The 144,179-nt window shown below is 37.1% G+C and overlaps 2 protein-coding genes across 4 annotated transcripts; one reads left to right on the forward strand and one right to left on the reverse strand.

The window, feature by feature from the left end:
- Window positions 1–18,881: 18,881 nt before the first annotated feature.
- On the reverse strand, window positions 18,882–44,248 carry CRYZ (crystallin zeta). Of its 3 annotated transcripts, XM_054566856.1 has the most exons (10): window positions 44,115–44,248; window positions 43,714–43,826; window positions 38,515–38,638; window positions 36,992–37,144; window positions 31,879–32,042; window positions 27,578–27,629; window positions 23,538–23,687; window positions 20,612–20,713; window positions 20,418–20,513; window positions 18,882–19,985 (listed from the first exon to the last, which is right to left on the reverse strand). In XM_054566856.1, exons 3-10 carry the CDS (start codon window positions 38,623–38,625, stop codon window positions 19,824–19,826), a joined length of 990 nt encoding a protein of 329 aa, XP_054422831.1. In that variant the 5' UTR covers window positions 38,626–38,638; window positions 43,714–43,826; window positions 44,115–44,248; the 3' UTR covers window positions 18,882–19,823. The 3 variants fall into 3 exon arrangements, with proteins under 3 accessions (XP_054422831.1, XP_054422830.1, XP_054422833.1); XM_054566855.1 differs by lacking the exons at window positions 43,714–43,826; window positions 44,115–44,248 and adding an exon at window positions 43,462–43,602; XM_054566858.1 differs by lacking the exons at window positions 43,714–43,826; window positions 44,115–44,248 and adding an exon at window positions 41,916–42,095.
- Window positions 43,603–59,705, forward strand: TYW3 (tRNA-yW synthesizing protein 3 homolog). Its single transcript, XM_054566859.1, has 6 exons — window positions 43,603–43,892; window positions 46,953–47,033; window positions 48,391–48,489; window positions 48,707–48,778; window positions 51,036–51,169; window positions 59,285–59,705. Exons 1-6 carry the CDS (start codon window positions 43,719–43,721, stop codon window positions 59,499–59,501), a joined length of 777 nt encoding a protein of 258 aa, XP_054422834.1. The 5' UTR covers window positions 43,603–43,718; the 3' UTR covers window positions 59,502–59,705.
- Window positions 59,706–144,179: the final 84,474 nt, after the last annotated feature.

Raw genomic sequence — 144,179 nt, forward strand, 5'->3', positions numbered from 1 at the left:
TAGAAGGTACAATTTATTTTTTATTCCTGGAAGACCCAAGAATCACAATGTGAAAGAGTGAGAGTATTTGAGAAAAGTAAGGATACAGAATCTAACACTGCTCTGTATGTGAGTGAGCTCTGCCAACTCCACTGCGAGAGCAGAGTCTGGTCTGGAATATTTTTCTGCCTTCTTATGGTCTTAAATCTGAAGTCACAAACCCAAAGGAGGAAGAAATATACAAGACAGCGGGAGTGACAGGCTTGTAGCAGAGGAGATCACACGGCCTGCCGAAAAACCTGAGCTCCTGGGCTCAGCTATTGGCTGCCTCCTAGAAATGCCTTCTAGGTTTGCCACATCTCATTTTTTCAAAGAAGCTTTAAAAAAAAAGATTTTTTTTTTCTGTGACAGCTTCTAGTTTTTAGAACATTATGCAGGCCAAACAAAAATGATCGGTGGTTAGAATTCTGCCCACTGGCTTCTAGCTTGTGACTGTAGATTAGAACTTTGCTGTCTGTGAAAAGGAAGGCTTGTCTTCCAGAGAAGGGTGAGTGGAGAGCTCAGGCAGGCATGTAGGTCTCTAGGTGAGCCCACAGATAGCCACTGGGCAACTAAGATAAAGCAAAGTATGAACAACTACACTGACGGGAAGATCTAAAGAGGCCCCATTACGGCGATTCCCCCCCAGGAGACGGCGCTGCAGGATTTGAAAGGCTAGAGGCCACCCTGTGTGGTCCTGCTGAGGCTCCTGGGTGTTCGCTCCTCCCTTCATTGAATGACAAACTTGGGAGGCTGCTGGACCCACTGGCAATTCCATCCCCTGTAGGTAGAGAGTAGATTCTTTTCCCAAAGGGCAAATTAAAGTTCTCAATGCCAAGTCTGAAGAGAAAGACGTTCTTTGGAAGCAGCAGAGATCTTAGAAAACTCAGCCAAAGAGTCAGGTGGGATCACCACCAGGAGACCCCAGTAACTGCTTTAGTTCCTTGAATGTTTTTGTTTTTTTTTTGTTGTTTTTTTTTTTTTTTTTGCTCAGGCTGGGTGAAAAGTAATACTTCCTATATAATTATGTGTTTTCCCCAACTAAGGTGTAACCCTTCATTTCACAGTACATCTGACATCAGCCCTGTTTTTAGATAGGAGGTCGACAGCTTGTTTATATTGATTTTAGTTTTGGTACAAGTTTGATTAAACAACAGAACATTAGAAGCACAAAAAATATATATTTTTTGAAAGAATACATGTAGAAAGAACAGAGTTTGAAATGTGGTTAGATTGTAAAGGTGATGGATATAATATGCAGATATTACAATAATCGATTTTATAATTACGTGTTCCCTAAAATTATAGGCAAGTCACAGACACAAGTATTTTCGATTTTCTAGATTGAGAATAAATGTGATGAGCAACAACAGAGTTTATACATTGTTTCTTACTTACTTAGCTAATGCTCCACAGTGCAGCTATTCAGAGAAATCCATCATCTCGGAGAGGCAGCCACATGATGAAACGGCTGGCCAAGCCAGGCCAGATGGTGTCCAGCCTGAACCGCCCCTGCACACAGATGGGCGTCGAACAAGGTCATCAGTGGGCCCTGAGCCATCCGCTGTGCCTGTGCAGGGATGGTCAGTGATGCAACAAGAACCGGGAACACCTGGGTGAGAACGCGCTGCTGCTCCCCACCAGGGCTCCTGGGTCTTATCAGAGGACTGGCCTCCACTAATGTCTTTGGGGCAGGCCAGGCCCGACTGAGTGACTGGATGCTAATGACTGTGAACTAGAGAGTCACACATCTGAGTATATATATATCCAGTTGTCAATCATTTCTCAAATTTGGCACAACTGCATAGGCTGACAATTAGCCTGACTTGGCCTAAGGTGGTGTTCTTAGTTGCCCCCGGCAAATCAGGCAAGCAACCAAAAATTACCATCTATGGTGTGGAGTTAAAAACTATATCCAATTCCCACTGCCTGTGTAGTCTGTTATCTAATGACAGGTCCTCTGCTTTGCTTTTTGTGGGTTTTTTTTGAGCAACCACCAGTACTGGAGCTCATTATCAAAACAAGGAGTAACAACCTGTACTAATAACGCCAGCTTATTGAGGGAACTTGACAGACAGAATTTGTGGTGATAAAGCATCTGATTACAGATAAAGACCAAAGTGCAAGACTGCCCTGCTGTCTCCTTTGTGGATGTAAAATTTAGTTCATTACCATTACCTTCTGGAATAACATTAACTCCACTGTGTACAAAACATCAAAGAGCAGTACTGGTAACCTTATCAAGAAACAGAGCTACTCATCAGCAATTGACATAATATTCGACCTGCCTTTTTAGTAACTGGCAATAACCTTAATTTAACAGTCATGGAAATAATGAAGTTTTGCAAATGTGCACAAGAAAATCTATAAATGTTAAAATCAATTGCATAGATTGCCAATATTCTAATACTGTTTGTGTGATACTAATCCAAATGTCTACAAGTCTTGTAGGATGAAAAGTTTAATTTCTATGTAAAAATTTAATAATCTATATAAAAACCAAGAACACATAAAAGGAGAGAATGTTAGGATCAGATTGAGGACATACACAGCTGTAAGATTTGCTTTCTACAACTTACACTAAATAAAATCTTGGAATTTACTTTCTTTCACCATTTTACTTTTTCCTACTTATTTCTTACCCAGCCTGTGTAAAGTTCATTAGAATAATAATAGCCTTGACTCTAATGCATCTAAAAGTATGTATATGAAAGAAAATGTGTTTTGCCTGTTTAAATCCAATTATATCCGCACTGGAAATTAAAAACTACTAGAAAACTTATAGTTCTGTGCACGTAGTGACATCAATAACCTTAGAAATATAGATGGCTTGTATTGCCAGGGATAGAGATTAGCTGTTTATTTAGTAAACATTAATGGAGAATGCACCAGAGCAAGGTTATTCCTATCATCTCAAAGGGGCATTTTCCCAAACTGATGTCACTCTGTAATAAAGAAAGCTTTGAATTTAAAAAAAAAAAAAAAAGAGCTTCAACTTTCCACCTAAGAAAGGGTCTAAGAAGTATATATGATCTTGATCTGATGTCAAATTCTTTTCTATCTTTTTCCTCCAAAGGAAAGCTTCCACCAGGACTTGGTTGGCAAACTTATCTGGAGCTCCTTAGAAGCACCAATCCTAGATCTTCACCACCACGCGGCAGCCGAAGCTGAAAACCACCAGTTTGAATGAAGCTTACCCTTGGTGAAGATTCTTCTATGTTGGAGGATGTTTAAGGATTCTTTGAGGGTGGAAAGTAAGATCTGTAATTTCCCATCTGAGAGAGATTTATTGGAACGTGGTGACAGGGCAAAGAAAGAGAAGGGATGCAGGGAGGAGGGAGCTGCGGTGGCAACTCATCATTTGGGAGAGTCTTGAGCATCAGAGGAAAGAGAAGGTGCTGTTACATAGAATTCCCAGCACTTACCTGCCATAGGGTAGATGCTCAACAAATGTTGCCTTCACTTTCCTCCTCTAATTCCATTTCATGTTATTACAGCATTTTAAAGAACACGAAGTGTGTTTACATGTATTATCTTGGCCTCAAAGCTCCATTTGGAGATAGGTTTCACGTTATGTTTGAAAAATACGGACCGTATGAAAGGTCAGACCTGTAAAGCCTAGGCCACACAGCTGGTAGATTTTAGAATGCGTAACCCAGATTTTCTGATTGTAAGAGTCAATCTCCTTTACTGCTCCAAACTTCAAGTATTCAGTAATGTGTACCTGGCCACATTCTATCTTATTTTAAAATTTTCTTCACTGCATATCTTCATACCTTCAAATAATTTATTATCTCTTTGTGTTTCCCTTTGTGTTTGCATCACCATTTACTCTCATTCTGAATCTGTAAACATGTTATTTGTGTAATGTTATAGGTCCATATTTAAACGAATGAATAATGACATTAGTTCAGTGGGTGAGGTCAACTATATTACAATATTTCTTCTAACACAAGATTATGCAGGATTTTGAGCTCTTCAAAGTTAAAGACATCCTACCAACAAAGCCCAAGACATCCTACAGACAGAGCCCATTTTTTTCTCGGCCTTACTTTTCCTTTTAGTGCTTTTGCTCAAACACCAAACATAATTTTCATTTTGCTTGTGAGATAGAAACAGTTGTGCGGCTATAGCTATTATTTTGCCATTACCATTCTGAAGTGTTGATTTTGTGCTTCATATTTTTCCTGTGTTCTGAACTTGACATCCTATCTTGAATTTTTATTTTGCTCTAATCATTTTTTAAATTTGAAATCTTCCTTTTTACTTGGCAATTTCAGTTGGAATACTACATTTGAAAAAAAATGTTCACAGTAAAACTGAAGGTTAAATCAGTTTTATTCTGTAAACAGTGCCTAAATTATCATCTCTTTCCATAACAACTCAATTAATATGTTAGAGCAAAACTGAAAAGCCCCCAAAAAAAACAAAAAACAAAAAACCAAACAAAAAAAACCCCACGCTGAAAACATAGAGTTAGGGTGACACCTTCTGGTGTGTAACAAAACGTATTTTGTCTACAGCAGCAAAGACTAATCAGACAATGGTCCTCCTGGATAGATTTTATTCCAATAAACCTCTTTTGTGAATACCTCGTATGTCTCAGGCTCTGTGACAGGCACCAGAACTACGGACAGGGGAAAGTATGATCCTTACATTCAAGAATCTGATTGTCCCCATTACAATAAGGTCACACAGTTATGTTTCCTTGAGATTTAGAGACACAGTCTCTTTTATTATAAAATACATAAACTGTTGAATGAAGGAATAAATGAAGGAATGAAGGAATGAGTATGAATGACATCGGTTCAGTGAGCGAGTTGAACTAGAGTATAGTATTTCTTCAAACACAAGACTACACAAAAACATTCTCCCTCCCTGGATGACTGCAATGGTCCCCTTAGTGGTTTTCCATCATCTATTCTCTGCACGGTGTCCAGAGTGGTCTTGTTCCACTCAGTGCACATCACGTATTTTCTTGATTGCCTCCTGTGGCTGCCAGCGGTGGATAGTGAGTAAATGGCCAGTGGGTGGATCTCAGCCTCCAGTGGGGCCTCCTTCTAGTCTGCCTCCCTGCATTACAAAAACTAGAAAGCCAAGTTCTGAGGTAAAATTAAGCTTTCACAATTACAGACGCCCAAGCCAGATTTAGACGACAGAAGTTAATGGGGCCATCTCCCTGCCATTTGGCCATCGCTCTGACAAGCAGCGTTGTGGAGACCTTGGGTTTTTCTACATGGGCTCTGATGTCTAGTCACTCACTCTTTGAATGGCGAGAAGTAGATGTGGTTTTGCTGGTGGTTTGCTAATCCCTGAATGGTAGCCAACTGGTCCTCCCAACTCCTCACTTTCTTGGTAGGAGCAGAGATGGCGACTCCCCTTGGCAGGCACTTTAAAAGTTTGTTCTAGGAGTCGTTCCTGGAGGTCTAGCCCAGGCCCCCTCCCTCTGTCCCTTCCAGGGGTGTTTGAGTACTTGTTCTCTGTATAAACCACTTTCTGCTTTATATGGCAGAATGTTTTTACTTCCATAAGCAAACCCCAATGGATACAATTTCCATCTATGGACACAGAGTTTTCTAAACTCTGATTTACAATCTAAATATTTCTGCTGATCTACATGCTCTCCGCTACCTCGCTGCGGTCATCTTCTGTTGCGCCCCCATTCCCGCCTTCCACCCCGGTCAGACTCCTTGACCCTCCTGAAACACACCACGCATGTGCTTTCCTCAGGGCTTTTGCGCTCCTTTTTCCCTTTGCCTGGAAAGCTCTGTGTCCAGCTGTTTATCTTCATGACTGGATCCCTCATTTCCTTTAGGTCTCTGGTTCAAATAGCACCTTTATGGAGGCTTCCTTGACCACACTACATAAAATAGCAAGTGCTCCCAACACTCTCTTGCTCCTTCCTCTGCTTTGTTTCTCTGTGTAGCTCTTATCATCGCTCAGCATAGTAGGTACTTGCGTATTTGTGTTGCCTCTCTCCACTACAATGAAAATACCATGAAACCAGAGACTGTCCCTGATGTATAACCTGCCTGTAGAGCAATGCCTGACTCAGAGTAGCTGCTTAACAAGTATTTGTTAAGTAAATGGTATATATTTGGAATTTTTTTGAGAGTCAGATGGGCAAGACAGAGGTTTTCACAATTTACCAACCTCTTACCCACTCTACTTACTAGGAGAGAAGCAGGCACCGTTCTCTACTTTACATGAGACAAAGGGCCACCGGTGCACCCCTGGATAAACACACAGAGCATTGGGAGTCAGATGAATCAATAGATAATTGTAGTTAGTTATACCTCAATAAAGCTGGAAAAGGAGATGATTGTAATCTACTCATTCATTCAACATATATTTGAACCCTTAATAGAAGAGAGCTAAATTTTTCACCGGCTTTCTATACGTCAAGCATTGTGCAAAGGCATAATAAGACTTACCTAATATACTTTTTATAACAACCCAGTAAGGTAACTGTTATCCCTGATTTACAAGCAAGAAACTGGAGGCCTAATAAGGTCCAAGGTTGTCACAATAGTGAAAAATAAAGCCTAGACCCAGGTTCTGCCTGATTCTATATTGTTATTTTGCTTAAAGGAAAATGGAGAAAAGCCATCTCACTTGTTAGTGAGGTCAAACAGCCCCTCAACTAGAAGTGACACTTAAGGTAAACCTTCAAAGGTAATATGTTGGAATTAGGCAAAGAATTGAGGACAGGGCGTGCTGGGCTAAATGAAGAGACAGTGATCCCGTACTTTCCATAAAGAAAGAAACAGGTCCTCTGGACCTTTGTTTTTATTAATAAAATAGGTTAAGTTTTGGCTTTCTGAATCAGTTACTACAATACAATAAAAACACACATACACATACACACCACACATACATATCCATGCCATGATAAACAATGGCAAAATCAATTTAATACATAACTCCATGATGCAATACAAATAATCAGCATGAAGGAATTACATATAAACACAAGATGGAGGAAGATCTAGATTCCATATTGTAACAAAAGAGATGATTGCCTATAAACAACGTTTTCCATTTGAGCATATAATTAAATAACTTATGTGGCAATTAAATTACATGCCAATTAAATAGAATTGCAAGCTTTAATAAAACAAGTTTAAAACAAGTGGAAGTCATTACTGAAGCACACAAATTGCTTTTTTTCTACTAAGTTGAATTGACACATTAAAAATTAATACTGACCTATGTTATGCACTTTCTGTATTTAGAATATAAGTTTAAGAGTCATGCTGTTAAAAGTTTTCAAGGTAAAAATTAAATGAGGTTAAGAAAGTTCTATGCTTTTTTTTATCCAAACAAAATAATAAAGGGAAATAAATATTTTAATGGATCAGTTTTACTTTTATGTTCTTTGGAGTTTTTTTTTTTCCTCTTCACCATCCAAAGTGAGATTCTCTTTGAAGCAAGATGACAGGTACCCAGAGCTAAGTTTCAAACGCACATAAAACCAACTCTTCCATACTTGATACAAATGCCACATTTCCAATTTACAGTTTATGTATAAACATGTATATATCTCAGTGTTCTTTTGTGTATGTGTATGTTTGTATGTAAAACTTGAGATAGAAAATTTACAGCTAGGAAAACCAATAATTAAAATCCTTTACTCCTCAAATGTCTGAGTGCATGCCCTCTACCAGCACTGTGCTAGAACTTTAAATTCTAGGGCAAAAATCAATCAATCAATCAAAAAGGAAAATATTTACTCCTGATTAACAACTGCTTACTATACTAAGCTTCAGCCATCCTATCTTCTGCCCCATTGTGTGGTTTATAGCAATTTGCTTTCACAAATGGTTTGAGTGATGTCTGGTGAATAACTGCTCCCACGTTCAACCTAGAGGGAAAAATGCCTTACTTATCTTCTAAGTACTGCGCACAAAGATATGTACAGATCGCCTTAAACCAAATATATCTGGAGAAAGGGGAATAAATGGGGCATAAATAGCATAGACAGGAGTAGAAACAGGGAAGTTCTGGGTTTGAAGGGCAAATGAGAGGAGAAAGCTGAGCTGCACCCACTACCGTCGATTGTCCAGAGTTTGGGTAGATGAAGGGAAGTGATCAAAATAAAGCTGGAGATTGGTGGTTGATTACGGGCTTGATACAAGATTAGGTTTCACTGAGTGATTTTGTGGAAGGATGGTGGTTCAAGGTAATTGAGGGCTTTTTAGTGACCACCAAGGCTTGGTGGAGTGAGGGCTGGTCAAAATCAATGGACTGAGAAGCAATGAGGCATCAAATGAATGGGAGTACTGAATGAAGTCAAAGAGCAGGTATAATTAGAATAAGGGAAAAGGATTTCAAACTCCTTCTGCTCTGGAAGCTGATGTCTCCCCTCTCTAGTCACTTTAGAAAGGTGTGTTAATTTCTATTTTCCCAGTCCTTACCCCCTAGGGGGCTGGAAGTGAGGCAAACGAGGTCCATGCAACAGTAATAACACAACTTCTATGCTTTCAGGGGTTCCAGGGTCTGGGTCAGGGCATCCAGCTCCCTGAGAAATCTCCCCCCAGAGTATCTAGATCAAATCTACTGCCCCTGGTCCTGTGGCTCCAAGAACCTGAGTGCTGCCCATTTCCCAGTGTGCACCCCAGTCCCAGGAGCTGCTGGGACACTCCCCCGGGGAACAGGAGCAGTGTGAGGGCCCGCCTGCTTGCAAAGTCCCTATTCCTTGGTAAAACCGTCGTGTTCTGAAATTTTCGTTTAAAAATGCCCGGTGAGTACATTTTCATGCAGCAATTAAAGTATGTTCTGCAACTCAGTGCATAATAAATATTTATCACTTTATTTGATAAACATTTCCTAAGTTCCCTCTATGTGTGAGGCACAGAAATGGGTTTAGGAAATGAAAGGCACAGTCCCTGCACTTGAGAAATTTACACGGCTCTGGTCAGGGAATCAGGCAAATATATAACAAACTGCCATTGTGTAAACTGTGCTTATTTGTTTCTCTTTGGAGAGGATGTGTATGTGCAGATCCATCTTCTTTCAACAAGAATTTAACACCCACCCTGGCTGGAGTGGCTCAGTGGATTGAGTGCCAGCCTGCGAATCAAAGGGTCACCGGTTTGATTCGGTCAGGGCAGCTCCCCAGTAGGGGGCACACGAGAGGCAAGCACACACCGGTGTTTCTCTCCCTTTCTCCGTTCCCCTCTCTTTAAAAATAAATAAACAAAATGTTAAAAAAAAAAAAAAATTACCCTTGGCAGGGTGGCAGGCGTTCAGATTTACTCCAGAAGCAGAGAAAAGGCTGCCTAACTGAGAAGCAGGGGCCAAGGAGGACCTTCTCCGAGGTTTTCATATTGCCTTACCACAGCATGAGGCCTGAAATTTTATGTCCTGCCTTAAAGGCTCTGCTCCTCTTAAAGGAAGAGCAGAGGGGGAGTAGGGGAGGGCAAGGAGCAGCAGCAGCGGTGGGGTGGGAGCCAACACTAAGGTAAAGGCCTTTCACAGTGTCCTTATGACCTGGTAACTTCAAGGGTACTTGTTGAAGTTTGCACACGTCTAGGCCCCATACTATCCTAGAATCAGAATGAGAGAAGGTATGCTTATGAATCTGCATTTTAAACAACCACCCCAGGTGAGTCTTATGCATAATAAACCATTTGAAAATTATTGGCCTCCAGTGTGCTGGGTGCTAACGCCGGGATGCTGTCCGGTTCAACTCATTTATTTTTCAAGCTCCCAGTTTTACCAAAGCAACAAAGGGTGGTACAATTTTAAGATAATATAAACCCAGGGACATGGTGCTTCTGGGATTAATCTCAAACATGGGCAGTTTTCTTTGATGCAAAACGAAGGAAATAACAAGAGAAGACAAGCTAATAATCATGACAGCTAGCCTTTACTGAGCACTTAACCATAAAAAAAAATAAATAAGTCTATAAAAATAAGGCTCAGCTGTGAATTTTCCTACTCCAGCCAGATAAGCCCCCACCCAGTGAGAAAAGCTCCCCACCCACTTTGCTCAGCTAAGGGCTGGACTGACTACAACCCATCCTGCCCTCAACTTCCCGAGCCTTACCTTCCTGCCATCCTGCGAAACTGTTGAGACAAACTAAGAACACTCCCAGCTCCCCACTCCATGGGCATCAGGGGCCTCCTGTCATTGCAAAGCTTACCACCTACAACCCCTTCTGATTTATTCCGCTCCCAAGTGCAGCCCTCATGTGGCCTGCCCCCTGGATTCAGGGCCTTCTTCCCCAGGCTCTATGTGACTAGTAGCTGTTGCCAGTCTCATTTGACCAGTGTTGGGTGTCGTGTCTTTGGCCATCTCACACTATTTAGGACGGAGATCCCTCCTTTACCAAAGGGGTGAACAGGAGTTGATCAGGACAGGCATGTTAGTTGCATTGTGAAAGATGAATGAGATCTAGGTAGGTGGAGAAATGAAGAAAGGCATGTCCAAACAGAGTTATAAAGGAGGATGATGTATATAAAGAAGGACAAGCTGCTTGGTTAGGTAGGGAGTGACGAGGGAAGCTAAAGAGGCAGGCCTTCGTGCAAAGCTAAGGAGTTTATGGTTTTCCCCTAAAACACATTAAGAGATTTTACGCATTCAGGGATTTTACAAAGATCACGCCGGTTACAAAGATCACGCCGGCAGTGCGTGACCAGTGGATTTAGAGTAGGACAAGGGTAAAGGACGAGCAGTCAGTGCGAATGGCGTGACGGAAAGCCAAGTCAGGTGCAGACCTAGGCACTGACAGTGAGTCCACGTAAGAGGAATGCATAGAGGAAAGAGAAAGTAAAGCACACCAACACTTAAGAGGTGATTGTGAGAGGAGATGTTTGCAAAGACAACTGAGAGAAACCAAGGGTGTCAGTAGAATGATGTTCTGAAATTCAGGAGGGGAGAGAAGGTGTTTGCATTTTTATGTAGCTGATGTAGCTATAGGATTCAGGGGACATCTGATAGAGCAAATTTCAGGTAGAGGCTAGAACAAGGTAATTCAGAAAAAAAGACAGAGAAGGGTCATCACTTCCAGTGAAACAGGAGATAAAGACAAAAGGATGCAAATAAATGTGTAAGTGTGAATAGGGTTAGTATTTTCTTCATTGGGAAAAAAATTCCAGGTAAATTGCCTACCATGGGGGGAACAAACTCAAAAACAGTGTTCCTCATTTGGTTTACCAGCAGGCTGACAATCATAGTCAAGGAATTGCAGCAACTCAACAGTTTTCGTTTATGTGGAAAAGTAGTTTGATAGACATAAAAAAGAATATAATCTGTGAAGCACTTAGAAGCTATGGTGATAGGTCTGTAAACAAGAATACGTGAAACCAACTAATAAACTCAAAACTTGCTCCAGAATAAAAGAAACTGCAAGACATCTAAAATCTCAAATTACATGAGTAAACTGAAACAGAATTATGTATAGTGTTAAGTCCTAAGCAAAATAATATTTCACCAAATAATACATGAGTACAATTCTGTTCAAATGCATTTGCCACACCTCTTAAAAGTACTGCACAAAGTTTTCCCGAGATAGTTCTCATGATCTTAAGAATGCATCTTTTAAAACAAAATAAAATACTTAAGGATAATTTATTATTTTAAAAACAAGAATAAATTGTTATGATCTATTTATTGCAAATTTAATACAAATACACTACAGTTTTTAGAGCATTCATAAGAATAAATAAAAAATCACCAGCACAGGTGATTTTTGCAGAATTAGAAAACTAATTCTGAATGTTATATAATCTTATAGATACATATATATAGATATATTCTGAAATTTCACATGATTCATTTTTATTTTTGATATTAAACTATTTAAAGTCTAATATATTACTTAAGAAAGCATTTCTCTTAAATAGAGTTTAGCTACTAATTTGTCAGAAATAACATTTTGTTAAAAATACTTTAAAATGGAAAAATAAAAGTGTTTGGAAGAAATACAACTCTATTAAGACAAAATATTTTGATAAACATCTACCGGGTATATCTTGAAATGTATAAAGGCAGACAACTATATATGAGTGAAATTATACATATTCTGTATCTGCTTTTTAAACTTGATATTCTTAATACTATGTTTTGAACATCTTCCCATATTGGTAACTATAGATCTACATAGTCATTATAATAGCTACATTGTATTACACTATATGAATATATTAGCTTTTTAATCACTCAACTGATGGAATTTTAGGTTGTTTCCAATATTTTACTATGATAAGAAATGTTGCTATAAATACAATTTTGAAACATGTCTCCTCAGACATTTCTAAGTCTTTAGGATAAATTCCTGTAGTGAAATTAATGGGTCAAAGAGGATTCACATTTTAAACTTAACGCCATCTGCTCTGTAGACAGGAACAACTTGTACTCCCACCCACGGCCCACGAGGGTCCATTTCTTGTATTACTAATGGAGTTGAACAACTCTTTCCATAAGTGCTGGCTACATGTGCCTATTCTTGCATGAATTATCTGCTCAGGTCCGTCTCTCTGGTGGGTGTTCATCATTTACTAATTAATTTGAAGAATTCTTTTTTAAGATTACTAATTTTTATCTGGTATTGGAGGCCTTTTTCTACTTTTCCTACTTTGCTCTTTCTTTTATAGTTTTGGCTTTCAAGTAGCAGTATAAGAGCCTTTTCACCTCTAAAACAGGTAGGCGGTTCTCTTACTGAAAAACTATTATCCCCCACTGCAAAGACATTTTTGTCACCCACAAAAGTGAGAGCATTTCTAGAGTCTATTTTGTTCCAATGATCTAGTTATTCTTGGACTAATAGGACTCTATTTTAGTAACTCTAAAGTGGTAAAAAATTTTCATAGCTCCTGGAACTTGTTCCAACTCATTTTTTTTTCCTGAATTTTTCTATTTGCCCTTCCCCCTCCAAAAAAAACTTCAGAAACACTTCTTTTCAGATTTCTGAAATCTCCTATGGAGATTTTGGTGTAAATTACTCTGAATTTCTCAAGTATGAGGAGAAGGAAAATCTTTACATGATCTGACCAAGAATTCTTTGAGTATTCTTTTATGTCTCCCAGGAAAGTTTTAAAGTTTAATTTTTTTAAGTTTATTAAAGGTATAAAAACTCCACTTTATTGTGTGATACCCATTCATTTAAAAAGTCAGACATAACTTAAACCATTTCCAGAAATAAGATCACCCATAGAACCTAGAGTGTGTAGATAAATGTACACAAATTCCATCTATGGGACTGGCTGGCACTGTCAGCAAGCTGTCTGGGGTGGAGGTGCTCTGAGAGGCAGGACCCTGCCTGCCTGGGGCAGCCTGCCCGTGTGCTCAGTGAGGGCACCACAAAGGCCCTAGTGCGTGGTTTGGGTTCCAGGGCCAGCTGTGCTACATGGCTGGGTAGACGCTGGCACCCCCTGCCTCCTGGATACCGGCAGAGCAAGGCAAGGTGACAAAGGACCAGTTTCCAGTTCACCATCAGATTCCTCATGCAACCCTGGTTGGCTGGAGGCCAAGGGCACATCAGGGTAGGAGCCCAGGCTGTGTGTCTTAGGGTTCAGGCAGGCCCCTTAGGTGCAGAGGCACCAGGGTGCCGCTTGAGGCCTCCTGGATAAAGTTTTCTTTTTCCTTTTTTCTTTTTGTTGTTGTTTAGTTTTTCTTTCATAATCACAAACTTAATCTGCAATCCGGGTAGATTTGGAAAGGGTAAGGAAAATATGGAACCCAATGAACTGCAGCGACAGCATGAAGATTATAGAACATTCCAGGCAGAAGGGAGTGAAGGGGTGCTCTCCTGAGCTACAGAAGGAATGGTCTGGTGGTTAGGATAAAACACAAGTGAAGTTCATTGGCGTTGTCCCCAGTCGGTAATGGTGGCCATCTTGCTGGTCTCGCCATTCCTGGACCCACAGCCCTTCATGGCTGTTACAACATCCATGCTGTCTTTCACATGCCCGCCACTCAGTCTTGGCAGTGCAGACGAAGAACTGGGAACCATTTATGTTGGGTTCAGCATTTGCCATGGACTAAGATACCAGGACCAGTGTGCTTAGGATGAAAATCTCATCATCAAATTTCTCCCCATAGATGGACTTGCCGCCTGTGCCACTGTGGCGTGCGGCACATAAATCTTGGAATAATTCCATGAGAGGAGGAACCTTTATAACCAAACCTTTTTCCCCAGTGCTCAGAGCATGTAAGTTTTCTGCTGTCTTTGGACCTTTGTCTGCGAATAGCTCAAAGGAGATGCAGCCCAAGGGCTCACCATTGGCAGGGATGGGGAAGAACAGGGTGGGCTTGGCCGTGGCTGGGCAGAGAGATCCAGGGTGGCGGCAGCATCTGCAAGGCCTAAAGTTTTCTTTTTAAAGGTCCTGTGTTTCTTGTGAGTTTGGTCCCTTATATTTAACTGCTTTTTAAATTAGTAATAGTAGTACTGCTATTGTGAATGAGATCTTTTTTTATATTTTCTAACTGATCAACTGGTGTATTAATTTCTGTATATTTATTATGCAATTAGCCACCTTTCTGAATTCATTAATAGTTTTTCCATGTGTTCTCTTACATTCTCTGGGTTTTAAATAATGTAACTATAAATAATGATTCTTCTGCATGTTCCCTTCCAATATCTAATTATGTGAAATTTAAAATTTTTAAGATATGCCTTATTACTAGTAGTTTTCATTAATCTTGCATAGACATAATAAATATTATCAATGAACACACTTAGCTCTTTTAATTGGCTCAGAAAAGTTTTGACCATTACCCTTTTCATTTCTGGGTTTTGGGGAAATATTATTCAGTATCTCAAAGTTTGTATTCTCAGTTTTCATTTGTTCTATTTTTTCATCCCTTTTCTCCACATTTTTGGAAAGTAATCAAATTACCCATGCCCAATGACGTTTTGCATAGTGTCAATTATGCTGATTCCTATCTTCTATGGGAATATGCATTTAGGGTTTCCTTTTATTTTTTGCATATTTCAGGATATACCCTTTTCATTCCTCCCCTTATCTCAACTCACTCATTCTTTACAGCTCACAAAACTGAAAAAATAATTTTGTAACCACTCCTTCATGCAAGACAGGGTGCAAAGTGTTTTACTGACGTTATCTTGTTTACTTCTTACACTCTGAGGTGGATTTTACTAACATGTTACATGGGAGGACATTGAATCTCCAGACTAGGTAGTTTGACCAGGACTCCACAGCTGGTCAGTGGTAGAGACAAGATTTAAAGTCAAGCCTTCCTCCTCTATATCCCCTGCTTGTAACAACTCTTCCACAGGACTGCATAAGCTCTTGGCCCTCATCCCTGCTCACAAGAGAGCTCAGTTCCTTTCAGATCTGTACTTGGAGTGAGAGTGAGGTGGCCTCATAAGTGTCTTGGGTTGATCCTAGTGCCTGCTGGACTAAGGCATGAGCCTCCTCTGCTCTGACGGTTAGATAACCTGGCTTTGCCAGAGTCGGGCAGATGCTTTGTACAAGTGCTGTAGCTCCCCAGCATTCACTGCAAGCCAGAGACCCTTCACTCTCCACCCGTTTGTAAGACTTTCTCTGTATGACTGTACATCCCGGGGTGCAAAGTGCCCCTGCCTCCTGAACCTGCAGCTGTACCAAAAATTGAAAACTGCAGTCCCGAAAATGCAAGTGAAAGCAAGAAGCCAAGGGGATGCTGCAGAATAGGCGTAAATCTCTAGCTAGCTCAAATATTTCTGGGCAAGGAGGGGTTTGATTTTCTAGGTAGTGTAGCATCTGTGTCCTTAGCTGGAAGCAGTGACTGAGTTGAGGCTTTTTCCCTGCCTACCTTGCAGCTAATTTGGGTCACTGCATCAAATGATTGACAATGGAGTTAGTGTAAATTCCCAGTGGGTTTTGGCACAGGGTTTCCTCTTATCTTTAGTTTCTAGTATGGTTGCAGTCTTGGTGGGTATTTTTACATGAAGCTGGGAAAAGGATAAACTAAGGACTGCTGATCTGTATATTTAACATAATTTTTTGAGCATCTGTATCACGCAATCGGTTTGTGATCAGCGTTAGACTCACTTGTCAAGTTCACGGAATGTCCCCACCAAAACTTGTGTCACTAGTCAGACACAGACCAAAGTGACTCTGAATTTCTTTTGATGATTTAATGTTTCCTAGACTCTTTCCTTGAATGTAGAAGTTCCCACAAAATGAGCTATTCCTAAAACTCAATGGATTCGTAAAACTGTCTTCAATTTTCAAATGACATTTTAGAAAATCACTGGACTAAGAAACAGCATTATTGGAAAGAGATTTAAGGATTGAGCTGAGGTGTTTTCCTGTCTGTGAGACTTGGTTGAGGACACTGAGAGAGCCAGGCCAAAGTGACCTGATAGGTTTTGCTGTTTTTGAGAATTATCTTGAACAGAAAAAATCCTCTTTACGCTATAAATTGTGGAAACCCCTTGACACACATAGACTTTCTTGCCTCAATAAAGCTGTGCTAAGGATATTAAAAAACTTACTTTATTTTATTTTCCCTCTTAGATGTATCCAAGCTATTTTGTACTCCTCTGACCACAGCTACTATGGATAGAGGGAGCTAACAAAGGCGTCAAAGATATATTAAATGTCTAATTGGAAATCCCAAGCTACTCTAAGGGTCCTGCACCTGTGTCCCCAGGTCACCCCTTGTAATGGTTAGTTTTATGTTTAGAAAAAGTCACCAGTTGCCTTGAAGTAGATTACCCTCAATAATTCAGGTAGGCCTTATTCAATCAGTCAAAAGTCTGAACAACAAAAACTGAGACTTTTCCGAAGAAAGAATTCCGCCTTAAACTGAACTATAGAAACCCTGCTGACCTGCCCTATAGATTTGGACTTGTCAGTCCCCATAAAAATTTTAAAATAAATCTCTTTATACACAGATATGTAATATACATATACATGTAATATGTGTGTTTGTATATGCAATACTCTAAAAAACATTTTGCTTGGCTCTTGTCCCTATACAACTGTAAGCTCAAGGATGTGGACTATGCCTTATACATCTCTGTATCCTCAAATTCTAGCATGGGGCCTTCTCAGACTCTTAAGTACTCAATATTTTGAACTAATGGATGAATAGTCAAACTAGGAGATGAGTGACAACTGAGGCAAAGATAGGGTCAGAATATAGGAACCTCAGGTAAAATGAGACTCAAAAGCAAGCAGCTCAACTCCTGCAGTCCTCAGAGTTACAGCAAGCCAGGAAGCCAAAGGCCTGGAAATTAAAATTCAGGTTTTTATATCAAAAGCCTATTACAGGCCCTGGCTGGGGTAGCTCAGCTCCTTAGAGCATCGCCCCAATACAACAAGGCTGCGGGTTTGATCTCCGATCGGGACACATACAAGAATCAACCAATGAATGCATAAATAAGTGGAACAACCAATCAATGGTCCTTATTTTCTCTCTCTCTCTCAAATCAATTATTAAAAAAAGCTACTAAAAAATGTTGGCTGAGTTTGAATACACTAGTCATGAGACTTTTAACATGTCATTTCACCTTCTTAAGCTCAGGGTAACTGATCAATTTATGTAACTTTATATGATTCTAAAGTCAAAGCAGACAAGAACAGAAATTCATCTGGTTGGGACATGATATAATTCTTGTGGATTCTATGGGTTATTCTAGACTTTGAATCAAGGACAGCACTGGTGACTGGTAACAGGTGGAGTAACCCTTAGACAACAGGCACCAACAGTGCAGTAAATGTATTTGGCTTGAAACTGAGATTAGACTAGAACTAGATCTAAAAGGAGATTTATACAGGGAACACGTCCAATGCTACATAACCATAAATGATAGTTAATACATAGAGCGTGGATATCAACTGAACTATATCAAGGGACTGTGAAGTGTTAAGTCAGCAGGATGCTTCAGCTCCTTCTATAGAGGAGGAATCATTATTCTGTAAAAGGCAGATTTAGACAAGAAATGGAGGCAGATGGAGAATGAATCACTTCTACAAGATCTGAAACTGCCAGGCACCCAATCCTTGTAGTCCAGAGGATCCATGGGGTTGTACATGAATTTCCAGGTGCCTATAAGATCCTTGAGTTCCAAGCTGCCCACAGGGCTACAGTCATTGCAGCTCTGGCCTGACCAGGGAGGGTCCCACAGAGGGGCCTGAAAGGGGCTGAGAGCCAAGCCCCCCAGCTGGGGCACCAAAAAAAGAATCTGACTTTTACAGAATAATTACTCCTTTACCTTTTTGTATGGAAAACAATCCTTCATTTTATGATATATAACATGCTAGTTTCTAGAATTATGATTTTTTAAAAAAGTTTTTTCAAACATGTTATTTCACAGGATGCTAACCTATAAAAGAAATAGTGAATGAACTTGAAAAATGCTAATAGCAAAAATGCTTCAGCCATGGTACATATAGCCAGAAGTCAATGAAATCCCTCAATTATAGAAGTCAGCAGTACTTTCTCTTCACTAATAAGGCAGGATTCCATGTTCAAACTAGAAACATGATTGTCATTCAAGAGAAAAAATTAGGTCAAGAGAATCAACCACATAATGCAACAACAGATAGGAGGCTGTGTTTATATGAAGAATAATTAACAAAATTAACAATCAAATGTCATTTCCTTGGACATAATATTGTCATCAAGATTTCTACACAACCATGCCCTAGCTGGTGTGGTTCAGTGGACTGAGTGCTGGCCTGCAAACCAAAGAGTCGCTTGGTTCGATTCCCAGTGGAGGGCACATGCCTGGGTTGCAGTCCAGGTCCCCAGTAGGGGGCACACAAGATGCAACCACACATTGATGTTTCTCTCCTTCTCTTTCTCCCTCCCTTCCACTCTCTAAAAATAATACATTTTTTTTTAAAAAAAGGCTCTTTGGGGCCTTATATATATATATTTTTAAAAAAGATAATCATTCATCTTTTATGCAATCATTTCTTTCTTTAGTTTCGATAAAAAAGACTTAGCATGTAACACTGTTAGGATGTGACCATTAGGAGCTATGTAAAAGTGAAGTACAATACAAAGAAAAACTAGGAAAACCTGGTTTTTCATTTCCTATAGAATCATTGCAGGTTACCATGTTAGAAAACAAAAGCAGATCATTCTAAATGTGTCAAATTTGTTTACTTATTTAAAAAATATATGATCCCTATTGCACAGATAATTCTAAATCTAATTTGAAATCAAGCCAGTCAAGAAGTGTCTATCTGGAGACCAGGCAGCTAGGATCATATTATACCAAAGAAAAGGCTGCTGTCCTCACAAGACATGTGGATCATTGGTAATCAACTATTAACACAGTGAATGTTCTAGCATTTTGGTAAAAATTGGAAAACTAACAAATGTGTCTGGACATTGTTTATCATGCCCTTCTAAGAGACTCATTGATCTAGATAAGATTAGTTTGAACAAAGGGTCTTGTCTGATCCAGAAAATCTTCAAAATGTAATACAGTTCTGGGCTCATCAGGAATGAAAGAAACTTTATAAGGAGAAGTAGGCTTGGAAATCAAAACTGTCTTATTTTTATTTATCATTAGAATTATCATTAGAATGTTTTAGTCAAAGGCATGAAATTCACGATCAAATATCAGGAATTTCGCCAATGCACCCCAATGCCAATGACCACAACATTCTACTTTCTACTATGACTGTCTGATTGCAGGTAAAAGGCGTGAAGAATATTGCCAGCTCTAACACAAGCTGTGCACCTAATACCCAGGATCTCTAAAGGAAAATCTTGTTTTTTAGTATAAGAAACTCACTGAATCAAATGAATGCCAATTAAAGCAAAGATAGTGTAAGTAACACTGGAGTAAGAAACCTCTAATTACACAGGAAATACATGAAAGAATTAATCATTATATGAGAAGAATCATTTTTCCAGTAGCCCCACTGCTGTGAATGATATTTTCATGAGCCTGGACCACTTTCTCCAATGGATACTGAGGACCTACGACGGGTCTCAACCAACCGACTTCCATTCCAGCTTGAAGAGCTGCTGCAAATTGCTGAAATTCCTCCTGTGTGGGGCAGGGGGGGAGGGAATAAGGGGGACATTCTGTAGAGAAACATATGAGCTGATTTTCAGAAGCATTAAATATTTTCAGAACTTAAGAAAGCATACAGAATTTCTCACAAAAGTGTGGCTTTTGTCAGTCGGTACAGAACAACAGAAAAGGTAGCTTTCAATATAGTAACCATAAGTCCACCTTGTCTGAGACAGTATCAGTCTACAAAATACTTCTTGTCCTGAAGTAATTACTAATAGTATCTCTTTTCTCTCTCAAAAATGTCCTGTCTTGGAAAATAAACCATATTGCCACCCTAGTTATCTTCTAGTGACTAATACTTAATGTACACATCTAGTCAGATGACTAAGTTTAACATTTACTTATATTTTCAGTCTGCCTGACTAGGCAAGTTACCCAAATCAGAATTACCTCTGTTCCTACCTTGGTTGATGAATAGAGAGCAAGTCCAATTATACTAGATTCCTTTGCCATGGTATCCCGTGGGTTTATTTCAATAGGACCTCTGCTGCCCACAATCTATTATGAAGAACAACACATATACTGTTAAGATTCCTGCAAAATGGTGGTAAGTTATGATAATACTTCAAAGTGGTAAAAAAAAAAAGAATACTTACTATTACTCGTCCTCCATATGACAGAAGATTCAAATCATTACTAAGATTTACATTAGCTAACATTTCAATAATAACATCAATTTTGTTTTCACCAACAGATTTCTATATAACATAAAAGAATGCAGAATAGGTTAAGAAAACAAGTAAAAAAACTATAAAATAGTTATCATTGTCCCACATAATATAGGAATATGTTTTGAATGACATAAAATGCACATTTTTAAGACTCATAATGCAAGTTTTAAAATTATCTAATTATATAGTGATGATGTAATTCCAAAGTATGAGCCACAATATCTAAGATGATAAAGATTTATGCTATAACAAAATAAAATTTGTTTAGAATTTTCAGGTGCTCAGACTTAAACTTGACTACAAAATACTTTTTTCTTAGTTGAAAATGTTCTACTTTAAAATGTATTTTCATAGAGAAACAAATAAATAAAAAATAAACCCCTACAGGGCTCCCATTTTTTTTAAAAAACCAAGAGAAAATACTTGCTGTTTAGTGTTGCAGGAATTTTTCGTGTGTGCATTCAGTTTTGTTCTAAGTGGTTGACAATCAGCTTGGCACACTACTTCTTTTATGTGGGCTCTCAGATGTTAGTTCCCAACACCCAAAACTAGCTCTTAAATAAGCTATACATATCTACCTTATATTCATTTTATTTTAACAAAAAAATAAATACCTGTGTCACTGTGCTACATAGTGCGAGTTCAAAGATGGAAATAGGGAGCTCAAAACAAAACTAGGGAGAAAGATGGGAAATACACGATCATAGCTGTAATGCAATGGCTAAGTATTACCTTAGCAGAAATAAACTGCAGGTTATAATGAAAGAAAAAGTTACAACTCTGATCAGCTATAATGCTCATAGAAAGTCCCACAGATGAATACGAGTTTCTTGAGCAAAAAAGGAAGAGGAACAAGAGGAAGCTACACATGAGGCAGAGGCAGTCCAGAAGGAAGAAAAAGAAGAACAAAAATGAGTCAGGATTAGACAGCAGCCCAGAGGGCATGGAATACGTGTTTGAGTAGGTGGGGGTTGGGGGAGAGAAAGAGGCAGGACAGAGGAGGTTGTAATTTGGTACAGACTGTGAAAATACATTGAATGCTGCGTTAAAGGATTAGGACTTTGGGGTCAAGGGTTCATTAATTCTTGTGCCAGGCACTGTTTAAGGCACTGGAAGTCCAGCAGGAAATAAGAGACACAAACATTCCTATCCTTGTGGAGCTGTCATTTTGGTTATTTCTAGAGATCTTTTTTTCCTTCTTTTCTTAAGGAAAACCAAATGATTCTGGAGATAGTGGGTCAGTAACGAATACTAGTGAAGGCTGGAGAAGATGAAGTCTAACCTAAGTCACAATGGTGAAGGGAACAGGGAAAAGGTGATATATTTGAAAGGTTCATCAGAGATGAAACTGATACAATGAATTGACCAATCTGATGGGTTGGAGGGAGAACAGTGATTAAAAACAGGAATAAAAAATGAAATGTGGGTTGTCTTAGATGACCAGATGAGTGGCAATGCCCAAAAGGGAGATAAGGCCAGACAGAATACTGGAAATCCACATTATACAGATACTCACTGAAGCCCTCAGCGTGTACGAGATTGATCAGGCTGGAGGTCTAGCACCAGAGAAGATGAGAAGCCAAGGGAAAAGTCAGGGAACACCTGAGTAATATGAAGAGAAGGGAGACTGAAAATAAAGTTAAGGAAATAATCAGAGAACCAGTTTGTGGGAGATGTGGGCATTGCCAATTGCTTCTGAAAATCAAACAGGATGAGGCCACAGACAAGAGCAGCAGACTGGTAGGGAGGAGCTTGTCAGTGACTTCAGATTAGTGCCCTAAGAAGCTGGGGTGGAAACAAAATTGCAGTGGGAGGGGGTGAGAGGCCAGGAAGTAAAAGTAGGAAGTACTCACAACTCTTCCAAGAAGTTTGGTGGTAAAGGAAACAGGGACAAGGTGCATTAAAAGGTTAAGAGAATGTTTTTCAGAGAATGAAAGAGACTAAGTGGAAGGAACCAGTTGAGGAGATAGAAGCTACAGGGCCTCATGGTCTTAAAATTAGGTTACTGCAAAACAAAAATACATTCTTAGAATAACCATTTTCCTCCTTTGTAAATACTCTTGGAAACTGGTATTAGGAGTGAATACTCCATTAATTTTAGATTTCCTAGACAGATAACAAAGGAGTGCCTTCACTCAGTATTTTGGCAAGATGATTCAGTGGTAATAAACTCCCTCTCATCCTTTCCTTAATTTGTAATGACCTAGTTTACATAGTAATCAGTACCTGGAAAACTGTAATGCTTTCTCAACATTAGCAAGTAGTTTGAGAATTAGGAAAGTAATCAGAGTTTAGTAAATTACTACTAGAGCACAAATGAAGAACTTCAGAATCTGCTTGAATTCTACTACAGCGATGGAATATATGCAACAATTAATTAAATGCTGCCTTACTGCTTTGGATGAAGTAGTGATTATTCCTCCAAAGCATCCAGTTAACAAATTGATGTTATTCCCTAAGCTAGACAGATCCAGTTTGTAATGTGAGGATACTTCACCTTCCATGGAAAAATTTATACCAATAGAAATATTAAAACTATCCCACAGGTGCAAATGTAAAGCTGTGGATTTACTTACACTGTGATTTGCACTAAAGAGTACAAGTTTTTATAGCTATAAGACTTGGGAGGCTAAATTTTATTTGGTAACATAAACAATACAGAAGTGAAGTTTTAAAAATTAGACAACTCTAGTTTTTAAATTAAAACATTAAAACACACAGGCATAAAAACATAAGCATTAAAAAAAGAAACAAACAACTTTGAGAGTGGTTGATAAAAAGAACTTACAAAAAAAAGTAAGTCCTCCAAGAAACAAAATTTTACTTTTATAAAAGTCTCAAACAATTTTACCTTAATTTTATCAATATAATTAGCTTCTCTGTGATTAAACACTTCATGGGCTCCATTTTGCAAAACAATGTTTCGTCCTTCCTCAGTTCCAGCTGTGCCCAAAACCTTTAAGCCATAAGCTCTTGCGATTTGGCACACTGCTAGTCCTACCTGAAAAATAAAATATAACCAATAGTTTTATTTGTTTTGGGGGGTGGTCCATATTTTTTTATTTTTCAATTACAGTTGACATTCATTATTTTGGGGTCAGCCAAAAAGTTTGTTTAGTTCTTTTCTGTAAAATAAAAGACATATTTTTCATTTTCAACAATAACTTTATTGATTTGGATATTTTGAGTATGTTGGCTATCCCCTGCTTGGTTTAACATTGATTTTTCTCTACTGATGTCTCAATTTGATCGCTATCAACTTCAACCATTCTACCTGACCATGGAGCATCATCCAGTGAGAAATCTCCAGCATGAAACTTGGCAAATCACTTTTGACATGTTTGATCAGTCATAGCACCTTCTCCATACACTGCACAAACCTTTTTTTTTTCCTTGCATTTCAGTTGCATTTTTACCTTTCTTGAAATAATAAAGCATAATATGCCAAAAATGTTGCTTATTTCCTTTCACCTTCAATATTAAAATGGCTACAGAAAATTCACCGATTTTGATGTTTTTTAAATGCATGCTGATATGAGATCTGTCACAATACAATTTAACAAAATTGTTTCAAATGAAGTTAAAGACAACAAAGCACTACTAGAGCCATCTTATGAAAAAAAAAAAACATTTTATGGCCGATCCAATATTTTATATTAGTTTCAGGCATGCAGCATAGTGGCAAGACATGTATAATAATTTACAAAGTGATCCCCCAATAAATTGAGTACCCACCTGGCACCATACATAGCTATTACAATATTACTGACTATACCAGGTCCGTCCAGAAAGTATTCAGCCATGTACTATGAAAAATGGAGACATTTTTCGAAGAAGCAGCAAGATACAAGAAACATTGTATGCAATACAATGATGCCTCAGTGCCCTTCAAAGTAGGTACCTTGGGAACTCACACAGTTCTCCCAATCACCATCAGCTGCCCTGTAGTATTTTCTTGAATCCCATTAACAGGCTGAAATCTCTTCTTTTCAAAGGTGCTTTTAGTTTTTTTGAAAAGCCAGAAGTCACAGGACACCAAATCTGGGCTGTAAGGGGCTGAGTCACCTGGGTGATTTGATGTTTCACCAAAAAACTCTGAATGAGACATGATGCATGAGCAGGTACATTGCTGTGATGAAGCTGCCAATCACCAGCTGTCAATCACCAGCTGCCCACAGCTGCAGCCCTCTTAACACAAAATTTGATATAGATTCTTTGCTCTACTCGCTCATTAATTTTAATGCGAGGGCCAAATAGTACACATGCTCACTCAACTGCGTCTACTGCCCCCACTGACTAGTACAGTGAAGTTGTCATTGTTCACACATGTGCACTCAGTCCACTCTCCTTGGTGGCCAGTTCCATTGAGGTTGCACAAACTGTTCTCATTTTATTAATAATAGTTGGACTTTTTCCAGACAGACCTCATATTCCCTATACTGTACTTTACATCCTGGTGACTATTCTGTAACTACCAATTTATACTTCTTAATCTCTTTACCGTTTTTCAGCCAGCTCCACAATCTCCCTCCCATATGGCCACTGTTAGTTTGTTCTCTTAATGGTACAGATAATTGTCACACACATTTAGAGCAGCATTTCTCAAACCTGGCACTATTGACATGTGAGGCCGGATAATCCTTTGCTGTGAAGCTATCCTTTACATTGAAGGATGTTCAGCAGAGTATCTCACTGCCACCCATGAGATGACAGAACACTCTACCCAGATGCAATTAGCAAAAATAGCCCTAGACACTGCCCACTGTCCCTGAACAAGGAAGAGAGATGCTGGAACATCACCCCTTATTGATAACAGCTGATTTAGAGGAAGGTAAAAATCACCATGGATTGGGCATGATAAAAAAGAAGTAAAATGAAAAAGGATGATAGAACCAAATAAAACTTGTAACAGTATCACAAATTCCGAGGCCTGAAATAGACCTTAAAGACTACATGGCATATGGGCATGATATGCCTGAACTCAGTTGGGTTATGAAAGGCATTTGACTTCACCAAAACAACATGGAACTTACTGATGAGTGAGAATACAAGACTCCATGGGGTTAGCACAGTCCATTTTTACTACTTCAATTTTCAATTAAAAATTTCAGCTAAAAAAGGGTTTTTAATGAAACTACATTTAACCTAAATGCCAATGTAAATTTATCTCCTTATACTCTTAACTACTTGAAAGGGACACTCAAAAGGTATTTTAAAGACCCTGTTTATTCTATTTTTGTCAACAATTGTACTAGCCTTACTCCCTCAATAGATATGTCTACCACTCCACTTATATTCTGTTTTGCTGACACTCTAACAGGGAACTCCCCACCAATGGATCTGGATAATAGCTGTGTTCATAAGTTCCACATCAGTTTAAATACACAACATAATCCCAAAGGAATTTGAATTACATGAGAACAGAACATACAAACAGAAGCAAGAAAAACCCAGCGCTGTCTCCCTCTGACAGGGCAGGGAGGGTCAGAAGTGCTCCACACACCCGGCTGCTGGTCTATCCCTGCCAGCCAAGGGTTTAGCAGGCTCAGCCAGCCCAGAGAACAGTGTGGATATTGCCTTTAAAAAAAAGCATGGTGAAGTGACTGGGCTTTTTACAAGACGGTAAAGGGAATAAGGAGATTTTTTCTCTCCCCTTCCTACTGAAATTTCAAGAGTACAAGGTTAGCTCTCTGAGAGCCAAAGCAATTTAAATAAATGTATGTTTAACAGAGCTTTTAGTTATTTAGTGTTACATTTAATTTAACCTCAAAATGGTCTCTTTGGTGAAGGTAAACAATGGAAGTTCCTGACAAGGTATATTTGTCCTATTTTCTCAGGCCCCATGAGGACAGTCTTGGTGTTTTTTAGTAAAGAGTCTGATCTGTGAAATCTTTCAGACTGGATCTATCTGAGGTACAAGGGAAGCTGGGTGTGAAGCCTTGTGATTCATCTATCCAAGGTACCAAGTGATGGACTGAATTCTCTGTAGTACCTAGCCACCTTTAAAAGTAAATTCATGTATTCAGAATGCCACTCATTATTCCGGAGACAATCTACTGTCCAGAATACGTAGTGCTCTGGAAGGGTTAACCATCTTCCTCAAGGTGAGGCACCTGGCCCTACTGTCTCCAAAATTTACAAAAAAAAACCTTGCAGGATAGAGGTCATGTGGATTTGTTGTTACATTTTGACCTCAGAGCTCTAACTTTTCCTCTAAGCCCCTGAAAGGCAGCTTGATAGCCAGTTTCTTGAAGGAATTTCTAACAGCCCTGCACTGGGTGACTTCACTAAAGGGCTTATTTTATAAGTTCTGAGTACTCACTTCCCCCTCACCTTCCATTTGCATTTTAAGCAATGGTGCTAAGGAAACAGCTGTATATTTTGCACGCCATGAATGTCATCAAAACACAGCAGGCAGGCAGTGGAGGGGAGATAGAAAGGACAAAAGATTCCATGTGGCTTTGCAGTGCTGTCTGGGGCAACATATAGAACTCTTTAATGAACCTTAGTTCTTTATGCAAGAAAATGTGGAATTAGTATTTACCTTAAAGAACCAAACTTCTAAATGAATATTCTTACAACATATGCCACTTGAAGGCAAAAACATAGTCAGTGTGTCTTGGTCCTCACTCAACAAGGGTGAAAAACCTAATATATATATTTTTTTGATGGGGAAACCTGTTCAATTTATTAATATAGAAATTCTAAACTAATGACAAGGAACTGCCTTCAGAAGACAGAACTTAAAGAAGCTTTACTACATAAAGGGAAAAAGTCACCCTTATAGTCACCTTTGACTATATTTATAAATTTGGCTTTTAAGATGGACTTAAATGTGAAAGCCACAAATGAAAGTTCATTTTAAAATAAAATTAAAAAAAAAATACTTACTCCTCCACTAGCCCCATGAACCAGAACAATTTCTCCAGCTTTTGCATGGGCACTGGAAAAGAAAGCAGAGGTTAACCATCTCACTATAAAGCTAATTAAGCTCACATATTTTTAATTATTCTCAAGGAAATTCTATCCTCAGTCCAGCTAACACTTGCTCAAAGAGGAAACTCATAGTGAGATATTCTCAAAGCTCCAGAGGATCAAACAATGATTCTTCAGAGCCACAGATAAGAGAAAACCTCATTTGTTCGTTCATTCAACAAATGTTCAGTGGAGTCTATTATGTGCCAGGCACTGTGCTGGATGCCGAGGTCACGTCACAGTGCTCCCCGCTGAGAGGCTGCAGTCCTTGCAGGCAGGTTAAGTGGAACTGCTGAAGCCAGAGGAACTGGAGTTGCTCACCAATTCTCAGAGAAAGCACCTCAAAACAGGTTCATTACAGTCAGTCTTGATTCTGTGGTGCAGAGCACTGCCCAAGTAAACACAGCAGGTAGGGTATTTAAGAAAACATTTTTACTTTTCCATGCTTTCAAACATCCGGTTGCACCAGACTTTAAGCTCTCATCAGAAGACAATGCTCAGCCAGCAATGATAGAGTGTAAGAAATACAATAAATCCTGTCACAAAGGTTCCTGTGTCATCCCTAAAATGTTTAGATTTTCTGGTGAAATGACATACGTGCTTTACTTCTCGTTCATACTGGTACTTTTCTAATATACTGAAAATAAGGAACGTGCAGCAAGACAGATAGGGGATCCTTTATTACTCCAGATGGACAAGTGCTAATACCACAAGCCAGCAGCTGTTGTATGATCCAGATCTAACTCCCAGAGAGGATCTCTTACTTCCTAGAACAATAGGGGGTGGCCACACAGATATGATGTTCAATCTGGGAGTGAGAACACGGTAATCTGGAGTCCTGCTCAAGGCTGTGTGCCAAGAGCAGACAAACAGCAGTTGTGAGCAGGAAATGAAGCTTCTCCAGCCCTCTTGCTTGGGATAAGGGGATTGAAGGTAGTGAATTAAACTGAGGGTTTCCAATGATAGACTGTGATAGCTATTACTAAACACTTTGACATTTTAAAAGGTAAAATACAAATGTAAGGGAACAGGATTACTAATGTTATACTGTGGGATATGAAATAAACACTTCCCAATGAATTTTTTAAAAATCTTATCAACAACCCCTCAAGCACTATAAGCACATTCTCCTAATTCCTTAGGCCTGTGGTGGGTGGAAAAAAAACAGGCTAACCTTCTCCTGGGTCCCCACTGCTACGATCCTTCTATCTTTGTGTGGAGTCATTGTGATGGTTAATTTTACGTTGTCACCTTACCTGGACCACGGTGCCAGATTTTGGTCAAACATTATTCTGATCTGAATGTTTCTGTGACGGTGTTTCTTGGATAAGAGTGACATTTAAATCTGTAGACGCTGAGTAAAGCAGATTGTCTTCCATAATATGGATGGGCCTCATCTAATCAGTAGAAGGCCTTAAGAACAAAAAACTGACTTCTCCCAGAGCAAGAAGGAACTCTGCCAGCAGATTGCCTTTGCACTCAACTGAAACTCTTCCCTGAGCCTCCAGATCCTGTCAGATTTTTTGTTTTTTTTTAGCTTCCTAGGGCTCATAGTAGGGGCCTGAGCCCTTGACCTGGCCTTCCAAGCTGTTGTCCACGATCCCCCAATGAGGTCAATGAAGTCTAGTACCTCCAACCCCAAAGCCAGCCCCAATCTAGAAAATTTCAACATTCACCAGAGGAAAACCATACATCACAATTCTGAATTCTCCTCCACATTAGCCACTCCCTCCCAGGGCTAAACCTAGTAACCACCTCCAACCATTCTACCTGAAAAATATCAGGCAATAGTAACCAATATTATGACAACGATCTCCTATCCTAACTCTGTAATTCCATATTCTATCAAAACTTTTCCTTCACAGAGATTGCTGTCTCTCGACTGACCAATTCCTGCCCACTGGCTGCCCTTGGCCTCGCTTCCTTCTCTTATCTGCCTGGACCCTGTGGAGTTTACCCCAACTTCTCTCTCTCTCCTGTGTTTTCATTTCCTTTGCACTATTCTATTTTGCCACCAATATTACAGCCCTGAATTAATTTTAAAACCTAACTGCTTTAATTATTTTGCACATGTGACAATGTGCATTTTGGTGCCACTTTGCCTCCTACTTAGTTATGAAAAGTGAGACAATCATATATAAGTTCCTTCAACACTGTACCTCCCTAGCCCCCTGCTTTCCATAATCATACCATCTTTATACCTTCTAGGTTTGATGGATAAGCTGTCCTTTCAATATTTGAAGCCAATCTCTCTACCTACACCCTCAGTCCTTTCCATCTTGTCTTATGTAGGATCTTGTTCCATATACCATGCCCCCTGTTTTGACCTTTCATCTTTCTCTCTGCTAGATCCTTTCTCAACTATAAATGTGTTCTAGCCTTGTCCATCCTTACAAAAATCCTTTTGTTCCCACACTCTTCTTAAGTACTCTTCTACTCCCTCCTGTCTGTTTCCGCTCACTTTTTAAAAGTGTTAAGAATCTCCATTCAAGGAATCAATATGCTCTTCATTCCTCAACCCACTCAACCATCTTCTGTCCCGCCACTCCCCTGAAAATAATCTGACTAAAGCCACCAATGATCTCCTAACTGCTAAGCCCAGCTGTTATCTTTTTCCCAAACACACCTCACTGCTGCATTTGACATCTAGCCTCCCTCCTTAGTTGCAAAATCAAATACTCCCCCTTACACTGTCAGCACTGAGTGAGTACTTACTCTGTGCCAGCCTCTATACTAAGAGGACTGCATTTCCTCGTTTAATTCTTGCCACACCCCTTTGAGGTAGGTGCTATTGGTTTTTCAAATCAGTAAGCTGAAGCTGAGGCAGAGAAGTAACAAGATCATATAGCTAGTAGTAGGTGAAGACACTACTCCAACCCAGGTCTTCCTGTCTTCAAAGCCCATGAGCTAAACAGATGGTTAATGAACACCATGACTTCTACACTCTCTTGGTCTTGGAATACACTCCTTTTGGTTTTCTTGGGAAGTCTGTCCCCTACCTCTGACCATACCAATATACGCTGATGCTCACTAAGGTTCTATTCTTATTCCACCGTTCTTCTCACTCCCTGAGGGATTTAAATCACTTTCACTTTGGCAACTCTCACCCATATTCTGATATCCCCAAATGTATATCTCCAGCCTTCAAGGGCATGATTCTTTCATCCAACAGTCTGCTGGAGTTCTCAATTAGGATGCCTGCCTTAGCTTCAAGTTCAAATCTGAACTCAGCTTCCCTTTGAAACGTTCTGCTCCTTTTCTTTGTCACAGTTAAACACTACCCAAGCTGGAAAGCTAGAAGTATTCTTAAGCTCTTCCTTTACCTAATTCTCCACATGCGGTCACCAAATATTCCTGATTTCACGCCCTAAAAAGTTGCCCTTTCCTCTCCACCTCTTCTCCCACGACCCGTGCTCTGGACCAGAAGTATTTTGCCCATATGACACTCCTACAAGATCCTCCCCCCTCCTCCATTCCTGTGGTCAAGTCCATCCTTCACAAGGCTGGTAAGTGATATCAAAGAACAAAAAATATGACAATATAAGTCTCCTGAATAAAACATTTCATGACCCCCGATCCCTTACAGAATAGTAGAGCTCTATAATCTAGCTTTCACAATCTGAAACCTACATATGTAGTGATGACAACTAACATTTATTGGGAGATTACTTATTCTTTGCCACTCTTTGCCTTAAAATCTTCTATCTGACAAAACCAAATTGCTATAGCTCTCCCCAGATACCATGTTTTCCCCTCACAAACCAGCTATTCCGATTGTCCAGAATTCCTCTCCCCTCCGAGCTCTTTCCCCAGGCTAATTCCCTCTGATCATTTTCAAATATAGCTTTAAAATAACCCAAGCTTTACTTACACCTTGCCAGGAAGACCTACCTTATTACCGCAGGCACGTCCCTTGTGATCCCAAAAATCCCTACACACATCCGTATCCCTTACTTTCCACACTGTATATAACTGTTATTCCTCCTATGTCCACCTCCCTTACTAGACTGTGAGCATTTTGAACACATGCTCACAGTGTTTTGCTCTTTTTTGTAACCACAGTGATTAGAACAGTCTCTCATATTAGCAGTTTCCACTTCATAAAAGCTTAATGATAACTAAATGGTACCCCAAAATGACAGACAGATGGTAAGAAGAAAAGCAATTAACACTGTCCTCCTTTGTTGCTGGCTATTTAGTTGACAGAGTGTTATTACCTGTGGACCAGAGCTCGATAAGCAGTAAAATATGGGACACCAATGGCAGCGCCTTGTTTAAAGTCCAGTTTTTCTGGCAGTGTGTAAACAGTGTCATCCGCTGCGATAGCGAACTCTGCGTAGCCCCCAGAGATCGTGCTGGTAGTGAAAACTCTGTCACCTTTCTGGGGGAAGCAACAAATTTATATGTGTGTCAGGGATTAAAAAAATGACATCAAAATGGGTATAATCTTTTTTTTAATGATCTTTTGAACTTTTTTCTCAAATACAGTATAATAAAATACAATATTACATTAGTTTTAGGTGTAAAACAGTGATTAGACATTTATATACATTATGAAATGATCACTCTGAGCTGCAATCTTTTTTAATATAACTTTTATTATAATAAATAAGTATTTATATAATTTTCTACATCTTAGGGTCTCCTAAAATAACTTTAAACTACTGAATATTTTAAAGTATTTTATTAATGGGAACCAGTGAGAAGAAAAATAATGAGAAATAGAAAAAATAAAAGGAAAGCAAACCTCTAGAATGGTATAATGATGATAATGATAATGAACCTTTATTGAGTGTGTCCTGTGCTAGGCATGGTATTAAGTGTCTTATGTATATTACATAATTCAATCTTCAAAACAGCTTAAGAGGTAAGTACTTTTATTATACCTACTTTAGAATTAATCTCACTCTATAAATAAGAAAATTGAGGGAAAAAGAAATTCAGTAATTTGCTCAGATCAAGTAGTTAGTAAGTGGCAGTTAATAAAACTATTTTTGCCCAAAATACTAGGGAGGAAAAAACAAATGTAAGGTTTCGCCCTGGCCAGGTGGCTCAATTGGTTGAAATGTCGTCCGGTACACCAAAAGGATGCAGGTTTGGTTCCTAGTGGGCAAGCTCAGGATGCAACCAATTGATGTTTTCCTCTCACACTGATGTATCTCTCTGTCTCTCTCTCCCTCACCTGCCCCCACCTCTCTCTAAAAAATTTAAAAAATATACCTTGGGTGAGGATTGGAAAAAAAAAAAAAAGTAAGGTTTCTTTCATGGAGCAATTCCCTGCTCTAAATCCTTCCTGTAGATTTCTTCACCCCTACATTTCCTTCATTTTTCATGATTATACCAAAAAGCAGAAGACTATGCCTGGATCCTGACAGCAGGATGAGCCAGGACTGGCTTCGTCACTTGTCCCAGCCCCAGAAACAGCAAACTCTCAGTAAGCGTCTGTGTGGCCCTTACTATTGAAGAGCAGATGCATAAATGAGAGTGAAACAAGGCACTGTATAAGCATCACAGGACTACCTAATGTGGCCTGCACACTTGGGAAATTAGACCGCCCACTACAAACACCTGCCCTAACTTCTCTTCCTTGAAAAAAAAAAGAGTCTTCCTCTCCCCAAAGCAGCCAGAGGTGACCTCTGAAAATGGTTCCCTATTCACTTGAACCAGAAAGCCCCACAAAATCATGCAAATCAGGAGGTTCAAATCTTCGTGTTCAAGAACATTCATGAAACTGACCAGGCCATCAAGGGTATGCATATATGAAAGGCCACCAAATATCTGAAAGACATCACTTTAAAGAAGCAATGAATCCTGTTCTGTTGATACGATGGTAGAGTTGGTAGGTGTGCCCAGGCCAAACAGTGGGGCTGGACACAGGGTGGGCAACCCAAAAAGAGTGCCGAGTTTTTGCTGCATGTGCTTAAAAACGCAGACAGCAATGCTGAGTTTAAGCGTTTAGAGGTAGGTTCTCTGGTCATTGAGCACATCCAGGTGAACAAAGCTCCTAAGATATGGGGCAGAATTTACAGAGCTCATGGGTGGACCAACCCACCCATGAGCTCTCCCTGCCGCATTGAGATGATCCTAACTGACAAAGAGCAGGTTGTTGCTAAACCAGAAGGGAAGCTGCACAGAAGAAAAAGATATCCCGGAAGAAACCAAAGGAACAAAAGCTTATGGCCCAGGAGTGAATTCCACATAAAATATATATTAATAAAAGTAAAAAAAAGAAAATATCCCTTGGAATAAGCAAAACATTAAGACAATAATGCTCAGTATACTTAGATTTGTCCTATAATTAAGAGATCTGAAAAAGTAATAGCACTATGTAGTGGGGTACAGGCAAACAAGACTCACAAAGCATCTAGGAGTCAAAGACGAGCATCACTGCTTAACAGTGTCCCCTGTAAATGATCAAGTATGACTATGTTAAGATTAAGCCTGCTTTTACAGCTGAAAAACAAGTTGCATTAATTTTATCATAATTCAAACATTTACTAAGAATCCACTACACAGAAAGCATTACTTTGAGTTCTGTGAAAGATATTAGTAGAAGACACTCACTTTAATATCAAGCATCCTTAACTCTAGGAAAAGAAAAATAACATAGAAATAATTACAAATCTAAGTAACTGTGATGAGCCATTAAGGATAGATACAAGAAAAATAAAGTAATTATTTCTAAGTTAAGAGAATCAAGAATACTTTCATTGAAAAGTTAATTATTTGAGGTAGATATTGAAGGATAGAAGATTTAAAGACTAGAATTGAGAAGAGTCATTTTGAGTGAAGAAAATTAAGTAAGTAAAGGAAAAGTGGCAGGAAAAAAGAAGCCAGCATTCATTCCCAAAGAATAAGGAGTCTAATGCATGGAATGTAATTGTTTTGAGATATAAAAAGAAAAGAAATTAAAGACAGAGTGTAAAATCCCTTGAACCCATGTTTGTAAATTTCAGTTTAATTCTGCCAAGCAGCAGAATAAATATGAACAAAGACACAGAGATGAAAGAGCAGGGGCTATGCAGGGAAGAACAAAAAGCTATGACTAAACGGCAGAGAGAGAAGGAATAGGAGATATGAATGGAAAGATAGGTGAGCAAGAGCATAGAATAGTCTTTTTTTACAATACAAACAATTTCAACAATATCCTGAAATCTACATAAAATGAGTGCAAGAATTAATTGTAAAATAATCAGAATTACATCTCTTACACATAGAAACTATCTCTTACAGAGCAAGGACAGATTCGAGAAGGAAGGACAGAGGATGATAAGGTAAGTGTCCAGGTACGGGCCTAGGAAAGATAACAAACTACAGAGAGCAGAAATGGAAAAAGAGAGAAAACATTTCTAATAAGGGAGAGCTGAGTGAGGGAGAGTGAAGAGATAAGCTTCAAACCTCAGAAGTCACCAAGTCACACGACAAAGGAACAGAGATGAAGAGAGAAAAGACAAGCTCAGTTTTAGACACACTGAGTAAGAAGTTTTGGAGATTGATCATGTGGGTCCCACGTTCTCCAACACTACTTTCTCCAACAATGGAAATGTTCTGCCTCTGCATTGTCCAGTAGCATAGTCACTAGACACACAGGGCTAATGAGCAGTGGCAATGACTAAGGAACTATTTCTTTTTTAAACTAATTTTGAATTTTAAACAGCCACCAGCCATTTAAATGAGGCTACCAAGCTTAGTAGCTAAACTTACCTAGGGGATGGTTTTGTAAATTATATAAATGTCTATGCTATATTGCTAAAACTAATATAAAATATTGAATGCCAACTGTAATTGAAAATTTTTTAAGTGTTCATTCCATACAAAAAAATAATAAAAAATAACATTTTTAAAAAGAAAAAAGGCCTACATATTAGGAAATACTCACTACCAAAGAGACCCACTATGCCCCTTATGTAAGAATAGGAAATAGTTCTTCTATGTGATTAATATTTGGTTGGGCTTAAAATACTGCCTCAATAAAATATATTGAAATTTTTATATAAAAAGGAAACATCTAAGCAAAAGATATCCATGTAATAAAGGAAAATATGGGTGTCCATGAGATCTTCATGAAGAAGGTATACAATACAAAACACAGAAGTCTAAGCAGGGACTGGGAGTGCTGGGCAATACCAAGATTTGAGGAGCATCCAGAGAAAAAGAGGCTTGAAAAAGGATGCCCAGAAAGGAAAGGGGGAGGAGAAGGACAGGAGAAAATGTCACAGAAGCTGCAGAAAAAAGTTCTTTTTAAGAAAAAGTAAGTGACTGAGAGTGTCAAATGTCACAAAGAAGTCAAGAGAGATAATGACATAAAAGGGCCCATTAACTCTAGCAATATAGATGCCATTAGTGACATTAGCAAGAATCATTTCCGTGGAGCAGGAGGGCAGAAGCCAGATCGCCACGGGCTGAGCAGTGGAAAGCTGTAGGAATTTGCCTGACTTCCTGTTCGGGGGCCATGTTAATCATCTCTGTCTCAGTCCAATTTTGGATAAATGAGTTGCCAAAGTTGAACAGGTCAAGGAATTATGAGGAAAGATGCTAGAACGTGAATATACTCTATGTTTTAAAAGTCTTTTGGCATATAAATAACAAATGCCCTGATCATAACATTTTCATTGACTCCATCACCTTTTTCTGTCTGAGTCAGAGCTTGGAAAATGTATAGTGACCTTGTATTTTTTTCATTTTTACTTATTATTCCAAAAAAAAAAAAAACACTTTACATTCCCTTTACTTTGTGAGGCTAAATTTAGAAAAAGTATTTAAAGTTATGTTAGTTTGTGCCCTGGCCAGTGTGGCTCAGTTGGCTGGAGTGTCATCCCACAAACCTATGGGTTCTTGCTTTGATTCCCAGGCAGGGCACGCACTTGGGTTGCGGGTTTGGTCCCCGGTTGGGGATATGCAAGAGGCAACCAATTGATGTTTCTCACTCACATTAATGTTTCCCTCCTTCGCTCTCTCCCTCCCTTCCCATTTCTAACATCAATAAGCATGTCCTTGGATGAGGATAAAAAAAAAAAATTATGTTGTTTTGTCTATTATCAACAGTTAGAAAACAATATAATTTTCTTGTTTTCTTTCCTTAAATATTTCTGTTAAAAGGTTCACCATGTAATTCTGTGGGGATGTGAAGATGCAGAAATGACCATGCACTTATTCCCCACAATGCAGATAAACAAGGACTCTGGATAAAAGGCAATTTCTTTGTTACTAGAGGAGTCCCCCAAGTGGCAGAAAGTGTGTAATGCTTAACACAGACACATTTTAAAACTATATTAAAATATTCTCAGAAAAAATATTAAGCTAAAATAGAAATAATTAAAAATGTAATACCTTGAAAGCAGTTACATTATCCCCGATGGCTTCTATTACCCCAGCCACATCCAAACCAGGAGTATACGGTAAGAATGGTTTTCTACTGTAAGTACCAGAGCGAATATATGTGTCCACGGGGTTTACACCACATGCATAGACTTTGATTAGAACCTGCAATGACAATGTATTAGTTTACACAGAGAATTCAGGCATTATGCTGGGACTGTAATGATTATGGGAGCTCTAAAACTGGAGGGGAAAACCTTGCCTTCAATGAGCTCACATTCCAATTTTGCAAACCCACATATAAATAAAAATATAAGACACATTGGCTTATGTGCGATATTAAAAACATTTTGAGAGACCAGTGATGGAAATATTTGAGATGTGTGGTGGAGACCTCTATGTGCCCATCAGATCTATTTCTTCCTCCAGGATACAGAAAATATTGTTTCCTGGCTCCTTTACAGTTATGAGTAGCGAAATGGTTAGTTTTAGCCAAGGGAATGTAAACAAAAGTGATGAGAGTGATTTCCAGGCCCGGCCCATAAAGACCTTCCGAGGCAATCCCCACGGCTTCTGCCCTTTGCTGTGACCTTGGAAGACAAGTGTTGAAAGCGGCAGAGGCACACGATGGAAGCCTGGGTCCCTGAACCACCGTTGGAGGAGAGCTACCCACCAACATTTTAGAACTTTGGAATTAAATGAATAAGGAACAATTTTCTATTGTTGATTTATTGAGATTTTGAGGTTACTTCTACTATTGAAGTTTATTTTACCTTACTTAATACAAAATTTGTATTAATTAAGAAGAGAAGGCATTTCAAAGAAAGTGGTATTTGCACTAGGCCTTAAAGGATGAGCAGACATTCTCTGGGAATTAGAGAAAACATATATTTCAAATTAAAGGACTATACTACGCAAAGACAGAAGGAACAAAAGGGCTTCATGGAGACACTGGGTAAGACTTGATGTTATTACAGCACAGTCTATTGAGAAGGAGTGATAAGAAATAAATCTATAACGATAGGTTATGGCCAAACTGAAAACTCTCATAAGACTTGTTAAGGAAATTAGACTCAGGAGCCATTGAAGGTACAGTCATAAAAATACATAATTTTTATTGAAAAATTATATTGTTAAAGTCACTGGAAATGATTTAGCTCTACATTTAAAGTCTCTTAAATCATATGTGGAAAATAGGTATACAAAAGAAAATTGTTTTCCTAATGTGCACAAAATAAGAGTCAGGAAAATTTGTAACAGAATAACTCCTCCATTCAAAAAAAATCCAACCATTGCACAGCACAGGTGATTCTATACTTCAAAAAATTCTTAAAACAAGCCATCATTTCTTTTCTTAGACCTACTTCATTAATTATTAAAATTATGTTCTTTGTCAGAGCTCATAAACAGTATAAATTCTGTCGGAATTCAATGTCTTTATAATCACTGTGAGTCTGCTTCTTTTGAATATTAATTTGATGTGCTAGAGACTCATACTGTGTAATTATTGCCTGTTTTTAAATAATTATTTCCACCTGATGGTCGTTTGGAATTGGTACTGCAACATCTGACCGGAATTTCAGCACTTCTGGTCCACCAAATTCAAAAACTCTAATAGCTCTCATCAACTTCCGTCCAGTCGCCATGGTGATCTAGAGACTAAGGAAAAAAAAATTAATGTATTGTCCTATTGTATCTAGGCTATCACTATGGGTTTTTTTTCCCCCTGGAGGGTCAGATCAAACAATTTTTCAAATGACAATTTAAATCATAGGCTTACCACTGATCTCATTTCATGTTTAAAAACCTTTCATCTTACAAATCCTTCAGCTACAAAGCAAAATATCTCATATTGCTTCCTGTAGCGATTCAATGCCTTCAACAGGGAATCAAACATGCAAACAAAAACATCTGGATAGGTATAACATAATGAATATCATAGATGTCCTTTTGTATAAGCTTGGGCTGCAACATTTTGGAAATTTTAGGAGCTAGTATAAGTTTTACTAACATTAAATAAATAGATCTTTTGTTAGATTATTAATTATTTCAAATCCATAAATACAAAGACTATAATAAATACATTCAACTGCTACCTTTAACAAATCTTAACATTTTAAAAACTTAAAATGTTATAGATATGACAACCCGCCAGTACCATCCCCAATCCCATCTCTGTCCCACCCTTCCAAGAGGCAACTGTTACGATAAACTCAGTGCTCATCATTCCCAGGCATGATGTTACCCCACTACTACATGTGAATGTACTACTGAACAATGTATGCTGTTTTTTGCATGTTTTCAAACTTTATTTTTTAAATATTTTAATTTATTTATTTTTAGAGAAAGGAGAAGCAAGGGAGAAAGAGAGGGAGAGAAACATTGATGTGAGAGAGAAACATCTACTATAGCTTCTTGCACAGCCCCAACCAGACACCTAGCATGCAACCCAGGCATGTGCCCTGACCAGGAATCAAACCAGTGACCTTTAGGTTTGCCGGATGATGCCCAATCCACTAAGCTGCACCAGCAAGGGCTCAAACTTTACTTAGATTTGATCACACGGTACTGGATTCTGCAGCTTGCTTTTTTCTTCCTAGCATTCCATTTTTTAGATTTATCAATGCCAAAACACTTGGCTTTATGAAGTTCATTCATTTTAACGAGGGAAAACATTGAAAACTAGAGCACTGTTTTGCAAGCCTTCTTTTCTAAATGACAATGGTAATTTCCAGTTAACCTTTCTGTCCTACCACTGTTAATGTTAAATGAAAACTCAGTTTTTTTTTTTCCAAAAAGAAATGCAGAAACTAAGACTTGAGATGAAAGAATTCAGACTTTTACTGTATCAAAGTTCAACACAGGGCTACTCAGAACAGAGTCCATACTAACTATAAAATGTCTTTCCATGTATGGGGGCGGGGATCAAAATATGTAGATGGTGTTATGAATAGAAAGTTCTTAATATAATCAGTCAAAAGTTGTGTTGTTTTAAAAATCTTTATTTAAAATGATTTAATACAGTACTTGGCACAGAGGAGAAAATAAAATTCTTATCGCTGAAAGGGTGTTTAGCAATGACACATCCTGAAGGGCAGCCCTCCAATAAAAGGGGGCAGAAGCAGGCAAAGGGCATAAACCCAAGGGCAGCGCCGTGGGGCAGCTACGCAGTCCCTGAGGGCGGGAAGGCTTGTACAGAGACTATGCTATTTCTATCTCCACTCACACTGGGTACTTCTTAGACAAGACACTGAAAATATAAACAAAATGAAATGGAGAAAAAGTTGCCTAGATCAGAGTTTTCCATTCTGGAAATAAAAACACAATCCTTTTTTTTTTCCTTTCTGTCTTCAGTATGGTGTTAGGAAAAGTGTGGGCTTTGAAACCTGACAGCTCTCAGTATGAATGGCAGCTCTATCATTCACTAGTTCCGTGGCCTTAGGCAAGGCAGTCAGCTTTTCTGAGCCTCTTCATCTGAACACTGGGCTCCCACTCAGGGGTAGAGACGTGGCAAGCATCAACTATGGAACCCGGCCGATGTTTACTCCTATGTATACTAGACACTGTTATTCCTTCCCCATCTAGTTTCTCCTTTCCAATTTCTTTTTCATTAAAATATTCTTGATTCTATAATCATCTTTGATTTATCATAACAATACCTACAGGACTCTGGTTGTAAAAACAGGTCCTTAGCCCCAAAGAGTTCATAGTCTAGAGAATGACTGAAACAAAACATTAATGCCAAATATTGGTTGTTACTCATTCAACATATATTTTTTTAACATTAACGATAAGGGAGGCACTGTGCTAACCTCAGAGAACACAAACGGCAAAGATGCCTCAGCCGCTCCCCAGCTTCTGCGCACTGCCATCCTCTCACATATGTACATATATACAGTGTAAGATTTGGAGTTCCTTCTCCATGTTGAGTTATCTATCCACTTCCTACCTATTCATTTCTTTCAAGCCCTCACACCTCTCCATTCACCAAGAGACATGACTACCATCCTCAAAAAACTGTGGCAATAATAAAACTGCCCTGAAATAGAACCTGCTAAAAACATCCAGCATGTACATTTTTCTCCTACATTTTGACATGTGCTAACACTGGGACGAAAGAACAAAGTATGGAAGATACTCGTGTTTAATACTGGATTTAGAAGATACTCTGCCTGGTCCCAAACTATCACATTATCCTGCGGTGCCGGTAAGGAGACTGGCATGACCTTGACGGCTCCCTCTTCTACTTTGTTTCTGGCAATCTTATTTCCCCCTGAGCTTTTGCCGTTACGATTGATCAGGCTCCAATCTGTACTCCTTGCCTTTGAACTACCTCAGCTACCCACAGGATCCTGCTTGGCTTCATAATACAGGTGCTATGTCAAAGGTATAATAAAGAGAATAAAATAACACACAAATAGCAATTATGATTAATTCTTAAGCCCCTGCAATACCTGATTCCTTCTAAAAAGCACATCTTTCACATCCATTGATATGCTTATTTTCACAACAGGTAAAGAACAGTTACTAAAACTGTATGCAGCAGTGGAAATAAAATCACCATCCACTTCATGGATGAGAAAACACGGTAAGAGGTTAAGAGCCTCATCAAGGTCACACAAAAGCAAAGGTAGAATCCAAGGGCTACACCCTGAATGTTGCTCTAAGATTTTATTCCCTTCTCATACAATCCTTTTCACCTCACCCTTGGAAACACTGTCAGAGAGAACCCCTAATTTTTTAGGAATGTACTTTATTGTGCTGACGGTGAGAGAGTTAGAAATATGAATTTCAACTAACCGGCAGGTAGGATTATGTATTTTATGATCAAGGCATCTGCTTACAATTTGAAGTATGTCAAACACCTGTAAGTTAGTGGATCCAATGGAAATATACATGGAATTATTCTATTAGGAAAGCTAATTAATTTCCTTACCTGTAAAATGGGGCCAACAGTCCCTAGCATAGGATCCTTGTACCAGTTAACAGCAGCAGCACATGGTGAATGTGTCACAGTGCACACAGCATGTAGTAAGCTCTATTATTCTGAGTAAATCATGTGCAGTCAGCAGTCCTGCCACATTGCGTGTGTTTTTTTCCTATATTAAACTGTACTTCAAATAGGTTATTCTATTTACCAAATATAATGATTTTATTTTCTGAAAGGTTGCCAACCATACTTCGCAAATCTAGGAAATTCAGAATTTAAAATTCTTCCTGAAATAGTGATCTTTTCCATGCTACACTTGAATCCATTAGGTTTAAATGAGAACTAAAGGAATAGAGAAAATCTCAGAAATTTATTTTAACATGGAAGGCACAGATCAATTTACAAAGCCAGGGCAAATTCACATAGGAGAGAAAAGCAGAAGTTAAATAAAAATTTTAGGCAAGAAATAAAAAAATAAAAACTTGGAAAGAGAATCAAGCATTATATAATGTGCTGCTGTTGATCAAGAATGACACGTGTAAACATATTATTGATTATTCCTAACCCAGAAGAAATTTAAAAAATTAAAAGTGACCAAGGATAAATCTCTCCCTGGCTTGTGACCTCATCAGGTTGCTTGCTGGTCTGGATCTCGGTGCCCACTTCTGAAAAGAGAGGGCGGAGGAGTTACTGACTAGATAATTCTAAACCCCTCCAGGTTCTCTGATGCAAAGATTGGATGGAACTGGACAACCTGCTCTCCAGAATTGGGGGGCAGAGCTCGGTGAGATTTGTTGCTGCACACCAAGCATTCACACAGCCATTTCCACTAGCTGTGCACAAACAGCGGGAACTTTAGCCTTTAAATGATTCAATCATTAACACAATTTCCCTGGTCACTGAGATAAGAGTCCGGGAGAAATCATGTAAACATCCAACGATCTATTAACTGGGTGTTTTGTATTTTTTTTTTTTTTAAGATTATTCTAGGTGGGGGCGATCGGAGGGAAAAGGCAAAAAAAAAAACCCCAAACAACCCACCAAAAACCTACATTTCTCTTCAAAAGTAACATGGCAGATCTGAAAGCAGAGCAAAGGAAGGCCGGGCAAAACGAGCTCCGGGACCCCTGCAGTTCCAGGACCCGCAGACAAACCAGCTCCCACCGCTGAGCGGTGGGCAGGGGCGCTCAGCAAAAGCGCGCCCGGCGCAGGAACCCCCAAAAGCCAGGCCTGGCCGCCCCGAAAATCAAGCGGGGGGTGGGCAAGGGAGTGCGGGGCCAGTGCCAACGGGAGCCCCGCGGTGTGTGGCCGAAACGCACATCGTACTAGCAACCAGGGCTGGGAGCTCAGGCCCGGCAGATAAAACTCCCCAAGTGTTTTAGGGAAGAGGAGCTTGAAGCCCCTAGAGGGGAAAACAGGGGTCAGGAGCTCCTCATTCGCTGGTACAGCGCGCAGCCCTGAGCGCCGCTAGAATAAAGCTCGTTTCAGTCTGGACGAGCGCCGCGGAAGAGCACGGCCTGAACAGCTAGGGGCCTGTTGTAAACCCACTTACCGTGTTCTAGAGTGGGGAATCAAAATCTACGAGGGCTCCCACAGATTTCACAGAAAAAGGAGGCGGGCTTGGACGTCTTCAGCCTTTGCTGGCTCCGCCTCGCCCGCCCACCTCTACCCGCCCCCGGAATCTCCGCGTTCGTAACGACCAAGAAGTGAGGAAGTTTGGACCTTCTCGGCACCACTCGGTCCAATATGGCTGCCCCCAGGGGAAGGCCAGGGATAAAGGGAAAAAGCAGACCCTAAATCCCACCTCGCATGGATCGTAGCGCAGAGTTCAGAAGATGGAAGGCGCAGTGTCTGAGCAAAGTGGATCTCAGCCGCAAGGGCAGTGTGGACGAGGATGTGGCTGAGATTGTGCAGCTCCTGAATGGGAGAGAACAGTTCTTTACCACCAGTTCCTGCTCTGGTCGTATCATCCTCCTAGATGAGGTGAGCCTCCTCTAAGCCCGTCCCGCTCTTGCCTTGTAGAAACACTAGGAGCTCTAAGTCGACCCAGTGCAACACCCCAGTGCAGCCTGTTTGTATTTGTACTTCTGGTAGGTGGTCTCGATTTCTTTATCCATGGAAACTTAGAGGGTGAATCGACTTTAATGTGTCTATTAATCACCTAGAGATCTTTTAAAGTACACATTCTCATTCTGGAGGTCTCACCTGATAGTCTGCCGAAGCTGCTGGCCTGGGAATGATCTTGAGTTGCAAGGGCTAAAGAATCTGCTTTTCCGAATACTACGGGAATTTAAAGACCTTCCAACCTGTGGAAGCTGGTGGCTTCAAGATCTCTACCAAATCCTAACTACCTGACTGAACTTCCCTAGGGTTAAGGTGTTTACTACCTCCTAGCGGCCCACTCCATTATTACTGCTCTTGTAATTTATACAATAAGCTGAAAAAGTACAATACTGTAGTATATAGTGGGAGATAGTGGTCAAACCCTCAGGCTTTGGAGTGATACAGCTTAGATTATAACCCAGTTATGAGAATTATTGGATATGTGACTTTAGGAAAGTTATCTAAGCTCATCCCCTCCCTGTTTCAAGAACTGAGGACAATAAAGAGTATCAGCTTTGCAGGGATTTTGTGTAGAGCAGAGATTTTCCAGAGGTATACTGCGGGAGGCTCACTGGTGTGCCACAGAGGTCTTTAAAACTGACCTCTTTTCCCTTAGATTGTCAAATTAAAAAATGACAACAGGCAACACAACAATAGCAGTCTGGTATGAATGAGTGAAAATTATATCTATTTTTTGTCACATCAGCATAAAATATTTTTTTTTGTATGCCGCAGAATTTTAGTAATTAGTTTGTGTGTTATGAGATGAAAAAGATTGAAAATTGCTGGTATAGAGGAAATGAGATAATTTGTTTAAAACTTTTAGTGTTGTGACTGGCCCATATTAAGAGCACAGAAAAAGTTAGCTGTGTTTTAAATTTAGCATTAGTACTGAATTCTGAGCATGAAAGACAGCACACTCCTGAGCTCCTTCTTTAGATCCCTTACTGATCTCCCAGGTTAGCAGGGCCCATTTATTTTTATGTTGCTTCTGTTGCCTTTTGAGCACTGGCACTCTTAGTGATCTTGCTGTCTCTTTTCCCCCATTTCTACTACCTTATCCTGTGTAGATTTCTGCGATGGTTTCCCTAAAAGGTCACTAAACTACCAGTGTCCCTACCCTAAACCACATTACACACTGTTAATAGCTTTACTTTTCTATTCTAAAGCACAAATCTATCGATGTCACTCATCCAGGTGGAAATCTTTTGTTACATATTTTTCAACATTAGAATATCCAGACTCCAACTCCAGTATGTATACCTTTCAATGCCATTTTCCGTTCCTTCTCTTCATCTCTATTTACTGAAAGTGAACTATTCCCTTCTTTATCTTATATTTGCCTGCTTTTGCCTTTGCTCATGTTTGTTATTCCTGAAATGTTTTCCCCACCTCTGCATATTTAAGGCATGACTCCCAAAACTGCCCTCACACACACACACACACACACACACACACACACACACACACACAGTAATAACTGCTTCTTCTGAACTGCCTTAGGACTTTTTCTGAACCCCTTTTTATTGTATGTATTATCATATAGGAGTGCTTATTTTATATGTTATAAGGGTATTATGCTTATTTTCACTTTGCCTTATTTCAGAAAGGATTTGAATCGGCTTACAAAAAGGCAATACAAGAAGAAAAATTAAGAATGGAAATATCTGGATAAAAGGAGTATAAATTAGAGGAAGCCAGTGATGACCTTAATTCCTAAAATATGCCACTAGAGTCTGTAAATCTAGAAGTGGGCCACGCATTTGGCTCTACAACTTAGAGCAGCTAGCATAAAATCAGATACAAAAGTCACTGAGGTTATTGAATGAAAACAAACAAGTTATTTAGGACAAGCTCAGCTCTTCCCATTACCAAGGCCAGACAGCAAAGTCTCCTGTGTACGCACTGTATGAATAGTTACTTTGTAGAGGTACAGTGCTTAAAAGTGCACATGGTTTCCTCCTTCTTCTTTCCAGTGTCCTTAAGGGTAGGATCTGTTTATACCCAAAATACATAATAGAACTTTGCAAGTAGACACTTTTTTCCAGTTAACAAAGAATCTGATGTAAAATATTTGTCTTCTTGAAATTTTGATCATTTGGTCCTAGCTTTGCCCTTTGGGACTACATGAAAAGTCACAAATTTATGCTTCTAGAAAGTAGGGACATGTAAGGGTGTGAACAGCTAAGGTGACAGTAAAAAATGGTAGGGATTGTGACAGCCGTGCTTTCTTAAAAGAATGCTGTGCTAAGTAAAACAGCTAGGGGACAGCTCAGAGCCTGCTAGTGTGCGACCCCGAGTAATCCCTTTCCACCTGACAAAATCATGACCATTTCAGACAATATTGAGCCCTTTTACCTTGGCAAACACATTTAAACATTTTTAAATTTATTTTTTATTATTATTTTTTCAATGACAGATTACTTTTAATACTATTTTGTATGTGTTTCAGGTGCACAGCATAGTGATTAGACAATCATACACTTTAAAAAGTGTTCCCCCCAATATTTCCGGTACCCATCTGGCACAATACATAATTATTGCCATATTACTGACTATATTCCCTGTGCTGTACTTTCCATCCCCATGACTACTTTGTAGCAACAAATTTGTACTTAATCCCTTCACTTCTTCTTTCCCAGTCCCTCAATTCCCCTGCCTCTCTAGCAACCACCAGTCTGTTGTCTTTTTATTTTGTTCTTTAGATTCCACATTTAAGTGAAATCATATGTATTTTTCTTTCTATTTCAAGCATTTTGGTTTCATTTTTGTTTTTGGTTAATGTTACTCTTTTGATTTGCCCATTGAATTGTTTTCAGTAATACTTAAAAATCACCACTTGGGATTATTAATTTAAGAAAGCCTACCATATGTTATGCATTGTACTTAATATTTTTATAAGTACATGATTAAATTTAATTATGCTATTTTTCATTTTAGAGTATAAATGGCTTTGAGGTTAAGAAACAAAACTGTTGCTGGCTACTAGTTACACACAAACCTTGCATAAAAGATGATTTGGTAAGTTTTTTTTTAATAAATTTAAAGAAATAAGCTTTTGCATTCACAGTCACTTTAAATACAGTTGAAAACAATTCAAGGTGATTTATGTTCATAATTATAATGGGTGAAGATTATTCATAAAGCCTAAAGAGAATTCATCATGATGGCTTTTTTGAGTTGTAGGAGCTAAAAGTAGAAATCTGTATGCAAGCATTACTATGAATGCTCAACAAAACACATCCTCTTGGACAGAGCGGAGAGTTCATGGACATTGGACACATATTGGATCCAAAGATTAAATTTCATTTCTGCAATTTTATAACTTTGCAACCTGGTACAAATTGTAGAAGGAGGAGGGAGAAAGGGAGTCAGGAGTAAATTAGCACTATCTATATATTACCAGCATACTGTTGTAAATAAATTATCCATTACTCACCTGGATTGCTTCTTGAAATTTTTTCTGTCTCTGCTGGATTATTTAATTTCCTAAATTGAAATGTTTAGATGAGTTCATACAAGTGTGTATTAGCCAGGCACTTACATTACTGGTTCAGGTGCTCAGAAGTTGTCTTCAGAGTCCTTATTCAACCTCCATCCCCTTGTTTGGGTACTAGTTCCCTCTGCATATTTGCCCTTAGTCAGTTCTACTTCAGATTATCTTTGTGGCAGGAAAGGTAGCTACCAGCAACCCCAGCAGAAAAGACTTCTTCTGAAGATCTGTATATCATTTCCAAAAAAGGACTCTGAATCATGCTGCTTGGGTTAGGTGTTTTCCCTGCAGAGAATAGTTATTCTTGCCAATAAAATGGAATGCCATTTTTGATCAGACCCAGGCACTTGGCGTCTTTGATATCAGTGATCGTGGGAATGATGAGTGACAGGGTCATGATGTAGAGTCCCATGAAAATGAAATGGTATGAAGGAGGGAGTATGCTGCCCAGGGATGTTAGACAGAAATAACAGTTGCCTTATATAAATTCTAGCTCATACTTAATAATACATGTGTCTCAAACCTCAATTTAACAGTGGAGTTTTTAAACAGACCTTCTAGTACAGTCTTTATATACCATATTCCTTAATGAAAAATCTGTTATGGAATTAAATACAGTAGTAACTTACTTTTTAACATGTGGTTGGAAAGAATAACACAGAAGTATATAGAAGAATGAGAAATCAGGTCTTTTAAAAGAATAAGGACATTAATAAGTTTTTGGAGAAAAAAGCCCAAGAAAGCAGAGTGCAAAGTTATTTTGGAAAGAGGATGCTGAAGGAGTCTAAAAGTTCCTGGGGAAAATGGAAGTTATATATCATAAAGGGTCACCAAAGAAGAGGATCATATATTTGTGTCGGATACTAACACTTTTCATTTATTTAGATGGTAGCTCTGAAAAATGCAAATGGTGATGCTGTTTTGAAATTTGAACCACTTGTTCTTCATGTGCAGTGCCGACAGTTAGAAGATGCACAGATTCTGGTAAAACTTTGTAATTATACTTGAAATTATAGGTATGTGGATAGATTTAATTAAGACTTAAAACAACTACCAAAAATTAATGTGGTGTTAGTTTAATCAGCTACCTTTTTAATTTAATTATAGGTCTGGCGTTATACATGTTTCTGCAGTTTGTAGAGTTTAACAGCTTATCTCACCAGTCAGATTATCAGAATTTAACAAATTTATTTTCTTGCAGCATTCAGTGGCAATAGAGTCTGGTTTCAGGAACTCTGGCATAACAGTGGGAAAGAGAGGGAAGACTATGTTGGTAAGATATCTTTTGGCAAAAAGAGTTGTTTGAGCATGAAGATATCCAAATTATTGAAATAACTTAGACTTCGACTTAGAGTCCTGCCTTTAGTCTCTCCTTACTCAGGTCTTCTGGCCTTTCCCTTGCTCAAAATCCTTCAGTGACTTATATTTTCCTTCAGAGTGGACAGAATCTAGAGGTATTAGATGTACATTTGAGGTCTTATTTTATAGTATTATATCCTCCACTTTTAACCTCATTCTCTGTGCCCTCCTCATCCTACATAACCCCACATTAATAAGCACCATGATGTTACGGAAAGAATCAGAGATAAGGGCTCTAAAGTCCTCTGTGCGAATACTTACTGGCCCCCGACTATGCTATATGAACTTGGGCAAGTTCCTTAATCCCTCAGGGTCTGAATTTTCTCAGCCATATGAGGGGGCCAGCAAACTACTGCCCTTGGGCCAAGTCCAGCCCACAGTGGGGCCAGATCCTGCTACATGCATTTGATTAATTACTGTCTAAGGTTGCTTTTGTGTTACAGTGACAAAATTAAATAGCTGTGACATACTCTTTGGTCCACAGAGTTGAAAATGTTTATTATCTCTCACAGAAAAAGTCTGGAGTGAATAATCTCTTAAGGCTCCTTCTCAGTTCCATATCTACTCCTGAGTTTTTTCCTGGCCACACCAACCCCTAGCGATTTTGCCCTTTTCTGATCTGCTGCAGTATTTAGTGATTCTATTTACTGTTTGGTGTGGCATATATTTACTCTTGAATTAATTTCAGATTGTCCTCCACTCTAGCTCCCTACATTTCCCTATTTTCTATCTATTTTTACCAAATAGCCTATTTGACAAATAGAAGTAGCTTATAAAATAAGACCCCTGTAAAGCACGACTAAATAGAAAAGCAAAGCCCATGATGCTGTCCCCATCTCGTTCCCCTCTGCATTTGGTGGCCCAGGAAGAACAGAGCCGTTCTTCTACCTTCTTCTGCTTTGTCTCCCACGTTCAGTTCGTTTCAAGCCCTATCATATCTGTGTCTGTTTTCTCATAGCTGAGTCCACCTCTCTAAGCCCTTGTCTCCCCTCACCGCAGTCTTTACAGTGGTTCCTGACTGGTCTTCCTGCTCTCCATCTTCTGTCCCTCCAAGCAGTGCTGTTAGAATCTCCCCATTTGAAAAGGCAGGGTCTCCAGATATTTTCCCTGATATTCAAGGCCTGACCCAAACTGTTTTCTATCTACCTTATTTATGCTCATCTCCTGCTAACATACTTACACTTCAGCCAGATAGAAAACTATTAGTTGTTCCCCAAATGTGTCACGTTTTTTCATGTCTTCATAACTGTAGATAAGTTGTTTCTCCTCCATTTTTACATCTGGTAATATTGCACTTATCCTTTAAAATCCCAGCTCAACTGCCACCTTTCCCGTAGAGCTGGGGCCTGTCTCAATTAGTTGTACCTCGTCTACGTTTCCTTAACATTTTGTGTGTGTGTGTGTGTGTGTGTGTGTGTGTGTGTGTGTGCATGCATGTGCACACACGGGTGTGTGTTGTGTTATAATTTTTTGTCCCTGGTTCTTTTTTATTTCCCATTCTAAGATAAGCTCTTAAAGGGACCATGTTACATTCATCCTGTATCTTCACACGTAGGACCTACATTTGCAGATTGCAAATGTTTATTGAATTAATTTTTATTCTTCCCAATAATTTTAGTTGTTCTTAATCTATATCCAAGGTTTGGATTTACTTGTAACACGTTGACTGTTTCATCACCGGTGTTACTGAGATTGGCCCTAAAGCATTGAGACAGCAGCCACTTTGTGAGATAGAACAGGCATGGTTTATTCTTACAGCCACACTGTGCCCTAGCAGCACTAGGAGGCTCTTTCAGATCCAGTTAATTTGGTTTTCCCTTGAAGCTTCTGTTGAGATTTTATTTATCTCTTTGCTTTAAATAGTGTATTAAATCTTTCTAAGCTTTATTGAGTTGCAGCTCTTAAAGTTATTGGATTCTTTGATATTATCTGCTTCTCTAAGACATAACGTGTAGAATGACTTTCTTTAGAAATGGCTTTATATGATGGGAAAATCTATTTAATCTCCTTTGATCCAACTGTGTTTAGCTAAATTATATGAAAGCATAAACCAAAGTGCCGCAATGGAACTGAACTGTGTTTAGACACCACCCTCACTAGGGGTCTTCTTTAGTTATCTTCAGTGTCTCTAGTACGTGAGTCATCATATCGACATTGTTCTTTCCTTGTAGGCTGTCCGGAGCACACATGGCTTAGAAGTACCATTAAGCCATAGGGGAAAACTGATGGTGACAGAGGATTATATTGACTTCCTATTAAAGATAGCAAATCAAAAAATGGAGGAAAACAAGAAGAGAATTGAAAGGTATGTTAATTGGATATTTCCATGCTATTTTTATATGCCTAGATCATCTTTGAATATATTAATACATACCATCTTTAATTTGTATTCCCAACTGCTTTTCTGTTTGTAGCCTTATCGTGAATAATAAAAAGATGATCAGAGTAATAAATGAAAGTAGGCCAGACTATAATGGGTACTGAGTGGAACATAAACTCCCTAGAGGACAATGGGACAAATCACTGTCATTAATAGGAATGAAGAAAAGAAATGTAATCACTCAGTTAAGACATGGGACCGTAACTGATCGCGTTGAAGGCAGCCACAGAAGAGGTACACACTGCCTCTTATGTGATGTGCTCTACTGGGGACTAGACTACCTAGAATTTCCTTTTGAGGGGGATAGACTGGTTAATTTTTAGCCTGGTAAATATTTTACACCTCTGGAGTGTTTAATACCCATCTCTTATTGTGGATTAAATCCAGAATTGCCACAATTATCCTAGTAGTAAAGATCACAGCTATTAATTCCCATTTTTATACTTCTGTTCTTAAATTTCACCTCATGGTAGACCAGACTCTTACAGTGCTTTCTTTTTTCAGTTCTTTTCTAAGAATAGTTTTTAATATAAAGAAGTGACTATTATGTTGCTCTTCTTATATAAAGATAATGCCACTAACCTACTACCAATAAGATTTACATTTCTGGGTTATTCAGGTGGTGATAGTCAACTTGATATTATTTATAATTTCTTTCCCTTCTCCCTACCCTCTTGGCCACCTCTTAACCAGTCTTGAGTTATTCTTCTCTCCCCATCCTTACTTCCACTTTCTTTATTCAAGACCGTGGCCAGTATTAGCTTGTCGTACTGCAGAATGCTTCTAGTGTGTCTCTCTGCTAAGCCATTCTTATTATCACTTTCAGGATCCTGTCTGTAAAATGCAAAGGAATCTTATTGCTTCACTTGCCTGCGTAAAATTCTTTAATACCTAGAATTTTTTTTTTTTAAAGCAGCTAAGGCCAGGAGTGCCAATGGCAGCAGTGTCACATGGTGGAAAGAGGTAGAACTGGGCTTCAGAGCTAGAACTGAGTTCAAATCCAGGTTCTACCACAACTTAATCTAAACAGGGGTAAATACTTACCTTAAGGGACAGTTTTAGTATGCACTCAACATCGTATGTATAGTGATTAGCGCTGGCCCTGTCATGGCATGGATTCCCAGGAGAGGATAGCCCTTCTCCTTCTTCCGTGATGCATTTGGAGAACAAACCAGTGCTCGCATCAGTAGCACTGTCCAGGCTTTCTCAAGCAGGGCTCCTCATTTAAACAGCAGGATTCATGAAATGATTCAAGTGACTGTCTCTCAGTTCTCCCAACAATGGTACCATTCTAGATACATAGGAGAGAAGTTAATTTATTATATACAATGGATGTCTTAGGGCATTAGGGATTGTTTTTCTAGCAGACCTGTGGTTGAAGAAAGCCAAGAGGCTACCTGACCACAAAGTGCTTTGAACAAACATTCTAAATAAAGTAATGATTTCAGGTGAGCAACTGAAGAGCACCGAGCCATTCCACCAGACTATGGAGTTTACACTATATGTATGTTCTTACTGGTACCATTCCAAAAGTTTACTGCACTTTTTATATAGTATTCCAGTGAGCTTGTTTGTTAAAACATAGGAGGTAGCAAGCAAATCCATTTTTCTGTTTCCTTACTTGAATTTCAACAAGATTATAAATATGCCTGTGATCAATAACCGTACACCTGGTGAAGTTAATTGAGCCATGTTCACCAACTATAAAATCAAATTATGCTTTAAATCCATTGACTCAAAGATATGTTTTGAGATTATAGTGTGTATGCTGCTATCAAGAGAGCTATGCTCATCATATAAAATCAGTGAAAAATTAAAGAAGGGTAAAAAGTGTCTTAAGATACTGATTAGAAGATTACATGTGAATTCTGAAAGGCTATACAAATTAGGGAGCTCCTTTGGGAACAGCTGTACTTTCAACCAAATGCAGAGAAAGAGTTACTCTTCTGATGTTGAAAAGAGAAAAAATAGTAAATACTGAAGGTGATGAATTCTGCAATCAGATGTTGGGTACTAAAATTGGTTTGTCATAGGACCAAAATTTCACAATTAAAATAGCTATAGTAAGGGATTTTTAAAAGTCAAGGTCCAAATGACTAACATTTCATCAACAAGATATTTCCTGCAAATGTGAAAAATCAAAGTCAAAGGGTAAAATACTTTAAATAGGAAAAAGGTCTTGTTTGTGACAACCAATTCCCAAGCCCACTTCTTAGCAGAAAGAGTAAGGTAATTTTATAGATAATAATTTCTAGGTAAAAAGTGGAAAGTTTGGCGATATGCTTAGCAATTACAAGAGGAAGGCTGTTTCCTTCTGTTCATTAATGCTCAGGACTGACTTGTATCAAATGAAACCACCACTTGGCTATGAGTACAGCGAAAGTAGTCATGTTCTTTTCACCAACTATGTAATAAGAAAATAAATGTTCAATAAAGTATAAAATAAAGTGGCTGAATATATTAGTATATAATTTTGTTGATAAAAATGAAGCAAATTGGAGAGAAAAAGTAAATGAAGCTATTTCCAGTGGTTGGGTCTTTCTTATTTTCTTGTTGTTGTCATAATAATTGCTTTTTTGTTATTAGATATACAAAACAAAATGTATTGTTTTGGCCATTTTTAAGTGCGCAGTTCATTGGCAGTGAGTATACTCAGTAGCCACCCATCACTGCTGTCCGTCTCCAGCACGTTTTCATCATCCCAAATTGAAACTCTGTACCCAGGAGAAGGTAATTCCCCAGTTGCCAAACTCCTAGTCCCTAGAAATTATTATTCTATTTTTACTCTCTTTGAACTTGGCAGTTCTAGGTACCTTGTAAAAGTGGAACCATACAGTATTTTTCTTTTGTATCTGGCTCATTTCACTGAGCATGTCTTCAGCCTTAATCCATGTTGTGGCATATATCAGAATTTCATTTCTTTTTAGTGCTGACTAGTATTGCATTGTATTTATATATCACATTTTGCTTATCCATACATCTGTCAATGGACATTTGGGTTTTTTTTCCTTTAGCTATTGTGAATAATTCTGCTATGTAGATGGGTGTACAAATATCTGTTTGAGTCCTGCTTTCAATTCTTTTGGTGAATATACCTAGAAATGGAATTGCAGGATCATTTGGTAATTCTATGTTTCATTTTTTTAAGAACTGCCATATTGTTTTCCACAGGAACTTTACCATTTTACATTCCCACCAGCAATGAACAAGGATTTCCTTTTCTCAGCATCCTTGCCAACACATGTTGCCTTCTTTCTTTTTCTTTTTTTTGGATAATGGCCATCCTGACAGATGTGAGGTGATATCTCATTTTGGTTTTGATTTGCACTTCTCTGATGATTAGTGACATTAAGCATTTTTTCATATACCAGTTGATAAGAATTTTCTTGTGCCAGACACAAAAAGTAATGATTAATATAACACTGCTACTTTCCTTCCTGTTTCCCTTCCTTCTTAGCTTTCTTACGGATTTCTCTTTCTATTCTACATGTTGGTTAAATATTGTTGTCCTTCAGGATTCTGTCCCTGGCCTATAGCTTCAGCTGCTTCCCCATATACTGGTAGGTCATCCAAATCTTTCTGAAGTCATAGACCCATATATCCATTAAACTATTGAACATATATAACTAAAATACCCGAGAAGCCTGTCCTTAATATCTTTCCTAGCCTAGTCTCAACCCCATAGCCATTTCCTTGGTTCAGATTCATATTGTCATTTACCAGTATCATTACAGTTCATGCATCAGTGCAAAACAGAAATAAAAATCATATTGCTTTGCAATTATTTATTTGCATGCATATCTTTTTTTTCCACTACAATGTGGTCACATTGAAAATGGAATTGACTTCTCCCTCTTGCCAACCACACACACACACACACACACACAACACTTTAAATACCTCTTATCCTTTGTCTTATCCTAAAACCTTACATAGTGTCTGGCTCATGGTAGAAACCCAGTAAATGTTTATAGAATTAATCACAAACAATAAAGGAACAAAGGGTAACATACATTGAGTTTCCCAAAGGCAAAGATAGTTTCTTATTAATCATTCTGTTTCTGACACAAGAGAATGGTTAATAAATATTTGCTAAATTTAGTTAACTGATTTTTTTCCATCAGTGTGCTACTTTTAAGGCTTTCAAGTCTTAAAATGGTTATTCCGGAACACACGTAAGATGGCTTAGACACGGAGCGGGCCGGAGTAGGCTGTGGGTACGTAGTCCAGGTAAAAAATAGTAGGACCCTGAGTAAAAAGATGAACGGGAGTGATATTACAGAATGTGAACCAAAATGGCAACAGATTAGAAATTGTAGAAGAAAAGGAATCATCAAGGATAACAGATGTCTTAGACTCCTCAGAGTTGCCCGTCTTATGTTTAAAAATGGGACAGAAACAGGTAAATAACTTTGACATTTCCCTGTGTACTGAAGATCAAAAAGGTAAATTATATAAAGTGAAAAATACATATTTATATTCTGATATTTCTTCCCTGGATATCCCCTCCCCTCATTTTTCCCCTCCTAATACCTCTCCCATCACCCAGCCAACTTTCCTTTCATTCTTGCAGTTTAGCCTAGGCACTGGGTTTTTCCCAAAGAGCCTTTTCCTGATTCACCTGCAGCAACGTGCCCCCAGCGTGCTCCCCCTTTATCTTCTCTTCCTCGTGGCATGTTGAGGTATCATTACAGCCTTGCAGCTCCCATTAGGCCCTGAGCCCGTGGAGGGCACAGACCTTGTCGCTGAGCTCTGTTCCCAGCACCTGCGACAGGCTGTCACATACATGTTTTTAAATGAAAACACAAGAGCTTAGTTCAAACCTAAGCGCAGAATATATGAAAATGGCCTTCTTTGTTATTTGTGAATAATGGAAGCCTAAAAAGGTATACAGTTGTGCCTACATTTTATTAACGTTTCCCTCCTATTTCAGAAGTCCAAGAAATATAAGCTTTCTATTGCGAGTGGTCCTCTAAGGGACCTGAAAAACAAAAATTCATTTTCACAGCACTGGCCTGGACTGGAAAGTTCTCTCATAAAAACAACTGAGTAATGGTTGCCCTATGGCATGATGATCTTGACTGTAGAGGTAGAAAAACTGAAGACAATTTGATTTTCTTTTGAGGGGAAAAAAGAAACAGTTACCTGAATATACCCTAAGCCCTTTGTGTTTCCTGAGAGCTGAGAAAATTACACTCTGAGAGTTGTACCTCAGAGTCCTGTGGGATGGGTCATAGAATGAGGGGAGAACATGCAGTTGGAAAACAAATTTCTGACTAGTGTGTAAGATGGTTTCTCAACAGACTTTTTAAAAGTTCCCTTAAAAAAGGAGAAGGTATTTGATGCTTTTATTCTTGGCTTCTGGTACAAAAGGATCTTTCTTCCGTTTACCAGTTCTTCTGTGGTGCCCCAAGGGTGTAGGTTTGAATTTTTAAGTTCTTTAGTGGAAGATTAAAGTAAGGCACCTGTTCCTCTTCAATTATCTTTTTGTGCGTATGATTGACAAGATATTTTACACAAGTTGTTAATTCTCTGTGTTCATAAAACAGCAAGTTAGTCTCATCGATGATTTCCTAGGAATAGAGTATAATCTGGAAACAAAAGACCTGGTTACCTGAGTCTGAAGGGCACGGGTGGGTGGTGAAAGATAGAAGATGAAGTTGCTTGTCATGGGCTGCCCCTTAGGGTCAGTAAAGGGCTATTCACAGCATCTTGTGGCATATTTGGACTTACGTTTTAGATAAAATGAGTCATTCTGTTGGGTCGTTTTTTAAAGCCATTCTAAATAGGCGGTTCAGAAGATGAGAAGAAAACCAAACTTTGACGTCACCCAGGTTCATGGTAAGGCTAGAGAGAAAGATCGAACAAAGTGTAGGAGGTTTCATAAATATAAGGGACTGAACAGAATTTTGGTAGATGACATGAGGGACAGATGCAGGAGTTTAGCCTTGACAAAGTCTTGGTGAGCCAGCTGAATTCTGATCTCATCACTCTCAATTCTGTGATAAGTGAGATATGAAAAAATAAGCAGTCTCTGCTTAAGAGGAATGCAGGGCAGATGATGTCTTTGTGGGAGAGCCAAGTTTCTGTTAACGAAGGGTGTACAGGGTCCTGGCTGGCATGGCTCAGTGCATTGAGCGCCGGACTGCGAAGCAGAGGATGTACAGGGTGCGTTATATGAAGAGGTTGTTACCATGGAATGGGGTTTAAAAAATTATATGTCAGTTAATATTTTTCAAAGCCTCTTGCTTGCATCTCTTACTATATAGTTTTGCCTTTTATTATACTTCCCTCTTTGAGATTGATTTATTCATTGAGGAAATATCTATGAGCATGTGTTATATGCCAAGCATGATGCTGGATGTCAAGGTGTAAATTGGTGAGTATGTAAGTTCTTGAACTATGGACAGGATCTGTAGTAATCATGTTGAGTATGTGTTAGAATTGTTTGGAGTATGCGGGAATAGGTAAATATCTTAGTTTTTTTTAAGGAAGTTTTAGAACTTTTGCAAGTAGAAGTAAACCTCTTCATTTAATGAAAGAAAATTGATCCAAATGGCAATCTATTCTATAGATGTCAAAAATTTCCTGTCATAGTCTCCAGTTAGAATAGGATACATTAGTATGATGAGATCCCTACAATGGCAAGGAGTCTCAACCTCCAGATCATTCTAATTTTGGACCTTCTTTGCTCAGTAGTTATTTATTGATGTATTTAGCATATTCATACCAAGTATGTCAGCATTATACTGCATGTTACGAATATAACAGAAAATGAGATAGATGGGGGTCCTTGGTGTCATGGAGTTTATAATTTATGGATAATACCCAATTTCATAAATGAAGAAATTGGAATCAGCCAACACAGCATTCCCCGTACAGTGCTGGTATGAAACACATGCAATACGCCATGCCATCTTATGCCTTCAAACATATGCTGAAGGCTACTGTGTCAGGTAGAGATTCTCGTTAGGTGTTAATGTGGGAGCAGAAAAGAAATGAAGCCCAATTTTTAGGGAGAAAATGTTAATTGTATCACAAAACTAACACTAAAACTCCAGTAGAAAAATGAGTAAAGGAAAAGAACAATTCACATTAAAAATAATTCACATAGCTAATGCAAAACATCCCATTTCACTTGCAAAAAAAGTAGAAATTGAAATAATAAGATACCACTGTCACCTATCCAAGTAAAGCATGTTTTTTGATGGTAATATTTAACATATGGATGAAGTGGTCTCTCAAGTATTGCTGTTAGAAGCATATATTTTAAACATCCATTTTGGACAACAGTATTTCTCAAGAACCTTAAAATGTTTATACCTTTTAACCATGTAATTACATTTCTAGGTATCTATCCTAAAGAAAGAGCTAGAACTTTAGATCATATTATTTTCAAAAATGTCAGTCATGTTGTTTATCTTAGGGAAAATTTGAAAATAAATTAAGACCAATGTAGATGACAATGTTATACTATTAAAAAGTGTTATTTTGTAGTTCATTTGGTAATAGTGAAAATATTTTCAAGAAATAATAAATTTGAAAAAAGTGTAAAACTAATAGCACAATTGTGTAAAAGATGTGTGCATGTATAAATACATTAATTCATAATAAATTAATAAATTGGAAGGAATAAAATATTGAGTGGCTATTTCTTGGTAGTTTTATTGAGGATCTGTATTTGTAACTTCATATATTTTCTAAAATCTCAAAAATGAGCTTCTGTTACATATACGACTTTTTATAAAGAAAACCTTTTCTCCTTTTCCTTGGTTTGACACCTATATGTGGAATAGAAATTGAGGTGGAATAGAAATTGTTGAGATGATTCCAACCCAATTTTCAGGACTGTTCTTAAAGAACTGAAAGCGCATTCTTCCCCCTAATTAAACAATAATAAAAGCAACAAGCATATTTGTTTCAGTTCATATTTTAAGGCTAATATGAAACATCAAATTTATATAATTTATAAGATCTAGGTGTATTTCAGTCATTCAGTTTCAAAACACTGCTGTAACAATAATACTTATTTCTTTACAGGTTTTACAACTGCCTACAACAGGCTTTGGAAAGACAAACTATTACTAAGTCACATCCCAAAGAGAAAATCAACAAGAAAAATAATTCATATTCTCATAAGAAAAAAAGAAACCTAGAAAAAGCACATGGCAAATGTATTACTGAAGAAAATGATAAAGAACGTGAAAATGATGATGATACAGTAATCAATGCTACTGTCTTCCCTGAAGATTACTAAGATTTGGTTCTGAAGTGTCTTTGGTAGAATAATGTTTCTAATAATTATTATAAGCTGCTCTTTATAAGAGTATTTTAGTTTGTTGAGTGTATCAGACATTCAGAAAAGCATGATTTAATTTTTCTCTATATTTTAGAGACACCCATCTTATAAACAGAGATACCTTTTTAAAATAACTGTGCATAATGTTTGTTCATTAAGCACCATCTTTCACAGAAATTCATTACAAAAAATAAAATTATGATTTTTAATGCATCTCTTTTTAAAAGTTTTGATTTCTACTTCTGCAAAACAGAACTATAATCTACTTTCAAGAGAACCTGAATATTAGGAATATTTGAATAAAAATCATAACAATATTTTACTTATTTTAAACTTTGAAACCTTCAGCCTTAAATGCGTGTCAGAGTTTGCCTGTAGCAGTAGAGTCCAATGACAAGTTTTTTCCTCTTTTGACCTTGTGAATAATCCAACTGATGCCCTTTTGTTCAGGACAAAATGTCTGAACCATCTTCCCCTTTATTCTCACAAAGCAGAGGTGGTTACAGGCACAGCCTTCATAAAACAGCATAGTTTCTCACTAAGCCTGTTTAGAAATGATAAGACACAGGGATCTTAAAGGAACAAATGTGCTGTGGAAAATTACATGGAATCAGAACGTGTGGGTTTGAGCTGACTGCTACACAGAAGTTAGAGGTTCTTAAGTTGCTTAACTTCCAAGGGCTTCTATTTCTCCTTTATGATAGTTGTAATATTTAGTGTAGGAGTTTTGACAGGATCAAGTTAAAATGTGAAAGCAGTACAGAATAGACCATTTTGCATATATGTTGCTATTTCTGCCTTTATTTTCATTTTTTAATTTTTTAAATATATTTTATTGATTATGCTATTACAGTTGTCTCAGTTTTCCCCCTTTTGCTCTCCTCCACGAAGAACCCCCTGTCCCTCAAGCAGTCCCCACATCTTCATTCATGTCCTTTGGTCATGTGTGTAAGTTCCTTGCTACTTCATTTCCTATGCTGTACTTACCAGTTTGTACTTCTTAATCCCCTCACCTCTCACCCATTCCCTCAAACCTGCCTCCCATCTGGCAACCATCAGAACACTCTCCATGTCCATGATTCTGTGTCTGTTCTTTTGCGTAGTTTGTTTTTTAGATTCAATTATTTATAGATTTGTATTTTTTGCCATTTTATTGTTCATAGTTTTGATCTTAAGTCCCTGTAACATTTCATATAATGATTTGGTGAGGATGAACTCCCTTAGCTTTTTAATGTTGGGAAAGCTGTTCATCTGCCCTTCAATTCTAAATGATAGCTTTGCTGGGTAGAACAATCTTGGCTGTAGGTTCCCGTTTTTTATGACTTTGAATATTTCTTCCCAATCCCTTCTAGCCCGCAAAGTTTCCTTTGAGAAATCAGCTGACATTTTCATGGGAATTCCCCTGTAGGTAACTAACTGCTTCTCTCGCTACTTTTAAGATTCTCTCTTTATCTTTAACCTTTGGCATTTTGATTATGATGTGTCTTGGTGTGGTGCTCTTTGGGTCCAACTTGTTTGGGACTCTGTGCTTCTTAGGCTTGTATGTCTATTTCCTTTGCCAAATTAGAGAAGTTTTCTTTCATTATTATTTTTAAAATAAGTTTTCAATTTCTTGCTCCTCCTCTTCTCCTTGTGGCACCCCTACGATTTGGATGTTGACACATTTGGAGATGTCCCAGAGTCTTACCCGCTTCTCATTTTTTTGAATTCTTGTTTCTTCATTCTTTTCTGGTTGACTGTTTATTTCTTCCTTATGTTCCAAATAGTTGACTTGATCCCCATCTTGCTTCCCTTCACTCTTGGTTCCCTGTGGATTTTTCTTATTTCACTGCATGTAGCATTCATTTCTTCCCTTCTGCTTTTGCTGTACTCAGTGATTTCTTTGAGCATCCTTATCACCAGTGTTTTGAACTCTGCATCTCATAGGTTGGCTGTTTCTGTTTTGTTGAGTTCTTTTTCTGAGGTTTTGTTATGTTCTTTCATTTGGGCTGTATGTCTTTGTCTCCTCAATTTGGCAGCCTCCCTATGTTTATTCCTGTATATTAGATAGAGCTGCTTTGACTTCTTGTCTTAGGACACCTGTTAAGTTGTATGGGATGGAGCCTAGTGTTCACTAGGGCAGGGCAACCTGTTTCACTGCCTTGTGGCTCTGTATGTGGGGGAAGGGTCGGCTATGGTACAATACCGCTGCCAGGCTGCTGGGGGCTGGCTTGGCATTTGTGTCACTTCATCCACTTCCGGTATGTAACTGGCATCCCTCTAGCTGTTGCCCTGGTGTTGGGTCCCAGAGTGGGTAGGTTTGTGTAAGTTTTAGGACCATGCAGTCCCTTTAAACAGACTCTCCTGTGAGACTGGCAGTCTCTCCCACTATCCCAACCCACACTGGTTTTTCTAGCCAGAAGTAAAGAGGCTTTATTTCCCCAGCACTGGAACCCTGGGCTGCACAGTCTGGCCTGGGGCTTTGATTACTCACTCCCCAGGTATCTTTCCCATTTTTTACCCACCGCATGTGAATGTGGGACAGCTCATTCCACCAGCTGTTGCTGCCACAGCCACGACCATACTGCGTCCTCTCCACCTTGGCTCCCCATCTCCACCCCTCCTATCTCTGTTGATGAATATGGCTTCTTTAAATCCTTGCTTGTTGGACTTCCATACAGTTTGATTTTCTGGCAGTTCTGTGTGTTTTTTGTTTTGAGGTTAGTTGTGATCCTTCTTATGGTTGTACAAGGAGGTGAAGCATGTCTCAGCGACATCTCCATCTGGATAGGAAGTCCCTAGCCTTAACTTTTTAAAGTGACTCCCATCTCACTTGTCCTGACCTGATCCCAATGCTCCAGCTAACTGTTGGTTGCTAACTGTTGAGTCTCTTCAGTAGAGCTGTTACTTCCTAAGTTTTCTTTTGTTAAGATTGTTCCTTTCCTGTATCTTTGGCTAGAGAGAGCAGGCTTTTATTGACTTCCTTTTTTTTTTTCTTTTTTGGTCTGAGCCCATTGGCATCTCTGGATTGCCAGCTTACCCAGTGCCCAGTCTGGAATGTGCAAGGTAAAAGGAAAACCCAGGGAACTCACCACTGTTTTGCTCTTTGGGTCCCGAGAGCCCTAGATGGTCCTTCTCCCTCTCTTCAGCTCTCAGGGTCACCTTATGTTATATAATGTTGAGTTTTTAGTTGGACTTAATGGGAAGGAACTGGAAAAAGTATATATACTCAATCTTCCCAGAATTGAAATTTGTATTTTTTAATGGTTGATAACATCACATGTTGCGGTTTGGTTGAGGACACTTTGGAACCCATCCACGTTGCCACTTTATTTAGTGTTGCTCCCACCTCCCAGCCTGCTTGCCCAATGGTAGAGCCTTGTAGTCCGTCGAGGAGAGAGATGGGTGTTTCCTAAACAGAGCTGGCCTCAATTGCCCCGGGGAGGATGGAGCACAGAGGGGCTGCATTCTGAAACACCCACTCCTGGGCCCTACCTGCTCGCTCTCAAGCCGGAATCTTCAACGTGGGGGTTCAGGAATCTATTTTTTAAGCTCATCCAAGTGATTCTGATAAAATTAGCTCACACTTTTAGAATCCCTGAAGGCATTGAAGGGGAATTAAAGATGTTTTAATAAAAAAGGGATATGGTTAGATGTTGCGATGTACCTATGTCAAAGACTGTGTATACTCATTACAGGAGGGTAAGCAGAAGCTTCTGATATATTCACCAGTGAGGCTGCTGTCTTTATCCTTAGGTGTAAGGCTGTTTCCAAGAGGAATGGCAACAGGTACAGCTGTGTAAGTTGAACTCTGCACACCTCCAGGAGGGGACATTCCCCACTAATGACAATATGAATGACACACCGTGAACTTGTGCAGTGCACATTCTTATATACTAACGTATACAGCAGTCCTGCCAGAAGGGATTTTGGCCAGGAAAGAAATCTTATAGTCACAGAATGTCTGGAACATTTCTTCTAATTTAATGAATAGAATATGGAAAAATTTGCAATGCAGGTAGATGGAAAGAGTAGAGAAATGATTGAAAAATAAGCCTTACATACATAGGAACCATAGGAAAAGTGGTGGGGTGGGGCGGGGGAAGAGTGTCATGTGGTGGAGTGACTATGCATTTTACTGTTTAGAAGTATCTCTAAAGGGTGCATAATTCATTGACTTTCCTTCATTCATTTAAACCGATCCCTGAGGAACCTATGAATTCCAAAGTTCTGTAGCCTGAGTACACACGTGAGAGTCTGGAAGAGAGGAACTGCCTCCTAATCCCTTTATCTAGGGTAACAGACAACTACCCTGGACCTCTTAGGTAATAAAGAAGGGAGACCAGGTGTTGGCCATCACACCAAGAAGATAATTGAACCCCACCCATTCCTTAGCATCTCTAAATATATTTTGTTTATATATTCAAGCCACATGCCTGATCAAAAATATTAATTGAAAGAGGGTAATTCAATAACATTATATAATATCACTTATTGATAAATATTTTGTGGTTTATTTTCATTGTTGTTGCTACCCAATAAAGAAATTTTTTTCTTCACTTAGGACGGAGGAAGGGATTTTTGTTCCTAAGGCCTGGATTCTCCATTTCTCCCTATTACCTATGAGTTAACAATAGTTGACTCTTGAATAATGCGAGAGTTTTAGGGCTGCCAACCCTCTGCACAGTGAAAAATTTTAATGTAATTTTTGACCCCCTCAAAACAAATATTAATAACCTATGGTTGCCTGGAAACCTCACCAGTAACATAAACAGTAGATTATCACATATTTTCTATGTTATATGTATTATACTCTACATTCTTAAAATAAGCCAGAGAAAAGAAAGTGTTATTAAGAAAATTATAAGAGAAAATACATTTACAGTATTTATTGGAAAAAAAGCCACATTTAAGTGGACCCTTGTTTTTCAAGGGTCTACTGTACTTTTTTGCCTTCTAGAAAAGAAAAAATTTGTCAGATTTGTTGAGAAATGGGGAGGGAAACTAAGAAACATGCTTTTGTTTTTGAAATTCTGAGCCAAGGTCATAAACTAGTGGCCAAGGAATAGGCAAGCAGATGTGTTTTGTTTGGCCCACACAAAGGGTATTTTTTCTAATTGAGCCAATATTTTAAAATACGATGATTTCATTTTTTTAAAAAGTACATCTCTAGATTTGCTTTAAAAATTGCAACATCTGGCTCCCCTAAGCCTACATTCCCACATGACAACACTTAACAGAGCTAAGTACTGGCTGCCCCTTGGGACGTGGCTTGGTTTCCTGCTCATCACAGTCACAGCATCCCCTGCTGGTTCCCTGACTTAACTGCTTCCCTCATTCCACCTTCAATACCTGGTCCTGCGGGCACCAGCGTTAGCAACCTCAGGTTAGAGCTTTGAGGAAAACTAAACTATAATATGATGTTAGTATATTATGCAATAAGTAAGAAATTTGAGCAGGACTGCCTACCTAATTTTTAAAGGCCAGTGCGAAATGAAAATGTGGGACCCCTTGTTAAAAATCATTTGAGAATTATAAAATGGCAACAACTGAGCATTAAGTCAAGTTGAGGGGAGAGGACACTACAAAACATGGGGCTCTGTGCAGCTACACAGGTTATACAGCCATGAAGCGGCCCTGGATTGGAGGTTTGGTTCTTCAGGAAGAGGGGAATGGGTGCCAGGGTGTTTAACCCACTTCCCCCCATTAAGAAAGGGGCAGAGTGATGCAGGTTATGTGATGCGCCCAGTCTTGGTGCTTGACTGCATGTAACATCCCTGAGGTGGCAGGACCACAGGTAGCTTTTTAAGAGCCTGCAAGGACTGAGTGCTCATTGCTGATGTTCTGGAAGCTAAGGCAAAGGTCTCAGTGGCTAAACTTAGAACAAGTGAAACGGAGCCTTCCTCATAGCCACATGATCTCAAACAGAGCAATGGTAGTAATGACCAGCATGTTTTGAATTGGCTTTAATTTGGTTGTTGGTGGGGGAATAAATCTAACAATGCCATAGAAGGCTTATTATAAGGAATATTTCTGGGTTAGGATTTTTGGCATTTAAAAATGGGCTTTGGCCCTCAAGCTTCTCCTTTCTCTGTTTTAATGTACTGCTCTAAAAGTGCAAGCTTGTCTTAATGAAAAAGAATTTTAATACCCATAAATGCTTATGTGCTTAACCTCAAGATTTTAATGTCTTGGATTTTTATGCACATGGTTCTAGCTAAGCATTTAGTTCTCAGCCCTTTTTGTTTTTAAAATGGTTCAATGTAAACTTTGACTTTAACCCATTGTACATGTTACCATTTATTTATTAAATTTAATAGATTGTTTTAGAGCAGTTTTAGGTTTACAGGAAAACTGAGAAGTACAGAGAGTTCCCATATACTCCCCTTAAAGGTTTTCTATATATCATGTGTTAAATGCAAATACTGACAGTTTTATGTCTTTCTTCCTCCCCAATTTGAATGCTTATGACTACTTTTCCTTGCCTAACTGCTCTGGGTAGGATTTCCCTTACTATGTTGAGTAAAAGTGGTGAGAGTGGACATCTTTGACTTGTCCTTGAATCTTAGAGGAAAAGATTTTAGCTTTTCACTGTTGACCATGATGATAGCTATGGGCTTGTCATAAATGGCCTCTATTGCGCTGGGATGTTCCCTTTATACCCACTTTGTTGAAAATTTATATCATATATGAATGTTGAATTTTGTCAAATGCTTTTCCTGTATTGAGATGATCATGTGATTTTATTTATCATTCATTTTGTTTCACCATGTATCATATTGATTGATTTGCAGATGCTGAATCAACCTTGCATCCCTGAAATAGTCTCACTTGGTCATGTGATCCTTTTAAAACTATTACAATTCATGAATGCATTGTATGTATGAGAGTTCAAGATCATTATCTGATTTATTGTTTTACAAACAAATGACAAAATTCCCAATCAGATTCTATTACTATTCATTTCTTGGAAAAATATTTATAATATGGTCAATAAAATTGGTGGTGAGAAAAAAGTTCAGAGAGCATTGTATGCACAATATCATGTTTTATATCTGACAAAATATCCACATTTCCAGACCCATTGTTCAAGATTCTGAGATATACTTTGTGACTAAAGGTGATAAATTTTGGTTTTTTTACAGCAATCTTTTGTTAAAAGAAAAAACTTTTTACTTTTAAATAATTTCAAATCTTCTACAGAAAAGTAATATGCTTATAAACTTTTCTGAAAATGTTAAAGGTACTATGCTTCTTTACTCTTAAATGTCAATATATCTTTCTTTAGACCAAGGCAAGTCTAAACACAATTATAAAAATCAGGAAATTCAACATTTATACAACACAATCATATAATCTACAAATTTTATTCAAATTTCATCAATTTTTCTGAAGATGTTGTTAGAAATTTGTTTTTCTGGTCCAGGATCCAATTTAGGAATGTGAATTGCATTTAGTTTTCATGTTTCTTTAGTCTCATTTAATCATTAATAATATTATAAGCCTTTATCTTTCATAACATTGACATTTTGAGAAATACAGGAAGATTTTTTAATAGCAATTAACTTATATTTTTCTTGAATGTATTCATAATTAGATTCCAGTTATGCAATTTTGTCAAAAACATAACATAAGTGACATATTTTATCAATCACTTTGAGAGGCACATGCCTTCAGTTAATCCCATCGTTGGTGACACTAGCTTTCACCATTTGGTTAATGTGGTTTCTGCCTGGTTTCTCAACTCTAAAGGTAATATTTTTTCTTTTTTGTATTAATAAGAAATTTGTAGGTTGCTATATTTTGAGAATATGTAAATAACATATTCCTCATCAAATTTTATATAGTTTTTGCATCTATTGACAATTCTTGTCTGAATTAGCTATTGCTATGATGACTTTGATTGCAAAATAATAATTTGCTAGTTTAATTATTTCTTCTACATTTATTAATTGATATTCTATTTCCATAGAAATCTTCCCCTTCACTTCGTATGTGTGTGATCAGCATGGACTCATCGATTCTCATTTTAGCCTGTAGGTTATAATCCAGTGTGATCATTCTTTATTTTAATGCTTATATTTTCCCAGATTTGGACAGTAAGAGTCACTTTACATTGGCTCCTGCGCTCTTTTCATGCCCCCTTCAAGATCTGAGCATTTCCAAAATATTTCACATTAGATGTTCCAGGTTTGTCCCAGCATAGACTCAGTCAAAGGACTTTGGTTCTTTTTATTTAGAAACTGCATTCTGAACACTAGGTATGTTCATGACAGTGAGTTGTTTTGTTTTTAAATAATTATGGAATGATTCATCAGTGTATGATAATCAGTACGTATAATTATTCAAAGGTTGGATCTTGCAGTTTACATCATCCATAAGATGTGTTGACAGAAATGACATCTAAGACTATCTACGAAGTTCACTTCTCTGTGATGTAGCAGCAGGAATGTTTATGTTGTTACAAGGAAATGCTGTCTCATTACATTCATTTAATGAATTCCTTTGTTCCTCTGCATTTCATGACTTAATACTACCCTTACCTATTTTCCAGGATATGGTAAGGCTTAAATGAACTGTTCTAAACCCCTTTCTCTCCTTGGAGAGAAAGTGCTAGGCAGAGATCAAGAAATTCTGGCTAATTTTATTTTACTTAACAATTGCCAATAACTATTCAAACCACCTGTTAATCTCATAGCTAATCTGTACTAATACTTTAAAATGAGGTAAAAGAAAATTAGTAAGTCACGTGAACCAGCCAATGTTTCCCACAGCAACAGGCATGTAGTCAAATTGAAGTTCAATTTATTATTTTTATAAAGAGAGCAAAGAGAGAAACAATGCCCAAACTCATTATCTAGATTTTTCACAAGCAGCCACCAGGTGGCATAGGACTACGCACAGCAGACCTGGCAGAGCAGTTTGAGCCTCCTATAAGGCAGAGTGGTAAGTGTGGGCTTTGGCTAGATTTATTTTTTTTTTACATAACCAATTTCAGGATATTTTGATATTTTAATTTTTAACTACTATTTACAAATAAAAAATTATTCTCCTATTACATTTTGGTCACTTGGCATTTTCATAACAAAAGCTATATATCCAGAAGTTTTCACCTTTGTTGTTCCAGTGTGCCATTAAAGTCATATCTAAAGTGTGAAATAAAATAAATATTTTACTTACTTATAAAAGCTTTTACTTGAACAAGCTTTGCTTCAAATTTTTAGTAAGCTTGAGTCAAAATTTAAATTTAGTTACAGTGGTCATATCTTTAAATATTTTCACAAATATAAAGGTAAGGAATTCATAATAAATTTTTTTTTTACAAATTCAAAAGATGAATCTATATAGTGATTTGTGTATAGGCCTCTAAGGAAATTACTGTATGAAATCTACAGGTGTTCTAGAAAAAAGGTGGGTAATTGTAGTTAAACTTATCAGGATTATAGAGTTCCATGTCAATTTTTTTCTTTAGAATTTTTAATGTTACTATTCCTCATGCAGTCCTATTTGTTCTTTATGTTAAATATAATGTTCAATATTTAGACAAGTTGTTACAGAATTTAAACATCTACATTCAATCACTGAGTCTATATATAATCCATTGCTGTTGGTTTAAAACAGTCTTTCTAACATTGACATTCACTGATTCAAATGATAATGCATTCTTGATTTGGTACAACCATTGACAGATTATTTTAGATCCCTTGATTTTGAGGGACTTTCGTGACACCGAATTTTCTTTATGGTTGTGTATGTAAAATGTAAATAGTACACTTTCAGTTTAGAGAGCCATGCTGAGGATTTCAAAATACAGCACGGCTGGGGACTTAAGCCTACAATTGTGGTTTGGTGGCAAAAAAAAGGAGAAATAAATTAAGAAAATATGGAAGTGAAGCCTGGTAGGAAATAGCGCCCCTTAATACAAAGATAAAGATCATCAAATGATCAGAATTTTTGGCAATTTGTTTTCCTGAGTCTGCTATTCTGTGTTAGATGCAGTTGCAGTGACTTCCGGTTTATCCCTATAATCTTTAGTTTACACTTTGCACTTGAAAAAACAAAGGAACATTTTTCTTACATATTACATTTATGTGTTCAGTTATAAACTTCTGGAAGTACTTGGCATGTTTTCCTCTCTGAACTTGTGTTTTTTGCTTTCCTGCTTAGGTCTCCTTTTTGGATCTTAATCTTAACTGTTTCCCCAGACTTCTCTATAATACACTCTGAGCAAATCAGTCTTCTAAATGGGAAACTATTGTTTCTGAGGACATTTTTTCACTCAAGGAATGAAGAATAGTTCTTTAAAAGGGTTACATTTCATCAGCCGTTTCTATAGTCATTTCTTTTTTCTGCCCTTCCATATTTTTAAAACTGAAAAGCTACATATGATGCCTTAACTCTTGGTTGGTCAGGAGTGGGCTGCTGCCCTGTTGATGTTGAGCAGTCTAAATATAGAAATGAGCATATAGCTTGCATCAGTTCCAGTATCATGCCTTGTTTCTATGGAAAATACACGATTCAATTTAATTACATAATCTGTCATTCTCTCAGACAGGGCTTCCAACAGGGCCAAACAATTCTAAAGCGGGTTTGTCTTTTCTCTCTCTCGCTCCCTTTTTTTTTTAAAGAGGGCTAATCAGAAGGGATTTGTGATATTGAAATCACTGAGGTAATTATGAATGATTTTGTGCAATTCAAAATGAAAAATTTCTCCCTAAAGCCCCAAATCTTTTAGGCTATTTTGTTTTAAAATAATGGAAGTTTGTTGCTTTACTTACCTATCATACTAGTGTTGTGTATGGATATCTCAAATGCCAAAAATGAATATATGTTCCTGTAAAGAAAGATGAATAGATTACAAGTGACAATAAGATCTGACACATAATATACCTCTAGGAGGAGAAATTTCCACATAATGAAAGACAAGGGAATTTATTCCATGAGAATAATATTAATAATGGATTTCAGCACTGAGATTTTTTATTATTTCTTTACAATCAGAGAAGAAAAACTTTTTCAGAAAACTTTCCATAGTCTGTTGGCACGATCATTATTTTTTACTATTAAAGTAGAAACTAGTAATTACATTTTTTAAATGACACTCTGGTAATTACATATTTTAAATATGAATCCTGATGTTTAATTAGGTCATATGACTGTAATATCAGCTTGCATTAGCAGCAGATTACCAAATCCTAGCAACTAATCCTTAGAAAAATACAGGAAGAAAAGGCTGTTATAATTGTGATACTTAAATAGAATAAACCATAATGCAGTACAATATACTTTAAATATTTAATGTTTACTAATGTTATTGAGTAATGAAGTTTATTATCATGGCATATTCTTCTTACATAATTACTCTGGTTGCAATAAGCACATAGGAAGAAGCATGGTGTTTTTTCCTCCAGGAAAGCTTTCAAATTAAGCTCAGAGTAGAATTCAAAACATATAGTTTAAAAGTGGTTTTGTATGTTTTTAATATGCATATATATGTAGTATTAAAATTTTTTTCTGAAATCAATTACATTGTGCTTGGATGTTAGGTAATTTTTATTTTTTAACATATCCTAAACCTGTATTTTATTAGCTCTTACTTTCACTTTTTTCTAATTTTCACTAATAAATAAACCTCTTAATATAAGAGGTTTTAATATATGTATCTACCATTTACAATCAATAGTTTCTAAAAAGCTTAAACATATGCCTAGATTTTATATATCAATCTTTGATTTTGCATTTATTACAATGAATTTGGGTTTTTAGTTCATTTTTGTTCAAATCCCTTCATGCTTCTATAAACCACACTGACTGATATTTACTAGTTTTACTTTTTTGCTACAAACACACAAAAAATGTCATAATAGAGTTTAGTTATTAATTTTTTAATCTTAATGCAATCCTCTTTCAGGAGTATTTTTCTTAGTAAAGAGATCCCTTTAAAATATATGTGTTGCACTTCTTTGATACCTTAATGTTATTCCTTAATATTATATTTTCTCCCCCAAATTTGCTGTTTAAGATATAAAATTTAACAGTGAAATAGCTACCAAATTCATTTGTGTAGGTTTAGTGATACAAAAGCTTTTAAATACTAATAAATTTTGAAGTCTCCTTACAAAGTGCCTAGTGATTGACACAGCCAAAACAATTGAGTACTTTTCCATTTAGTTCATAAAAGCTAGGATTTCCTATATATACATTACGTTACGACTCAAGAAACCTGTCTTGAAATTGTTCCACGCACGTTGTCCTTGACGGTGCTACCAGAATTTTTATTAAAAAAATCCCGCCTTTCTCTCCTTGTAGCTCTGTCTGCTCTAACTCATAGCTATATTTTGTAATGAGAGCAAATTCCTTTCTGAACGACAAAAATCTAATGTTGCTTGAGTGGATCTGAGGATTAGATATTTTATTTAGTGGTCAAGAGAAAAGAGATTGACTTTATCATACACCTTGTGTCTTTCTGGGTTCAGTAAAGCAGCTGATTGTACTACAAATAGTGACAAAATGTGTGTGTTAATATTACTATACTTACAAATGATATTTTGTGCTTACAATTCACTCTAAGAAATCTTTTTCCTAACACTAGGGGTCATTTTAGTTTGTGGTAATATAATAAGAATTTTAGTTTTAATAAAAGAGAAGGTCAGGAATATATTTCCTAGAAAAGTGCTATCCTGGAAAAACATTTTCCTGGGCTCAGATCCCTAATTTTTCCCCTAGTTGGACTGTGAATAGATTCTGTTACTTGGTGTAATTTTTAAAATGTCAAACAGAAGTGTGCTTTGAGTTTCTTATATAAAGTTCATTTTTGTTAATTCTACTAATATGCTCAGGCTACTTTTGAGGGCATGATGTTTCATATCCTATTTTTGTCTGTGGTCGCTATTTAATATTTTGTTGGTTTTGGGGTTTGCTTGGTCTTTTGCTTCAAGGCTATGTCCCTATCCTTCTGAGCCTCTGAAAGTCTTCTGCATTTTTCACTAATTTTCAAAATGCTGTGAAATATAGCAAATGCATCCATTAGAATGGAGCTTTTTTCTTCCCATAACAAAATGGATACTTTCTGTTATGATATCTCAGATTTACCTACTCTTAAAAGTTTTTATTATTTCAAGCTCCTTCCTAAAATACTTTTTTTTCCCTCTCTGGGAGTTAATAATATCAATTCCTTATTTTTTATAAAAATTCACTCTAAGGCCATGGTGCTGAACATGAAAGGTAATATAAGGAAAATGTGTGGGGGTTTTTTCAGAGTAGAATTATGTATTTTAGAATGCACTATAGATTATGTAATATGAATTATGATTTTGTTTATATTGAATGGAGTGTGTAATTGCAAGCTATAAATCATTTCTGGGTATCTGAAAAATTTAGCTTTCTTACTCTAGTTACACACATAAATAAAGATAGTTATATTTGTTTTTCTAAATCCAGTTTTAAAAATCTGCTTAAAATCTGTTGTGCTTCAGAAAGGATAACATATTCTGTTTAACATTTTCAATTGAAAATCAAAGTATTTCCTTTGATTCGAAAACTGGGTGTATTTTCTGTTTTTAGTATTTGGTAGACCTATGCAAAATACCAAAAGAAAGTTACTTTTTCTACTAAAAACGAATATATGATTTAAATGTCCATTAAGTTTACATTGATTCAAATGACATGGAGTTCCACATTTCCTAACTTAGAACCAGAATTATGGCCTGAATGTCTAGACATGTCAATGATGCTGTTCAGAGCTCCGGCTGCAGAGGCCTGTGTACTGCGTACAGAATCCTTCTGCTGGTTGCCTACCTGAGAAGAAAAATGAAAGAGCAATATTGTGTTTTGGTTCTGCTCCTAATTGCCCATTCTGTTTTAAGTAACTGGTCTTAATTTAGAAAATAAAAGAGAATAAAGTATATTTTCAATAGGTAAAGTGTTAATGTTCTCATACCTAAGGACAAAAGGGTTCTAAACTACAGAGAAGTTTTATTACAAGGTTAATGGAAAGTGGCAAAACATGCAGAAACAATATTATTGCTCACACTATAGGCTTAAAGTTGCATGTCAATGTTAAGCATATCCTATTACAAAAATCACTGATGTCTGTATTATATGAAGCTAACATGCCGCATTCCTAAAATACCCACAATTTAAAGCCATTTGAAAGAATAATGTTGAAAGGATAAGATATAAGGCAAAAGGTACGGTGGCAGGAGGAAGGGCAGCCAAGTTTTAATTTAATCTCTGTCATTTACCTGCAGTGTGACCTTTAAGAAATTACTACCCTTTCCCAGCTTTTGTTCCTCATTTTCATAATAATTAAGAGGCTGAAAATTGTGCTCTCCACTATCTTCCCTATGTTGACGATTCAACATATCTTTCTGGCCTGTACTCTTAACAGCTAATTTTCTTTCTCAGAAAGCAGCATGGCCCTAACCTCTCTTGTGCAATATTACATTAGCTTTGCCTGCTCAACTGCTTTGTAATGAGAAAACTGTATACACACTGTGTGTGTCTTGTTCAGTAGATATAATTACACTAATCTCCCAAATGGTACCTAAAAGTGAGGTAAAAGGTACCTTTTACCTCACTTTTAGGGATGTAACATGTTAATGAAGTGATAAGCATACCTACATATATTCATTCTAATGTAGCAGTTCAAACATAATCGTGTAGAAGATAACCCTTTATTACTATATTTCTAGTAACAGAAACTGTATGTGAACCAAATCCATCAACACTGCAACCACCCAAAGAAAAACCCAATGGAACATTTAACAGTATTATTTTTTATGAAGTCAAATTCTCCAAAACAGGGATGCTCAAGGACACTCACTCAGACTCATTTTGGACTATTGTAGGTAAAAGAGTACAAAAAAATTGACAACTCCTCTTCCTCCCTTTTTCTTTGGAGATCCATAACTCTGACCATATTGGAACATGTGACATGGCATAAAATATCACCATTTTAAAAAAAACACACATATCTCCAATATATATTGGTTGCTATTCTAGCATGGCAGCAAAGGGATTTGATGTCATAAAAATGGTAGCCCCCAAAAGAAACACATTACAAAAGCAACTCCTTTCTACCCTCTTCCCTCCCCCTGAAATAATAACAATTTGCTAAATTGTTGGGAAGTTGTTATAATTCCTTTTCCAAATTATTACTCGCCCTTTAGATTAGAAATGAGGCCAGGGTTAGCAATCAACTATAAATGGTAGGATTTTTCAAGTAAGAAGCACTTGTCTGATTGTGAAGTGGAGGCCATTACTGCCTTGATTGGGTCTTTTTTTTCCGGCTTGATTTGTGGTTGAGAGCGCACATTCACTCCTGTACTGTGAGCAATCAGAGCCTCCCCCTCTCATTTTTTGCTCCGCGATTTAGGGTCCACTACTTTGGCACAGCTGCCACCTTTTAGCCTCCATCAGGCAGAATATATCCTTTTAAAAAAGGATGGGGGATGGGAGCAGGTAACAAATGTACACTTGGCTTCTTGGTGTGCCTATTTTATATTTCCAGAGAACTTTTTCACTCGGTAACAATCATAGTGGAACTTGGACTTCTACACTCAATATATAAGTTTGGGCAGAGACTTGAAGCTTGTTAGAGCTTATTTTCTATTTACGTATTCCACCAGAAACAAACAAACAAACAAAAAAACAGGTGGGAAGCTACAAGCATCCTAGGATACAGGCATCTGAGGGCACATTAAACTTCAGCATTAGTCTTTGTTCTCTGGGAAATGATGCAGAAACAAGAGCTTTCTTCTTTGCTTTTGTTTTGGAGGTCATTTCATAAGTTTTGCACCGAATTTAAGACTCTGCTACGAATATAACTGAGTCTTCAGATACCTAGGAATAGAACTGCTGAGTCATATGGTAAATCTATGTTTAACTTAAGAAACTGCCAAACTGTTTTGCAAAATGACTGCATCATTTTTCATTCCAACCAGCAATGTATGAGTTCTAATTTCACTACATTCTTGCCAACACTTGTTACTGTCCATCTTTTTTATTATAGCTATTCTAGTGGGTGAAAAACTGATCTTAGTGTGGTTTCAATTTGAATTTCCCTACTGACTAAACGATGATGAGAATCTTTTAATGGGCTTTTTGGCTGTTTATATATTCCTTCTGAGAAATGTCTATTCAAATCCTTTGCACATTTTCATTTTTTCTTATTGTTGACCTGTAAGAGTTATTTATATATTCTGCATACAAGTGCCCTGTTGGTTATATGATTTGCAAATATTTTTCTCTAAGTCTGTGGGTTGATTTTTCACTGTCTTGCTAATGTCTCTGAATCATAATAATTTTTAATTTTGAGCAAATCTCTTTTGAACTCTTAACGGAGCACAACATTTCATCAGTTCTAATGTAATTCTCTAAAGAGTCAGACAGAAAGAGAAGTAAAAGGTTGAAAACAAAAGCAGTAATTTTACCTGGGTCAGTGTGAGAAAAGGAAGAAATTGTTTTGCTAATTCATTTCCTTTAAAATAATCTGAAAGCTTTCACTAGGAGAAAAAGATTTGTTTGGTTTTTAACTCTTCATTGCTAACTTTATGTAGGTCATTTCAATCTTTTCTTAAGTAGGGTGCCAGAAATTCAAAATTCCCCCTTGCCCAGGTCACAAATGGTTCTACATGCGGCACACGTACAAATGAACCCAAGGCTGCCAACTCTACTCTTGTGCTTCCGTCTCCGAGTGCCGGTAAATCGCTGAAGAAAAAAAATCAGGATCCAAAGAAGCTCATTCCCAGGCAGGAGACCCTGAACTTTGCCCTCCCAGGCCCGCTGCTTACCTTGTTTGTGAAATGCCTTCTTCTTAGGTTTACCCGTATAAGCGATTTGTAACAGCAGCAACTTTACAACCACCGCTAAATGCCAAGTTTTCCAGACAAATCTGGTAGAGATGTAGATAAAACTATTAGCAATAAATGCCCACTTGAAAGTTCCTTTAGGGGAAACAAGCATTGAGGGAAAAAATCTACCTGTGAGGCAGGCCTAGAACTTGTTTGTAATACCCATGGCTCAACTCTAGTACAGCAAAAGTGTACGTACCTTGTTTTTATCAGTAAAATGGTGAGCATTCCAGTACTTCCCAGAGCCTACAGTTTAAAAGTATCCAGCAAAGAAACCTTTAGAAAATTAAATAATTAACTGTTAATAAGTTCACTTTGCAAGTCCAGATTTTCATCTGCCATTTGCTGTGCATCATAAACAAGATACAGCCATAAACAGTTTGGTTATTTCTTGCTTCTTTCCCACCTTTGTGTCATTATGAATTTAAGCCACCAATACCCAAAAAGCTCCTACTATCGCAAAAATATTGAGAAGTACTCTCATTTGACTTTATAGTGAACTTCAGAGTGTTTTTTTTTTAATGGAAACTCTGGTTATAATTAAGAATTCAGTAACAACCATTGTTACATTATCTTATAGGTGTGAATGTTGTGGCAAATATAGTGTTAAAAATGGCAAGTGGCCCTGGTTGAGTGGCTCAGTCGGTGGGAGCATCGTCCTGTACACCAAAAAGACTGCAGTTTCAATCAGGGCACATACATAGGTTGCAGGTTTGAGCCCTGGTTGGGGTGTGTACAGGAGGCATCCAATCGATGTTTCTCTCTCTCGTGGATGTCTCCTTCTCTCTCTCTCTCTCTCTCTCTCTCTCCCCCCCTTTCTCTCTTTCTAAAATCAATAAACATATCCTCGGGTGAGGATTTTAAAAAAATGGCAAGTGTTGTGTGGCCTAAATGTTTCCATCCACTTCTATTGCACACAAGTAAGATGTCATTACCTGTATTATTTTAACACTTAATTTACCCATATGTGTAACCCGGATTTCTCTTTTAAAAAGTGACTTTCAGTTGAGACTCCTCTAAGAATATAATGGAGTCCTAAGAGCACAGTTTATCTATTTTTTTGACAGAGTTGCATATTTGTTCAAATTAATACACTTACAACTGAACTGAAGGATGGCGAAGTTAAGTCTATTGATTGCAATCAACCTAGTGAAGTTGAAATGCAGTGATAAGTAATTAATTAGGAAAAAATAAAAAGACCTATTAAGTATAGTCAAGTTTTACCAGAAATAAAAACAGGTGATTGAGAACAAGAAATTGTCTAGATAAATGTCAGGTAACTGAAGCAGTGTCTAGTAGCTTTTATAAAATGAAAATAGAAAAGACATAGCCCCACACAATAAGCTGTGTTCTGGGAAGAAAAGAATGCCAAATAGAAGAAAAGACTGTTGAGTTACCCTAGGAGCAAATGGAACCTTAGTAAAATAGCACTTGTGATTTAGATCAATAAGATTTATTTTAAAACTAGGTGAATATTCTTTACTCTCTTAAGAAAAGACTGTGTTATAGCAACTAAGCAACTTTATCTCAGAAGAAATTAAGCCACTTTTGTCTACTATGAAAGTTCTGGAAAAATGGAAATAGATTTGCTATAATTGATATAAACCAGAGTGTAAGCAGGCCACATCAGCTCTTTTATAGCTGGGCTATTAACAGTATTCACCCGTGCTTCATTGTTTTTTGCTTACACATGCTCTGTAAGACCTCAGAGCTCTGCAAAGGCCTCAGTATCTGCTCTTGGGATTCTCCAAAATATATTGTGTATTTATGAATGGTGTTAATGTCCTTGAGATATTTGATGTTCTACTGTTCCCTTGGGTGTTAGTACACTTACTGGCCTTCACTGCCACTTTTATTAGGTAACACATTGTACACCAAACATCACTAATCCCCCCTCCCCTCACTCCTCTTCCTTCTCCTTCTTCCTTTCAACTTACAGCCATCTCTTCGTGGAGATTATTTGAGTATAGTCGTAAGTGCCAAGCACCACACACACAGCGCTCAGACTTGCTCCTCTATCCCAGCATGGCTCTATTTTTATAGTTTCCTAGTCTGTGCTTAAGTTCCTCATCTCTTCATGCATGGTTTTCACCTTTTCCATTACATCCTTTAGTACTTGTATTATTATTATTTCAAGCCCTCATTTGGTCACTGCTTCCACTCTTGAGCACACATTTTCTAGCTTCTGTGTGTACCTTGTAATGTTTTGTTGTATTCCAGATATTTTTAAGTATATTTTATTGATTCTGTTATTACAGTTGTCCCAACCTTTCCCCCTTTACCCCCTCCACCTGGTAACCCCGCTTCCATCCAGCGATCCCCCTCCCTTAGTTCATGTTCATGGGTGGTGTATATATGTTCTTTGGCTTTAATAAAAGAGCAATAAAAAACAGGTAAATATTATTTACCTCCAGAAAAGAATGTGCCCTCTATTTCTTGCCAGACTTCATGAGTGACGAGGGGGTGCTGAGTGACTCTGACTTGTGGCTGAGGTGGATCTTGCCTTGTTTGCAGTGTTCATTTAAGTCAGTTCACTACTGGCTTTAAATGTTTGAGGATGGGATCAAGATTTTTCTATGAATAGGAGTTAGGCTCTGAGCACTGATAAGATCCCTGAGAGCTCTTTGTGCTTTACAGCAATACCTCCAGATTTCTGAACTACAGGAGGTCCTATGGCAAGGAGGCCAGATTTTGGAGTTGCTTGAAAGTTCTCTGCTCTCCAGTCCTGCTTACGGATCCGTGCACATGAGATCTCTCATCTCCCTGTTGTCCCGCTGCCACTTCAGAAGGTAGCTGCTCATACTCTATGAAGGTCCAGAATGCCTTGGACAGAGTTTTTTTTAGCTCTCTTGCTCCATTCCATGTTGGTAGCTGAAATCCCAGAGGGCTTTGAATGGGTTTCTTCTATGCTCTTGCTCTGCCTCCTGCTTTCTGGCAGCTGCCTGTCTTCGCACTTTCTCACCTCTCCTGCTCTTCCCTCAGGGTTTTGCACACCATGACCCTCAACTTCCCCCTCTCCCCCGCCCCGCACCAAGCATTCAGTGCCGACCGTAGAAGAGAGCAGGTGGGTGGACGCAGATCTGTCTGTGTCTGAAGCTCCTTGGAATTCTAATCTGTCATACCTGCCCATTGGCAGGCATCCTAAATTCTTCGAAAGTTTGGTTGGCTTTTCCTTATCCTTATCTCTGTAAGTTCTTCCTCGTCCTGCTGCTCCCGTAGGGATCAGAGCAGCCCTGTGGCTCTCCTCTTCTGTGAAGGCAGGCCATTTCCTGGGATATGGTCAGTTGGGGATTCTGTGTGTTCTTGCTCTACAATGACTTTACATCTTACACAGTTCATTTTGGTAACTAGGTTAGAGAGTCATAGTTTCTTACAACTTTTTATACCCTAACCAGAAATTTCACCAACTTGGTTATCAGAGAAAAAACAATAACGTTCTTTCATTTTCATATTTCATAGGCTTATATAAAATGAAATTAAGTTAGTGATCGCTACAGCTCTATAACTGTCACGATCAAACAAAACTGGTAGTAAAAGAAATGCAAGGGCACTATTAGTCTCAAGTATTTATGGCATGGGTGTCAGTAAGTATGTTTTTGGGTTATTGGAGGTGATCAAACAATCAAGGGGAAAAAAAAAACAGATTCTGCTGTATTACCTGTAACAAATTTGCCCTGTATAACACTGACATGAAAGTAGTGCTTTAAATAAATGAACACTCTCCATTACAAGTGTTAACTAGCAAACAAGTGTAAAATCTTTACTCATCTAACTCAAATGTTAGTTTATTCAGCAAACATTTTTATGCTTTCTGTATTGCTAAATTATTCTAATCAGACTATTGTAAGGAAATTGATTAACCATATGTTGGGCTATCTTTGTCTTGCATACCTGTTAACTAGCACATCCTAATTGCTTTAGTCTCCTTTTTGTTTTGTAAACAACCTTAATTCTATTACTTTAACAATTCAATTTTCAGCAATGACTATTCTATTCATTGTCATTGATAATTTATCCCTTGACTTCATAATGATGTTTTAATGAACAATTTATTTTCTTAGGTATTCAGTGCCTCTCTTTTCCCATTTGAATTCATAAGAAAATCAGTCTCATGATGCACACATTCAAGTATATTCAAGTATACATATACACTTGTATATTCTGATATTTCTCAAATTTATATCTCTAGCCCAGATTTCTTAAACTCCATGCTTATATATCCATCTAACTGTTTACATGACATCTCTATTTAAATATCTAACAGGTATCTTAAACATAACTTGTCCAAAACTAATCTCCTCATTTCTCTCACCCACCTACCTAAGTTACTACCTAAGGCTACTTTTCTATAATTTACCCTAACTAAATGAATGACAATTCCATACCTTTCAATTTTTCACACCAAAATTTGGGATTGTATTTGACTCCCTTGCTATTCTCATACATCCAATCTATTAGGCTCCTTCAAATTATGCCCAGAATTTAATCATCTTTCCCTCTACCACAGCTGGCACCCACCATCCTGCTGGCTCCAAGCCACCATAATCTTTTATATGGATTTTTGGTAATAACCTCTTTCTCTCTCTCTCTCTCTCTCTCTCTCTCATCTATCTATCTACCTATCTATCTTTCTATCTATCTATCTACCTCCCTCTCTCTCGTTATATTTGGACATTAGTTCTTTTCTGAGATCTTGTGAAATGCCTTCCACAGGGCTTACAGAAATACTTGTGGAGGCGGATTGTGCCATCCTGTGCGAGAAACACCCTCAGGCTTCGTGTCATGTCAGTACACTTACCAAACTGGTCTTTAAGCAGAGTAGGAGGTAGAGGGTGGTTGTTTGGAAATCAAGGCTTTTTAGACTGTGCAGTTCTTATTTGTGGTTGCTCGATTTTGAAGTGTGTTGACCATTTTCTTATTTGGTTGTTGTTGTGATGATTTTTTTTTAAAGGGAGACATTTTTCTGGTAGTTTCTATCTGCCATTTTAAACTACTCATCTACTTGTGCTATACATTTGGCATGTATTATTCTTTGAATTTTCACAACTTTGTGAAATAAAGGAATATTATTTTTTAAGAAAATTAGGCTCAGAGAATCAGCCAGACTAAAAATGAGTACTTCTGATCCTAAACAGGAGGGTTTTTTGCTTTAACCTTTTCTCCATACTGCTTACATGTCTAAACCATCCTTTAAAAGGCCAGCTGTCTCAAATGTAATAAGATACCTGATACACAGGTACAGGTCCCCATAGTTTTTATATTTATTTATGTATGCATTATATATATTCATGTGATCTTCAGGTGATAAATGCTTTTCTAAACTTGACTCTAAATGAAATAAATACATTTGACAACATAAAAAAAGAAAAATCACAATTGAGAGGGTTTTATTCCCCCTAAGAATAATGAAAACAGAAGCAATGTGAATATAAATGGAAAATGCCTACAATATAAATGAGTGATAAAAGGTGAACCTCATTCTAAATACAGAAAATTTATAAATGTATTCAATAGAAAAGGTTACTGTCATAGAAAATAGGCAAAGAAGAGGAAAATTTCCAAAAGAAGAAATACAAATGGTTAATATATATAATGTATACTCTATTTAAAATAAAAATTAAAATTAAAATACTTTGTTTGATGTTGTTAAAAAATAAAATGATCTATAATAACCACCATTGGTGAGCTTGTGAAAAATGAGCAGTACTATTTGATAATGCTAATGTAATGTGGTTCAACTTTTCTGGAAGATAATTTTCAATATATATTTTAAAAATCCTAAAATTATACATATTCTTTAACTGGGCAAATTTATTTCTACAAATTTTCATAAAGAACTAACCAGAAATTAATTGAAAACAACCTAAGTGTTCTATAAGTTACTGACTAAATAAATTTTATAACCCAAGTAATAGAACACTAGCAGACATTTTATATTATTTACTAATAAGGACATTAAATGAAATGAGAAAATTATCATGCTGTTAAGTGAAAAAAGAATATTACAAAGAAATTATGAATGGTATGATAAGATTTACTAAAATAATAAATAATAAAATAATTTTTTAAAATAGAGAGTCTGGCAGAAGTAAGACCTGCTTCAGTGAGCTTGGTAAGGTAATAACTTGGGTGTAATAATTTATAGTTTTAATTTGAACATTTCACCTAAAATGTCATATGGTGTGCTTGAGTATGGTATTATTATGTTACGGAATTACATGCTTATGATTTTGTAATAAAAGATTTAGTAATAAAAAAGGGGCGTTATTTGTGCTGGACCCTGTATATTAACAAAACAAAGGCTAGAAAGCTATAAACCAAGGTTACCAATGGTTATATCTCTCTAGATGGGAAACTCACAGGTGACTATTATTCTCTTTTTTTAACTTAAAATATTTTACTACTTTTAAAACAGACTCAAATTTATACAAGGAAATTTTATCTCCTGAACTATTTGAGAATCACTTGCCAAAATGCTGCCCCAACACCTGTGACTACTTTAAGATGTATTTCCTACAAATGAGAACATTCTTATACATAGTCTCAATGAAACTATCAAAATCATAAAAATAATATTGATATATTACTTCCATATAATTCTCAATCCCATTCAATTTCCACTAAATGACCCCAAAATACACACTATTGCAAAAAAAAATCTAGGTCAGAAGCACATGTGGTATTTAGCCCTTGCACCCCTTTAGTCCGTTTTGGTTAGGAATAGTTCCTCCATCGTTCCTTGACATTCATGACATTGACACTTTGGAAGCTTAAAACTGGTGACTTTGTAGAATATCTCTCAACTGGTGTTTGTCCGGTATTCCCTCATGACTAGATTTTGGTTAAATATCTGTGGAAGCAATTTAGAAAAATGATAATGTGTTCTCCTTGTATCCTCATGATTTAGATTTATTAGCATTACAGTGGTGTTCACTTTGATTACTTTATTAAGGTTGTGTCTCCTTGTTTCTCCATTGTTAAGTTTCTCTTCTTACTTATAATTAAGCAGCATTTTTGTGGGGACATATTTTGGGACTATATAAATATTATGTTCTTCATCAAACTTTATTTTTTTTAAATTTATATCATTAAGGACTCGTTCCTATTTTATTATCATTCATTAATATTTTAATGTTGATGCTTAATTTGTCTCCTTTTGAGCAGAGGGAGCTGGTTCTGTGTGTGTTTTTGGCATCTGCCCATCATTCACTGAGTACTTCTTTTCTTTATGTCACAAGATGTTTTGGGCTCATCTTTTACTTTCTTTGTCCCAGTCCTAGAATCAGTCATTTCTCCAAGAAACCCTGGATCTTTTTAGTGGAGAATGGTATTTAAAAGCCATGATCTTGGTGTTTGAATGTGCTCATTGTTATTGTTTTGTCACTGTTCTCAAGCCCTATCAATGTACAGAACAGGGGAACATAGGTGTTTACATTTATATTTACTAGCATATTGTTATTGTAATATATGAAGTCACAACAATGCCTTCAGTTCCAAACATCATACAGTTCTTTCCAGTTTCCTCCCTTTTCATACTTGCAAATCTCTTCTGACATTGAGAATCTTCACTCCCACTATTCTTAATATGTTTCCTTATATGAATAACACCCTTTTAACATAACCGGTCCCACAAAGGCTCTAATTCCCAACAACAGAGCACTGGCATCCCATCCCTCCTCAGCCCACTGGAGCTCTGCAGCACGTGTTGGGCTGCCATCCACAGCAACGCCCTCCTCGCCTTGCTCGGCTGACTCCCCCTGCAGGGCGGCCCCCTTATGAAGATGCCCTCCGATTCTCTCTAGGATTCCAAGAGAATGATGCAAACAGAGACCCTGCTCTGGGTCATTGTGACTTTCCTTCCCCAGGCACAGATGCCTACTCCACTCCACTAATTGGCTCTAAGATCCAACTGGTAAGGAGAGAGAAAAGAAAGAAAAATAGGATAAGAATTGAAGTTTTTTGATATTTTTCACAGTTCTGATGATAAACCTGTATTACTGTTATAATTTGCAAAAGGGTGATATTTGGTTATACTTTTTTATTTTGGAAAATCAGATTCTGATACATTACCAAAGGTTAGCAAACTTTTCCCATAAAAAGCCAGATATTAAACATTTTCAGCTATGTGGGCTATATAGTATCTATTGTAACTACTCAACTCTGCCATTATATAGAAAAAAAACAAATGGTCATAGAGCTGTGTCGCAGTAAGACTTAATTTACAAAAGCAGTGCTCTATTTGGCCCTCAGGTCATAGTCTGTCAACTCTCGCACCTGTATGCAAGGTTTGGATGCACTAAACCAAGGTTCAAGCCTGAGGACTCTCTTTCAATATTTGTGAAGCCTTGGACAGTTACTTAATCTCTCTGAGCTTCAGTTAAGATTTTCATGAGGCTCTCGTGGACTATCAGATGTGAAATACATTGTAAACAGTAAAGTGTTACCTGATACTTACCTAGAAATGAGTTCTAAGAGGGTAAGGTGATGGAAAACTTTGTAACAGTTTGGATTTTATAATAGATAGTGAATATGAAAGTGGAATATGAGGAAGATTAATTCAGTAGCGATTCAAGAGATGAAAAAAATAAATGGCTAAGAAGTGTGCTAGATGCTGGGTATGATAATAGAAATAGGTCCAGTACAGACTAAGGGGGAAGAGGCCCTGCATCTTTATGAGCAATATACCAAGGAAAACAGTTAGTAGGGAGAAAAGGAAAGAGAGTAAGATTGAGAATGAGAGAGAGAAGAAGGAGAGGGAGAGAATGAAAGAAATGTTGTTAGAGTCATTTACCAAAACTATTACTATGATAATAGAATGTGGCAGTCACACTGAAATTTTTAAAATACTTAGGCTTAAACTGAACACACTTTTTGATCAAGGACATGATACAGAAAAGATTTGCCTAAGACTTCAAGTAATTATTTAAAAGACTCAAAAGCCAAGGAAGATAACACCAACAGAACTTGGTGAGAAATGTTTATTGTGGTATTGCTACAAAATAAGCAGAATTGTCTCTGTCTCCTGCTGCATTACTTTGTAGGGATCTAGAAGGTTTGACCAGTCTTGAAAACATCTAATTGATATTTTACCCACTGTTTGTCCAAATTCACCTGTCCATGAACTTTGAAGCTGTGTAGCATCATTGGCCTTTGATACTAGTTTTTTTTTTATTAGACATTGCTGAAGATGAAAAATTTGCCATTAACCTTTTCAGAGCTACTTTAAAACTTGTCATGAAATTTCCAGTGAGACTAAAATTGGGTTAGAAATTCTTGGCTTATTAAAAGATATTTGTCCTGGCAATAACAAGATTTGGTTTTTAGTACCAACAAACATTAGTGTGGATCTCAGGCAAAAACAATTAGCATAATGTGGTGGGATAATACTTTGAAAAACGAAATTGTGTGTTTTCTTCTCCTCTGTCATTATCACCGACACTATCTGCTAAAGTATGGCTACCATCTATACCTTGGGGTTAATTGTCAAAATAGAACCAGAACATGATAGAAAATCCTTTTAATGCTTAAAAACAGTGAGTCCATATGTGAGAAAAAAATGTTGGAAATAGAAACAAAAGCATTTTTTTCCACTCCTGTATTTCCAGTCTTGGCTCTACTGCTTTTTTAGGACAGGGGATCTTCCCTTATTCCTGCTCTAGTATAAGCATCAAGCACAGTGCTCAGCAACTGTAGGTGCTCAGTAAATGAAAGAATAAATATAAGACCCTGAGTGAGTCATTTACCCTATCTGGATCCATTTTTTAATTTATAAATAATATGTTAATTTTGATTTGATACAAAAGATAAAATATGCTCTAATACTATTAAGAATGATGTTGACTTAATATGATCATAGTGATGTATGGAAATTGGCACTGCCGTGCACCCCGATTTCTCTGCACATTTTTTTCTTTAAAGGAACGTCAGGACCCATGACTATCCAAAAGAAACAGAAACATTGTATAAAAATCTGGAAGCAAATCTTTTTCTCTAATTTATAAAAAGAATTATATTCAGGTCCCAAGATAATCGCAGACCAAACATTCTTCTAGATGGAGTTAAGATGAGGGGTCCATTGGGAGAAGGGTTGAAACATTCATCTTTAGGTGACGGAAGAGGCCATTTAAACTCTCCGAAAAAGACGGGGATGAGAATGCTAACGGACTGGCTCGGCGCTTGCTTTGATGCTTGAACATAGCAAGGGAGGGATCCAAAGTTACCCAATTTCCAGCCCAATGCTGCAGAGCTTTGTCACTTATTATGCCTACTTCCTCTTTAATAAAGTTCTAATTCAAGAGTCTATGTCAGATGGGGATGATTTGGAAACATTTTAGGGACCCAAGGCTTATCAAAGTACTTAAATGGTCCTGGGATGATGAAAAGGAATGTGTGTGTTCAAATACAAATGAAGAATGATTTGAAGGTTGGGCACAAGGGATAACAGATGGTAACTATTAATTATTAGCCTATTACTAAAACTTCAGTGCAGTAAGAAAGAAGGTATTCTATGTCTGACTCATTATCATCTAACCGTTGTAATGCTTTGATTTCTTGTAAGAACAGTAAACGAAGACATTTCCTCCCTCGCTTGATGCCAAGAGATCTCTCTGATGTTCAAGGGAGAAGAATTTTGTGGCCACTGATGGAATAACATTGCATTAAATTCCTGAACATACATATTAAAGGCTCAATAAACCCAAAAAAAGGCCAGAGATATTATTACTAACACACCGTTCTTAAGAATTTATTCCATATCTCCTGTTCTTAATGAATGCAGTTCTACAGGGCAGAGCTGGCATATGGGGGTTTGAGACCCCCCTCTCAGATTTGTCTGCATGTAGGTAGCACATAATAAGCGTGTAGTCAGTTTGTGCCCTAGTCAAGCGGTTTTAATAAATCCCTACAAGCATTTCAGATCTGAAGCCGGCAAGGGTGTGTGGGGGGTAATGCTAGACATGAGTTGAGCCTAACTTTATGAATGAAGTGCCTACATGTCATTAATGTTTCAATAGGTTCCCTAACAAGGGTAATTGGGCCTCCAGGGAGCTTCTCCAAGCCCCCAAGTTAACTCTGCCAGTGGTGAGGATGCTCAGGCCTTGAAGGTAAGCGGAACCATTCCTGTTTTACCCTGAACCCAAGGGTCAAACAGGCCTAGGGGAAATAGTTTGGAACTGTCATTTAACATTATCACCGACATGTACTGTATTTCCAAGCCGCCTGCAAAGGGAGCCAGCGGCATGCGTGCACGGCCCCGAGCTGCAGGGTGGTAGCATGTCACATGTCTGGTAACAGAAGGGGATCACCGTCCCGGTACTAACTTGACATATATAAATTGATTACATAAGTGGGCAGTGGTGGTCCTTTCAAGTACACTCCTTTTGTTTGAGCTTTACAGTAAAATTACCAGCAGCAGTTTACAATTAAGGGGAATAATAATAACTGAATATGCTTTCATCTGCACATACAATTACAATGAACTGCATGCCTTAATAGGATTGTGAAAAATCTGCGTTTGACCCATACAAAAAAGTAAACATTCTTGTTCTGGATACTATATCATTATCACAACAAAGAGAAACTCCTGAAATCTGATGATTTAAACATCTGGAGAATGTTAATCACTTCAAAATGACGGATGTTTTTTATTTCAGCTTTTGACAGACACACTCCTTTCATAGATAGATGATTATTTACATAAATTACATCATCAATGTGAAAAAAATCAGAATAACTTCAAAGGATAAAATGCTTAATTAAAAAGAGACTTGTATTTCCATTTTTCTCCCTTTCTCTGTGTTTTTCCTTCAAAGGAGGAGTAAAACACCCACTTACTTGGCAAAGCCACCAGTTCCTTTGTAGGTGAATATGAACTAAAGAAATTGTCTTTTTGAATTGATTCACGTAGAAGACAATCACCCTGAAGAATAAATTTCTCTGTTGTTAGTGCCCTGAAACCTATTAATTGCTTTCAGTTCACCTCTAACTTCTAAAGTTCCCACCTTAGTAAAAATGACAGCTTGGAGTTCACTCCACCACTCCAATGGATGAAACCAAACAGACTCAGACTCGAGTTTAGCCTGAGACTCACCCTGATTTCCCATTCAGACTCCGAAATTAGCCTTCGTGGATTGGGGGGCGGGCGGGGGGATAAAGACATTTTAAAGCAGCTCAGTTCTGAACCATTTCGTTGTTGATGGGGGCGGGGTGGGGAGAGATCAGATTCAAGAGCAGCCCGAAGAGAAACCCTGAAAGCTCGGCTCTTCCAGGAGCGGCCCCAGGCGCAGGGGCTGCGGTCCCTGCGGGCCGGCGGGCCCCGAGCTGGCGGTGTGCTGCCTGATGCTGGTGGGTAGAGCTGGCGCAATTTGGCTGATCCACTACAATTTCCTCCTACACTCGGAGCTGATCTGCAGGCTGACCTTAGACAATTTGTCTTCTTTCAGGGAGAAATGTCACCCGAAAGGAAGCTATTAAGTCAAGAAGGTAATTCTCTCAGAACAGTCCACTGTATAAACAGAACTTGACCTCAGGTAATTTATTGCTGGTCTCTAACAAAGAGACTTAAGATATAGGCCTGATATCGTTGAGATCTGAATCTGTCAATAAAAGGGGCAAGCCAGAACCTCATAAGGTTTCTTCTGAGTGTCCATATTTAGAGTACAAGCCAGATTAATATATTCTTCAAACAAGAACAGTGGCGTTTGGTCATTCAGAGTGAAAAGGTTGTTAACAAATCGGAAGTTTGTGCTTGCACAACGAAGCCGCCAATCGTCTTGTTCTTTATAGTCTCATTAATTTATAGTAGGCTAACATTTAAACATGATATAAACAAGTTATATTTTCTTAGAACCAGAGATTTGTTTGTTTGTTTGTTTTAATACAGAGGTGAAAATGAAAAGTTACATTTTTGAATTGAGAGGAATGAATCATCTTACTTGGGTTCTCAGAGAACAATCAATGAGAGCAGCTCATGGTTCAGGACCAAAGAAGGCTGGGCTGCTGAGCTGTCTCTTGACAATATGACATGGATTGTGTTTAATGGACAATAGAGAGACTTCTAAAGATGAAGGAAATACAAGGAGAAAGCAGGGAAAGAGGGGAACATGTTTATTAGAAGAACCGATTAACTCACCTTTAAAGCTCCTTGCTTTATGATTACTAAGGTGAAATTCTCCATTTCTTATACCCAAATGAGAATTCTCTGCCTTTTCTCTTACAACTCTAAATACCAGCGCCTTCATTAAGGGCTTGTTTTAAAAATGTGCTTTCCCTTCTAAGGACCAGACTTTCTACTCTAATGTCTGGTTTCATTGGAAAAAGCCGCCTCTGGCCACGAGCTCACCACCCATAGGCCTCTCTTCCTCACGCACCTCTCTTCTTCCCTACAACTCCCTTACAACTCACTAGGCAGCTCTATCAGGGTCTGCAGGCGCTGGGGACCACCCACAGCCTACAAGCGGAAAAGTGCTGAAAACCTGTCAGCTACAGCTGACGCAGAGTTCTTCAGGTTAGTTCTAACACTGAAAATTTTTCTGATTTTTTTTCCACAAAGTACTGCCTGGTGCTGAAATTTGAGGTGTAGGAGGAACAACTCATACTTTGCTTCTTGACTGGCACTACTTTCAAAGTGATGGGCACAAAACCCTGGAACGCTCTGAAATCTTCATTTGTCCAGTCCAAAAATGGAGCTAACACCACACGGCTTAATCCCATGGACAAACTGCAATACCTCCCTTGAATGGATAAAGTGCTTTGAGATCCTCACAGGAAAATTCTAAAGGAGGAATTGGAGAGTATAATGATGTTTTTCTAAATTGGAAGTGACAACCAGCATTTAGTGGGGGAATCAGAAGATAGAATTGAAAGCAGGAAGCCTTATATTCATTACAACAGATGGTTTAGTTTTCACTGAATGATGAGGAAGAAGCTGAGTGAATGAACAGCGGTATGTCCTTAAAAGATTCAGCAGCCATCCAATTACATAGGAACAATCTAGCAGTTACTAAACTCTTGGACTGGTCTGTATTATACAATATAAAGCATCCCTATTGGGTTTGACTTGAGCTGGCTGAAGTCATAGGCAAAGTGTTTTACTATTAAATAACACTGGTGTAATTACTACTGGCATGGCTTTTGAAAAAATGGGATTTTGCTCAAATTCCTAGCACAAAAATAAGTCACATAGCAAATCTGTAATAAATACCTGTTGAACAAAGTAATAAATAATATGCAGTTCAGGGAATTTCTTTCTTTCCCTGCTTGGTCTTTCATATCTCGCAACTTCTGCTTTTCTTTCTTTTATAAAAAACTATGAAACATTTCATATGAAACATAAAATATTCAGGAAAGTACAGAACATAATATAACATCTCTGTTTTTCTACCACCCAATTCAAGCAGATGTTAACATTTTTCAATATATGCTTGTTATCTCCCTCTTTTACAGACATAAATATATCCTCACCCCTTTCTTCTTTTCCCCTCACCCTTCCTCAGAAGTAGAAATCTGAAATTGTTTTGTATCATTTTTGCCCATATGTTTGTACTTTTACTGCATAAGTATATGTTCCTGAACACTAGGTACTATCATTTTATTTAACAATTTTCATACATGTCATTATGCTGTATTTATCCTTTGGCAACTTTCTAATTAACACATTTTTAAGACTTATTCATACTGATACATGTAGATTAGTTCATTCAATTTTACAACAACATAGCACTCCTTTATATGTACTTAACCCATTCCTTTCCTGAGAAACCAGCCCAAGTCCTTAGTAACTGCTAGATTGGCCCTATTTCATAAAATGGCAGATGGCTTTTTTAAAATCAATTACTGTTATTAGCATACATATGTATGGGAGTTCACAGAAGAATGTGACTCCTGATGGCAGATTTTGTTTGTTTCTTTACTATTACAAACAATACTAAAATGAGCATTTTTGTACATGTTGCCTTGAACACATATAAAAGAGTTTTCTCAGAGGACAAATCTGGGAGTCAAATTGCTAAATTCTATAAAATGATCATCTTCCACCTTGTTAAGCGTAGCCAAATTGCTCTCTAAAATGGTTGTAACAGTTGACACTATCATCAGCAATAAATAAGAACTCCTAGTTCCTTACATCATTATTAACACTTGATGTTATCCCACTAATTTTTGTCAATTTAATGGTTGTAATAGTATATCTTATTGATGTTTTAATTCTCCTGAATTCCAATGACATTGAGAGTATTTTTATCAACTATTCACATTTCTGTGATTGATTGGTTCATATCCTGTACCCATTTTCCTTTTGGCTTATATGTCCTTTTCTTTGTACTGTGTTTTAAAGATATAGGTTGCAAAATATGTCCCTGTCTGTGTCAGTCTTTCTCTTTAATTATTATGTTTTTTTAATGAAAATTGCTTTCATTTTAAAGTGTTCAAACTTACCGATCTTTTATGAGTTTTGCTTTTTGTATTCCATTAATATTTCTTTTTAAAAAATGTCACTCAGGTGTTCTCTAATTATTCTGTAATCTAAAAGATTTAGAGTTCCTCTTTCACATTATTTACAAATTTATTTTTGCATAAAATATAATATGAGAATCTGTTTGTAACTTGTCTCTGTGCCAAGTATCAAATGATTTATCCTTCATCCAGTCACGTACAAGTCTCCTTTCTCATGGAAGACCTAAAGCTTCTATGAAAAGTTAAAAGGCCTGAGTTTCTAAAAATACTTGGATTTCTCTCTAGGTCTCTATCCTTTACCCTTATATCAATATCAAACTGTTTTTTATAATATAACTTTTAATTGGATAAGTAGTATGATACGCAGGAAAATGGCTCACTAAATATGCCCACATCTTAATCCCTGGAACCTATGGATATGTTACTTTGCATCACAAAAGAAACTTGGCAGATATGATTAAATAAAGGACCTTGCTATGGGGAAGAGTAGCCTGGGTTATCCAGGTGGGCCCAATCTAATCCACAAATCCTTATAAAAGAGGTGAATCTTTCCCAGCTGAGATCAGAGTGAGAGGGAGGTGAGGCTGCAGAAGACTGGTAAGCCACATGCATCATTGTTGTGTTTAAAGATGAGGAAGGAGACCCTGAGCCAGGAATGTCAACAGCCTCTAGAAGCTGAAAGAGGTAAGGAAACTGTTTCTCTAGAGCTTCCAGAAATGCATACAGCTCTGCTAGCACCTTGCTTTCACCTAGTGAGGTTTGTATTGGTTCTAATCTACAGAAATGTAAGGAAATAAACTTGAATTAACTTAACCCACTAATGGTGCAGTGATTTGTTATAGCAAACAACTATCATTTACAGCTAGTAAAATAAGGACAACTCTCTCCTACTATTTTTTCTTTTTTAAGCTTATCTTGGTGTGGTTATTTTTGGCCCTTCACTCTGCTATTTAAATTTTAGAGAGAATTATCAAATTGTGTTAAAATGGAATTTTGGAGAGAACTCTACTAAGTTCTAGCCAATTTGGCAAGAACTGCCATTTTCATAATATTAACTCTATCCATAAACATTGTGTGATGGTTAATTTTATGTGTCAAATTGACTGGGTCACAGAGTGCCCAGATACGTGGTCCAATGTTATTCTGAGTGTTTCTGTGAAGGTGTTTTTGAATGAGATTAATATTAAGTTGGTAGACTGAGTAAAGCAGATTGCTTCCCCTAATGTGGGTGGGCTTCATCCAATTGGTTGAAGGCCTGAATACAGCAAAAAAATCTGATTCTCCCCTGCGGAAAAGAGAATTCTTTCCTGCCTGACTGTCTTTAGACCGGGACATCCATTTTTCTCTCCCTTCAGGCTCAGACTTATACATTGGCTCTTCCTGAATTGCGAGTCTGCTTGCCTTTGGACTGGAATTACATCCGCTCTCCTGAGTGTCCAGCTTGTCCACTACGCCTGCAGATGTCGGGACTTGCCACCTTCCATAACTGAGGAGCCCATGTGTTCATATATATCATTTTTTATCGGTTCTGTTTCTCTGGTGAACCCTGACTAATATATGTGGTATATTTCTCTAATTATTCAGGTCATCTTGTCAAATTTTTCTCCATGAAGTCTTTCTTTCAAATCCTTTATTAGATTTATTCCTGTGTACCATATAAGTTTTACTGGTATCATAAACCATACCTTTTTTATAACTTCATTCTACAGTTTGATGCTTACCGATGCTCCATAAGTGAATTTTGAATACTGATCTTGTTTCCTCAATATAGATGAACTTTGCTATAATTTCTAATATTCTGTCAGTTTTTTTGCATATTCTTGGAGACTATGACATCAGCAAAAAAACTCATTTTTCTCTGCTTTCAATCCTTATGTATTCCTTTTCACTCTTTAAAGTGTTGGTAGTGTGTATATTTGTGAAAGTAGGCTAAATGCTTCAAAAACCAAACAAAACATTTCAGTGGCTTAATAATACTGAATCCTCAGTCGCAGTCCAATATCGGCTGTCAGGGGCATTTTGCTTTATGTGGTTAGTCCCAGATCCAGTGTCTTTACACTACGCAGCTCAGTCATCTTCTGGAGCCTCATTTTCCTCCACATCTAGTCACATAAGGGAAGGGAGAGAGCCTGAAGGTGTATGGAAAGTTTCCTTAGAGCCCAGGTCTTGAAGGGGTGTACATCACTTTCCCTGTATTTCATTAGCAAGAACTCAGTCACATGACTTTGCAGTTCTACCTCAGTGCAAAGAAGACTGAAAGATACGAGCTCTGTGCCCAGGAAAAGAGAAATGGGATTGATAAACACTTAGCAGTCATTCGTGCTATGCTATTTTTTTGTGGATAGCTATTCGGAATTATAATTGGTGGGCCAAAGCATATGCATGTTTTCAGGGTTTCATATTATTTTTAAGCTTTATTATTGCATACAATGGATATGGAGATATTAATATAATTTCCAATTGCCCTCAGAAACTTTATAATAATATACAGTTAGGATTCATGTAAAAACTGATCTAGATCTGTCCAAGACTGCTGTCTTCTGTGAAGTTATAGTGACAGCCTGTTATTTGGCCATTAGCATTAAAAACTTTTTGTTTCTTATCCCTTGGTTTTAATATAAAATTTGGATTAACTGAATGTTTCATATACAAATCCAAGTTACCTAACATCATCTGAACTCAGTTTAGAGTGGGACTGGGGACTCTCCATTTTTCCTAAATACCCACAAGTGATTCGATGTGGGTGCTCTGTACGTAAGATCACACTTGGTGAATCCCGCCTTCACTCATCGGTCATTGCTCTCAGTACTATCTCCCATGTTACCAATATCAAAACCTCTTCCTTTCTTCTTAAATCCCAGTATCCACTGTCTGTAGACTTTGCATGTTACTTTACAGAGAAGAAGATAATTAAGGTAAGTTACTTCAGTTCCCATCTCTTGACAACTAATAAGAATGTCTCTCTCTATTTTTTCCCCAAATTCATCCTGCAACTCTTCTCTTTCTATCAGATGAAAGAGAATCGTATCCAAGTCTGACAGTGTGTCCTGGGCCTAATGTCGTCTGTAATTTCATCGTTCAGAAGACAACTCCCTGTGCTCCAATTCCCATGATTCTCCCTCCCTATGTCCCTCTTCCTCTCTCTCCTTCTCTCTCTCTCTCTCTCTCTCACCCTCTAACTTAATAATTTATTTAACCTTACCTTTCTTACCTATTCCTTACCTTTCTTGTTGTCATTGTTATTATTATTGATATGAAGACATTTCTCTTACAAACTAATAAGCTTCTCGAGGACAAGGTCCACATATTCATCCTTGTATATCTACAAAGCACCTCGTTCAAGCCTTCCATGAACACTTGTTGAAAAAAATGATTAATTGTTCTTTACTCTAAAACAAAACAAAATTGAATTGGTTCTTTTCCCTATGTGTGTTTCTCATCTGAGTGTTTTTCTGAATTATGGAGGACAATCCCCATCCTGGATTAAGGAACTGGAATGGCAGCTGGATTGCTGTTCAGAAACCAGCAACATTCAGGAAATGTAATAAACGTTCTTATTCATGAAAGCAATTAAATCTGTAAAATGTTTAGAAATAACTCTCTCAAGAAATGTGATATTTATATGGAGGAAACCACATTTACTGAAACCTAAAGAAGCCTTGAGTAATTGGGTAGACATAGTATCTCTTTGGGAACTGAAGGATGAAGATCATAACAATGTCACTTCTTCCAAAGTTACTTTATGTATTTTCAGGCCATTAAAAACCCAATCCAGGATGTGATCATACTTTTGATTACTTGGCCAGAAGGAGGAGGTGGTTTCAGAAGCTTCCAGGGGGTGTTTGTCACTGTGCTATCCCTCATCACACAGGCCAAAGAACGCAGAGGAGGGTATGTACATTTCAATTGTTCATTGGAGGCCTGGGGCGCTGGCCACTGGTTGGGCTTGTGAACACAATGGACCCGCTATGAACAAGACCAAAATTAGGACTCTGTTTGGCTCTAATGGGAGGGGCTGTTGAAACATTTCCTTCAATGTCAACTTGTACAGTTGTGTCCAATAGGCCTCATACTTTCCCTTAAGTATGGCCAACTTAGTAAAAGGCTATAAGTCCCTTTGGAGAAGGATAAGGGAAATCATTACCATAAACACTTGCTATGCTGTTCTAGCTTCCTTCCTCAAGGGGACAGATCCTGTCCTTTAGGCAAGTCTGAAAATGGCCTAGTTCATGTCCAAATCATGAACCATGCACTGGGGCTGGGACCCTCAGCCTTCTGATGAACCATCTTCATTTATTTTGGTTAAATAAATTAAGCATAACCTATTGGCTGCTCATTATGTTGCCTGTAAGAAACACCACGTTGCATTAACTAACTTTATATCCCTACACAGTTCAGTCCCCTCATCTGTCATTTTGAAATTGCTACTCATTATGATAATTCTATGCACTTCACTTCTGATGATTACTTGTTGCCATTTTGCTTCTATAATTTCAGAATCCTTTATGCCTATTGCTACTAGGAAGCCAAATTCTGGAACAGCCTTGAATTAAAGAATATAACCACCATTAATCTTCTCAATGACACTAATGCCCCCTTCACGAACACATTCCCTATTGTTTTGACATAGTATCCTTCTTCCACCATCTCCCATGGCAATTCTTGGCATTTCTCCATTTAGTGTGGGCTATCACTTTTTGTGAGCTTTTAACAGCCATTTGAGAAGCATACTAGTGCTGTCTTCTAGCTTCACCAGGGCATTAAATCCTGTGTACTGGAAAAGTTCTCTCTTACTGATGAACTCTCTTTTTTAAAAAAATTTACCTTCTAACCCCTTGAATCAGCATCCTCAGAACCCAGTCCCATACATAATTTGCTGGCTTTTGGACAGAGACTGTTTCCAGGGAGAGGGTAACCTTGGGGAAGTAAGTTTTAGTATCCACTAATGATTCTTGTTGGAAACAATTGTTATTATTGCTGAAAGGAGGTTTTCCAATTCCTTCTTTTTTTAGTTTACACACCTCTAACACCTCAATATAACAAAACAGAAAAAATAGAATGACAGATAATATTTAAAAGAGAAAATATGAATAATCTCCAAAATTAAAAACATGATTACCTCTTCAAGAATCAATGAAGTGCAAAGTATGACAAAATACAATATTGCACTGAAAAAACAACTGCATTCAAACTTTTTAAAATGCTGTGCTCATTTTTCACCGGGACGTATTGAAATGTGGATTCTTATTGCATGTGAAAGAAGCTTGTACCAACCATTTGACTCTGTATCAAGGAATGGGTAATTCTTCCTCTAGGAACCTTGAACTGTTCCTTTTTGTCTCGCGTGGCTTTCTTTTTTTCTTTTATATTAAGATAAAATTAAATTTATACTTTTAATGAAAAGTTTTCATCTGTCTTAGTCAATTCAGTCTAGCATATCAAATAACATAGAGTAGGGCCTAAACACAGAGCTTTTTGTCCTCATAGTTGTGGAGGCAAGGAAGTAAAGATCAGGATTCCAGTGAGGTTGCTGTCCAATGAGAGCTTTCCTCTGGCTTAGATGGCCATCTTTTCACTTATCTGCACACAGGGGACAGGGCGGGGGGCAGAGAGGGAGCGAGAGAGAGAGAGATCTTCTTAAAACGTCACAGCCCTCTTGGATCAGGGCCCCATTCTTACCACCTCACTCAACTTTCAGTACCTCCTAACGGTCCTGTCTTCAGATACCGTCACATTGGGGGTTAAGGCTTCAACACATGAATTTTGGTAGGGGACACAATTCAGTCTTTAGTATCATCTTTTAAAATAATTACATTTAAATATTGACACTAATATTAGTGTATTTGCAAAGAGAATTGTCAGAAATAATATTTATATAGCATTCACTTTGGTGATTTCTGAATGGTAAGATTTTTTCATTTTGGTTTTCCTCTTTGCACTTTTATATCTATTGCTTGAGTGTTTTAATAGTTACTTTTGAATATTATAAGTCAAAGGACAGTGTCTTTTCAACAGTACCCTACTTATTTGTTATTACATATGGTTGAGAGTGAAAAAAGACTTCATCATTGCCAGGTAGCTTCTGTGCCTTTAACTCACTGAGTGCTTCTGAAATGTCCCCAGCAAGCACTCCTAGGAACACACAAGAGATGAGGAAGAGTTAGGCAGTTAAAATAAAATTCTGGGAGTGAAAGCAGAGGTATCCTATCTCAAGTACAAAATTTCTTTGAAATCTTATATTTTTAATCTTTAAAGTGACCTGATTTTCCTTTTTATCCCATAATAGAAAACTGTTTGTTTCCATATAAAAATAACACCTACAATTACTTACCCTTGAGTAAAATTTATGTTCAAGAAAAATACCATTATTTATTCTAGGGTTTGAGGTGTCCCTTGATTCTATCAGCTTACACCTGGAGGTACTTACATTCCCATTTGAAACATGTGGGCCTAACTTAATTTTTAAAACTATCATTTGCCTGGATCTCTACAAACTGTAAAATACCTTCTACATAGATTACGTCATTGGGCTTCTTAGTATCTTCTTTTCTAAGTTCAGCCTGCTTTACCTAATTGTTTTATACTGGAATCCCTCCAGGCTTAGCCCTAGATCCCTTCCTTTTATAATTTCATATCCTCTCCCTAGATGATCACTTTTTTGACAATGGTTTCAATTACCTTGCACATTCCAGTGATACTCAAATTTATATCTCCAGAGGCACCTATACGACTGCCTGCTTGACATCCTATCTTGGATATCACAAAAGCATTTTAAACTTTAATTTTCCAAGTATGGAATGCATGATATTCCTCCAAATATTGTCCTTCTCCATTCAAATCACCACCATCCATCTATACTGCAAGCCAGTATCAGCTATGACATCTCAATATCCCTCACATACACAACCAATATTTCACCAATGTTTGTCAACTTATGAGAATGTCTCCAGTTAGTCTATTTCTCACAAGCTCACCACCGCCTTTCCAGTCTAGGTTACCATAATTTTACCTGACTACTAAAACAGACAGTTAAATTTCTATTCTGATATCTATTAGGCACCTCAAAATTAAGATATCCAAACAGAACTCTTAACTATTCACTATATCCTGTCACTTCCCATCTTCCTCATAGGAAATGGCATCACCATGAACCCAGTTTCTCAAGTGAAGCATAAATATTCCCCACCTCCTTCCATACCCTATACCAAATTCTCATTGTGTTCTATTGAGTATATCTTCCGAGATATGAGGTCTGTCCAGAAGAAGTCCAGCCATTGTTAATGTAATGAGAAAAGTTTCCGTGACATTGACGTAAATTGGCAGCCAAGGAGAGCGGACTGGAATGCATATATGTAAACAATGACGACTTCACTGTCCTAGGCAGTGAGGGCAGTAGACACTGCTGAATGAGCATGTTGAGATGCTCTGTGGCCATCACTTTCAAAATGACTGAGCAAGTAGAGTGACTAATCTGTATTGAACTTTGTGTTAAACTTGAACATACTTCCACGGAAACTATTTGGTTAATTCAGAAGGCTTTTGGGGAGGATACAATGAGTGCAGTGCAAATAAAAATGTGGCAAAAACGCTTCAAAGATGGTTGAGAATCTGTTGAAAGTGATACACATTTTGGAAGGCCTGCAACGAGCAGAACACCTGAGAATGTTGAACATGTATCGGGTGCTTCCAACAAAGATCGGCGATTGACAGTGCGAGAACTAGAAGCTGATCTGCGGACTCAAAAAACTACTGGCTTTTCCCAAAACTAAATTCACCTTTGAAAAGGAAGAGATTTCAGACCCTTAATGAGGTTCAGGAAAATATGACATGGCAGCTGATGGTGATTCCAACAAAGGATTTCTCAGTGTTTTGAGCAGTGGAAGAGATGCTGGGAGAACTGTGTGAAGTCCCAGGGTGATTACTTTGAAGGGCACTGAGGCATCATTGTTATGTACAATGTTTCTTGTATCTTGTATCTTCTTCAGTAAATGCCTCTACTTTTCACAGTACATGGCTGGATACCTTCTGGACAGTCCTTGTATGTCATTTTTTCCTCCTCTTTTTGTTTACATTGTTAATGACCTATTCTAAGCCACCATCATCTCGTAACCAGATTCCTACCGAAGCCTCCTAATGGGTCTTCGTGCTCCTACTCTAGCCTTTCTGCATTATACTCTCAATGAAATTCTCCAAAATACTGTAAATAAGATAACAGTGCACCCATCACAGAATTACCCACACTTAGGAAAAATATTTTAAAATGTTACCTGGTCTGTTTACTTCTCTGACTTCTCCTACCAGTTCCTCTGTCTTTCACTAGACATATTAATAGTTTGTTTGTTTGTTTTTTCTGCCTCTGAAACTCTGAAAGCTTGTTCCCATATCAGAGCCTTTATATTGGTATTACCTCAGCCTAGGATGTATTTACACCAGCACCTGGCATGGTTCGTTTCTTCACTTCAGTCATACCTCTGTTCATATGTCATCGCCTCTAAGAGGACTAATCTAACGACTCTAGCATCTCTTCTCAGTCACCTACCATGCTCTTACTCTGCTGTATTTTTTAGGGACCACAAAATTATATATCTTTATTTGCTTACATGTTTACCAGGAATAATTCTGGCAAATAGCTGGTGCTAAGCCAATGTTTCTTGAATGAGTCAGTGAATCAATGAAAGAACAACCTTATGAGTTAGGACTGATATTAAAGTATACTTATTTGACAAATAAGTAAATGACAGAACTAATGTTCATCCTGGGTTTTATACAACATTGTCTCCTTCCAAAGAAAATAGTAACAGTTTACATTACTGAGCTCTTACTATATGTTGAGTATCATTCTAAATGCTTTATATCTTTTATGTCATTAATCCTCTCAACACTCTTATGAAGTAGGTACTATTATTATCCTCTTTTTTTAATAAGGAATTTGTACAACTGAGTAATTAAGAAAATTATCCAAGGTTACAAAACTAGTAAAGACTGGACCTGGAATGTAAGTGTAATCACTTTGACTCAGGAGACTGTGCCCTTAAATATGATATTAAATATAGTAAATTAATTAATAAAGGTAAAGCACTTAAACCAATGTTTGGCACATAAGTGTTTCTTAATTAGATATTAGTATTACATTGCTTTGTTAGTGAAGTGTTCAAATATTTTTCTCATATTCAATAGTTTATGTTGCCTTTTTGTTTTGTTCATGATGTTTTTCAAAGAGCCAATGTTTTGCATTCTGAAGTCCAATTTTTTCTTTTCTGTTTTGTGCTTGTTTATCTAGAAAACCTTTGTATATGCCAGAGTGCAAAGATTTTGTCTTATGTTCATTCTAGAAATTCTAGAGCTCTAGATCAACATTTTTTTTTTTTTGCATGAAGGTACTGAGTTGAAACAGCACCATTTGTTGAAAAGGCTTTTGTTTTCTCCATTGAATTGTCCTGGCCTCTTTGTGAAAAACAAATTGATTATATATATATGCATTGATCTATTTCTAGACTTCTGTCTGTTCTATTGAGCATTGTCTTTTTTTAATAATACCAACTGTCTTGACTAATGTAACTTTATATTATGTATGCACTGTCCAATACAATAGTAAGAAACGGCTATTTAAATTTAAATGAATAAAATAACAATTTTAGTTCTCTAGGTATAGAAGCCATATTTAAAATGTTTAATAGCCACATGTAAATAATGACTACTGTATCAGGCAGCATGTAATTAGAGAACATATCCATAATCATAGAAAATTCTATACAAGTGTTCTGTAGAAAGTCTTGAAATCAGATAGAAGTTTGCTCTTTAAAAATTGCTTTGGTTATCCTAGGTTCTTCTACTTTCATATGAATTCTACAATCAGATTGTTAATTTCTAGATCAAAGCTTGTGGAATTTTTATTGGAATTGCATATCTGAATCTATATATAGATCAATTTGAGGAGAATGGCCATGTGGTCAAGTCTTCCAATTCACAAATACAGGTTATTGTTCCATTTATATAGGTCTTTAATTTCTTCTAGCAATTTTTTGCGGGCTTCAGTACTTAGACATCTTTTACTATATTTATTCTGAGATATATTGTTTTTTGGCATAACTGGAAATAAAACTTTTAAAATTTCAGTTCTAATTGTTAGTATATAAAAATACACTTTATTTTTATATTAATCTAATTTCTTTAGAACCTGCTAAATTGATTTATTATTTCTATGTCTAGAAAGTCTAGTGCTATGTTGAATAGAATCTTGGGAGAAAGCATTCAGTCTTTCACTATTAAGTGCAATATTACCTGCAGGCATTCTGTAAATACACTTTGTCAAACTCAGGAAGTTCCTTTCTGTTCTTAGTTTGAGGATAGTGATTTTTTTTCTTTCTTTTTTTTTTAACCAGTCTTGGGAATTGGATTTTGTCTAATGTTTTTTCAATATCAAAATAATAATATATTTTTCTTTTTAGTTCAATTAATATGATGAATTATATGGATTGATTTTCAAATGTTAAACCAATTTTGCATAATTGTGATAAAACCCACATAATCATGCGTTAGTATCTTCCTCTGTGTGGTTCTATGCAATTTGCTAATATTTTGGTAAGGATTTTTGAGTTTCAGTTTACAAAGGACATTGCTTTATACTTTTCTTTTAACTTTTTTCTTATCTTTAGAATCAGGGTAACATGGACCTCATAAAACAAGTTAAGAAATATTTCATTCTTTTTGGTTTCTTGGAAGAGTTTCTGTAGAGTGGTATTATTTCTTCCTTAAATATCTGATAGTTGGGTATCGTTGTTCATAGATGTCAGGCACCAGTGCATTTTTATATCTCTCAGTATATTAAAATAATTCGTATTCTCATCAGATTTTTTTTTAGTCAGCAAACAACTTACTCTGATTTTTCCTAGAATTAAGAGAGGCCAATCCACTAATAATGGACACTCTCAGAGAATTACTGAGAAAGAAAGGGAAGGAAAAGCATGATTTCACATTTACTATTTTGTGACCCCATATATGCAAATGGTTATTTTTATGTACTATTCATACCAAGTTCAGATCTGAGTGGGAAGGCTAATTCAGTGAAATTGTCTTAAATCTACCTCTCCATCAGCCTCCTATTTTAAATACCTCAAACCTATGTAAATTGAAAAAGTACTATTTGCCTGTCAACATTTTTTTAAAGATTTATTTATTTTTAGAGAGAGGGGAAGGGAGGGAGAGAAACGTCAATGTGTGGTTGCTTCTCGCATGTACCCTACTGAGGACCTGGCCAGAACCCAGGCATGTGCCCAGACTGGGAATCGAACCCACGACTATTTGTTTTGGAGGCTGGCACTCAATTCACTGAGCCACACCAGCCAGGGCTGCCTGTCAACATTAATAAAATTCAGAATCAAGATGGAAAAAGGATGAACATATGATCTTATTGTTGATTCTTTTATGTTTAACCCTGGAAATGAAGAGTATATAAAGAAATTAAGTAGGTCATACTGTATATTCAAACTAAAATATTTATTATTATAATTTATTATAATACTTTCTATGTCATAGTTTAATAATTTTATTGCTAAATTTTTTGTAGTTAAATACTGAACCTCTATCAAATTATGTCCAAATAATTAAGGCTGCCATTAATGAAGAATGATTGCTAGGAATAAAGATTGATGATTGGCTATTATGATCAGTTTCACTTTATTCCCTTCCTAATACCTACAAGTAAATAAAAATTACTTGCACGTGTTTTTGGAGAGGTGAGGCAGAGATACAGCTTTTAAAAAAAGGAGAGAGTGCAACAATAAACCTGGCTTCAAAGCCGCCTGTCAATAGTGAGTCTTTCAGTCAGCTTCACACAGTTCGCTTGAAGAGAACTGACATGCTGGTTTTCAAAGCTTTAGAGTTGGCAAAGTACTTGGATGGCGAAGTTTTTGCAGAAAACTCACATCCAATTTATACCTGGTGCCATGCCCTTCACAATTCATAGGGGCCATATTACATTAAAACACAAATTTCATGCAAATAGTTGGGCCAGCGGCTCTGAGAAACAAATACTGTATTATAGAACAGTACAGCCCTGTGTGTTGTGATTGCCATTCATTAACATGGTTTCCAGTGAGAGTGATTTTTCCAACTGATGCAGAGCTGAAAGCAGATCATGCACCCAAACCCCTCCCATGCTGCACCTGGCTTCCCCGCCACATCTCTGCCAGCCCCTCAACTGTGGAGGGCAGCCCAGGCCTGCTTCCTGTCACTAGCCAAACTGCAGACTCAAATCCCAAGTCTGCGTTCTGGTTTCCCTCTGGGTCCTAAATCGACAAAATACAGGCTCTTCATAATCTGTTTGAAAATCCCACAGTATTCAACAGGAAAATATGATCACCCTTTAGTGGTGAACACCATGCTGTGTTGTCATGGTGGAGTAAATGTTCTGCAAGTGTGTGTATGCAAGGAAGTCAACTTGGGGGTGTGGGGATGTTTTCACTCTACTAGAGAAAAAAAAAACTCCTCTCTGCCAAAATCCTAAGATCTGGTCCCCTTTGGGGAATTCTCTTTCTAGGCTTTACTTTGGAAACCATCTGCTCTCTCCATGGCTATTGGCTCCCCAGGGAAATCCTAGCCTCTCAAAATCTTGGCCTCATATCTGGGGAATTCCATACCCAAGTTAGCCAAGACTTGGCTTGTCCTTCTTGGAGAGATGTTGCGAATCCAGCACTTTGCATGTGTTTATCCTTTGGGCCAAAAATTATCTAGAGATGAAACTAAGCTTTCTCATTATGCAAATGAGTACCAAATACTCAATCATTCTCTCTCTCTCTCTCTCTGACTCTCTCTCTCTCTCTCTCTCTCCCTCTTTAAAATAAAAAAGTTTTATCGTATAGTGTAAATAGTACCTGAATATGCATTTCAGTTCTGCCAGTTAACCACCCCATGACCAAGAACAAGTTGTGAATAAAATCCAGATATTGAATAAGCTAAACTCAATATGATAAGAACAGAAAACATAACAAAACAAAAAGCAAATGAAATAACTTTATCCTTGTTCAGTCTTGTCTCTTCAAACTCACTCTGTGGGCTCTTTCTTCCTCACTACTACAGTGATATCATAGTAGAATCTTTTCAATATACTCAGATAATGCAAATACTCTGGTCACTTTTATGCTTAATCATAATCTCATTGTAGGACTGCAAATGTCATAATCACTACTTAGTCCTATCACTACCCTCACATTTTTCCTTACCCTCCAACTCCACCTTAGTTTTGCTTTAGGCCAGAAGTCCAGAATGGCAGAAAGGCACACTTAGCTTCTCTTTTTTCTTCTCCTCTCACTATTTTTAGGTCTTCGCTGGGTCCATCAGGGTGGAGGTGGGGTAACGAGGGAAGATAAGTAAGCAACAGAAAATGTCTTAATCAAGCGACATGGCAGTAGTCTGTGATGGCACCCTTTGAATGTGTCAGTGTTCCAAAGATGACTCTTCCTTTTGTAGGATGTTTTCATGAGTTCTTCAATGATATCTCACTGGATCTTTCAATTGGAACTTCCTTGATGCTTACTTGTTGCTTGCTGGCTACTTAAAGTTCTCCTTCAGCCTCTGAACATGTGCCTATTAATTCTGTCATTGAGGTTCACCTTCATGCATGAAGTTTCTTGGAGTGGGAGGTGGAATTCAAAGTAGTTCCCAAGTGGCTCATAACTGATCCATAAGTAAAACTTGTACATTGGTGGAAGAGGTTTTTATCTTCAAGATAGTCCGTCTTTCTCTTCTACTGCCTTGAGCCAATCTGTGTCCATCTTATCTTGTTATTCTTATGCTTCCAAACTCAAGGATAATAGGGCATTCCTTTCAAATTATTCCCTTGACACCTCCTGTCTTATTGAGATCAAGGGGGAGAAGGAATCAACCTTTCTATCCCACAGACATGCAAATGCACAACATATCAACAGCTCTCTTGAGAATAACTCTCTATCCCAGCCATTTCAGCTTCAATTTTAAATATCTTCAAGATAGATTATGGCTCAGGATCTCAAAATCAGGTTAATATAACTTTAAGCCATGTAGTATGAATAATTGTAGATTAATAGAGTTTGATAAGCCTCAAAAGAGAAATTACCATTGATGGGGAATAAAGACCTATGACTATATTCAGGTTAGGCACTTTTGACTGGAATGCCACAAAGGTAATATTGTATCCTTCTTAGTATATTATATCAGGAGGCACAGCATGTCTGTTTTCCCTATTACTGTGAAAGTTAAGTTTGAGCAATGAGTAATGTGTGCCAGGTTCCTTCACTATAAAATTACTATTTCTTCTTTGTAATAAATAAATGTCCTAGGGGGAGATAGTTTAAGATTATACAAATATTCAATTTCTTATCAAACTTTAACTGACCTGTTCTAGGATCTATTGATAATTTTTGCCTGAAACAACTATTACTATATTAGTCTCCAAATGATGGTAAATTAGTATATTTTAATACAGTAAGATACAAGATAAGAAGGTAACAACATTAAAAAAAAGAACTAAGAAAAAATACCAGGTGGATTTGAAAAAGACTCAAAGAGAATGACTAGAAATGAAAGACAGCATCATTTAAATTAACAAGTCAATGGATGAATTAAGTATATATTAACCACAGCTGAAAAGAGAATGAACACACTAGAATACGGATCAATTAAACTATTCAGAATCCAGTTCAATGAGATAAAAGATGGGAAGTTTAAAGCAAAATGCAGATAAATGGGGAATAGAATAAGAAGGTTACACGTTTAATAAATGTTTCAGAAAAGAAGTTTCATAGGTGTTCATAAAGAACAAAAAGGAAAGAGAATTTTCAATAGATAGTGACTGAGGATATCCCAAAAGTGTTAAAAGACCTGTATCCTCAGATTCAGAAAATGTAATAAGCAGGATAAATAAAACTAAATCCACACTAGCTAGACCTTAGATTGCAGGACACAAAAAACTAAGACAAATTGAAAGAATAAACTATTTTTAAAAAAGAACATTTGCTACAAAGATTGAAAATTTAACTGACAGCAGACTTTTAGATAGCACCAACAGAAGTTGGAAAACAATGGAATGATATTCTCAAGCTTAAAGAAAATTATGGTCAACATAGAACTCTATATCCAACTAAATAATAATTCAAGGGTGAAGTTTAATACCAGAAAATACTAAGAGATTTTACCATTAAAAATTTATCTTGCAAAAGAATCTTTAAAAAATTATGTGGGAGGCAGAATTCTAAGATTGTCCCACAATGCCCATCCTTGTTGTAAATATACCTTCTGCTAGTTATTGAATCAAAAATTGCCTAAAACTGATGAGACTAAAGAATGTTTTGAAAAGTTGATTCCAATGAACATAACATTATAATAAATTATATAATAAAATATTATAAGAGAAAAAAATTTATCTAAGTACTGTTGACAAGAGATTCCACTGATATACAGACATCCCCCAAATCAGTTGATCTTAAGATGGGGAGAATATCACATGAGTCCTTGAAATCTGGGCCCAGGAGTCAGAGACAGAGGGAATCAGAGAGATCTGAAGTATGTGGGGATGTATGGAGAGGGACACCTGACAAGGGACCATGGGCAGCCTGTAAGAGCTGAGAGTGACCCCTTGGCCAACATCTGCAATAGAATGGGAACCTAAGTCCTATAACGCTAAAGACCTAAATTCTGCCAACATATTGAAATATCTTGGAAGTAGATACTTTTCTAGAGCCTCCAGAAAACAATGCAGCCCAGCTGACCACCTGGTTTCAACCTTTTGAGAAGCTGAGCAGAGGTCTGAGCTTTTTGGTTTGTGTCTGGACTCCTACAGAAGCAGAGATAACAGACGTATGTTGTTTTAAACTAAGTTTTTAGTATTTATTATCACACTGCCATGGAATAGTAATACAGTATATTTTAAGAGGATAGAAACTGAAAATAGAAAAAACAGTGATTAATCCTAAATAAGAAATGACAGTATAAGAAGTATAAATACTAATAATAATTAATAATAGAGTGACATTAAGAAGGCAGAAATAAAATGCTAGCAGAGATTTTATGTGAAACAAAAAGATAATAAGTTGAAAGTTGGAACTCTTGTTGTTTGGGAAGAAGCCTAAGATGATGAAATTATGTAAAATCAGGCATGCATGTTAAAAATATAAGGGCAGCCACTAAAAATTGTAAATAGAATATATAACTTTCCTTATGTTCCTTCTAGTTAATTTCTTAGAATTATTTTTCATACCACACGTTGTTTCTCCAGCAGAGTCTAACCTGCTTTTTATTATTTGAGGGTTTTTTGGGGTCTTATTTCACTCTTTTTGGCCTCATCTAATGTGTTTACCAAAAGGAAAACTTGGGGTATGTTTATTATTCTATTATAATGTTTAATGTAGAAAATTCTGCATTCCTAGAAAAATCACAAATAAATCAACCAACATAATTCACCACTATTAGCATTACTATATCCCTGTGTCTTCATATATACATGTTTGTATAAATAAACATAAAGATATCTATTTTTATATTATATATATACACACTTTTATGCTAGTTATAGAATTTATACTTTTTTAAGGCAATATAGCAAAATAGTTAAAAAAGATAAACTTTGAAATTAGAAAGACCTGGCTTTAAGTCCATCTCCACCACTTATAAGCTATGGAAATTTGGCTAAATTATTTAACCATCTGAGCTTCAGGTTCTTTATCTGTTAAATAGAGAGGATGATTTTATGAGTTTCCTTATAGAATGGTCATTGATTTTTAAATTTCCATGATTATTATTAATTTCTAAAATGTCCTTTTTCAAATAATCTTGTTCTTTTCTTATAGTGTTTTATTATTTTTATAAAAATTTCTATTCCTTATTTTTATCTCTCTAACAACTTTAAATGTATTTATTTTATAGGGTTTTTGTAGTGTCTGTCTTTTGAGTTTCTCGGGGTGCAAATTCTCCTTTTTGCTGTGTTATTTCTCTATTTTTTGATGGATTATTTCTTTGTGTGGTCAACATTTTTTTTTTCATGAGTAAATTTTAGGTCCTCTAAGTACTATGTCCTCCTGGTCTATGTCTTCATAGGGTCACCTGATTATCATGGTAACTATTGTTTACTCTTAATTCTAACACATGTGAGTTACTCTTCTTGTTTGCTATGTATTTAAATTATTTAACCCAGTATTTATATGTGTTTGTGTTGTCAAAACTGTAGGAATTGATTTCCACTAGTAAAATTTTTGACATGGCTACCAAAACTGGAAAAAAAATTAGAAGGGACATTTAACTGTCCAGCACTCTTAGATGATATCATGTAAATGCCTGCCATTTCTAGCAAAGTAAAAAGCTAGCCTTGATTTACAGACATGCTCAATCATTAGTTTCTCTCTCCTGAATCAAAAGCATACGCATTATTAGTCAAGCAATGGATTCTTATTTACTATCTGAGCTATAGGAAATAATAGGAAGGGTCTGGAGATGTTTATGGAGGTCAGGACATAAAGGCTAAGCATGAGCTGTTTTAGTAGTCTGAGTTCTGAGTAAATCAAGAACTTGCAGGAAAAATGTACATTATTTATTTTCCCAGACTCTTCTTTAGAGAGCGATGTTTGGTGAGCTCCTAAGAGAAATGATCAAAGCTACTAGAATCACTTTGTGACAACATGCAACTTACCAGTTACTTCCACACTAGAAATTTGTACTAAAGTAATAAGCATATTACATTATGTACTAAAGAACAATGTGACCATTGACCAATGGTAGGGCTTTTTATAGTGTAAAAAAGCACACACAGACACAAAAGTAATATAATCCACATGTACTAGACAGCTATAATATTACAATAAAACCAAATTACTAAAAATTTCTGAATCATAAACCTGAAAATTATAGTGCAATTCAGACATTTCAGGTTCACCCTGAGCCTGAATAGTCCCTAATGGTGTTATTTTTTGCTTCAGTTTGCAAACATGCTTCACGGCATCATTAGAGCATGCACACGTCCAGTTAGGAGCCCTTATCTGGAGCATGAAACTTACACTGAAGACCTTAGACAGTGAATCCCAGACATCCCAGAAAGGCCTTCTCTAATGCAACATTAACGTGGGATGCAATTACGTAGAATCTGATTTACTTTTCAGCAAGATTGGAAAATGACCTGGTTTGGTGGAAGACTTGGCTGTTATCAGGCATATGACATTTAGTTTCATTTCCCTGAAGGGCCTTGAGGGGAGGTCAAATAGTAACAAAATATATGTTTTTACCACCAAGCTAAGATCATTTTTTCTCCCCTCCCACTTTGCCAAGATTCAAATCCCAGCTATCAGCAACACATTTCTTAACCACTCCATGACTATTTCCTCATCTAAAAATGAGTGTTACCTACCTCGTGTGCTGACTGTGAGGATTAAATGAGCTAAATCATAGCTGTTATATTACTATACTATAATATTATCTCTTTTATTATTTTAGGCCCTCTGGGGGAGGGGAATGAAAATGATGATGATAATGCAAAGTTATTCAGAAGAGACTTTCTACAAGAGGTATCTGTTGGGTCTTATATTGTGCCAGGCAATTAATAGTCATTTTATATTTTTCTAGCAATAGTCCAAAGAAAACACTTTAATCCCAATTTTATAGAAGATGAAGATGTGGTTCAGAGAAATTAAATAACTGTGAGCACGCAGCCAGCAAGCTGATTTGAAACTAAATTCTTCTATCACCAAAAGGCCTATGCTCTTTCCACTATTTCTATAGATCCAAGGAAAACGTGACCTAATATAAAAGTGATTCTGGCCACTTCTATTTCCCTGGATGAGAGCAACTCTGGTTGATACAGAGCAGGGGACATGCATATAGCTAATTACTGGAAAGAGGACTGGAAAAAGTCTCAGTGCTTCCACTGACAGACTATATAATTTTTGTGAGTCATCTAGCCTTTCTGGTACTCATTTTCTTCATTCGTAAAAAGAGGAACTTAGACTAGACTAGTGCACCTATCCATTTAATTTCTCTAAGTCTCAATTTCCTCACCTATGAAACAGAAATGCAAGCTTGTCCATCCAGGAAAATCTGGGAGATAAAAGCAATTTTTAAAGAACATCCTAGTTATCTATCACTGCACAGTAACCCATCAAAACTATAGCAGTTATTTATTTTGATAATGAATCTTGGTGTTGATGGGGCCCAGTCAGACAATTTTTGCTTGGGGCCTCTCATGGAGTTGCAGCCAGACAGTGCCTAGGGCTTCAGTCACCTCTAAAGCTTCCTCACTCTCAGTGTCTGGGCTGAAAAGGCTCATGTGTCTAGGGAGTGGCAGAGCTGGGGCTGCTCTCTTCCTCCATCTGTCACCACTCCATGTAGGCTCTGTACAACACAGCCTTGGGACAGACGGAGCTTCCACCTGATGGCTCACGCTCCCACCTTTAGTGGCCCAGAAGAGACTGGCAGAGGATGCACGGCTATTCCTAACCTCGAATATGAAGTTCCACAGCATCGCTTCCTCCACCTTGGATTCACCAAGTCCTCTTCAGATTTATGAGAGGGGGCAGAGGCTCCACCCCTTCATAGTAGGAGTGTCAAAGAATGGCGGACATCTTTTAAAACCACCGCAAATTGCTATAAAGCATAGGCATTGTTATTATTAATTTTATCCAGCTGCAGGTCATTCTCTCTGGGGATTATTAACAGCAAATGTAAAACATTTCATACTAAGTCGATTCAAAGGCTGCTTGCTCCAAATGTGAAATTGTTGTGTTCTCAGAATATGCCCACCAACTTTTATATTAGCTAAAGTAAAACATAACCTGGAAAGAAAATTCTCATAAAAGTATTATTAAGTGTGATGCTATCTCAAGCCAAGTACATTTTTAAAAGCTCATATGCTTAAAAACGATTATCCTGTGTGTTTTTTTTCCCTGTCTGTTAACATGGATAATAAAGAAGTAACTGTAATAAGTATTTGGGGGCATTTGGTTGCTCTTATAAACATTAGTGGTACTTTGAACTATGCTATATTATGTGGGACTTTAGCTATGAGGTATGCAGCCTGTGGAGCAAGAAAGGTGGATGTATGATTTCTCCTGTAAGACTCAGCAAAGTCTTAGAATTATAGTAGTCCCGTCACTCATTAATATTGAGTCCTGATGAGGGGTCTAAATGACTAGCTCAGGCTTTCAGGAAATTGTCTCTTTTTTCCAAGACTGGAATCCAGGTGTTCTAGCTCTTACCTCAGTGCCCATTCTATTACTGTAAACAGTTTCTTACGATTGCTGCAAAGCTTGTGTGGTTTTTGACTTGGGTAGAAGATACATTGAGAAGTGTAATATCACTGGATAGCGGTTACATAATAAATGCCACACTGATTAAACCCATTCTTATCAAATTGACAACGGTGCCAACATATCCTTTCAATAATAAGTTCTTTTATCTTACAAGTAAATCAGTAAATATCCCCACTTTCCTTTATTCACTGCTACAAACCCACAGTTCGTAAATTTATATAAACCCTTCCTGAATCTATTTATTTTTTAAGTTTGTATAAGTTGTGGGGACAGTCACCAGTTCTAGAACTCTATATCTATTAAAATAAACTCTTTAAAGCTACAAGGGTACTCAAACTTTTTGATGGCTCACTCAGCTTTTTTCTCTTTATAAAGAAAAGGTATAAATTTATAAATTAGAGATTCTATGTCCATCTTAAACATTGTGATTAATTTCTCATTCTAGCTCAGCTTCAATTTTTCTTTTTAAATACATCCTGTAGAGAAATGTACATTATATGTTATAGTTCTATACATATTGTGATACCTATAAAGACAGCATTACATGGCCCAGGTATTATTGGGTTGACCAAAAGGTCCATTATAGTTTTTCCCATAAAATAAAAGACACATTTTATATTTTTACAAATAGCTTTATTGATTTGAATATTTTCAGTATGTCAGCTATCTCCCCCTATTGGTTCTAGTGAGTAGAGGCCAGGGGTGCTGCTAAATGTCTTCTAATTCATAAAACAACCCCACAGCAAAGAATTATTTGGCCAAAATAGCAATTGTACCAAGGAACTTTGCAAACCACTTTTGACATGTTTGATCAGCTATAGCACCTTCTCCATACACAGCACAAATCTTTTTTTTTTTTTGCATTTCAGTTGCATTTTTACCTTTCTTGAAATAATGAAACATTATACACTGAAAATGTTATGTATTTTCTTCCATTTTCAACATTAACATGGCTACACAAAAATTCACCAAGTTTGATTTTTTTAATGCACACTGATATGACAACTGTCACAATACAATCTAAGAAAATTGTTTTGAATGAAGTTAAAGACAACTAAGCACTACTAGAGCCATCTTACAGAAAAAAACAAACAAATTTATTGGCCAACCAAACCCTTGCCTCCTGTTCTGTGCTCCATCATGTAGCCCAAACATTGTCTCACAATCATTCTGATCACAGTACCCTAGGTATTCACTATTAAGTGACTAGAATAAGTGTACAATATGAAGACCCTTTGAGACTTCTGGATCAATGCTGTAGAGTGGTCATATGGTAATATCCTTATCTTTTGAGACCCTGGTAAAGGGACAGTAAAGCAATTTTAAAAAATTTAAAAATAGTCCTACGAGGACAGGGGATTGGGGAAAAAAAATTTAAGAACATCTGCAAGTTGTTGATGAAATTTTTGAAAAACAAACAAATAAAAAAAGTGGTCTCTGATTAAGCAGAGTAGGTGGAGCACAGAGTACATAGAGATGAGAACACAGCGAGAAAGCAAGTCAGTGTTCCTCCAGAACTCTGGGGAGGCTCAGGACTTGGGGCTTGGGACCGGAGAAAAGCATAGTGATGTAAATTCTGCATGTGATGTCTTCAAACTCCTATAGGCCCATGGTTCAGAACTCCCAGAGCCAGATGTCTCTCTTCCCATTCCTGAAGTCCCAAGAGGGCCCGAGTTGGAAGAGTTCCTCTGTGATGAAGTTGAATGCCTCCAGTGCAAAGATATCTGTCTTCTTACATGTGGAGACCCCTTGGTGTAAGGAAGGGGTCCTTTAATCCACTAACCTGAAGTATAAAAATTCACAAGCCCTATTTCGAATCTAGAGCTCTAATGTAGCTTTTTACTGTCTCATTCTTAAATACAAATTTTCACTCAAGGCTCCCCAGACACTTAAGAAAATTGTAGGACCTAAAAATAAAACCCAAGATATGCACACAGGAAAATATGCCAGAGAAAACTGATATTTAAGGGAAAAGAACTAACTAAAAAATTCACCTAATTCTAAATAAAAACAATATATTATAAAGGGAACTAAAAAACAGAAATGGCTCTAGGAAGACTACTACATATGAGTGCCAAGATATGATATTATCTATAGAAGACACCAAAGACCACCCAAAATCTAAACTATTAGAACTGATAAAAATTCATTACAGTTGCAGAGTACAAAATCAGTTACAGAAATCTGTTGGGTTTCTGTACACTAATGAAAAGAAATTAGGAAAACAATCCAATTTATAATTGCATCAAACGGAGTAAGATGCCTAGAAATAAACTTAACTGAGAAGATAAAAGACCTGTACTCTGAAAACTTTAAGACATTAATAAAATAAATTGAAGAAAGCACAAATAAATGCTGAGAAAGAACAATTCTGAAGGCATAACACGTCATGATTTCAAACTATATTACATAACTAAAGTAATCAAAACAGTGTGGCATTAGCCTAAAAAAGAGATGCATAGATCACAGGAACAGAATAAAAATCTCAGAAATAAACCTCCAAATATATGGTCAATTAATTTATGACAAAGGAGTCAAAGGTATAAACTGAGGAAATGATAGTACTGGTGTAGGGAAAACTGGAGAGCCAAGTGTAAAAGAATGAAACTGGAACCCTATCTGTATATGATGTTTTTGTATAACATCATACACAAAAAACTACTCAAAATGGATTAAAAATTGCACATAAAACTTTAAACCAAAAAATTCCTGGAAAAAAATAGATGGTAAGCTCTTTGACATTGATCTTCGTGACTTTTTTTAGATATGACACAAAAAGCAAAGGCAACAAAAGCAAAAATAAACAAGTGGGACTACAACAAACTAAAAAACCCCACAAAAAATAAAAAAAACCTTCTGCACAATAAAAGAAACCATCAACAGCATGAAAAGGCAACCTGTAGAACAGAAGAAAATATTTGCAAGTTACATGTCCAATAAGGGGTTAATATTCAAACAATATAAAGAGCTTGGACATCTCAATAGCAAAAAAAAAAAAAAATCTGATTAAAAATTGGGCAGAACTTTATAGATATTTTTCCAAAGAAGATATATAACGGCCAACAGATAACATGAAAAGATGCTAAATATCACTAATCAGTAGGGAGATGCAAATCAAAACCACAATAAGATATTTACCACCTTCCATCTATTAGAATGTCTGTTGTTAAAAACAAAAACAAAATCCTAAGAGCTGGCAAGGATGTGGAGAAAAAAACTTTTGTGCACAGCTGGGAATGTAAAATGGTCTAGCCACTATGGAAACATGTATGAAGGATTCTCAATAAATTAAAAATAGAACTACTTTATGATCAAGCAATCGCACTTCTGGGTATTTATCCAAAGGAAATGAAGAATATCAAAAGATATCTGCACTCCCATGTTTATTGTAGCATTATTCACTATAGCCAAAATATAAAAACAACTTGAGACAGCATTGTTGAAATAAGTCAGGCAGAGAAAGGCTACATGGTATCATTTATATATAAAATCAAAGAAAGAGAGAGAGGAAGGAAGGGAGGGAGGGAGGGAGGAAAGGAGGGAGGAAGGAAGGAAGGGATTGAAAGAGAAAGAAAGAGAGAAAGAAAGGAAGGAAGGAGCGAAGTAAGAGGGAGGGGGAGGGAGGGAGGAAGGAAGGAAGAAAGGAAAGAAGAAAGAAAGGAGGAAAGGAGGGGAGGAGAGGGGAGGAGAGGAAAAAAGGAAAGGAGAGGAAAGGAGAGGAAAGGAAGGGAAAAAAGTCGAATAGTGGTTGCCAGGGCTGAGTGATGGGCAAAATGGGGAGAGGTTATTAAAAGGGTATAAAATTTCAGCTATCAGACATATAAGATTTGAGAATCTAATATAAAGTATAGTCACTACAGTTGATAACATAGTATCATGTAATTGAAATTTGCTGAGAGTAGAACTTAAATGGTCTCATATACATATATATGTATGTAAATATATGTATAGTGATAAAGGTGTTAATTAAATGGTGGGAATCCTTTACAAATTACAAAAAGAGAAAAAGAAGATATTATGTATGTGCTTCAGCCAGTAGAGTGAAGTAAGAAAGAGAAAGACATAAAATCAAAGAACTGGCGGCTCAGACAGAGAGAAATGAAGGGAAGTTTCAAAACCAAGCTTTGGAGAATAGTGGATATGAAGACTAATAAAATGTACCCCCTACCATCAGAAATAGAGGTTAGAGTGCAAGGGAGCACTTCATCTTCCCTTAACAGATGATCAATGAAGCACCTACATATGTCAAGCACTGTGCAAGCCACCATAGAAATACCTTTCTTAATCATTGTAACAATTTTCTAACGTAATTTTTTAATTTCATGGCTTTTGTTCTTATTTTACACAATACTAACATTTGAGTCTGGCAAAATAATAATACATGATCATGCTTATTCTTTGTTCACATGGCTAATTATTGAATAAATGTGCATTTTAAATATATGTGCCATGTTAAGAATCTCTACTAGAGGAGAATTAAATAAATCATTGGGTAAAGAAAATAAATATCAGTAAGAACAATGTAATCTTTTATTGATTGTTGTTGGTCATTAAAAAACCTCTGAACTTTCGCCAAGATGTCTATGAGAGTAACTGTAGGGAAACCTGAGACCTTACACCTCTGGCATCTCTATGCACTGAGCTTTTCTTTTCATGGGAGTGCATAGTCTAACTATATTATAACCATTATTCTTAGGGTATGCTGAAGTCATTAACTCTTTCTCTAAATTTAAGATGCTTATTTTCAGAGAAGAAAAGGAAGCAATATCTGCAAATACGTTGCTGAAAGCCCCTTGCCTATGAATTGTTTTCTTGCTTTTTTAGTTATGTTTTTAACTACAGATAGAAGGAGAAACATGTCCTTTGCCCAAATAAGGCTAAAAGAAGTTATAATCAAATGTTTCTACAGACTCACATTTTTCTTTAGAAAAAAGCCATATAGCAATCAGAACATCTCACTCCTTTTTGGACAGGTCACTGGAAAATCTGTACTGGGTTCTAGCTAAAAACCTTTTGTCCCCAATCTCGCCATTGATGATCTTGACCAGCTGTGGGGTTTCAGATTTATTCTGGTGATTAGGATCTCCACATTTCTGCAGAAAACTAGAAGATATGTGGATTTTATCTGGAATTGCAAGGCATTAAATTTGATAAGGGTTCAGGACATATAAAATCCTTTGATCAATCTGTGTTTTGATATCCTGGCATTTTATCCCATTGTGATCAAAAGAGTATCTGCCCATTTACTGTAGCTCCCTAAGTTTGGCAAACCCTACCACACACAATGAAGTAGAGACATGAAAAGCAAAGAAGATATTCACATAACCCAGCACATTCCATGAAACAACTTATCTATGGAGCATAGATAGAAGTTTGTTCTACATTGATCCAAATTATCTTGCCACACTCATTAAATTACCCAGATTATTTTTATTCCCAATTTTGTATATTTAAAATGTATTTTGTGAAAAAGGTAATTTAGTAGTAAAAGCTTAATTCTCAATTTTCAAAACGCTGACGTCTTTTGTGGAAAGAGCTAAGCAAATCATGCTTTCTCCTATTCAATGCAGCATAGGGAATAGTGGCTGTCACTCGTCGTGTGCTGAAGGCTGAAATTATTCACTTCTTAGATCTAAAAGCTTGTTCAACACTCAGCCAATCTTGCCCTGCACATGTATGCAATAAAATGTTTCTGGATGATGTTTATAGCACTTAAAGTGCTAAATAACAATAATAATAAATTTAGCAGTGCATCCTATTAGCATGTCTTCAACTGTTATATGAACAGCCCTAAGCGAAAACTAACCCACAGGACCCCTCTAAATACTCTGCTAAAAATAAATTTCATCATCTCTCATTTCAATGTTCACCAGTTAGGTCACAAACATCTCATATACTCCAAGTGTTTGCTATCTAAATTTCTTTAAGCTTAAGAAGTTGGCATCTAAAAAAACATCAATATTTAGATCCAAATGGATCCCAGGAAAAAGATTATCCCCATCAGGACTGTAAAACACTAGAGCTTTCAGGTTATTGATTATGCAAAATACAGGTGGAAGCCAATATAATATAAAGTATTTTGCAATGATTTTCTTTTCTGACCCTTTTCAGTTGCCTGTCGAACACTGGGGCAGAGACTGTGTCCTACAGAGGCTTAACGTGTATTTGTTATTATTGTTACAAATGCCAGACAGAGTCCATAACCAACAAATTAGAAAAGAGCTGAGACATGCTCATTTTATAGTATAGTTTCAAGTTAACCGAAGTAAATGAGAGTATGAAGCTTAGTAAAGTTCAAAATATTAGCTGCTCATACTGCTATTCCCTGCCATCCACCTAAAACAGTCATTTCTTAATGATCTCTCTGTAGTATTTTGATTTCTCAAAACATTTTTTTTTGTCTTCTCAGCAGTAAGTCATATAACCTTCCTCAGATAGAACGTTGTAGCTTCTGTCTACTATCTAAATGACTATGGCTGAATTAAACTTCCTTTTTTTTTTTTCCTTAGAACACACCTCCATTGCTGAGACACCTTGCAATATCAGCCCTCAGCAACCTCTGCCAAATGCTAACCTGATCCTTTGGATGATAAGTAGATGCCACTGATGGATGAGAGCTCATGAATGGCCCCATGTCAGCATCAAGTTCAATGTTTCCATGCCAAGGCTTCCCAAAAACAAAATTAGAGTGCCTTTTCCTATTTGTTCCTAACATGTTACCTTCTTTCACTAAAATATCCAAAGCACATAGGCACCTCTTTTCCATTATTAATGACCCATATTTCATCAGCCTCCAGGACTTCTTACCAAATTAATCTGAATTAAGTTAGATGCCCTCATTTAACTGAGATCCCACAAGTCCAGAGCTGGTTGGAGAAAAACTAAAATATCAACTCCACATTCTTATAAATATTCAGGTTTACATATTTTCATCCACAGTTCATCTTGTTAATGTCAGCCTTCATAATTTATTGACCATGTAAAAATACTTTAGCATGGAAAGTAGAGAAAATGAGTGAGAATAAATCATTCAGCCCTCTTCCACAAGCTACAATGCAGTCCAGAAGACCTTCATTTTTAATTTTGCATTCAAGTGCCAGTTGAGACAAATTGGTTAGTGGTTCATCATGGGAGCAATTTCAGAGCTCATTCATTTAGCCTCTAAGGACTTTTCAGCATCACCAAAGGCAGCCAACACATAGTTGGTGACCCCAGGAAGAATACGATACTTGGAGATTTAGAAAAACTACAATGTTTGCTTCAGTCCTTAAAATTCATCATCTAATTTCCTCTATCTCTCTTCCACTGTGTAAGAAACATCTGTCAACACATGTACTATTGGCCTATTATTCTTCTTAATGTGGTTATTGATCCTGGCTCTCTACACAATTGTTCTGACACACATGAGGCACCACGGGTAATGTAAAATATGCAAGGGTTAAAATCACCTACCTCTCACCCCATCCCCATGCATCTACCTAGGGGGAAAACTATGCATTGTTTTAAACAATATGACTCTTTCCCATAATCCTATATATTAGGAATTTACATTGTAAAGTTCACTTTATTATGTTTTTTCTAACAGAACAACATATGTTATGCTTACATTTGAAAGCAATCTCAGAAAAAGGGTCTGCATGTGAATGCAATTGGCTGTGAGTTCACATTTCCCTTAGACAAGATTGCAAGCAAAACACATGTTTTTCCATCTAAGTTAGAAGATGGAAAATCATGCATTATTTTTTAGGCTTTTGTGGACTGCAGTTTAAAATCAATGCATATTTCTTCATGCACATTTTCACAAATGTCTATGTCAATACATCCATCAGATCTGATGTCTTCAATCCCTTCAGCACCTGGAGAACTTTACTCTTGAAAATATTTTTTCTTCCTAACTTTTCAGTTTGCTCCTGGGAATTGTAATTCTTTTTGACTAGTGATAAGTGAGAAACAGAACCCTCCATCTTCTTTTCCTGTTAAAGAAATAAGAACATTTTTACATGCTCACTCTTAACTCCAGGTAAATCAAAGAATGGCTGTTTCACTCACTGCTACACAATGATAATCTCCCTAGGTCCTCACAAAACTCAAGAGGAAAGAGGACGTAATTAGCCACTCATGTTATAGATGACATCAGATAATGTGGTATAAGCAAGAACAACCTAATCATAAATACATTGCAAATAAACCAGAAGAGATCATTATTTTGTCAAAAAAGTACTTCTTTCTCCTTGTGTTTAGTAAAAAAGGAAAGCTTTTCCTAAAGTTCTATTTAAAAAAAATAAAATTTGGCTAGAAGAGGGAAATTGTAGGCCTTCATTTTAGCTATACGCATTCAAGAATAAGGTTACCGGGAAGCCAATCAGACATGATTGGAAAGGAGAGAGAAAAGGACATGCCCCACGGTTAAAGTAATCTATTCAATATTAGGAGTGGCAGGATGCCAACAATTGTACAGAGAGTGACTTCCCTCGATTTATGAACAAGGGGTAGAGGTAAGTAGGTCGCATGCCATTTTCTGTAAGTACCTAGAGGGATGTGGAGTTTTATCTTTAATTCTTTCAGGTATACGATTATTTGTGAAATGGGATGAGCAAAAACGTTATCTACTGAACTGAGAAAATAAAGAAAGTTGGAACATTATATTCACTTACTAAACATTGGAGTAATGTAAGATGCAGTGACTTTTAAAATGAAGAACAAAATTTTATTTTGTAATATGCTGTCATTGATGCTGTCAGACTCAATGTCCTTTTATTTAACTTGTTCAGCATATCATTTCTCATGCCTTTGGCCAAGACCAAGTATAGTGTTTCTAAGGTAAATAACTTTGTACATATTAGCCAATGACTTACCTTGGAGAGCTAAGTATTATCTTGAGGCTATGGGGTCAGAGTAGTCTCTTGACCTGTAAGATATATTAAAACTTATTTTTTTCCACTTCAGACTAAAAGACAAATTCACTTTTTTTAAACCACAAAATAGTATATGCAAGTAAAATAGGTAAATAAATTAATCTTTATTTTAAAGTCTGTTATAGGCAGATGGGGCACTACAATAATTAACTCTCAGTAGTGAATAGAAATAAGTAGGAGGCATAAATGTAAATGCTCCAATACTTCAAAAGTTCAGTCATCAGCATTTATTCCAGTTTTCAGAGCATGAAATAAAATAAAGTTGGTGGAAACTATCATTTCAAATTATAAAATCAGTGTTAATCCTTCTTTGAGCACAAATATAAGGACTACAAATTTCAAATAGGATCAAGTATCTTTCTTTAACAATCCCTAAAGGGGTTCTTCCAACTTGAAAATGTGTAACAACAACAAAAAGATTAATTTAAATTACTTGAATTCTTGTTATGGAGTAAGTGATATGCTGTTCAACATTTACCTTAAGTGTAAACAATCAGAGTAATTTAAAGTCATGCACACGCACATATTTGGTGTCTATCCATCACTCCTCACAAGTGATAGTTGAGGCCCTAAGCCTGGGGTGACCATGCATTCTAATTTTGCCTGATAAAGTTTCATTGTAATAGTGTCCCCTTTTTGTGGAAAGTTTAAATATTTTTATTTTTTATTGAATCTATTGGGGTGGCATTAGTTAATAGAATTATATAGGTTTTAGGCGTACAAGTCTGTAATATATTTTCTGTATATCATGTTGCATGTTCACCACCCCAAGTCAAGTCTCCTTCATCCACCATTTATCCTCCCTGTACCATCTTTTACCTCCTCCAACTCCTCTTTCTTTCTGGTAATCACCGTCCTATTGTCTGCGTCTATGCGTTTTTGTGTTTTTTCCTAATCCCTTCACCTTTTTCACCCAACCCCACAACACCCCTTTTCTCTCAAAACTGTCAGTCTGTTCTCCGTATCTGTAAGTCAATTTATTCTTGTTAGTTTATTTTGTTCATTAGATTCCACACATTAGTGAAGTCACATGGCACTTGTCTTTCTCTGAGTGGCTTAGTTAACTTAGCATAATGCTTTCCAGGTCCACCCATGCTGTCACAAAGGGTAAGAGTTCCTGCTTTTTTACAGCCAAGTAGTACTCTGTTGTGTAAATGTACCACAGCTTTTTATCCACTGATCAACTGATGGGCACTCGGGCTGCTTCCAAACCTTGGCTATTGTAAATAATGCTGCAATGAACACAGCGGTGCATGCAGTCTTCGAATCAGTGTTTTGGGTTCCTTCAGATCTATTCCTGGGAGTGGGATCAAAAGTGCCCCTTTTATTTTCAGGAGGGTCACAGTTTAGATTATACATTTTATACTTACATATCTAAGCCCCAAATAGTGATATGGTGTTTCACAGCATGAATTCTCTATTGTCTTGTTCTCTACATGTCTTTATTTGGCCCCTCCAAGTCAGGCCCTCCAGACAATATTAATAATTCAATAAAGAGAATGAAGAGCTTATATTTTTCTCTGTGTGCAATTGTTCAGAGTTCAATACTTCAAAAAAAATCTTTATTCCTTTTCCATAAAGATATCAGCATGTACATGTCTTAAGCTCTTACTACTTCTGTTACTAATTGCTATCACTTACTATTTCTGTTAGTAATTTTTTCCAGATGTGAAATTGTGCAGTGTACTCTATAAGCTTCCGTGATCTGGGGCTGCATTTACCTGCCTAGAGAGTAAGATAGCTTTCCTCTCTTTTTGCCTTCATTTCATTCAGTTACGTAGTTATATGTAATTAAAAGTGAACTCCAAGGATAAAATACAAAGCTCTCCACCCAGGGTAAACTGCTGCATGGGTGAGGCCTAAACTATGTACTTCCTCATGCCCAGGATGGGTTATTCACACCTGGAAGTCAGATAAGATATTTGGAGCCTGAAGTAATACCTTGGACACAACAGTTAAGATTTTTTTTTTTTTTTTTTTTTTTTTTTTGTAGAAAGGAGCAGAATTTGAGATGCTCAGGACCAATTTTTGGATACTGCCTGGTTCAGAGATAGGGAGGATGTCCACATTCAATCCTCACAATATCAGCCCAGCCTTCAGAAATCTGTGTGCTTCAGTTTTTCAGCAGAGCCCTAAAGCCCAGGGCTAGGCTAGATCTGTAATCACCACAATGCCAGGAGTCATCATGATAAAGGCAGCGAGACGTGAACAGTTGTGATGACAAATACCATCAGCAAAGCTGACAGCCACAGTACCTGCGGTACAAGAGCTGGTCATCTTGGACAGGTTCTGACAGCAGAACATGATGTCGAGGGCTGGACAGAACGGAGACGACAGCAGCGCTAGTGGTCAGAAATGTTCGGCTTTCACTAGTGGTGGGACCACGGCTGGGATGGGAAGTGGAGAGGATGGAGTTTGGAGTTAAAAACCAGTAGATCAGATCCCCATACTCTGCTGTCACAAAGGTTGGTGTAACCTGCAGAAATAAGAATACTTCAGATAATGGTCAGTTACCCATTTCACTGATAGCTGCTGGGCAGACACAAGCTTCCTGACACAGGAGTAAGGAAACCATCCATGCTCAGAGTAGCCAAGAGAGTCGTGTGTGTCTATCTCATGGTTGTTGAGCAACAACTGAAGGGAAAGAGAACATCTATTGGCTGCCTCTATATAATTATGCAATTTAATCCTCACATCGACACTGTATGTTCTATAACAATGAAACCCATTTTATAGATGACTAAAATGGGTCTGGGGGGAGATTTAAGTGGTTTGTCCAAGTACACACAGATACGGACGTAGCTGAGCTGCGAACACAGGTCTCACTTACTCCGAAGCCATTGTTCTTCCCTTTCACTCTGCTGCCTCCCTGGGAGCCTCAGACAAACAATGGAAACAATCACCGCAGAGACGCTGCGCGGCTCCCTCCCAGTCTACCTCCTGCCCCCTGCAGAGGGAAGCAGATGTGGAGCAAAATATCCATAGTTCTGGACTCTGGAACACTTCTATTCCTGAAACTGAAATTCAAAAACTGAGAAGTTGCTGACACTGCTGCTGAGCCCTGCCAAGTCCCCTGCTCTGAGGGCAGTTTGGTGTAAAGAATGTTGATAATCACTGTGAATGGAGGAGTGTGCCTTGCAGCCGGGAAACGGGGCTAGTACGTAAGTACTTTTGGCAGCAGCACGTATGCTGTGGTACTGGGAGGTACATGCTATTCACATAGAAAATAAAAAATAAAAATAAACAGATTGTCTGGAACTCTTCCAGAATCCCCCCACCTAGCCTCCCCATTCAACCCCCAAGGCTTACAACCCAGTATTCTCAGTCCCAAATGTGGTTTTCCCTGTTAAATGCTTGCAGAAACCAGGTGAGGTATTTGTTGCACGGGTGGATGGTGATTGTATCTCCAGAGTACTGGTGAGGCACCAGGGAGTGGTGTGATTTTCGTTGCTGCAAATCCGAAGGGGAAAATGAAGTTCCTTCTGAGGCAAATAGCATCAGCAGCTTCATGTGAAAGATGGATGTCCCAAAGAAAGCTGGCCTTTCACGGAAAGGAAGATACAGTGGAAAGTCTCTGTACGCCCCTCACTGATGTCACAGAATGAAGCAGAATTTGAAAGATTCATGAGCATAGGAGGCCAGTATCATTCTTCAGCTGGTAGATTATTCTTTTGAAATTTCAATTGACATCAGGGTAGTTTTCTCTAATTTCAACATGAATGAGAACTGTTCTTAAAGTGTCTTTAAATTAAAGCTACAAGGAAGATTCCCAAAAAGTGAGGATCCATTTCTAGTATTGTTTTTTCATATCTTTTCATAGTTAAGTCTGTGGAAAAAGAAAATATTTCCATGTTGGAACTAACATGTATTAAGCATCTATTCTGTACTGCTCTCTATGCTGGACTTTATTATCTTATCACTCTTCACACAAAACTTGCAAAGTATTTCACAAATAATAGTTAACATTTACTGAGCATCTAATCTGTACCATAATTAGCTATTGATTTATATTGTTTAACGTAATCTTCCATAAAGTGTGTACATTGTTCCCCATTTCATAGACAGCAGTAGAAATAATAAGGAATATTTAGATATAATAATAATAGCTATCATCTACTAAAAAGTTACTCAGTGAGAGGCTTTATTCTAAATACTTTTCATGCATTAAACAACTCTGAAACAACTACTATTGTTATACCCATTTCACATGTGAAGACTTTGGCTAAGGGAGTTCAAGTAAGTTGCCCAAAAATACACAGCCAGGGAGGACTAAAATCCAATCAGTCCTTCTAACCTCTGTCTAATATTTCCTCACAACTTAGTAAAGTAAGACTCAGAGAAGTTTAATAACCCATCTAAGATAACACAGCTATAAAGAATAGAACCTAGTTTCAGAATTTTACTTCTTTTTGTTTTTTACTTCAAAGCTCATGTCTCTTTCCACTTCATCAGCAGTCTGTCCATCTAAGGAGTATTTCTGTAGCAATAAGATTTTACAAGGCCCACAATACAAAGGCTTATTATTAACACCCATTAAGTTCTTTTCGTGTGTATAACATGGACAAGAGACATTCCTGGGCCTGAAGACTTTGCCTCTTAGGCACACTGAAATGTTGAAGACAGTACTTTGAAGTTAAGCAACAAAAGTGAAAGGTGTTATGTATGAGCAGTGAAAATAAAATTGAAACTTTTGGCTTAGGCAAAGGTAATATACTTGTATAGTTTGAAATAGTAAATTTTTGTTTAAATTTCACTGACAGAATATAAAAATAAATCGTGTTTTTTCCTAAGAAACATTTCCTACCGTCAGCGACAAAATTGAGTGGTCAAATATTTGATCCAATATGAAGTAAATTTTCAAATGATTTATCTTGGCATGTAAGCATAAATTCATAAGGATGGCAAAACATTTTTGCATGTATTAGTATGCTCATATTATTAGCTTATAGTCCTGGGATGGATCCAGAAAAATATATCCATTTGTATTTCTATAAGGACATTCTTAAACGGGACTTTTAAACCAAAGTCAGCAATATGCTGTATCACTTACACATTTTGTTTTGGCATGAATCCACAAGTCATCTTTTATTAGCGGAAGCTTATTCTGAAGTTTTATTGATTATTTACATCTCTTAAAAGTCAGAGGAGTATAGTTTTCAATTTAATTTTGTTCTTTCATTTGCCTTGCAAACCTTTTATATTATCACCTGTGATGAGCTGAAATCAAATGTAAGGAGCAATTTCATATAGAATAGATAAGCCATGCCTTCACCTTATCAGGAAACAGACAGAACACCAATCCCTTGAATGCTAAAGTAAGTTTTGATTTAAATATCCGTACTCTTACTGATTTTGAATTCAATCTAGCTAAAGTCAGATGTAAAATATAATTTTATAGATGTAGGTTATTAAGATGCTATCTTCCCATCACAATGTCTATAATTGACAATGAGTTGGCTCAGAGGGAAAAAAAATATTGTGAGAGAGAAAATGAATCCCATCTTTGTTAGTATCTGAATATTCTGCATGCTTCCTGCTGTCAGTATTGCTCTTAATCCATTTCCCCTGTAATTATGGGCAACCACTTATACAGGCAAACTTAAATTAAAATATTTAAATTATTTATACAACTAACACGATCTGCATTATGTTGCGATTATTTGTGTATATACTTATATTCCTTATCAAATTATATGGTATTGAAGGATAGAGATCAACATCTTAAGCAACTTTGTCTCCTGCATGACACCTAGTACAGCACTCTATACACAATATATTTTTTAAAACATATTAAATAACCTCATAGTAGTTTGTTATTTGGAACTGGACATAACTGAATATAATAGAAAATTCAAAAACAACAGTGGGTTAAACAAAATTGAAGTACATATCTTTTTCATGTTAAAAAAAAGGTTACGTAGATAGGCAGTCAATCCAAGAATGTTATGGTAGTCCCATAATGTCTTGCTTCCTCTGCCTTTGTGCTCTTATCATTTAGAGTGCATTGCCTCAGATCTGGAATGGCTGTCTAAGTTCCAGCCATCATATCTGTATTCAGGAAGCACGAATAAGAGGGGGGAAAATGATACCACGGTTCCTGCTTCTGAGGAGGCTTCCAAGGTGTCTTGCACCACACTTTCATTTGGATTTTACTGAACAAAACTTAATCACATGGCCACACCTAACTCTAAGGGGAGCTCGCAAATGCAGTCCCATAAGTAGATGTATTGGTGTTCTAAATAAAGTTTCGTTGATAAATTATAAAATTATTAAGAAGGACTATTAGGGGAGGCATATATCAGTCTGTTGTTACAAGTACGCATTTAAAACGAACAAAGTTCTTTCTAGTGGAATATTTGAGAATATATTCCAAATCTTTAATATAAATTTCAACTTTTCAGTTTATTACATTTCATTGCCAACTTATTAACCCCATGCTATATGTCATTCACCGGTCTCTGCATTGGAGAGATTCCCTTTGAGATATCTGTAGTTACAGTAGTCAGGAGTTCTCAGAGTAGTCTTCTATTGACAGTGGCAGAAACTCTTTTAAGTTAATGTTTGTTGCTTTTTAAAGTCAATCTATCTACCTGCCTATCTATCTACTTATTTACCTATGTATCTACATATCTATCTCTATCTCCTTTCTTCTTTGCTTTAGAGATAGATACATAGGTAGGTAGATAGATAGGATACAGAGACTTTGAAAGTAGCACATTTGTGATGTGCTAGGCACAGTTCTGAATGTTTGATGACTATTAACTAAATTCACAGCAACCCTATGAACTAGGGACTACTATTCTCGTTTTACAACTGAGGTGATAGGCATGGAAAGATTAATACATGATAAAACTGGAATCAAATTCAGATAATTGGTTCCAGATTTCTGCTTCATAACCATATGCTACCCAATGTTTTGGAATGAATGCTTTTTAAGCAACATATTTTTTTAAGTTAAAACTCATGATAATAACTGTAAGTATAAAATAAAATTTAAACACAACCTATCACAATCTTTTAAATATTATATTTACATTAATATCTTTTAATATATTTACATTTTTCAAATTTTTACTAACTTTCTTTTTTAGCATCATTATGAATGCTTTCCCAATCCTAGATTCTATTTGTTTTGATTAATCACAATTATTATTCTTTTTGTTATACTCAAATTGACTAGTGGGAGCCCCTCCAAACACTGATGTCTCTATATATTTAATGCTGCCTCCAACATCACTGGACATACACTTGCTTTCTGACAAGATATTCCAGACTCCTGCTGATTTTTCAACCTTTCTGCTAACTGGATTGTGAACTTGATGCCTGGAGCTTAAGTAGCCATGTTCTGTCATGAAGTATAAGGTTACTTTGAGGATGGATGAACACACTAAAAGAAGTCTTGGCTTTTATTAGCAGCTGCCAAACAAGTCCTTGTCTGCTTACCACCAGAGTTAATTTGTGTGTGTGTGAGAGAGAGAGTGTGTGAGAGAGAAAGAGAGAAGAGAGAGAGAGAGAGAGAGAGGAGAATCTAGTTCTGTTCCACCTGCATCAGAGCAGTTAAAACCCAGAGTACAAATGTGGCTGCTAAGACCTTGCAGGACTGATGGTTAGGGGCAGGTACCAAAGAAGAAGTTCTGGATAGTTTAGTCACTTCTAAAAAGATATTATGTAAAATTATGTATAATAAAGTTTTCTTATCAAGCATCAATTAGGATATTATCCAGGATTTATTATGTGTCAGGATAGAGCCAAGGCAAGATGCAAGATTTAGAAATTACTCTGATTGTATTACCCTGTGTTCCTACTCTCTCTATATATATGCATACATATATACACATATATATATTTCCATCCTAGTTGTGTTGCGACTGGTCAAGGCCTGGCAAGTCTGCTCTAGATTTGAGCAGATGGAAGAATATTCACGGGGCCATTGGGATGCTTGACGTGCCTTTATTCATGGGTGGGTGAGCCACGCACATTGCAAGCTGCGTGTCCCCCTGCATGTCTCTGCCTGTCACCTGTCCCTCAGTAAGGCACCCAGTCGGGAGTCCCTACCCCCTTAAATACTAGAACACAGACAAAGCTGGCAGGGTGCCAAGAGATCTTATGCAACAGAACTTCATACTGTGCATGAGAGCCCACTCAAGGCTATGGGAACTGTTTCGTGCACCCAGACTCGAGTCTATGACAACACTACTTTGTCAGGCCCATTCCGGGTTGTGAGAAACTTCCTCTAGTCCCCAGACACCTGGGTGAGGAAGCCAGACTGCCTCTGTTTACCCTACACTAGTCATGGCCAGTGAAACAAGAGCTGGCTAGTCTATACTACTACTGATACTCATTCATTCATCAAAAATGTATTTAGTGATTACTGATCATTCTAGAGATGCAACAGTTAAGTGCAATCGAGAAAAAATTCCTCCTCTCATGAGCTTATATTCTAGTGGAGGGAGACGGAAAATACCCAATCAAAATAAGCAAAATATATGTATGCAAGAAGGTAATAAGTGCAAAAAGAAAAAAATTAAAAAAGGGAAAATATCAGGCCTATCAGGAAGATGGCAATTTTAGATGTGGCAAGCAGAGAGGGTCTCACTGAGAATATGGTGTTTGAAAGAAGGAGGTGAGGTAGGAAGCCATCCAATATTTGTCTTAGTGCATTCTAGACAGAGAGAAAAGAGCAAGTGCCAAAGTCCTGGCTGCTCTGTCGTGAACAGACTAGGCATGGAAAAGGAAACACAGAGACTAGTTAATCCAGGAGACAGACGGTGGTGGTTTGGACCAAACAGTAACATTGAAGGTGTTGAAGAGTAGTTAAATTCTGGACAACTTTTGGAAATAGTGCTGGCAAGATTTACTCTGAGGGATTATATGTGACTTTTGAGTGAAAGAAAATAAAAATGGCTTCAACATTTTTGGTCTGGGTAACTGCACGGATGGTGATATCATTTACTAAGTTAGTGCAAGACTCTATGAAGAAAAGAGTACTGGGAAAAAGTTCCCAGAGTCTGCGGAATCTAAAAAATATTGAACTTCTCCATTGATATTGTAATTTCTCTCTAAAGCCAAGACTCAAGCTGATCATTTAGGCACCTTCCCTGTGTTCAGCCTTTAGGGGGCCCTGATGTGGTCTTCCTGTGGCCATACTCCTTCTCATAGGATGAGGCTTCTTCCATACAACTAAGAGGATGTGTCAGTCAGTCTCTTTTTGTAGATCATGCCAAGCAGGATTCTGGGATTCCATGTCAAATTTCCCAATCCCACATCCACCATCTCCATAGATGTCCATCTTTCCAAGAGCAAGCCAGACTACCGACATATCAACATATGTACTCCTAGGCCAAGTGCATAGCAAGGGGATGGCTGAATGTGGGGTAAGAGATTGCGGATGGAGCTGGTGGTGAGATGTCCACACACATCTGTGTTAGGCTCTTTGCCGAGTGGGACAGAATGTGGTGGGAAGAAAATGGGGGCTGGCCACAGGCTAGTGGCTCATTCTACTCTGCCACATTCTGCCATGGAACTCTGAGAAGTCAGAATTTTAAATTCAATGCCAGCCTCACAGGCCATTATAAAAGTATATTTATCAAGATAAGACAGTACATGTTTTATTCAACACTTTAATAGCTTGACATAAATATTTAGATATATGGTATGTGGGCCTTCATGTATACTCTCTCCTCAGGCACCGAAAATTAGAGGTTTTGGCTTACATTGCTGAATATCCTGCCATTGGTATCAGAGACACGTTTACTTTTCTAGATGCAATCTGAGAAGTGGGGTTTGGCCTGCCTTCCTGTACATAATATCATAACTTTCTTCTTCTATGGGACTAGACATGGATTTATTTTTTTTCAGACAAGACCCTGAAAGGAGTCTCCTCCATATTTGCTCCCATAAAGCTTAGCTCAGTGTTGAAACCTGTGCTGAGTTTTGGAAAACTACAGACCTCCCTACCCTCAGCTTTCACCCCTGGAAAACAAAGAGGACTAACATCTCAAAGGCTACTGTGAGAAAAAGTAAATAAGCAAAATGTAAAGTAAATAACTAAAACACTAAGCATACTACATCTCACACATAATAAGCCCTTAAATGATCGTTGTTCTACTCTCAGCTCTATAAAAAACTATCTTTTAATGCATTCTTAAATTCTAGGAAAATATAAGTAAGTGCAGAAGCAATGGAAGAATTTGTTTTCTAATGCCCAGTGAACTCTCTCTCACTTGAAAACCTGGCAGAACATTTAGATGCAGATCAATAACTCGTGTTCTGTTTCAGTTGCTAGTGCTGTGCTCACTTCTTGAGTCAAATACAGAATTCCCATTAGTGTTGATGGCAATTACCCCTGCAGAACAAAGCATGGTGAGCAGAGCCCCTGCTGAGGAATTACTTTAATGACTTTGAACTTTAAGAAAGAAACTTAAGAAAGCTACACATGATGACAGCCTTAGAGCCTGAGCTCCTGCTGCCTCCCTAACCACTATTTTCAGCTGGAAGTTCTGAGCAGGGCACTTCTGGTGCCATGTTGTTCTTTATGAACAAAAAGTGAGAAGCATATTCCAGAGAACGTGCCTCAAATTGGGAACTCGACATTTGATGGTTCGTAGTGGTACAGACTTCTACTGTTAAATGACCCAGCTATCAATTCAAAAGCCAATCTCTATCATAATGTAGTAGCAGTGATAGTGGTAATTGTAATGACAGCACCCACTTTTATTACTATCATTATGAATTTCTGATCACCCACCTAAACCGGGGCCTCAACTTACCTATGATTTTTAGTATAATCTTACTATCGTCCTATTGTGATCTCATTCTCCTACTGACTATAAAACTATTTATACCTTCTCCACTCTTCATAGACTTCACCGAACCACCCTGAGAGAAAGACCATATAGGAATGAAAATAAACTTTCAATCTATTAAATTAAATTATACTAAATAAAACTTTTTTGTTAAAATTAAAAATAGAATGACCATATGATCTAATCCCACTTTTGTGTCCAAGCAAACCAAAAGCAGTGTCAAAAAGGGATCTGTATACCATGTTCATAGCAGCATTATTTACAGTAGCCCAGAGGGGGAAGGAATCCAAATGTCGATACATGGATGAGTGGGTAAATAAAATGGGGTGTATACATACAATGGAACATTATTCAACCTTAAAAAGGAGGTTCATCCAATCCTATAGCATGAATGAACTTTGAGGACATATTCTAAGTGTTATAAGCCAGGCACAAAAAGACAACTAGCATATGGTTTCACTTTTATGAGGTATCTAAGAGTCAAATTTATGTATCCATGCCTCTGTTTCTATTTTGTTCATCAGTTTATTTTGTTCATTAGATTCCACATGTAAGTGAGATCATATGGTACTTTTCTTTCACCAACTGGCTTACTTCACTTAACATAATAATCTCCAGGTCCATCCATCCATGCCGTCACAAAAGGTAAGAGTTCCATGGCAGGTAGAGGGCACTGGATGAAAGAAAGTGAAAGGATCAGCCAAAGAACATACATGCATGACCCAGAAACACAGACAACAGCGTGGTAATGGCCGGAGGGAAGGGGGGAGGGTTAGGGAGAGGTGGGCAAAAGGGAGTGAATATGGGGACATCAGTAATAGTGTAAAATAATAAAAATAAAGTAAAAAAAATTATCCACAGGACATTTATAAGGAATAAATAAATCACACACAAAAAATAAAAATAAAATAAAGGAGTCAGGGGGCAGGTGGGAGGGGGAAAAGAGGCATTGTTTAATGGGTACACAGTTTCTGATTTACAAGATGGGAGAGTTTTGGAGATCTGTTTTACAACAATGTAAATATACTTAACACTAGTGAACTATACCCTTAACAATGATAAAGATAGCAGATTGCATGTGTATTTTACCACAAAAAAAAAACAAACCCTGAAACTAAAAAACAAGGAAAAAGTTTTTTGTTTGTTTTGTGTTATAGTTGTTCAACAAATATGCTTTTGGGCTTAATGTGCACCATGTCTTGTGCAGGTTCAATACTTTGGCAGTATTTATTTGGCAATCAATATTAGGGAGTTGGAAGTTTGGCATTTTAATAAAATTTAGAAACACAATATCATAATTCCGGGTGTTTTTACTTTAAAAATATTATGTGAAGAAAGGAATGTGCTCTATTACCAGGGAAATCCTGTGCTAATTCCTTCCTCTTACCTCTCTTGATTCTGCAAGGCCAAAGCATCAACTAAATAACAAGAGGGATTTTAAATGGCCTGACAGGCATTCCTTGACCTGAGATCACCTGTACAAATTCTAGGAGGAAAGACCAATTTGGTGTTTGCCTATGTACAAGAGCAGATGTGTTCCTGAGAAATTGCTTTAGATGCAAAATTCTGAGTAGCAAAGCTATTATTCTCACGTACATTTAAGAATTGGAAAATTGTTTTTATGGAAAACATTTTCATCCTGAGACCTAAGTAGTATTCTAATTACATCTACAAAGGCAGTTTTTCAAGAATGCATTGACCATCAGCAGAGTTCTTGGCAAAAAGGCACAAACTTAGAAATTCTACCAGCAAATTTGTTGAAAAAGTCTTAAGATGACAGGCAGAACCCCTGGCACATCTAAGGAGTTACCAATGAAGCCAAAAGACACTCAGAATTCTCTGACTTGGACTTCAAGTAATCTCACCAAACTTGAGATTTTAAAAAATTGTTTTCTTTTATTCTTTCTTTTTCTCCACTCTCCTCCCTCTCTCTCGAGATATCATATATCAGGAGTTGGCAAATATTATCTTAAAGGGGCCAGATAGTATTTTAGGCTTGGGAGGACATAAAGTTTCTGTTGCGAGAATTCAATTCTGCCATCATAGCACTAAACCAGTCATAAATGATAAGTAAATAAATGGGAATGCCCATGTTCCAATAACATTTTATTTACAAAGACAGGTGGCAAGTTGAATTTAGCCTGTAAACTGTAGTTTGCTGACCCCTGCTTTAGATCATAGCCGGGAATTTGGGTTTTAGTCTAATGGCAGCAAAAACCATTGCATAATTTTAAAACAGAAAATAAATATGATCTTACTTAGGCTTAAAAAATATCCCTTTGGATACGGAAGAGAGAATGGATGGATGGGAGTAGCAAAAATGAAGTAAGGAGGCCAGTACAATAGTCCAGGTGTACATGAAGGCAGCTTACCTGAAGTGGTGGCAGCGAAGGTGACATGTAGTCTAATTCAAGGGAGAGGTCAGAGTTAGAGATAAAGCTTTGGAATCAGCAACATATTGATGGTCTTTAAAGCCATAGAACTAGGCGAGATTACTCAGAAAGAAGGAATCGGTTAAAAGCTTAAATAGAGAAGTTGGCCAAAGACTGAGCTCTGGGACGCTCCCATATCTAAATATGAGGCAGAAAATTTGAATCTCTTATCCAGGGAGAAAGGTTCCATAGACAGACGGGAGCACAGAACATTGTAAAAGAGAAAAGGCAGAGTGCACAGTACATAAATTGGTGGATTGATAGATTTGGTGATAGGAAAAGTATGGAAGTTCTTTTCAATTGCCTCTATATTTTCAGTGAAATTTCAAGTAAAATCATTAGGTCAGAGAGGTAGGAGCAGAAGTTTCCAGAAAAAAAGAGAAGGCATAAAATGGTTATTGTGGAAAGAGGGAAAGTGCATTTAGCAGGGTTTTCTTCATTTTTAGCAAATATCCATGTGAGATTTTTGGACATAAATTTAAGAAGAATTCTGTGGGCAAGGTTGTATAATTTTCTCTAGCACCACTCAGCTGCTCCAACTTAGGAAAAGATCAGGTAGACAGCTGGGCTTAACCAGAATTGTTTAATTTTTGTTTGTTTGTTTGTCTGTTTGTTTCTTTGCTTTTAGGTATGATAAATGGAGAAAGGAACAAGGGTATTATGATTCTAGCCCTACATTTTCCCTCCAAAGACTTCCTGGAATAACGTTGTAAAACAGTGATTATGGATAACCACTTGTTAAAAGTGATGACTTTAAAGTTGACCAGAAATACTTGTAAGTAAGTATCTATTATTTCACATCAGCTATTTTGCAGGCATTGCTCTAGAATCACAAGTCATTGTGAAATAACTGTACCCATGCAGTTAGCTCTCCTTGGAACACCCACATAGACTTGCCCATGTGAGAAATAACACGACTGCAAAGGCATATCTACAGCTGCTGAACAGGATAACTTCCTGTTTCTTTGAAGTAGCTTTCAGGGTTGCCCAAAATGAATTTTTGTATACCACATAGGCTGCATTATAATACACGCACATATATTTAAATGAGCTTATTGTTGACATATGATAAACTGCATACATTTAAATGATACGATAGGGTCAGTTTTGAGATATGAGTTCTGTCCAGAAGGTATCCAGCCATGTAATATGGAAAATAGAGACAATGATTGAAGAAGATACAAGAAACATTGCACACAAGACAATGACACCTAAGTCCCCTTCAAAGTAGGTACCTTGGGACTTTACACAGTTCTCCCAGTCTCCATCAGCTGCCCCATCATATTTTCCTGAATCTTATCTGAAATCTCTTCCCTTTCAAAAGTGATTTTAGTTTTGGGAAAAACCAGAAGCCACAGTGTGCCAAATCTGGGCGGTAGTGGGGTTAAGCCACCTGGATGACTTGATGTTTCACCAAAAAACTCTGCAGGAGACATGATTCATGAGCAGGCATGTTGTTGTCATGAAGCTGCCAGTCACCAGTTGCCCATAGCTGCAGCTTTCTGAATCATCCAATAGTTTCCATGGAGGAATGTTCAAGCTTCAAGCAAAATTTGATGCAGATTCGTTGCTCTACTTGCTGAGTGATTTTGAATGTGACAGTCACACAGTAGACTTGCTCACTCAAAGCCATCTACTGCCCCCACTGACTAGTACAGTGACGTCATCATTGTTCACTCATGTCCATCACAGTCCACTCTCTTTGGCTGCCAGGTTACATTGATGTCGTGCAAGACATTCCTACTATATTAACAATTGCTGGACTTTTTCCAGACATACCTCACATGTATATGTAAGACGATCATCACAATCAAAATACTGAACATATATATCACTTCAAAAAGTTTCTTTGTGCACAATTATAATCTTTCCCTCTCATCACTACCTAAGGACACATTTTCTGTCATTATAGATTAGTTTGAATTTTCTAAAGTTTTATTTAATGGAATCATACCATATGCCCTTTTTTTCTTGTCTGACATCTTTAACTCAGCATATTTTGAGACTGATTTATGTTGTTGCATGTAACAATAGTTCATTCCTTTTTACTGCTGAGTAGTGCTCCAACATATGACTAGATCATAATTTGTTTATCAATTCATCTTTTGATGGATGTTTCGGTTGATTTCAGTTTTAGGTGATTACAAATAAAGCTGGTATGAACATTTATTTAAAAGCATAACTACAGACATATGTTTTCATTTCTCTTGGGAGATATATAGGAATGGAATGACTGGGTAGTATGGTAAGTATATTTCTAACTTTTAAAGGCACTGTCGAACCGTTTGCCAAAGCAGTTTTACATTCCCACCAGCAGTATATGAAATGTCCAGTTGTTTCATACCCTCATCAATACTTTATATGGTCAGTATTTTTTATCATAGAAATGTAAACAAGTATGTAATGATATTTCATTGTAGTTTTAATTTGCATTTCCTTAATGACTAATAATGTTGAGAATCTTTATCATCATTTATTTATTTAAAAACTTTTTTATTGTTGTTCAGTTACAGTTACCCCCATTTCCCCCCACTGCTCTCCCCTGCCCTGCCCACCCTCCTCTCCCACATTCAGTCTCCCCTCCACATTGTCCTTGCCCATGGATCCTTTATAGATGTTCCCTGACTTGACCCTTCCCCTTCTTTCCCCCGTAATCCTCCCCCCTCCCTTCTGGTCACTGTCAGTTTGTTCTTTATTTCCATGACTCTGGTTCTTTTTCATCATTTGCCATCTAAATATCTTTTTTTTAAATGAAGTGTCTGTTCAAATCTTTTGCTCATTGTTAATTTTATTCTTTGTTTTGTTACTGTTGAGTTTTAGGAGTTCTTTATATGTTCTGACTACAAGTTCTTTTTAGAGAAATGGTTTGCAAATAGTTTCTCCCAATCTTTGGCTTCTCTTTCCCATTCTTTTGAATATCAGAAACGGAGCCCTAATTATTAATTTGTTATTTTATGAATTTTGTTTTTGGTGTTATATCTAAAAAAATTTTGATCAACAAGAGTGCAAAGTACTTTTTGTATATTTTCTTCTAGAAATTGTAAAGCTTTACATTGAAACCTATGATTCATTGTGAGTTAATTTTTGTATATAATTTGAAGTATGTGTCCAAGTTATTTTGTATACTCACATAAATACACTCACATACAGCCAACTGTTCCGCTATTATTTGTTGAAAAGACTATCCTTTCTCCATTCTGTTGATTCGCACTTTTGTGAAAAATCAGCTACCCATATATTGTAGGTGTGAATTTTTTGGACTTCTTATTCTGTTCCATTGATCCATTTGTCTAAGATTATCCAATATAATGATGTTTGATTTCTGTAGTTCTGTAAAAAATTTTGAAATCAAATAGTGTTAGCTTCCATCTTTGTTTTTTAAATTTTTTTTTCAAAGTTGTCTGTTCTATGTTCTTTGTATTTCCAAATGAATTTTTGAATCAGTTTGTCAACTTTTGCAGAAATGAAAAAAGGTCTGCTAAGATTTTGATTGGGATCTTTCTGTTATTAATTTCTAATTTAATTTCATTGTGATAAGAGAACATGCTTTGTATGAATTGAATTGTTTTAACTTATTGTGATTTGTTTTATGTTACAAATATGTTGTATCTTGGTAAATATTCTATGTGTACTCTACTTGAAAACATTTTCCATGGTGCTGTTTAAGTGAGTCTTTGACAAATGTCAGTCAAATCTGTGGATAGTTGTTTAAACATTTATAATATCCTTGTAGCTCTTCTGCTTGTCTTCTTTCAATAGCTAACTCCAACCAAGATTTCCCTATTTATTCTTGCAGTTCTATCAATTTGCTTCATGTATTGCAAAGCTATCTTATTATGTGTATAAACTTAATTGATTATGTCCTTTTGAATAATTGGCATCTTTTATTATGAATTGAGCTTTCTTATCCCTGGTAATATTCTTTACTCTGAAATCTACTTGTATATTAATATAGAAATTTCACTAGAATTAGCATGGTATATCTTTGTTTATACTTTCTGTTTAACATAGTTGTGTCTTTATATTTTAAAATGTACTTCTTTTAGGCAGGATACTGCTTCATAGAATGAACTGGGAAATATTCTTACCTCTTGTATTCACTGGAAGGGTTTGTGAAAATTAGTATTAATGTTTTTTAAATGTTTGGTGGAATTTACAAATCATCTGGGCCTAGGCTTTTCTTTATGGGCAGTTTCAAAATTATGAATTCAATTTCTTTACCTGTTACAGGCTTATTCAGATTTTCCATTTCTTCTGGTATTCATCTCTGTAGTTTGTGCCGTACTAGATATTTGTCCATTTCAGGTATGTTACCTAATTTGTTAATAAACAGTTGTTCATGGTATTTCCTTATAGCACATTTTATTTCTATAAGGTTGGTAGTAAAGTCCTCTCATTCATTTTTTTATTTTAGTCATTTCAGTCTTCTTTTTTTCATGGTGAATCTACTTAAGGTTTATCAATTTTGTCTATCTTTTCAAAGAACCAAATTTTGGTCATGATTTTTTTTCTATTGTTTTCCTCTTCTTGATTTCATTGCTTTATGTTTTAATCATTATGATTTCCTTCATTCTTCTTGCTTTGGGTTTAATTTGCTCTTCTTTTTTCAGTATCTTAAAGTGAAAATTTAGGTTATTGATTTGAGATCTTTCTTATTTTTTTAACATAGGCATTTATAAGTATAAATCTTTTCCTAAGCATTCATAAGTATTGGTATGTTATATATTCATTTTCATTCATCTCAAAGAATTTTCTAATTTCCCATGTGATTTCTTCTTGTAACCCATTGGTTACTTAGGGAGGTTTGGTTTCCACATATCTGTGAATTTCTCAAATTCTTTCTGTTATTGATTTCTACTTTTATTCCATGGTACTCAAATAACACTTGATATAATTTCAACCCTTTTAAATTTATTAAGCTTTGTTTTAAGGCCTAGCACATTGTCAATCCTGGAGAGTGTTTCATATGCCCTCAAGGAGATGGTATATTCTACCTTTGGAGGCAAAGTGTTTTACAGATGTCTTTTTTGGTCTAGTTGGTTGAAGTGTTGCGCAAGTCTTCTGTTTCTTGTTGGTCTTCTGCTTGCTTGTTTTATCCATTATTGAAAGTGAAGTATTGAAGCCTCCAGCTATTGAACTATTGTTGAGTTATTTATATTTCTCTCTGATTTTGTTACTTTTTCCTTCATGTTTTCCCATGCAAGCAAGCAACAGACTCTTAGCTCCATCTCCTGAATTCATAGAGCCCTTTGGGCTCTGACTGGGATGCCCCTCCTCCACCATGACATGGAAACTCTCCCAAGATAATAATGTGGGGCAATCATAGGGTTTACCTCATTTGTTTCTAGTCTCTGAAGAATCACAGCCAATTGCCTGACATCCAGAATGTTGGTAAATGTTTTCTCTTCTCTTCCTCCTCCTTCTTCATCTTTCCTCTCTCTCTCTTTGTAAATTTCAGGTGAAAGGGTAAATCTGCTCCCTCCCTGACTATTTTGGCAGAAAGAAGAACATTAAGTTATATTTTAAGTCAAATTTTTGCAAGATAATATCTTAAAATAGGGTTAACACACTTTCTCTTACAGGGCTGGATAGTATATACTATTAGTAAACTATTACTATTATTATAACATTACCATTTTAAGGATGGTTGGCCACCCAGTCTCTGTCATTGTTGAACCAAAAGCAGCCATAGACAATACATTAATAAGTGAATGTGGCTGCGTCCCAATAAAACATTATTTATAAAAACAGATGGTTGGTAATCTAGCTGTAGTTTGCCAACAGCTAACTTAAAATATTAATCTTTGGGGTTTTTTTTTCCCCCCGACTTCCTTTTATGTGAGCCTTCCTCATGTTAGTCAAATTAGGTAGTCAATTAATTTGTTACAAATGGGATACAAAGAAAAAAACTGAAAATATGTTTTAACTTTCAAAATTGTTTCTTGAGAATTTAAACAGAAATTTCAAGGGAAGAAATGCAAAGAATTTCTGCCATAGTACCTGAAATAGAAAGAAAAGAGAAAAAGCCAGACAATCCTACAAAACACTCTTTTCATCTTCCCCACACTACTCTCCTGCTTAACCCTCAAGGGAATAGAGGATAATCACTGGAATTGAGGAGATTAGGGAAATGAAGATGTGATAGTACCTAGGGGGTGGGGTTGAAATGAGAAAACACAACAATGGTAAAACACAGGAAGACAGGAGTGAGCATTAAGGTGTTCTAACGACAGCCTAGGACCAAGGCCAAGGAGACTGAAAATCTGTGCCAGTATCTACAAACTGTGAATCACCATTTTGGGGAGCACCATTACCTATTTTTTTTTATTTCTGTAGGACAAGGGACTTATGTTGACAGCCCCTGGTATATTACTTAGTATGCTATCATTAAACAGGACACTTATCCATTCACAGCCTTTGCTGAGCTCTGCCTAGTCTGCTGTGTAGATATTCCCTCTCTTTAATAGCCAAACACTCTGAAATTGTCATCCTTCAAAACAGACAATGCGATCCTTGTCACTTGGAAAGTGATGGTGGTATGAAAAGAAAAGTCTCAATGGACATATGGGTGAAAATCAAAACTGTTGCAACCCATCTCTATTATATTAAACTATCCCAAATATATCCTCCAAGTTTAGTGAAAATCTATCTATGTATTTCTTCTTTTTTCCTTTTTTTTTTTCTTTTTTGAGTGAAGTATGTGATAGAAACTGTGTCCCATAGATTTGACAGAACTTCAAGCTGGGATAAGGAAATACTCTTAATCAGTTCTGTGGTCCATAGTTTCTGATTTAGGAATTCAGTTTTCTTTTTTTTAATTTTCCTTTTTATTTATTGACTTTTGAAGAGAGAAAGAAAGGGGGAGAGAGAGAGAGAGAGAAAGAGACATTGATTTGTTGTCCACTTATTTATGCATTCATTGGTTGATTCTTCTTTGTACCTTGACTGGGCATCAAACCCACAACCTTGGCATATAGGGACAATGCTCTAACCAACTGAACTACCCAGCCAGGGCCTAGGGATTCAATTTTCTTAATATTTGAATTTATTGTCTTTTCTGGTTGTTTTAAGGTCTTTGCTATTTGCCCGACTCTGATTCTGCAACCTATCATTTTTATCGACACAATTAATTATCATTTAGGAATTCTGCAAAAATTTCTATTCTTTGTCAACCACCTGTGATGGCACCCACAGAGCACCGTTATTAGTAGAATAATGAGAGTATTCATGCTGTGAGGGCATGAAAAATCATCAATTCCAACTTCCACATCTAAGGCCCTGATGAAAGAAGTAGCATATCCAGCATCACACATGTGGAACTAAAATTAAGATTAGAGGTTTTCTCACCCTAATCCATGTTCTTTTCATGATGATATGCTACTGGTAATATTATTTAGTTCATAAGTTTCTTGGTGGAAATTGAAATATGTCTTAATAATTATTGAGATTTCCTAAGTGGGGGAGCCCTGTTACAGCACAAAATCATTTTGCAAAATCAATATAAAAATAGACAGTGACCTACTGTGATATTCTACTAACCTAACCAGATGTCACCAAAGACAATGAAACTGATGATATATTCATCAATAGTGTAAAGTGTCAATTCCAGAGCACTGTGAACTACCTCATGCAGCAACAGCGAGTTAGTTGGTTTGTTGTTCCATTTCTGGTTGCTGTTTTCTTTTACTAACATTCTTTTTCTTCACAGTCAAGTCCATCAGGGTTGATTGAAAAAACCAGAGCTGTGGCCAGGTGGCTCAGTTGGTTGGAGCATCCTCACCATATGCCAAGGTCATGGGTTTGATCCCTGATCAGGCCATATAAAATTACTGCTGAGAAAGAGCAGCCTCAGACCCTCAGTCCATGTGCCTTACAGGTAAATAACCTTTTCTAAAAAATTTGTGGGAGCATAAAGTGAAATATTGAAATTTCTAATGTAACTGAGTATAGCAATAATCCTCACTGTCAGAATCGCTTTATGTAGGTATAAAACTAGAATTTTTTAAATGCTTCCATATTCTCTTATGTTTACCTCACTTTAACCATAGACAAGGCAGCCAGGTGTCACTGATCCCATTTTAGAGCTGCAAAAACAAACTCAGAGACTTTAACTGATTTATCCCAGCAGCAAAGTCAGATCTTGCATCCAGGCTTCTTGACTTCAAGCCCATTTGCCCTTTCAATACCCATATGCATAGCAACTGGCTAGTGAAAGGAAGAAACAGTGGTGATGTAGCGGAGGTGATGACAGAGGCCAAAGAATAGGTAAATTGAGTAGCCATCTGACTATTTTAAAACTCCGTTCAGAGTTCTGTCATTCTATAAACTGATTATTATTCTTGGACCCAACTGTACCGCCCCCTTCTTTTTTTTTTTCTTTTTTTTTTTTTTTTTTTTTTGCCCTTCCATGTGAATACACCAAATTATTTTAATCTGTGTTTTCAAATTTTACTTAACTTTAACTTCCTGTAGTCAGATTCCTCTTCTGGTAGTGAACCAGGAGTGACCTGAAAAACTGGCAGAAAATAATGTGGATGATGATAATAATGACAATAACAACCCAAGGCCAGTCATCTATAGGATTAAGGTTTCTTTTGAAACTGAGGAACAGCATAAAAAAATGTGAAGACAGATGTTAAATATCTGCCACTAGATGAAAGAATTCCTTATTCAGTGATTGATATGACGTCTGAGGAACTAACTCCATGTGTTAAAACAGAGCAGAAAACGTGAGTACAAAGGTATTATGCAAACAAAGAACAGCATTTCCATGTGTATAAGTTTAACTGGCTCTGGCTGAAGTGAGCTCTGGGGCACCTTCCCTAACACAGACAGGGGAATCTGGGATTTGTATCTAAAATATTTTGCATGGTTAGATCACTGTTTACAGAAATGTAAGGTGGTAGTTTCCAGTAGGTTATCCTGAGTGAGAATCTGCTAGTGAAGAAAATATGGGCAAATATTTAAAATGTTTCCAAGTTATATATAAACAAACACAAAATTAATGTGCGATGATAGCATCGGGCAATGTCAAGTAAAGCTGATAATATCTCCGTGTCATGTTTCTTCCACCTACAACTGTGTCACCTGAAAACACCAGGGATCAAATCAAGAAGAAACAAACGTAACTTCTAAACTCAAAGCAGGAAAACCTATTCGTGTGGCTCATAGGCCCAACCTAAAAGAAAATCTTCCATAGCATTTTAATTTAAATGAAAACTACAACGGATCTTGTTCCCTAAAATGTTCATCTACATACTTTTAATTGACCACTTTGTGCTCTTTATAAAATGTGCTTTGTGATCTTTATAAAACGCCTACAGCCTTGAATAATGTCACGTATTACATTAATAATCAAAAAGAAGAGAAAAGTAATATCTCTTCCTCGCTGGGCAGTGAACATTCTTACAACAACCGCTAGCCTGACATTCATTTAAAGCTTCTTATTTAACTCTATAAACATAACTCTTCCCCTGCTCCTGAGTCTGTTCCCTGTGTTCACTTCTCCCTACACAGATGCCCTGGCTGTAAGAGTGATGTGGCAAACAATGGAAGAAAAAACCCAACCGAGCTGTGAGGATACAGGAAAAACGTAGTCCAGCGGAAACTTAGTTCTTGACCTCTGAAAGCTCAAGACTCAGAATTTGAAAACAAACTGTGTAAGAAAACAGTGAATCCCATGTAAAAAGAGATAAATTGAAAATTGAATGGCAATGAAAATAAGTGTAGCCCTTTCCTTCATTTGCCAGAAGGATCTCTACTGAATATGACCAAGTCATTTAGTCTCTTCGAAAGTGAGTTTCTTCATTTGCAAAAGGGGATCATTTACTTCTGTCTCTTTCAGAGGGTCATTGAAGGAATTAAATGTAAAAGTTATTTAGAAATTTATTTTAGTCTATAAAGCACTATGAAAATATAAATATAAATGGACTTTTTTT

This window comes from Pteronotus mesoamericanus, unplaced genomic scaffold, assembly GCF_021234165.1.
Source record: "Pteronotus mesoamericanus isolate MK-2021 breed Mesoamerican mustached bat unplaced genomic scaffold, CSHL_Meso_final contig_181, whole genome shotgun sequence".
NCBI lineage: Eukaryota > Metazoa > Chordata > Mammalia > Chiroptera > Mormoopidae > Pteronotus > Pteronotus mesoamericanus.

Bases quoted from the DNA above. Each gene is read 5' to 3' on its own strand.
- CRYZ (XM_054566856.1), bottom strand. From the start codon at position 38,625: ATGGCGACTGGACGGAAGTTGATGAGAGCTATTAGAGTTTTTGAATTT. The intron at 37,145-38,514 runs GTGGAAATAATT...TTGTCATTGCAG, and splicing joins CAATTCCAAACGACCATCAG to GTTCTAATCAAAGTCTATGC. The intron at 23,688-27,577 runs GTAAGTATTTTT...TTTATTTTTCAG, and splicing joins TTCATGGGGCTAGTGGAGGA to GTAGGACTAGCAGTGTGCCA.
- TYW3 (XM_054566859.1), top strand. From the start codon at position 43,719: ATGGATCGTAGCGCAGAGTTCAGAAGATGGAAGGCGCAGTGTCTGAGC. The intron at 48,490-48,706 runs GTAAAACTTTGT...ATTTTCTTGCAG, and splicing joins TAGAAGATGCACAGATTCTG to CATTCAGTGGCAATAGAGTC. The intron at 48,779-51,035 runs GTAAGATATCTT...CTTTCCTTGTAG, and splicing joins AGAGAGGGAAGACTATGTTG to GCTGTCCGGAGCACACATGG.